Below are 144,179 nucleotides of genomic sequence, written 5' to 3' on the forward strand. Positions count from 1 at the left end.
AAAAATGCTTTTAACTTATATGGACTCCCAACGTCCATCGTGGGTGATTGGGACCCAAGTTTTACTAGCAAATTTTGGCATGAGCTCTTTCAACTACAAGACATTAAGTTCAATTTTAGCTCCTCTTATCATTTGTAAAAGGACGGGCAAATCGAAGTGGTTAAACCACATGCTTGAAATGTACTTGCACTGCTTCACAAGTTGCACACCAACGGCACGAGTTAAATGGCTTCCTTGGGTCAAATATGTTTATAATACCAACATACATTCTAGCACAGGTCAATCCCCTTATGAAGTAGTCTATGGCCGAAAGTCTCCATCTCTTCTCTCATATGTGCAAGGAACATCCAAAGTTGAAGCAGTAGCTCAAACACTTACTGTCAAGAATCAACTCATCAAATAGGTGCTCCTCAAGCTTCAACAAGCTCAAAAGCAAAAAGCAAATGAAGCTTTAGCATGATCGGGGCATTAGGAGAGGAGTTTTCAACTAGGAGACTTAGTTTATGTGTGGCTATAGCCTTATAGGTAGAATACGGTGGTGAGAAGGGCAAGTATAAAGTTGGCCGCCCTGGTACTACGGGCCATTCAAAGTTCTAGAATGTTAGGCAGGTAGACTATTGACTTAATTTTCTTTTAGGCTTGCGCATCCATCTAGTATTCCATGTGTCACTTCTCAAAATAAAATTGGGCAACAAGAAAACAACAATAATGGAACTTCCAGAGGTTGAACTCAGCTCACCACCAGTCACACCACAAACAGTACTAGCATATCGAGGCAAGGGAAGTAAGATGAAAGTCCTAATCCATTGGGTCAGCAGCAATCCAACAAAGGCTACTTGGGAAAACTGGGCCTCTATCAAGTCGCATTTCCTAGAATTCTTCCTTGAGAATAAGAAGATTTCAGAGGAGGGAGAAGTGTTAAGAAAGCTTAATAAGGAAGGAGTATGCTTGTCAACTATGGCTAGAGAATAATTATTTTGAATAGGCAACCTTGCCTTATTTCAGAAACATATAGCATTTGTTTCATATATTTTGCTATCCTTCATATATTTTGTTAGTTGAATAAGGAGCTGACTATAAGAATGTAATAATGCTATCAATAAAGCTATTGGAAAATTATTCTCAAACTTCGGTTTGATAGAGACGAGTTCCTCCTAAACCCATGTTTTGGTCAAATATTTGTTCATCATAGGTAAAGCACATAAGAATGATTTGGCGTCCTTTCCCATTGAACCACCTATAACATGTTTCGTCACTAAAGCTAGTAACCTCGTTTTGTTCCACAAATAAGATGAGATGAGATAAAAGTTGAATAAAATATTATTAGAAAATAATTTTTAATATTATTTTTCTTTTGAGATTTGAAAAAACTGAAATGTTTATTATATTTTATGTAGAAGTTTGAAAAAATTATAATGATTAGATAAGATGAGATGGAATGAAATTGTTTGTGTAACCAAACGAGGGCTAAATGAATTCCAAATTACTGGAGGAAAGTGGTTGTATGTTAATGCCATATATATTTTTTTAATAACCAACATTCATTTATAAAAAATCCAATCAATACAAACTATTTTTCTCTATCCAAATAGCTTGCGCAACAAACATAGGGATATCAGCCCACCACATATCTATATTAACAAGATTCCAAGCATAACGTGCTAATCACCTCATTTCTCATGCAATGCACATGCTGTATTTCAACTTCACTAAAATAATGTAGCAAGCTTCTAGTCTCTTTAATGAGATTACCAATTGCTAGGAAAGATTCTTTCTCCTTTTGAATCTCTTTAATCATCAGTAAACAATCACTCTCAATAATAATGTTGGAGAATTCCAAATGGACATAAAGTTGTAAGCCCTTTAACACAAACAGAAGTTTAATAGTTTCAGGTTCATATACATCATTCTCCACCTTAGTATCAGTCATCACCAAGTTTCCTTTGTCATCTCTAAGAAGAACACCTACATCAGCTTTATGCATATAAAAAAACATAGCACCATTAAAAAAACATAGCACCATCTATATTTAGCTTTAAATAACTCACTAATGGTGGTTTCCAGCAGCAAATCGGTTTAACTTTTGTTGTTGATGCTGTCAACAGCTCTTTATGAGTTTTCTACAAAGACAAAGGATGATCAATGACCTTAAGAGGCGAAGGAGTTTATTAACCTATATTTAATTTCTCCTAAACCAAAATCCCCAAGTAATGATGAAAAACAATAGTCAAATCTACTTGCTTGCCCTTCTCCATCACATATGTAGCAACAATGAAGAAATTCATTCTTGTATCCACATTCTACATAAAAGGCATGTAATTCTTCCACAGACCCCTAATTGCTGGATGGGATATTAAAACATGTGTAACATCCTCTTGGCTTGACTTACAGAAGCAACATTGATCTTCCACATCTAGACTCCTCTTCTTGAGATTGGTGAGAGTAGGCTGACCATCCTTACAAGCTCTCCACGAAAAAGTCTTAACTTTGAGGAACCTATATCTTCCAAAGTCACTTCCACATTTAGAGTGATCAGTACCTCTGGAACTTTCCCCTTGACTCCTTCTATGTTGTTCCTAAATAAATCTATAAGCACTACGAACACCGAGACTTCCATTCTTCTCTTGTGTCCAAATCCATTTGTCCTTATATTGGTTCAAACACAACATGATCTTCAATATGTTTGCAGTAATAATTGGATTGAAAAGAGCACTAATAGACTCAACCTTTCACCACTTAGTCTGTTGATCAATAAGTGTATCCACTGTAGCTTCCATGTGATGTCCTACAAATCCATCCATTTCCTACACAAGAGGCTTATGTCTAGGAACTCATGCATCAGACCATATCTTAATGGCTTTCCCATCCCCTACTCTCACCATCCAAAAGCCATTTTTTTTTTTTGTTTTCCAAGTACCTCTCCACGCATATGAAGGATTTGCACCTAACTTAGAATCAAGGAAACCAACATTGGGAAAATATTTTGCCTTAATGATTTTGTGTAGAAGGGTGTCTTCATTTTGCAAACTCCTCCACCCTTGCCACTAAAGCCATATTAAAATTTTGTAAGTCTTTAAAACCCATTCCTCCTCTAAATTTTGATTGGCACATCCCGTCCCAACTAATCCAATGCACTCTTCTCTCATTATTTTTTTGCCCCCATTAGAATCTTGCCATCATCCTCTCCAATTCCCTACAAAAGCTAAGAGGAATTTTAAAATAGCTCATTGCATAAGTATGGATAAACAATGCTACTGCTTTAATAAGTATTTCTCTTCCCCCTTGTGATAATAAATTCTCTTTCCAACTTTGCAATTTTTTCCAAACTCTGGATTTAATCTAAGCAAAAGTTCTTGATTTAGGTTGAATCCTAGATACTTATCAAATTGCTGAAAAGAATTAACACCCCAAAGCATCATAAGCTCTTTTTGGCTATTTTTTGAAACATTTTTACTGAAGACCATTGCAATTTTTTCTCTATTACTCTTTTGTCCAGAAGTAAGCTCATACTTGCCCAATAGTGATTGATATTTTTGTTTGTGTTGGCATTAGCTTTATAGAAGATGACACTATCATCGGTAAACAGAAGATGATTAATATGAGGGGCTTCTCTACAAACTCTCAGGCCTTGGACTGAACCTTCTCTCCTAGCAGTCTTTAGTAAACTAATTAAACCCTTTCTGCATAACAAAAACAAGTAAGGGGATAGTAGATCCCCCTGCCTTATCCCTATGCTTGGGAAAATAGGCCCATTTGGTACCCCGATTATCAACACAGAAAAGGACATAGTCTGAAAACAACTCATAATTAAGGAACAAAACTTTAAGCAAAGCCTAACTTCAGCATAACTCTCTCTAAAAAGTCATACTCTATCCTGTCATAAGCCTTGCTCATGTCAAGTTCCCATTTCTCTTCTGCCTTAAATAATTAACTACTTCATATGCAATAATCAATCTCCCAGGGATGAAAGCACATTGAGATTACGATATAGTACATGCAAGCACCTTTTTGAGTCTGTTTGCAATCACCTTAGGCACTAGCTTATAAATCACTTTATAGAGACTAATAGGGCGATAATCAGCCACCATCTCAAAGCATTTCTTCTTAGTAATTAAACTAATCAAAGTATGATTAAGATAAGTCAGTAGGTAACCCACCTGAATTTTGAGTTTGAAGCACAACTGAACAGGCAGACTTTACAATGACATGCCAAAATTTCTGATAGAAAATAGGGGACATCCTATCTGGTCTAGGGACTTTTGTGGGGTGCATTTGTTGTAAGGCAGCAGTGACTTCATCAGCAGAGAAATTCTTTGTGAGTTTAGCATTCATTTTTGTAGATATTTTGTGCTCAAGATCCTCTAAAATGTCTAGCTGACCGCTTTGCTCAGATGCTCTAAACAGAGCTTTGAAATAGTCTACAACCAATTTATCGTGCTGATCTCCCTCGTGCCATTCACCTTTATCATCTTTTTGCTTGTTGATAAAATTCTTCTTCAATCTTCGTGATGCTTTTATATAAAAATATCTAGTATTCTAATCACCTTCCATTAACCAATGAGCTTTTGATCTCTGTCTCCATGACTTCCTCCATTTCTAGCCAGACTTGAACATCTTCTCTTGTAGAATTAAAGCTAGCAACGTCAACATCTGATGCGTCTAAATCATGCAATTGTTTTAATCCATTTCTAGATTTGGTCAATTGATACTTAACATTTCCAAATGTAGCATGATTCCAAACCTCAAGCTTCTTACTACAATAAAAAAGGTTAACTATTATTCCAAACCTATGACCTCCATCATATTATTCCTACCCAAACCAATTTGCCATGAATCCTTAAGGATCTATGCACATTTTCTCTTACCCACCCCAATAGCTTCAAATCTAAAAGGTTTCTTCTGTCTCTCAGCAATATATATTTATACATAATGCCATATTAGTGTAGCAAAATGGAGGTGAAATATAAGTTTAATACATAATATAACTCAAAAAACTATTTATGATAATAAAAAATAAAAAAAGGAAAAAAAAATCCATTTTTGAATGGTAATTCCCTTGAGTGCCAAAAGCTTGGGTGCACGGATCTCCCTCCTTATCCAAAAAATGCCCGAGATTCCGAATAACTAAGGCCTCGTTTAGTTACGCACGGATGAAATGAGATGAGATGAGATATTTTGTTGAAAGTTGAATAACAAATTGCTATAATATAACTTTTAATATTAGTTTAGTTTTGAAATTTGAATAATTAAATTGTTCATTATATTTTGTATAAAAATTTTAAAAAATTATAATAATTGTATGAGATGAGATGAGATAATGTTAACCAAATCAGCCCTAAAGTTCAACGTGTATACTAGTTGTTAATACTCATTTTTTGTTTATCGTAATTACCAAAATCAGATTAATAGTACTATGTCTTAAAAAATAGTATATCAATTATAATTTTTTGAAAAATTCTAAATTAAGCCTATACACCACATACCACATATTTTTTTATTTTTTTTTTAATTTTTTTTTTTGTGCAAATGTTTGGTATATGGATAATGAGTAGAAAAATTTAATTAGTTTAAAAATAATAAATTTAAAAAAATTTTAAAAAATAAAAAAGATAAGATGTATGGTTTGTGGAGCTTATGAGTAGTATAACTCTAATTTTTATTAACAAATTATTTACTTATTATAATTTTATTTAATTGAAGGTTTTTTTTGTAAGTTCGCCACTTTCCTTGGTTCGTTAAGAAAGGACCTTGGAATATAGAATAGGAATCGAGAAGATACCGACGACGACCACGACAGGAACGAATCGTAAGGGGAAGGTGCCCGACGACTCAATTTTGCCAGCGGAAATGCTGCGTGGTGCCGGATTCTCCCATGTGTCCGTGGCATTGGCCCTCGTTTTCACCTTTCTCACCTTCTTCGCCGAGTGCTCTATCAATAACTCCGAGGTAAATCTCTCTCTCTCTGTTTGTTTACAGCGAAAACGTAACTACTCCATTGAGAATTTTCGGATCTTAAAAACCCATTCCTGAAAACTTTAATTTCCGACTCTCTTGAGCAACAGGTAACGTGCAGCAGAACCTGTGTTGCCAAGAATTGCGATAGTAAGCCCGATCCAGATCCTTCTACTACCTTTATTAATTTATCTAAAATCTCTCGTTACCTGTTTATTTGTTCATTCGATTACGAAAGTTCGTTTTCTCTTTTCGTTTTTTTTTTTTTTTAAATTTTTTTTTTTTTTAAATTTTTTATAATTGTTGGAATGCTAGATGCTGGGATAAGATACGGGAAGTACTGCGGGGTAGGGTGGACCGGTTGTCCCGGAGAAAAACCGTGCGATGATGTCGATGCTTGTTGCAAAATTCACGACGAATGCGTCGGAAAACATGGTACATTTCTACATATCTATTGGATTTGTATTCATAAACATCGGCTTTGCAAATGTTTGAGACATTCTTTTTTATAGATATTTTTGTATTGAATTTCCTACAGATAAATTTGAGTAGTTCTGCTGAAAGAGGAAATTAACACATGTCCATTGCATGTTATATGGTCATAAGCATGGTAAAAGTATGATCTTTAGAGTAGAATTTAAGCTCTAGATTGCTTTATATTAACTGTTCAATGTGTTATTCGTATAGCTATAATAATTGTAAATCTTCGGTGTCAAATGAAATGGAGAAACCAAAAAAAAAAAAAAAACAAATGATTCACATGTTTCTGGTCTATGTTATATTTTTGAGAGAATGGTCTATGTTATATAAAGGCTAAAATGTTTAGCATGAAGAAGACGTTGCAGAATGATGGTTCAGAAGATTAATATTCATATGCCTGACTTTGATTTAATTGATTCAAGGGGATGTTGGCTTCTGGAAAGCAATTAGGTCCTTTTCATGCCATTTTCTTTGCAGGTTGTTTCAGCTGAAAAACGAATAAACTCTGTGGTTATAGTTGGGGGACTTCATGGTGGATTGGTGTCATTGTTGTTTTTCTTTTAATCTCGGTGGATTTTGAAAGATGGAAGTTATTATGATTATATGTTTTTTTTTTTTTTTCAAGACAGATTCACGTTATTTCGAGAACACATTTACTTTTTTGGTTTATTATCCAGTGAGGAAAGGACAAAGGGTAGCACCTTGTGACCAGCATAAACTGATATCTGCACTATTGTACCAGCTTAAAAATGGTTGATTGCATGTAACACAAAAATCGTAGAAATGTGAATATGATGACATTATATTAAGGATCATATTTTTACGGCTGAAAATTGTATTTCTGAATCCTGCTTGCACAATAATTATGTTGAGGCCACCTCCAAGATCCAGCATGCTCCAGTATAATCGCCCTGTATGGAAGGGCAGACCTACATTAGCCTTTTGGGGGGCCCCAAAGGTTTCTAAAAAATGTAAAAACTAGTGCTATTAGTTTGTATAAATTTTCCGCAAAGTTAATTATTTTGATCTCAGGCAAGTTCCATTGAATCCGACAAAAAATATATATTGAAGTCCAAATTAATTTAGTTTGCTGCTAATAAGAGTGTTCATTTGAGATGTATGTGGAATTATGGGCTTCTTGATACGAATCCCCAAAGCTCTTAAAGTATCGAATATCAAAGCTTAAGCGTGTACGACTGTATGAAACAAACACTACAACCTAAGATAAACCTTTTCTCCATCCAAACACTATGCTTTCTGTTTTTGAATAGGTTTTGTTAGTGTTAGATTTAGTCCAGCAGTTCTGATACTTATAATGTTACAAGAAACAAGACTTACGACTTGCTTTGACAAACATGCATACACACACAAAACAAGACTACAGTTATGTAGGTGCTTATCTGCATATAGCTTATACGTGTGGAGGCGAGGAAGACTGCAATGCCTAGGGAATTTCGTAGGGTGAGAAAGCATTGGATAACTTGTCAAGGAAAAGAAAAATGATATCTTTGAAGAAACCAAGATGGTTTTTTTTTTTTTTTCCAGTTATGATCAGTAATTATTATAGAAATTGTTATAGAAATTATTGGTCTGTTTGTCACTGGTGATTATAGATCTTCCCCAAGTGATTGTGTTGTTTCTTTTACATCTGATCAATAAAAATGGGTTTTGCAGGTTTGAACAATGTGAAATGTCATGAGAAGTTTAAGAGCTGCATAAAGAAAGTACAGAAATCTGGGAAGGTCGGATTCTCTCGGGAGTGTCCTTATGAGACAGCTGTGGCTACCATGGTCCAGGGTATGGATTTGGCCATCTTAATGAGCCAGTTAACTAATTCGAAGTTTGAACTCTGACTTGCCAAATTGAGGGCTACTTAAATTCGAAATCATTTAGCAAAATATTAGGGAAAAAAAATGGTTGAATCTGATTTTACAGATATGGAACTTTGTTAATTATCAATATGTGGATCCGATAGTCCAATCTGGTTTGGGTTGTGTTCCCCAGTTTTGAGATAAAAAATCATGTCAATTTCTCTTCCCCTTCTTTTCTTCCTTTCCGCGTGATGTATAGATAGAATTTGTGGCAAAAGAAATCAGGCTTTTTCTTCAAGATGTATCATGTATGTTTGGGAGCTGGTGTGGGTTGTTGAGATGCGCATATAACGTCGTAACGATAGATTGGATTAGTATGTTTTTATGACACAAGGTGATTTTTTTTTTTTGGTTGGGCCCATGTGTGAGAAATTCATTAGAGGGGAGGATGCGGAGGAAGATTGGAAGAAGGCGACAAGAAAGAAGACCGGTAATAATTGCTTTGCATTCGCCCTTTTCGCTTAGTCAGAGTCGCCTCTTTCGATTTGACCGCTGTTGTTCTACAGTTTATACACATGATTCAAGAAGCCGCGTGTACCTCTGGGAAGAAAAGAGGATCCAAAAAAAACACGCTAATTGTTTGTTCGGGCCGGGCCGGGCCTTCGGGGTGCTAGAGTAGCCATAAAAGGTGGCTATTGAAGTATAATTTTTTTTAAAGTATTTTATATATATATTTTTAAAAATATATAAAAAACCAAAAATAAATAATAAATAATAAATAAATAAATACAATCTTTGGAAAAAATAAAAAAATAAAAAAACTTTGTCGATGTACCTATCCTTTTCATTATCTGTTTCCATAAAGAAAAATGTTAAATGGCTTTAGTTTTATCTTTTCATCTTCACCGTTTGTATATTTAATTTTTTTAATGGTTAAGTAAATAATTATTAATAAATTAATATATTTTTAAAAATATTTAAAGATGTTTAAAAATATTTTTTTTTAAAAAAAGTATGATTGTTTTAGTAGTAATTTTAAGAGAACAAAATGACAAGTAATATTACTCTTTTCAAAATGACATGCATACAAATTAAATCAAGCTTACTCAAGCTTTCTAGAAATTTTTAATGGTTAATTATCTTATTATAGTATAATTCAGATTTGGGGAAATTGCACTCGGACAGTCGGACCCTCTCAAAACTTCTACTCAATATTTTAAATTGGAAACATAAGTTGTAAGTTTGTAGAGATAATAATAAAAAATTAAATGTGTGAGGTGACATGATGTTAAAGTTGATTTTAGCAAAAAGTGTACCCCGTAATTTATGTTTTAAATTTTTAGGTGTTACTGATAATTTTAATAACTTGAAGATTATAATACCAAAAAAATTGATAAATTAGAGATAACGTGTACCGTAATAATGCCCATCGTTTCCGAGTGCATCTTTTGTCTTTTCCTGATTGATAGGAAAGAATCGAAAGAAAAGAAAGTGGGTAACAAGTTGTTTTCAATTCCAGGTAAATCAAAAAAGAATTTGTAATTATTGATGTGATAAAAAGCCACAGTATAAATTAATGGCTTCGCTTTCACCAATCTAGCAAGGAAAATGTAATGTAAACTCACGTGCAAAGAAATCTCTTGAGCCCCCACGCGTTTAAGTCTGAAATATTTTATTTTATTTCTTTTAGATTTTTATATAAAATATAATAAATAATTTAATTTTTAAAATAATAATAATATTAAAAAATAATATTTTATTTTATTTTATTTTTAATTTTTATTTAAAATCATCTTATCTTATTTTACAATTCAAAACGTACTTAAGAAATTTTTAAATTTTATCAAAAAAAAAAATTTATACAGTCGTAAAGTATATTTTTTTTAAAATAGGAATATATATAAAATTTACGAAATAAATTTATTTATTTATCAAATAGAATTGGCGAAACGGTGTGCCTTGTTTCTTCCTTACCAAAACTTACGGAATAAAAAAAACTATAAAATGTAATTTCATTGGCACTTTAATAATCGGTACCGCTAAGTCCCATTCAATTCCGTTTTCAACTTCCGTCGCCTCGACGATTCCTCTTCTCTCTCTCTCTCTCTCTCTGTGGTTTGAATCCCGCTATCAAACATCAATTACGAATAATCTAAACCGCGTATCGGTTCCTTCCGTGTCCGATTCCTAATTTTGCGACGTTTGTTCTGCAACTCGAAGGATCTGAATTTTTTGGTATCTACTTTGTGTAGCTATGTCTATGCTACATAGGAGTTTCAAGCCCGCCAAATGGTAATTTCTCCTATGTTTTCTCTCTTTGTTTTCTTTTTGGCTATTAATTTTCAGTCTCTGTTTGGGTTCTGAGAAATCCTTGGAAATGAAACAAATTTTGGGGTTAATGAATCGGGTTCCGGTTGACTTGGCTGTTGTCAGATCCCCAAGCTTTCTCTGAAACCAAACAGATTCTCTGTTGCGTGCTTCTTTCTTTTGAATCATAGCAATGTTTGTCCTTTCCAACCCCTTCCGGCGGCGTATTCTACTATTTGATTGACGGAATGAATTTTAATTTGTTGGATTTGAATCGCTGGTTTCTGTTGCAGCAAAACAGCGTTGAAGCTTGCGGTGTCGCGCATAAAGCTGTTGAAGAATAAGAGGGAAGCACAGCTAAAGCAGCTGAAGAGGGAAGTAGCCCAGTTGCTCGAATCTGGGCAAGACCGGACTGCCAGAATTCGGGTTTGTTATGACAGTTTGATTATAGTATGCTTATTATAGTTTGATAATCATTCGAACGTTTTCGAGTCATCTGTGGAGGTATTAGTTTTGGTTGACTATCATTCGTACGGATATTATCTTAATCTAAAGCTGCTTTTTGGAAAGAAATATGTGATGGACATGAAGCGAACAGTTTCCTGGTTTTGGCAGCTCCAGTGGTATTAAATCTACCAGGACCAAGATCTTTCCACTTTTCTATAGTGGTTTATTTGAGGCCATCATTTTGGCTTTTATTGGGCTTTAGTAGCAATTTTTTTTTTTATAGGTATGGGCTTAAGTAGCAAATTAACAAAGATTAACAACATATGAGGTCTTACGTTAATGGTGAATTATATCTTTGTTTTGGTGGTTCTTCTTTTGTTAAGGTTTCATTTAAAGGAACTGTATGCCTTTTGTCCCTTTCTTCTTCTTGTTCTCCTTTTATGGTGATTTAGGTTCTGCTTGGTAAGTCGGATGAAAATTTTGAGTTTAAGATGAAATATTAAAACATTATATTTTAATATTATTATTGTTTTGGGATTTGAAAAAGTTGAATTATTTATTATATTTTGTATGAGGATTTGGGAAAGTTGTAATGATGAGATGAGAATTTTGAGTTTGAGATGAAATTTTTGTTTTACCAAACCGAATCTTAACTTTTTGTGCTGTGTCTCAGGTTGAACATGTTGTCAGGGAGGAGAAGACAACAGCAGCATATGAACTTATTGAGATATACTGCGAACTTATTGTGGCACGTCTATCAATCATTGAGTCACAAAAGTATGTAAATGTATAGAAAAACATAATTATTATCTCAAATAATATTACATTTTGTTGGAGTTTTCATGTCGGAGATTTATGCTCTTGTTTAAAATCCTGTCTAATTTTGTGGCTTTAAAGTATTTCTGTGCCAATACAATTTGAGTTCTTTCCTGCTGTGTGAGACATGAATTACAGTCCTTAAGTGCTCTCGTGTTAGATTCAGTATAACATCTTGGACTTAGGTTGACATTTGACTTATAAAGCCATTAGAAGTAAATGTCAACATTATGATGTTATCCGTGAAGGGTAGGGTGTATGGAATTTTCTCTTACCCGTGCTTAGGAAGATAATTCTGTCAAAATAACGTAGTCTTTTTTGGTCATACTTTTTTTTTCTTGGGTTTTGAGAGCTCGCATTGTAGTGACCTATTTTGTATATTTCCAGAAACTGTCCCATTGATCTGAAGGAAGCAATTTCAAGCGTAATATTTGCAGCTCCAAGATGTGCAGACATTCCCGAGCTAATGGATATTCGCAAACAGTTTACTGCTAAATATGGAAAAGATTTTGTCTCTTCTGCAATTGAATTACGTCCAGATTGTGGTGTAGGCCGTATGGTAAGTTTTCAGACAGTGTGTGTGATTATTATTGGATGGTTGAAATTACTGATGGTGGTGTATAATCTGTCAAAGATCAATGGTAGTTGGTGTTACTGCTTTTTTCTTTCTTCGATGTTACTGCTTATTTACAATGTTGTCTTATTCAGTTGGTTGAGAAATTATCAGCCAAAGCACCTGATGGCCAGACCAAGATGAAAATCTTGAGTACCATTGCTGAGGAACATAATGTCAAATGGGATCCTAACTCCTTAGAGGAGCAAGATACCAGGCCCCCTGAGGATATTCTGGTAAGATTTGATCATTTCAATTATTCCATACTTTAATTTACTTGCTTTGTCTATTAATACAATTTTGAAATGTTTGATCAGAATGGACCAAACACTTTTGAGAAGGCCAGTAAAATATATGTGGAGCCTCATGTCCAAGTTCCATCTATTCATGATGGCAAGGGACCTCCTAGTGTTCCAATTCTGCCTAAACATGATGTACCTGGAAATTTCTTTGAGCACAATGCAAGATCATCATCTCGCTTGCGAAATTCTGATTCAGATATTGGGGCTGAAGGAGGTGCAACATTTGGCACTTTTCAAGCAGATATGGGATCTTCAGGTATGTGATTATTCATTTAAAGATGGTAAACGCTTATTCCTTTAAGGTCTCACATAGAGCCAGTTTTGTATATCTATTATCTCTCAAAGTGGATTTATGGTGTTCTCTGTCATTTAGGAAATGAAACTGAAGAGACAGAGTCTAGGCATTCATATTCTGGCAGTGGCGATGCTCCTTCAATGGGTAGGCAGAATTGGAATATGGAATTTAAGGATGCTACTGCTGCTGCACAGGCTGCTGCTGAATCGGCAGAGCGAGCAAGTATGGCTGCCAGAGCAGCTGCAGAGCTTTCTAGCCGTGCGAAGGTCATTAAGCAATATTCTATGAAATCACACAAGTCTTCTACTGATGTGCTAAGCGGTGAAGGGTCTCAAAAATATTCTGCTTCCGAATCTCAAGGTGAACACCTTGCCAAACGTCCAGTTAGTAATGCCTTTCCTGGAAGAATTTCTTCAATACATGATGAGCAAATTGATCACGCTGAACGAGATATCCTGGCTGGAGCAACTGAAAGCTTTTACAGGGATGAGCATAAGGACAATGCTACATATACCTGGTCAGCTTCCTCGAAGTCAACTACAGCTTCCATTTATAAGAATCCATTGGCAAATATTTCCCAAGAGACAGATAGATATCCTCAAAAGACTTTGTCTGAGCTGAAGAACAGAGAATCTTTAGGTGGAGTAAGCTTGAAGAAACAATCTAGCAACAATGAGATAAAAATTTTAGGTGAACTGAATGATGATACAGAATCTGAGAACAGCAACAATGAGATAGAATTTTTTGGTGAGCTGAATGATGGTACAGAATCTGAGAAGGTTAATTATATTGGAGATTTAGGGACCAGAAGGCAATCCAGCAGAGCTTCTTCTGATTCTTATTCTCACACTTTTATTAATGACCACAATGATAATTTGAATTTGAACCACACGAAGTTAGGGAGTGATGTTGGTCAGAGACCTTTTGTTATTGATGAAGGAAACAGCCATAGTGACAATGAGAAGACAACTTCTTATGACAAGGGTTCTGTAGTTTTTGATGAATATGGCTCAGATGATGGTGATGACTATAAATTCGATGTACAAAATGAATTCAAGGGACAAGAATCGAGTTTGTATTTTTCATCTCCAGGTAGAAAATCAGCTGTAAATCTCTTACAAAATACAGATACTTGGAGACACGGGAAAAACATGGAAGAACCATTTGAAAAGTCCATTTCTCAATCACATTCTTTCAGTGGGCAGCATTCTACACATGTATTTCCTGAAAGTTATACAGTTCCTACAGAACCACGTGACTCGTTGGATGCAACGTATGACAATTCAGATGACCAAAGTTCAGATGATAATGAGAATCTAGAGAAATCAAAGTTTGTTGCGAATACGGAGCCTGGTATATATCCTAGCAAACAGGATGATTACGAAAGAAATTCTGAGTTGAACAAGAGTGCAAGTCATGGTTTAATAGGATCCTCATCTGCAGAGATGGAACATGTGGCATATAAGAGAGAGCCATTGTTGCCACCCTCGTCAGTTGATTCGGATCCCATGGAAGTACGCCTCGAAAAAAACCAAGGAAAAGAGTTTCACGCTGTATCTGATAGAAAGTTTGGTAATAGTGACCTGCCATCTTCAAAACATGAGATAACTGGATTGCATTCCAGGATTGAGGACAAGGAGCACATGCCACAGTTACCGGATACTTGGAAAGATAATGAACTTCTGAAAGAGTCTAGTTTAGAAAGTGGTAACGAGTTGAGGTTTGGAAAGTTAACAGGAGGCCTTCGGAATAAGGGTCTCAGGCGTCCACCTTATTCTCGGGATCAATCAGGCCATGCCTCATTATTCAAACAAGCATCAGGCGATTCTTCTTCCAAGATTGAGCAATTTTCTTCTTCAGTAATGGTCAGGACTACAATTAATCCTGATGCTCACAATCAAGAGCCACACAATCAGAAAGTAACTTCAAAACAAAGTAAAGAACCGAGCTCAAAAGATCTGGTCTTCTCTTCTGATTCTGATAATGATGATTCAGAGCAACTCTCACCACAGAATATTAGTATCAATCAAGAGCCATACAATCGGAAACTAGGAACTGAACTCAATAAGAATTCAAGCTCAAATATCCCAATTCCATATTTTGATGTAGATACTAGTGATTCTGAGGAAGATCTTCCTAAACAGGCTTCCACCAGGAATGTACGCCCAATTACTGTGTTTTCGCGAAGGACAAAAGCTCCTTCTTCAAGTACAAGGAGTTCTTATTTGAAGGCTACAGATGGTTCTGAGGCGTCATTGACTCCTGACTATGGAGCGAGAAGGAAATCCTCTTCGAGGAGCTCCCATGCTACCGAAGTTCCAGCAAAGCCCATGTCCCAGACCAAGAGCTTGGATCATTTGGGAAGTTCTGAGCGGCATGTGACAGCAGAGCAGTCAACTTCTAAGCCAATGCCAGCATCCAAGAGGTCCTTGAATGAGGAAAGTTTAAAGTCATCCACAAGGAAATACTCCTCCAGTTCTCTTCCAAAGACACAAACATCAGGTAGCTCCAAAATTTCAGAATCTGCAAGTCCGAGTATGGAGACTCCACCTACAGAAAAGGCTAGTCATGTTCACCCAAAGCTTCCTGACTACGATACCCTAGCTGCAAAATTCCAGTCTCTACGACGGAGTAGCGAATGAATTTAGTTACTTGCACATAAAATAATAAAATATAGTCTATTTTTACGTGATTATTATGGCTATAATTATCATTATAGAATTGGTGGTGTTGTAATTAACTTCTTTATCTGAGATTTAAATGAACTTGGTTATAGGATGTGTAAGATGAAAGTCTCCTGTCCAAAACGAGCCGATTGTTAAATTATTATGATCATTTTTCTTTTTTCTATAATTCCCTTCTTTTTTAAGCAAATAGTGAAATAGAAGGGCACATTTGTTTGCACATTGGTGTAATGTAATAGAATGTGCTCATTTGATTGGGTTTAAAATTGTAAGAATGAACATTCGTAAGAATCCATACTAATGTCTTATCTATTTGTGGGTTGCTCTTGGATTTCAGAAGGCTGGCTTGCTTGATGATGAAAAGATACTTGAGAATGCTCTAATACAAGATGCAATTATTGTGTCAACTCTTATGTTCTAAGATATGATAGATAATGTCAGGAGATAAGGATATAGAATATAGCAATTTTTTTTTTTTTGAAACCTACCTTGAATCTGTTGAGTTGTGTAAAAAGTTTTCTGATCCTTCTCCAGCGTTTAGATATGAATGTCATCAATCTATGATTCTATACGCCTAGACTGATATTGGGAGATTACTATCTTCATAAAACGAACGGGAGATCTGTCCACTTCATATGCTACTTAAATATAGCTAGTGGTTGGCATCAGTCCGGCATTTCTGAAAACGAAATTTGATAATTATTGAGTGGATTTCAGAGTATAAAATGGAGTTTATTGGGGACGTCACGTTGGCCACTAGAGCCTAGAATAACCTTATTCATGAACATATAGAGCTTTATTCTCAGAAAAATAAAAGAGAGGAAATTTCTACGTTTTGGGTAGAAAAGTTTTATTCATAATTTCTATACTGTACATCACATATAATTTTTTTTATTTGTATTTATATTTTTTTTCTCTCATTAAATATTTAGTAGATGGATAATAAGTAGAAGTATTACTTTAGTTTAAAAAATAAAATAAAAAATAAAGTAGCTTGGTGTATGAATGAAATGTAAACAAATGGTTGCTGTAATGAAATAATGAGATGACCGAAAGGTGGTTGTGGAAATGTTTCAAAGATTTCATACGTTCAGACTCTCCAAGAATTAGTTCGAGGCAATTCCAAAACCTCTAATGGAAATTTCCAGATACAAGACGACAATTCAGAATGCCTTCTCCCCCTTTATTTTTCCCACTAAATACCCGTTTCTTACCCTCGTAAACCGACTGCAATTTAAAAGACTAAAATCACCCTTTTAACTACATGGCACTCTATGCCACAACGTAGAGTTTAACAAGGGCAACCTACATCATTTAATAAATTGCCAGCCTGTCAGGTTCATAATAGAACGATGAGTAGAAGGGTTCTTTGGCGTATATTCCGATGTATCACGCTGGCAGACTATCAACCTAAGCTACACAAATGGACCTCTTAATAATAATGACTCAGTTGATGACTATGAAAATACCACCTCAGCAACATAAGCTTCTTTAAACCTTTCCATAGAACTCGAATTTTGTTATTGACAGCCATTGTAAATATTTCTTTACCTGTACCTCTCATGTGTATATCCACCTTATCCTTGTTCTATAAAAGGATCCCTTCATAATGCAAAATATGTGTGGAAGAAATATACAATGAATTACAGAAGTTTTTTCTTTGCATCTTTTTTGATATGGTATCAGAGCTGCTGACTAGCAGTCTCTTGATCCAATCCTCACAATGGCCACAGAACCTCCCAAACTTTCTCCCATATCTCATGTAGTGTCTATAAAACTCAGTCACGATAACTATCTCTCATGACAAGTTCAAATCTCCGCCTATCTTCGAGGCCAAGACCTCTTCTCTTACATTGATGGTACAACAATTGCCCCATCTGTTACCCTTCCCACTTCCTCTACGGACTCTCCACCAAAATCCAACTCAGAATATCTCTCATGGAGTCGAATTGACCAAGCTATTCTTAGTATCCTATTCTCATCCCTCATTGACTCAGTTATTGGTCATGTTATTCGTTCCAAAACCTCTCGTGAACTATGGCTCACTTTTGAGTCCATGTTCAGCTCTATTTCACAGGCAAAAGAATTTCAAATTTGCTTCCAACTTACCAATTTATCCCAAGGTGAACAATCCATTTCTGAGTTCTTCAATAAAGTTCGCATGCTCTCCAACACCATGACTGCTAAAGAATTCATCACTTATTTACTAAATGGCCTTGGTCCTTCATACGAATCTTTCATTACCTCCATAACCACCAGATCGGATCCCATCACCTCTCAAGAGTTCTACCATCTCCTCCTTATCCATAGAAATTGCATGTCTCATCTCTTCCGTAACAATTCCAGCTCCCTCAATCCTTTCGAGCCCTCTGCCAACCTCACTTCTAATAGTTTCGATCCTCAAATCGTGGAGGCCGTTTCAATAGAGGCCAAAATCGATTCTCATCAAACAGAGGGCGTTCTGCTCCTACACACCAACCTCCCTCCACCTACAACTCAAATCGTCCAACGTGCCAAGTTTGCAATAAACCTGGCCATGTTGCACTCCAGTGTTACTCCTGTTTTGATCACTCCTACCAATACGAACCTCCACGCTCCTTTTCAACAAATTACACTGCTCCTTTCACCACCCCTGACTCCACATGGTACCCCGAATCTGCTGCAACCCACCACATAACACATGACCTATCTAATCTCAACCTCTCCTCAGAAGCTTACAGTGGAACTGAGCAAATACGGGTAGGCAATGGCTTTGGCTTACCCATCAACAATATTGGTGAATCCTCTCTTCAAACTCGTTTTTCTTCCTTTCATCTTTGTAATTTACTGCATGTCCCTTCAATCATAAAGAATCTGGTCTCTGTTGCTCAATTTTGTACTGACAATTCTTGCTTTTTTGAATTCCACTCTACCCATTTTGTGGTGAAGGACAAACGGACCAATTCACCCCTCATCAGCGGTCCTCTTCGTGACGGCTTGTACCACTTTCCACCGGCGTCGCCATCATCTGCTCCCTCCACCCATCTCGGTGAAAAAGCTTCCCTCTGTCAGTGGCACAAACGCATGGGCCATCCGTCTCTTGATATTGTCTCACGCGTAGTGCGCACCAACCATTTGCCTTTTGTCTCCAATGACTCTGTCTTCTTCTGCTCCGACTGTCCTTTAGCCAAAGCTCACCAACTACCATTCTCCTCAAGCAACACTCGGACAAACAAACCCCTTCAACTTATCTGGGCTGATGTATGGGGCCCAGCCCCTTTACTTTCCAGAAATGGTTTTTTCATATTACTTATCCATTGTAGACCATTTCACCAGATTCACCTGGTGCTTTCCAATTAAATTAAAGTCCGATGTGTTGCAAACTTTCACTGCTTTTATTAAATTTGTTGAGCAATTTTTTAACTCTAAAATCATTTCCATTCAAATGGATGCTGGAGGTGAATTTCACCCCCTCACATCCTTGTGCAAATCTCTTGGAATTACTCATCGCTTCTCTTGTCCTCACACTCATCAACAGAATGGACTGGTTGAATGTAAACACAGACACATTGTTGAAACTGGCCTCACCTTACTTTCTCACTTTCATTATCCTTTTGGAGTGATGCATTTGAAACTGCAACATACTTAATTAACTTACTACCCACTCCTGTCCTTCAAAATAAATCCCCATACCTTATGGTTTATCATAAACCACCTGATTATAAATTTCTAAAAATTTTTGGATGTCTCTGTTGGCCAAATCTTCAACCCTACAATCATCATAAACTACACTTTCGCTCCACCCCATGTCTTTTTTTTTTTGGCTATAGCCCTTCTCACAAAGGATACAAATGTCTCGATCTCAAAAATCATCGTTTGTACATCTCTCGTGATGTCACATTTGTTGAACACTTGTTTCCTTACTCTTCATCGTCTGTCAAACACACACAGCCCACCAAGCCGACTGTTAACCTTCCAATGCTTCCATCATCCATCCTTGGCCCAGGCCCATCTCTTAATTCCCCTTCTTTCAATCAACCCATCAACCCACCGTCTACACTTGAACAAAGCCCACATCAACCCATCAACCCACCTTCTACGCTTGAACAAAGCCCACATCGACCCATCAACCCATCAATCCATCAACCCAGTAACCCACAACCACCCATCAACCTGCAACCTGTCACACACGAATCCCCATCTCATATCCACTTTCCCACTCCTTTAGAACTAGAACTTCCATTGTCTTCTCAAACCCATGCTCCAACCGATACTACTCAAACTTCTCTCCTTCCTCCTCATTCTCAAATAATCACCAAGTCTCAAACAAATTCCTCTAAACCTCGCCAATTTTCTGATGGAACCATTCCCTATCCCACCAAGCAATGTCTCATATCCACCACCACCATACCCGATGAACCCTCCTCTTTCTCTGTGGCCTCCAAATTTCCCGATTGGCATCAAGCCATGTCCCGTGAGTATGATGCCTTAGTTCAGACCCATACGTGGACCTTGGTTCCACCATCTTGTGCTACTAACCTTGTTGGTTGCAGGTGGGTCTTCAAGACTAAGTTACATGCCGACGACTCTTTGGAACGGAGGAAGGCGCGGCTCGTTGCTAAGGGGTTTCATCAACAATTCAGAATCGACTACACGGAGACGTTCAGTCCTGTTGTAAAACCCTCAACAATTAGGCTAGTTCTCTCCATTGTAGTCTCCAATCAGTGGCCTCTTCGACAAATCGATATCCAAAACGCCTTCCTCCACGACGATCTGGCTGAGACCGTATTTATGCAACAACCTCCTGGTTTTGTTGACTCACAAAGACCGGACTACGTTTGCAGACTCAACAAAGCAATATATGGGTTAAAGCAATCGCCCCGTGCGTGGTTCTCTCGATTGAGCTCATGGCTACTTCAGTACGGCTTCTCAGCCTCACATGGTGATCCTTCACTATTTATTCTTCATCAAGGAAATTTCTTCATCTTTGTTCTCGTCTATGTAGACGACATGGTAATCACTTCTTCCTCCCCTTTTGCTATTGATAGTCTCATTACTTCTCTGAAAAATGCCTTTCCAGTTCTAACTTGGGTCGTTTGTCCTACTTTCTAGGGTTGGAACTTACATACTTGTCTGATGGCATTTGTTTCTCTAAAAAAAAATACATCACGGATATTTTGAAGAAAACAAATATGCTTGAAGCTAACTCAATCTCTTCACCCATGTCGGCATCTACAAAATTATCCAAGTTTGATTCTCCTTCGTTTGATGATGTAAGTCTGTTTCAAAGTATGGTTGGCAGCTTACAATACCTTTCGCTGACTAGACCAGACATATCTTACTCTATAAATAGGGTCTGTCAATTTATGTATGAACCAAAGATTAGTCACTGGACAACAGTAAAGCGTATCCTTTGCTATCTGAAACACTCTCTAAACCATGGCCTGTTCTTTTCATACAAGTCAAATTTCTCTCTTCATGCTTATTCGGATGCAGACTGGGCTGGATGCCCAGATGATAGGCGCTCTACGGGAGGGTTCTGCATCCTTTTAGGTCGTCACCTTATTTCATGGACCTCCTGGAAGCAACAAACAGTAGCTCGGTCAAGTACTGAGGCCGAGTATAAAGCACTAGCTAATACTACTGCTGAATTAATTTTGCTATAGACACTTATCAAAGAGCTTGGTCTCTCACTATCAACAACTCCCATTTTGTGGTGTGACAATTTGGAAGCCACGTACTTAACTCCCAATCTGGTTTATCATTTTCGGACCAAACACATCGACATAGACTTCCATTTTGTGAGGGATAGGATTGCTGCCAAAACCCCTCAAGTGTCATTTTGTAGCAGTAAGGACCAACTGGCTAACATATTCACCAAGCCATTAGAAGCAGACATGTTTACTACTTTAAGAACGAGTCTCACTGTGTTTTCTCCCCCAGTGGACTCGCGGGGGCATATGAACCTAAGCTACACAAATGGACCTTCCAAGATTAATGACTCAGTTGATGACCATGAAAATACCACCTCAGCATGCAACATAAGCTTCTTGAAACCTTTCCATAGAATTCGAATTCTGTTATTGACAGCTACTGTAAATATTTGTTTACTTGTGCCTCTAATGTGTATATCCACCTTATCCTTATTCCATAAAGGATCCCTTCAGCCTCTATTGTGTATATCCACCTTATCCTTATTCCATAAAAGGATCCTATATCCACCTTATCCTTATTCCATAAAAGGATCCCTTCATAATGCAAATATGTGTGGAAGAAATATACAATGAATTACAGAAGTTCTTTCTTTGCGTCTTTGTTGATACAGACAAACGACTCCGACGTTGATATCTCCCAAGGTGTAGACTCCCAGGAAAAACTACTTGCTTGGTGTTGGTTGTGGAACCAATATTCAATTTCGGTCTCCTAATTCTATCATTTCCTCACACCAAACTATATTTGGTACTCTCTCTCTCTCTCTCTCTCTCTCTCTCTCTCTCTCTCTCTCTCGGACCTTTATAATTTATATAGATAAATCTGCAGTTGGGTTCAAACTTTGTTAGCCTCTATGTAATTTGGGCAGGCATTCCCTTCATCTGGGAACTATAATTTGCCCCACCCACCCCACTTTTATAGTTTTTTCTTGCTAGACGCTATGATTTTCTAGAATGTTTGCATATTAAACGTTTGATATGTCTAATCCAGCCCCTTTCCATGTTAAAGGCTTGCCTTCTAAAATGGCCAGCTATTGCTTTTTCTTTGTTATTTGGGCATAAGATTGTTCCGACTGATACACTTGTCTTTTTCTTTGATTTTGTTGGAGCCCTTTGGTTCAAGTTGGCTGCTCTGATTGTTTTCCTTAGTGAAAAAGTGATACATTCATGAGAAATCGAAAATCGCAAGCACTTGAGGTTTTGCTTTTTTTATAATATTGTAAGAAAGATTCGCAAGACTGACCATATGCAAATCATTAGATTGGAAGGGACTAACTGCATAAGATAGTTGTAGTCTAAATGATAACTTTGAAATTAGGTTAATGGGTACCGAAGATTTGGACATTGGCAAAGAAAGGGAATCGTTCCCCTCAAAGTAGGGGTGGCTGTTCGGATTTATGGATCGGGTTGTATGCTCATATATGGTTCTACCCTAATCTGATCTATTTAATTTAGTTTTACGAGTTCGGTCATGTCACTGATATAACTTGTTCAATAGACTGGTTATGCTGGGTTCACTAAAGAATAGTCCGTTTTAACTTATTTTGATCTGTTTAAATGGGTTAATTCAGTCCAAATTATTGATTTGATTTAGTTAGTGCATTTATATCAAGATTCTTGACCCAAAAAAAAATAAAAAAATTAATATTTTTAAACTAGCTTTTCATCTCACTTTGGTTTATATAATATTGAAATCAGATACAATTTGACTCAACAAACAAACACATAGCAATACAAGGGTTTTAACGTTAAATTGGTGAACACATAAGTTTAAGGTATTATTGAACTTTCTATCCGAGAAAATAAAGAGGAGAAAGGAAAAGAGCTGAGATTTATAAGTATTATTTTATGTTGTTTTGATATATAGGATAATGGAAGGAAAATAAAGGTTTTTAATTTTTTCAGTTACTTTATTGAAGCAATGGAGCAAAATACTAAAAAATTACTTACCAAGGGTTTATTGCAGAGTGAAGATTTGTGCCAGGTGCTCTACCATTCTCCTTCTATAATCTTCCTCTGCTTTTGCTTTCTAGATTTTCAATCTCATTTCTCAATGATATCACAGTATATCTTGGAGACGAGTGTGTACCCACGGGAACCAGAACCTCTCAAGGAGCTAAGGCATGTTACTGCTGCCCACCCTCGGTAATCGTTCTCCTTTCTAAAAAAAAGATTAAAATAAAAGTATTCTTTATTAATGAGACCCACTTTTTTACAAAGGATTTGTATGTGACTTGTCTATTTGTGACTTGTATCTATCATTACTCATATAAATGACCTCACCAGTGCAGTAGTACTTGTTTATAGCAACAATTAACCTCTAGGCTTTTAAAATGGATCAGTGTGAGACTTACAAGTATTTTACTTCATCTCTCATCATTCATAAAGATAATTGGCATGTCATTTTCTAGTGCTACGATGGCTACTGCACCAGATGCAGGTCAGCTGATGGCCATGCTGTTAAAGCTGGTGAATGCAAAAAAGACTATTGAAGTTGGCGTTTTCACAGGATACTCTCTTCTCCTGACTGCTCTTACAATTCCAGAGGATGGCAAGGTTTGAATTGATAATCTTCAGTGGGTATATTATGCTCAATCTATCAAGCTACTTACAATTTGCAGTACTAGTGCAGATCATGGCCATAGATGTAAATCGGGAGACATTTGAAATTGGATTGCCAATAATTAAGAAAGCTGGTGTAGCAGAAAAAATTGATTTCATCGAGTCTGAGGCTTTACCAGTTCTTGATCAACTCTTGCAAAATGTGAGAATGAGCTTCGTTCTATCTTCTTCTTCCATGACGTGTAAACAAACTAAGACATGGTCCATCATATCCATCCATGGGGATGAGTTTCATTTTCATCTTATTTTTCTGGCATGCTTGACACGAGGATCTCATTTTCTCAAGATCCTCTCATTTAGCATTTTATTCTGCTTGTCTTGATTTTACTTTCCGCAATAAGGTCTTCACTCTTATATTTTATTTACTTATTTATTTATTTTGGGGGGGGGGGGGGGGCGGGGGGTTGTGTGTTTGGCATTGCAGCCTGACAACGAAGGGAGTTTCGACTTTGCATTTGTTGATGCAGACAAGATTAATTATTGGAACTACCATGAGAGGCTGATGAAACTGATAAAGGTCGGTGGGGTGGTTGTCTATGATAACACACTCTGGGCTGGAACAGTTGTAATGCCTGATCGGTTGGTTCCGGAGTTCATGAAACCAGGCAAGAAGTCGACAATCGAGCTTAACAAATTACTTGCAGCTGATCCTCGTGTCCAATTGTCACATGCTTCCATAGGTGACGGGATCACGATATGCATGCGTCTCTACTGAACATCTTCTTGAAACCTCTCTGCATTTTGTAAGCATAAACTTTTATGAAGAAGCAGAGGCTGCTGCTATAAATCCCTGATGAGCCGAGGGGTCATTCTCAGGATTTCTCCACTTTTTATCTTTAGGATTACATGTTCTCGTACGAATTCAAAGTCAAGGAGGCTATATTTATTTTTCAGGACCTGAAATTATCTGCACCAATCGCTGCAGCTGTCTTTTTTCTTTTTCTTTTCTATTTGTGTTTTGGGACTATGTATTCTGATTCACAAAGTATGTAATGCAGTCCTGCCACTGTGTTGAACAGTTTAAATGTAAATTGTATCAATAAAATAGAATTATGCAGGTAGAATTGAACAGTTGTGTTGATAAGAATTGCTTAGAGAACTGGCATTTGGCTAAGTTATGTTGATAAGAAATGCTTAGAGAACTGCCAGTGAAATCTAATATTTGCCTCATTTTAAAAGTTTGGATAATGAGTTGAGATGATATGAAATGAAATATTGTTATAATATTATTTTTTGAGAAGGCTATTTGGCCTTTTTATTTTTGGTTTTTTTATACATTTTTTAATACTTTTAAATATTTTAAAAAAATTCACATCATTATTAAAAAATACTTTTTTAATTATTAACTAAAAATAAAACACCTATCGAGACAAACCCTCGGTGGATTTTAGTATTTTTTATAAAAATTCATTGTTTCGTTGTTGCTAGGGGCGCAGATTTCTTTTGGTGATACAATTTGAGGCAAGAAATCTTTTTGCATGGACCCACCCGCAGTAGCCGACCCATGCTACCGATCGAGTCATCGACGTTGTTACGTAGTTGCCATGCCATTTTTTAATTATTAACTAAAAATAAAACACCTATCGGGACAAACCCTCGGTGGATTTTAGTATTTTTTTTTTTTATAAAAATTCATTGTTCTGTTGTTGCTAGGGGCGCAGATATCTTTTGGTGATACGATTTGAGGCAAGAAATCTTTTTGCATGGACCCACCCGCAGTTGCCGACCCATGCTACCGATCGAGTCATCGATGTTGTTACGTAGTTCCCGTTGGCATGGCTTCCACAAGATTTGTACCGGGTACCTGCCATTCTCCTAGCTAGCAATTAAAATAGCTATATATGGCTAACCTACATCCTTGATCAGTACTCTCAAGAAAATGAAAGGAGAAAGGCTACGGGCCGGTCCATTGTGAAATGTATTTTTACAACAGGCTAATAATCACATGTCACGTAGGTACTTTATGCATTTCACTAATAGACCCGCATATACCCAATCGGGTTTGTTGATTCCGAATCGACCACGAAGCTACCCCCACCTCCTTTGTTATTCACTACATCCCAAGCCTCCTCCTTTCTCTCCCAACGATCCCACACCACGAAGCTAAATTTTTTGAGTCGACGACCAACACATTTTCTGCTCCCACGACGATGACGACCTTCGGAAGAAAACTTGGTGAGTTGGTGTGAATATTTGAAAAAAGATGGAGTAAATTAAGACCAGAAACAATCAACAATATAGATTACCCTTCCTCGCCTTCTAGTTCACACCAGATTACCCTTTGGTTGACTATGCCTTTTTCAGTTGAATGAGTCATAAAAATGTGAATCTTTTCAGAGGTTGAGAAACCTTCCTTCCATAAGAAATGGCAATGATGATCATCTCCTACTGCTTATTGTTTGTGGTAATTTTCAACTTACCCGCCCACGTACAAGGCCGAAATGAGTGTGTTGATTCATTACGGTGTGGAAGCCACGACCTAGCCGTCTGATTTCCTTTCCTACTTAAAGACCGACACCCAAACCACCGTGGCTTTCGGTGTGGGTTTTTTCTGTCCTGCACTGATAAAAAGCAAACGGTGCTTGACCTATTGGATTCATTAAAACTGTTCGTCCAAAACATTGACTACAAATCTCGGGGAATCCAATTGTATCATCTAGACCGTTGCTTTCCAAGAGATATTCGGCATCTCAATTTATCTTCCTCCATCAATGCTAGAACCAGTAGAGGAGATGTGTTGGTCGTCGGCTCAAAAAAATTTAGCTTCGTGGTGTGGGATTGTTGGGAGAGAAAGGGGGAGGCTTGGGATGTAGTGAATGACAGAGGAGATGGGTAACTTTGTGGTCGATTCGAAGTCAGCAGACCAAATTGGGTGTATGCGAGTCTATTAGTGAAATGCATAAAGTGTCTACGCAGCACGTGATTATTGGCCTGCTGTAAAAATGTATTTCACAGCCAACCGGCCCGTAGCTTTTCCCAAATGAAAGATATGTCCAATAACTATGGAGTTACAAAAATTATAAAAGACACTACCATTAAACAACTATTTAACAAAAAAATTTTAATTTATTTGGATTTTGTTTGACTATAATGCATTTGAATTAAAATAAATAAACAATATTTGATAAAGTGTAGTGTAATAGTGTGAAATAATTGTGCTCTGAATCATTTCACTTCCTAGATCATCAGCTAATGCGATATGTATCCTCTGCCCTATTTATTTTTAGTACATCCTACTCTTTTAAAAACATAAGAGAGTTTAAAAGAAGGTTTGGTGAGTGATAGAGGTGAGAAGAAGGGTGGTTTTTAGGGATGGAATCCATACGATTTCCAGCCAAAACATTAAAATTACTAGGAAACGGCATGCTGTCTTGCTTTCTTAATAGTGGATCAAAGCCAAACTCTTCCCGTTTAGAATAATAGGATAAGATAAACGCGTATCACACCCTGACAAACAATTCCCAAGATTTGTATTATATATATATATACATTGTATATATCACTCCTAAAAACAAAAAAATTCCAATGTTGATCACCAGTCCCCATCGCACCCAGATGGATCTGTCTTGTTCATTCCGAAGGTGTATACTATACCCCAAGAAAAAATGGGTGCTTGGTGGTCGAACCCCTACTCAATTTCAGTGTCCTAACTTTACACCATTTCCTCCCGCCACAATATATTGGTACTCTCTCTCTAACCTTTTCACAAATAGATCCACAGGTGGGTTCGAACTTTGTTAACGTCTACACAGTGTAAAGGACATGTCCCACCATCGGTCGTAATCATCAAGTCAAAAGTGAATGGCACTGGATGCCTGCGACCACTCTGATGCCTAAGTTAATAGAGTATAACATTAATGATTCAAGTATATGATTAGATATAGTTTTAGAGGTACCTGTTATCCATATATATAGGCATAGTGCATTGGATCAATATTGTGATTAGATTACTTTTACACGGTATTTACCCGTGATGTTTATCAGTTTATCCCTAGATAATTGGAGTGATCCGATCACCATATCATGGTTTATTAACCCTAGTAACCAGGAGAGTATTGGGTCATTGTGGGCCTTTAGCCTGTGGTTTAGGTTGGGCCAATATTAGACCCTCCAGTTACCCCGCTAATTCCCTTTCGCTTGTAGGCATGGGCAATTCATCATTAGCTTTAAACTTCCTTACTTCCTTACAATTGTGCTGATTTATCTCAAAGTGCAAATTAATTTTTCGGGCTGTGAGTGACTCAGACGGGACCATGGGCCTTTTTGTTACCCCGCTAGCCCCATTACTGAATCTGATGGGCCACCCCAGTAGCCCACTAGTTATTCTATCTTGTCGTTTCCAATTCCCATTAGTTATGCTGTTTCCCATTTCCAAGAATTAAGAAGAGGGATTCCCATGGCCAAGGATGTGGTGACATTTAGTGGGTAACATACACCCATTCCCTTTTCGTGGCATCACGTTGTCATGTCATAATAATGTCTACTGTTGACTCCTTATATCCCCAATTCAAATTGCACACCACTTTTTTCCCATTTCCTCTTTCAACTTTGCTTCTTATTTGGCTTCCTTACTTTTCCTCCCTTGTGACTTCTTGCTCCCTTAGTAATTTCCCCACTCTATTTTCTTCTTGTCTTTTAATGGCAAAACATGACATTTCTTCTCGTCTCATTGCTGTGGAATCTTCTCACATTCTGGACATCCCAACCTTCGAAGCGTATGGGTGGCACTCAGGGCTCGTGATTTGAAGGACCTCAGAGAAGAATTTGGTATCCAAGACACAATGTACTTAGAGATTCCTGATCGTGGCTATGTTGATGATGAAGGCTTTGCCAGCAAAGTTGCTGTGACACCCCCAACTCCCACGTACGAAAACATGAGAATCGAGGCGTCGGGATGATGACAACACATGTCACGCACCCCAAGGATGAGTGCCAAGTGTGTGTACATACAAAAAGTGCACAACAAAAAGAATGCAGCGGATAATTAAAGTCAATTAACTAAGTACCATGAGCCACCATGGCCCATCCATGGGCTGTGGCGTGGCATGCCACGGGCCACCATGGCCCATCCTATTACTTTTAGTTTATTTATTTATTTAATTTATTTTACTAGGGTCCTTTTGGTGGTTTCCAACTTGTAAGCTTTATAAATAGGGCCCTTATTCATTTCATTTACATCTTTTGGCATTTACCCTAAAGGGAGATTATTTGTCTAGGAGATCATCTTTTGGTGCCTGAGCACTTGGGCTACTTGGGTACAATTCGTGAATCCCAATGAGAGGATCTTCACCTTACAATTCATGAATGTGTGTAGATTCAATTTATCAATCTTATGAGGTTTATTCATTCAATTTACCATTGTTGATCTTTATTTTCCATTCTTGTTCATATATTTTCTCTTGATTACGTAAATTTATCCATCTTCCCATCTCCCGATCATACATCACGCCTAATACATTTCCACCTCCATAGATCTATAATTCTCACATGCTATAGCCTAAATCTATAATTTCATATCCATTCCATATACTTTCCATACACTTTCCTACCTACCAAACACTTCATAAGCCTCCATATATCCATATTCCATCATAGATCTATTCCATAAAACCATAAAACCCTAGATCTATCATAGATCTATTGCCTCCAACAAACCTAGCCGTAAACCCTAATTTCCATAAGGATTTCCTTCATTTTAGGAAACCCTAACCCTAGCCTCCAATTCCTACATTTTTGGATCTGATCCTACACATCACCAACCCTAAGATCCATTTCATCTTTGACCTAACCAAAACCCTGGACTACCCAAAACAGCTCTTCCAAAATTCGCAGCCCTATCCATTCACCATTCAAACCCTAACCTCACTTCACCATACCAACCCTAAACATCACCCGAGTGTTGCCAACACCAAGGGTCATCATCATGCTGTCCTACGTCGCATTAAACACACAAATTCATCACTTAGATTGCCTGAACTCATTATCATCATCAAATCTATCACTAAACACCATACATTCATTAACCTAGGCGCCCTTCATTGCCATATCCTAGCTGAGACCAAGCAAGACGATGAGGAACATTCGGTCCATAACTTGAGGTGAGACCAAAGGATCATAATGTTTAGGTACTAGACCGAGGTCTCTATCAGTTATTCTTTGGGCTTAATCAGGGCTCGTCATTAGTGTTTAAGGGTGGCGTGGTCTATTGACCTCTGCGCCCATTTTTTCTTGGCACCGCGAGTCTTTTGGGCTCATCATTGGTGTTTAAGGATGTCATGGCCTATTGACATCTGTGCCCCTTTTTACTTGGCACCTCGAGTCTTTTGGACTCATCATTGGTGTTTAAGAGTGGCGTGGTCTGTTGACCTTCACACCCGTTTTTACTTGGCACCGCAAGTATTTAAAGTTCGGCATTTGTGTTTAAGGTTGGTGCTATCTATTGACCTCCGCTCCCCCTTTTACTTGGCTCCACGAGTCTTTAAAACTTGTCATTGGTGTTTAAGGGTGGTGTGATCTATTGATCTCCACACCCTTTTTTACTTAGCACCACGAGTCTTTAAAACTCGTCATTGGTGTTTAAGGACGGGGTGGTCTATTGCTCTCCACGCCCTTTTTTACTTGGCACTGCGAGTCTTTTGGGCTCTTCATTGGTGTTTAAGGGTAGCATGGTCTTTTTAACTCCATGCCCCTTTTTACTTGGCACAACAAGTCTTTTGGGCTCATCATTAGTGTTTAAGATTGGCGTGGTCTGTTGACCTCCACACCCCTTTTATACTCGGCACCACGAGTCTTTTGGGCTCATTATTGGTGTTTAAGGTTGGCGTGGTCTATTGACCTCCGTGCCCCTTTGCACTTGGCACCGTGAGTTTTTTGGGCTCGTCATTGGTATTTGAAGGTGGCATGGTCTATTGACCTCCGCACCCCTTTTTACTTGGCACTGCGAGTTTTTTAGACTCCTCATTGGTGCTTAAGGATGGCATGGTTTATTGAGTACTGTGCTCTTTCTTAGAACAACATGCGGCTGGAATTTGCACTTTATTCATCATAGGAGAAAATAATAACGGAGTTCCAACAAATGATCCATAAATATAAAAAATTGTAGGAATAGAAAATACAATGATCCAAGAGTAGAGAGTAAAACGTTATCATGGGAAAAATTTCTTCAAGTGTTCTGCATTCCAGGGGTGTTGTAGTTCTTTGCCTTGGTCGTCCTTTAAGCGGTAGAACCCTGGTTTGTGGTTAGCAAAGTAAGGGGGTAGGACGTGTCCTACCACCGTCGTGATCATCAACCTGCAAGTCCAAGGTGAATGGCACTGGATGCCTGCGACCACTCTGATGATTAAGTTAGTAAAGTATAACGTATAATGACTCAAGTATATGATCGGAAGTGGTTTTAGAGTTACATGTTGCCAATATATATAGGTGTAGGGATGCATTGGATCAATATTGTGCTTACATTACCTTTATGCGGTATTTACCTGTGAAGTTTATCAGTTTATCCCTAGATAATTGGAGTGATCCAATCACCATATCATGGCTTATCAACCCTAGTAACCAAGAGTGTATTGGGTCATTGTGGGCCTTTTGCCTGTGGTTTGGGCTGGGTCAATATTAGACCCTCTAGTTATCCCACTAATTCCCTTCGCTCGTAGGCATGGGGAATTCATCATTATCTTTAAACTTCCTTACTTCCTTACGATTGCGCTGATTTATCTCAAAGTGCAAATTGTTGGGCCAATATTAGATCCTCCAGTTATCCCGCTAAGTCCTTTCGCTTGTAGACGTGAGGAATTCATCATTAACTTTAAACTTCCTTACTTCCTTATGACTGCACTGATTTATCTCAAAGTGCAACTTAATTTTCCGAACTGTGAGTGACCCAGCTTGGACCCCGAGCATTTTTACTACCCTGCAAGCCCCTTTACTAAACCCGATGGGCCCCCCCATTACCCCATTAGTTATTCTGTCTTGCCATTTCCAATTCCCATCCGATTGGCCACATTGCATGTGAAGAAACTCGCCACCCAATATGGTATAATCATTGTCCTTTATCCTCCTCCTTATATAATCAACAACAATATTATTAGAAAAGACGTTTTCAATAATGATTGTTAAAATCTTATTAATCTTTCAATCATGTATAGGAATCAGGAGTAGAAACCCTTAGATATTTTGGGCACCATGCATGGCCGCCAATTGTTTTCTTTTTAAAACTCATCATGTACCTAGGTTTTTTTTAAGGTGCTCACAAATAAGATTATTTGTCCCCACAAGGCATATTTTTAACATATTAATCTCATTTTGAAATATTTTTATTTGTTAACGAGTATTTTTGTGCCCTTTCTATGTTTTTAGTATAATTTATTTTTCGAGCTTTTTTAAGTTTTTAATGTTTTTTCAACAATTTTCCCATACTTGTACCTATTTTTTTGTAATTAATAAAATTTCAAATTCTAATGATTTTTTTTTTTTTTCACATCTGAATGAAAAGATTTCTTGGTTTCTTTTTAGAACATATTTATTCTTTTTCTTTGGTGCTTATCCAAGTATATACATTTCGTTTTACACTTTTCCTTTCAAGTCTTTCACTAGCTTATTTTGACCATACTTTATAGTTACATCTAGGCAGCCATTCAGTTAACAATTAGAGTGAAGGCAACAAATCACTAGTGGCTAATATGGCTATTCTTTGTCTATATATAGGCTTTAAAACATTCAATCTCAAAATTAATAAAGAAATTTATTTTTTGTTCTCTTAATTTTTGTCTTCGCTTTTGCGTTGTGATGGATTTGGGAAACATTATTAGGTTTCTTTATTAATTTAATCAACTTTAAATGAGTTCATTAATTATTATTTTTACTTAATTAAGGCTTTTAAATAACTCTTTAGTCATGCACACATATTCGCACATAGAGATAAGCAAAAATGTAAAAATCCGGCTCTAAAACCAACTCTACCCACCCGCAGTAGCCGACATCCATGCTACTGATCGAGTCAGGGACGTGGTTACCTAGTTCACGCTGGCATGGCTTCCACCGGATTAACTTTGATTGCATCCCAGCCTCAGCTAGCTTGTCGTGATGTTTCTGTCATCATCATCAGGTTCCACCTGCCATATCTCCCTCTTTTCGATGGCAAGCAAGGAATCTGCAAACACTAAACGAAATAAGGATAAAGAAAATTGAAAAGAAGGTTTGGTTAGTGATAGAGGTGAGAAGAAGGGTAGTTGTAGGCCCCATATTAATTCCCAGCTTAAATAATCCCCAGCTTAAAACTGATTATTTTTCAAGCCTGTCACCCACACCATTCTCCTCAACTAATTTTCTTCTAGCTGCCTTTGCTGTTTAAAATTAAGGCATCTGCAAACGCTCCTTGCTAGCAATTCAAATAGCTATATATGGCTAACCTACATTCTTGATCAGTACTCTCACGGAAAATGAAAGATATGTCCAATAACTATGGCGTTACAAAAATTATAAAAGACACTACCATTAAACAACTATTTAACAAACAAATTTTATTTTATTTGGATTTTGTTTGGCTATAATGCATTTGAATTAATTGTGCTTTGAATCATTTCACTTCCTAGATCATCTAGCTAATGCGATATGTATCCTCTGTCCTATTTATTTTTAGTACATCCTACTCTTTTAAAAACATAAGAAAGTTTAAAAGAAGGTTTGGTGAGTGAAAGAGGTGAGAAGAAGGGTGGTTTTTAGGTATGGTTCAATATACCCATACCGTGGGCTGATTCTCATTATATATAGAATTTACATTATAGAGTCGGTTCGATTTAGTAACAAAAAATTTTTATATCAAACTCAAAATTCTTATTTTATCATGATAATTTTTTTAAATTCTTATAAAAAATATAATAAATAATTTATTTTTTTTTAATTTTTTTAAATTTTAAAAAAATAATAATATTAAAATATAATATTTTAATATTTTATCTTAAATTTAAAATTTTAATCCCACTTACTAAACATAAGCAGCCGTACAAGAAAATAAAATCGTACAGCAAGGAAAGGTGGCGGGCGGAATATGCTGGAGACAATCCAAAACAAAAAAAAGTTGGATATTCCAACTTAGCGGAATAAGTTGGAATAACCAGAGAGGAGAGACCAAGGCAATCCCGAGGTTTGTATTATATAGAGATATACATTGAATATATCACTCCTTAAAGCAAAAAAATTATTCCCCACCACAGACGGATCCGTCTTGTCCGTTCCGAAGCCGAAGGTGTCTACTGTACCCCAGGAAGAACCCCTACTCGATTTCAGCGTCCTAACTTTAAACCATTTCCTTCCGCCACAATATATCGGTACTCTCTCTCTCCGGCCTTTTCACGGATAGATCTGCTGTCATCAGGCGGCCGGGTTCGAACTTTGTTAATCTCTATGTATAATCTCGGCAAGCATGCATTCACTTCATCTGGGAACTTTTATTTTTATCAATCTCCCCCAATTTGTTTATTTATTTTATATTTTCTACTTGTTGGATGGCTGTTATGATTTTCTTGAGCATTTGTATATTACATGTTTGATATGGCTAATCCAGTCTCTCCCCATGTCAATGGTTTGCTCTCTAAAATGGCCAGCTATGCTTTTTCTTTTTCTTTTTTCGTGGGTATAATTAGGTTTTGCCGAGTGAAAAGTGATACATTCGTCAGAAATGCAAAACGATAATGACTTAGATCGAGAAAATCATCAGTAAGAGTCCTTGAGGTTTTGCACTTTGAATATATTGAAAGAAGAATTCACAAGGGTTGCCATATGCATAGCTAGCCTTAGGTTGGAATATGAACATTGGACTAAATAATGCATGAGATAGTTGTGGACTAGATGATAACTTTGAAAGTGAATGAGTTATACCAAAGATTTGGACATGTGCAAGGTTAGGGGTTATGGTTCAACCTTAATTAATCTGATCCCTGTAGTTTTATTGATTGTTTCATGTCACTAATAAAACTTGTTTGATAAATTGGTGATGTTGGATTGATTAGAAACGATCCATTTTAAATTGAATTGTTTTAACTTGTGTAATGTAAATGGGTTAAATCAATGAATAATGCTACATGCAGTCGTGGAGTGCGCAAGCGTCATGCAGTCGCTTTGAAAAAAAAGTGAAAACGACTAATAAAAATTAATTTTTTCATGTGGGTCTTTTATTTACTCACTTTTTTCAAAATGATTGTGCAATGCTTGCGCACTTACGACTACAACTATCATTTCTTTAAATTAACCCAAATTGTTGTTTTGATTCTATTGAGCATATCTTGTCTTATAAGCATAAACTGTTGCCAATCATGTGCAGTTATATCAAGATTATTGGAAAAATAAAAAATAATTAATAAATATAATCTTACTTTTCATTTTACCATGCATCTTGATTAAATAATATTAAAATCTGATTCTATTTGTCTAAACAAACGAACACATAACAGTACAAGGGTTTTCAAGTTTTAAGCTTAGATTGGTAAAAACATAATTTTAGTGTATATAAGTTATCAGGTTAATTGTGAGTTTCGCATATCAACCTACAATTGACCAATTTATTAATTGTAGCCAATCAAATTAGCATAATCTGACTCGAATCCAATAATCTAAAATCCAAACTGTTTTGCTTCATTTTGGTTTCATGTCGGAGTAATGTCTAATTTGTGAATTGTATTAAACATTATCAGCCCTACCTTTAATAATTGAACTAAGTACTTCGGATTGCTGTCATGATGTTCTCAAACAATAGTGCTGATTAACGTGGGTGAAGGAGTTGATTTATCCCTTTTTTCAGGAGAATCAACTCCTATCCCTCATGTCATTTGTAGTCTGGGATTTTCTCAGGGAGAAAATATAGAGGAGAAGGGGAAAGAGTAGAAATTTATTATAAGTTAGCATTATCTTATATATTGTTTGGATATGGAGAATAATGGAAGGAAAATAAGTCTTTTTTTTTTTTGGGTGTTGTGTTGGGGGGGGGGGGGGGGGTGGGCAATTAGTTCTTATTCCCAACTTTGCCACCAATTTTTTTTTTTTTTTTTTTTTTTTTTTTTTTTTTTTTTTTTTTTTTTTTTTTTTAAATTTTAGAGTCCTCTAATATTGAAGGAATGGAGCAATATACGAAAACATTACTTTCAAAGGGCTTATTGCAGAGTGAAGATTTGTACCGGGTACCTACCATTCTCCTCATATAATCTTCTTCTAGCTGCCTTTGCTGTTTAAATTTATCATCTCATTCCTTAATGATATCACAGTATATCTTGGAGACGAGTGTGTACCCACGTGAACCAGAACCTCTCAAGGAGCTAAGGCATGTCACTGCTGGCCACCCTCGGTAATCATTCTTCTTAATTTCTATCTAATTTGGTGCTAATCAAGTCTTGACTTGTCAGATGGATCAAGGGATACAAATTGATAAATTGTGGTAGTTTGGGGTGCAAACTATTGAGTTTTTTGTAGTTTTGAGTAAAATTTGAAAAGGCAAAATAAATGTGCTCGCCAGTTCAGTGATACTTGTGCTTGAATTCTTCACTGATCAGGTGTGATCAGTCTCATTGATCGGTGTAAGAATAGGAATTCATTGTCCAACTTGTCCCAAAATGAGTATATTATGGCAAAAAACAAGAAGAAAATGAGGGGAAATTTGTCCAATACTCACATATTCATCCGATCCAACAGTCATACTTGTTTAAAGCATCAAATCATCATCAGTGAAGACTTTCAAGTATTTTTCTTCATCTCTCATAATCCTTAAAGATTATTGGATTGCCATTTCTAGTGCCAAGTTGGCTACTTCACCAGATTCAGGTCAGTTGATGGCCATGCTGTTAAAGCTGGTAAATGCCAAGAAGACTATTGAAGTTGGCGTTTACACAGGATACTCTCTTCTCCTGACTGCTCTTACAATTCCAGAGGATGGCAAGGTTTGATTTGATCATTTCCAGTATCTTGTACTAAACTATCAAGGTACTTACAATTTGCAGTGCTACTACAGATCATAGCCATAGATGTAAATCGGGAGACATTTGAAATTGGATTGCCAATTATAAAGAAAGCTGGTGTTGCAGATAAAATTGATTTCATCGAGTCCGAGGCTTTACCAGCTCTTGATCAACTATTACAAAATGTGAGCATGAGCTTCTTTCTTCATCTTCTTCTTTCTTGCATTTTTGAACATGGAACCTCGCCAAGACATGGTTCTTCAGATCCATACTTGGGGATGAGATCTTTTTTCATTTTGAATCTTCTTTCGTGCTTGTTGGTTTACTTCCCACAGTAAGTTCTTCACTAACATATTTTCCCCTTTTTTGGGGGGATTTGGTATTCCAGACCGAGAATGAAGGGAGTTTCGACTTTGCTTTTGTTGATGCAGACAAGGGTAATTATTGGAACTACCATGAGAGAATGATGAAACTACTGAAAGTGGGTGGGGTGGTTGTATACGATAACACACTTTGGTCAGGAACAGTTATACTGTCTGATGAGTTGGTTCCAGAGAACTTGAAACAGTGGAAGGAGCCGACAATTGAGTTTAACAAATTAGTGGCAGCTGATCCTCGTGTCCAATTGTCACATGCTTCCGTAGGTGATGGCATGGCAATCTGCACTCGTCTCTACTGAACTTTTTCTCCACCTCTCTGCATTTTTACTTGTAAGCATTAGCTTATCATGAAGAAGTGTTGTGTGGTTAAGAAACCAGAATAAGCAGAGGTTTTAATGAAACAGATGGGTTCACCCATTTGTGTTTGGCTTTTATAATGTCAATGCCAGTTTTATTTGGGGTCTAAATTAGTAAATTACGTGAATTTTCGACAGCAGACCCCAGGCCCACTAAGATCAAGGAATTACAGGATATCGTCGGTAATTGTTGGACTTAAAATTATTTTCTTTCCTTTTTTTTTTTCCAACCAATTTTCGAAAGGAATCTATTGTACCAGACGCTACAACTCTCAAAGGAATAAAGATACTGTTCCATAATATAGGAATAGATCTTTGCGTGGATCCAATTTGAACATGCTTTATCACAGTTCAGTAACTGAATCACCGGTAAATTATGAAGAGAAAGGAACATGTTTGTGTTCATCACCTCCTTAATCGGTACACACAAAATTGCAATGAAGAAAGAAGCCGGCATGACGCATTCTGGCTGGTGTAGGCAAGCTGCGATCATATTGGAGAACCTCTTTCCATCTTTCTATCCAAGCATAATGAATCCAAGTGATGAGGTTGGAATTCTAGTTTCACTACATAGTTTAGATAAAATGAGATGAGATGTTTTGTTGAAAGTTTAATAAAATATTGTTATAATATAATTTTTTAATTTTAATTTTATTTTGAAATTTGAAAAAGTTGAATTATTTATTATATTTTGTATGGAAATTTTGAAAAGTTGTAATGATTAAATGAGATGAGTTAAGATGGGATAGTTTTGGTATTTGGTAACCAAATGTTTTCTGAGACTCGGGTTGGAAGAAGAAAAATGATTCTAATTTCCTCCAAAAAGTATAGTAACTTTACACTGCTTTGTTTATATACATTATAACAGAAGCTATTGAAAAATAGAAGGAAAAAACAAAAAGATATTACACGTGCATACTTAAATAAGAAAGAACTAAATAACTAAGTGCTTAATAATAAGCATGTGATTGATCTACATCTAATACTCCCCCTCAAGATGGAGAATAAATGTTTAAGATTCCGATCTTATGTAACAAAGCAAAAAAGTAATGAAGACCAAGTGGCTTGGTGAGAATGTCAGCCAATTGAGAAGTAGAAGCAACATGTAATGTTTGAATTAATCCAGCTCGAAGTTTCTCATGAATAAGATGACAGTCAATTTTTATGTGCTTCGTGCGCTCGTGGAAAATAATGTTTGCTGCATTATGAAGTGCAACTTGATTATCACAAAAAAAGTAAAGTAGGTTGTGGGTGAGAAATGGAAAAGTCACCAAGCAATGAACGAAGCCAAGTAAGTTCACAAACTGTAGAGGATATAGCCTGATCCTTAGCCTCTGCTGAAGATCTTGAGACAATGGATTGCTTCTTAGATTAACAAGACAACAAAGACGTACCAAGAAATACACAAAAATCAGTGATGGATTTCTTCGCTTTAGAACAAGTTACCTAGTCTGAATCAGCAAAGGCTTTGAGATGAAATGGAGAATCTGATAGAAAAATAAGCCTTGGCTATGTGTAGATTTAATATATCGTAGAATACGATGGGCGGCATGCAGATGAGGAACATGAGGATGTGCCATGAACTGACTTAAGGTATGAACTGAAAAATTGAGATATGGTCAAGTTAAACACAAGTATAATAGACGACGAATCAAACATCGATAAGCAACATGATTAGATAATAATTCATCCTTAGAATTATTTAGTTTCAAGTGTTGTTCCATTAAAACCAGAGTCTCTGAACTTTACATTGTATCAACTTAGGGTTAATTTTGTAATTAATCCCAAAGCCCTTTAATCTGTGTAAAGTAAGAACTAACAGACAAATTATCTTAAGATAAAGAACAAATATCCTTCTCTAATTGAAAGATACAAGGGCCATTACCTTGATCAAAGCATTCTTCTTTCATTGCTCTCCTTGTCTATGTTGATGATATTGTCATTACCAGTAATGATACTCATGCAGTTTCTATTTTGAAAAAATGTCTCAACCGTCAATTTAAACTCAAGGATTTGGAGCCTCTAAATTTTTTTTAGGCTTTGAAGTTGCTTGCTTAGCTAAAGGAATTTCTGTTTGCCAAAGAAAATATGCCCTTGACATTCTTAAATATACATGTTTTCTTGGAGCTAAACCTGTCCATTTTCTTAAAAAAATGATTCTAATTTCTTCCAAAAAGTAAAGTAACTACTTTACACTACTTTGTTTATATACATTATAACAAAAGCTATTAAAAAACATAAGCAAAAAATAAAAAGATATTACACGTGCATACTTAAATAAGAAAGAACTAAATAAATAAGTGCTTAATAATAAGCACGTGATTGATATACATCTAATAGGAGTCTAATGAAAATAACCTAGGACCTGTTTGCCCACATTCCTTTTAGTGGCTTCTTCGTGATCCAATACACCATCTGGGGTTGTGATACCAACATAACACCCCCCCACAGAGAGAGAGAGAGAGAGAGAGAGAGAGAGAGAGAGAGAGAGAGAGAGAGAGAGAGAGAGAGAGAGAGAGAGAGAGAGAGAGAGAGAGAGAGAGAGAGAGAGAGAGAGAGAGAGAGAGAGAGAGAGAGAGAGAGAGAGAGATGAATTTGAAGAACGTGATCATTTGATTGCAAGTTGGCCTATAAACCAATAGACCAAAAAAAAATAAAAAAAAATGGAGGAATAGGAATAATTTGCAGTCCCCTCTTCAACAAACTTGAAGGAGAAAAATGCAAATCTATAGCAGTTGCTCCAAACCATGCATGGGAAAGCTTTGCTTATCTAGTGTAAGATGGTTCAAAAACTTCTGAAGTGTCCCGACCTACAATAAGCAGCTAGAGATGCATCTATTTGACATATATGCTCAACATAAATTTATGCATGTGAGAGAAGATTATATGTAGAAATCGTAGTTTGAGACCCTTGGAACAACCAGATATCTACCATATTTAAAGATAAAAGCTTGGGAAGAAGATCACCCACCTTTATCGAAAATAGACAATTAAAAGTTTTGACCTTCAAAAAACAATTAAAAGCTTGCACTATACCCGGATCGTGTGGAGGTTTGTCAGTCCCCCACATAGAGTCTATACTAATGTTGAGCCAAACTGAAACAAGGAAAGTATCTTTCTCTATAGTAAATGACACATCCCACTAGGATTTTTTTCATAGGTGCCCTTGTTTCTCGTTGGAGTTGTGTCGCTTGGACATCAATATGATTTACACTATCTATAAGATTTGCACTACCTATAGGGGACTGTTAATACCACCCTTACCACTTTGCAACAGTATGCTCAAAAAGAAAATCTCATCAATTAAAGTGTTCATCCTTTAGCAAAATATTGTTGGACAAAATGTTACTAAACAATTCAGAAATATATGTCGCCTCATTATCAAGATGAAGCATATGAAATCATGAAATCACATGCTTACTCATAGTCCCATTGTTTGTACCACTGTAATGGGGATGATTTTATAAAGTTGTGGAAGAAATTCTACAGTAATTTATAGAAGGAATGATTGGAAGAAATAGTAGTAATTATGAGAAATATTTGGAGGAACAAGTTTATATTTGAAGAACAGTTTACTGGTCCTAAAAGGGTGATGCAAACAGCAAAGGATTGGTTGGAGGAATTTCAGCAAGCTCAGTAAGTAAAAGAAGGGAATAATAGAGAAATAATGACAAGAAGAGAGCTTCAAAATTGGAAAAGCCCAGAAAAGGATTATTTAAATGCAAATTTTGATGCAACAATAGATGCTAAAATTAGTTGATGGGCATTGGGGTAATTCTAAAAGATTGGAGAGGAGAAGTATTGGCTGCACTGCATGAACAGAGGAGTGCTTTATATAAACTTGAAATAGCAGAATGTAATGCAATGTGGAGAGCAGTGGAACTGTGTACGGAGATGGGATTTCAACAAGTGCAGTTTGAAGGAGATGTTTATCTGGTCATAAAGGCAATACAGAAAACAGAAGAAAATTATACTTGGCATGGACAAATTATAGAAGATCTAAAACAAGTCTTTAAACATAGAATGGATTGGTCTTTTTAGTTTACATATAGTGAAGGGAATGGTGTAGCTCATAAGCTTGCTAGAATGGCTTTAAATTTTACTGGGATGCGTTGTTGGGCTGAAGAATATCTGGAATCAATTCATGATTTGATTCAAAGGGATAAACTATGTATCTCAATTTTAGTTCTTGAGTAATAAAATATTTTACTCTGGTTTTTTTTTTTTAAAAAAAAAAACCAATTCATTAAAAATAGATTTTTTTTCCCAAGTTGTCTAGATAATAACATAAAATTGATTAAAAATAGAATCTCGAAAACCATTAAAAACATACTAAAATCATCCCTAAAAACAAAAATCGAAACACTAAATTCATTCCTAAATCAAAACCCTAATCTAGATTAAACAAAGCTTCCAAACAACAATCGCAACAAACTGAAATCTATGTAATAAAAATCTTTAGGAAAAATAGAGAAAAAAAAGTTTTTTTTACCTTGGTTGTCGATAGAGAACATCAACCAAGCAAGTGTTTTGGATGGGGTGATGAGCAATGACGTCGATGGAGGAAGTGCAGCGTCCCCGTGGGAGACCAAATGTGACATCCCTCATTTCCTTGTATTTTAAATTAGTCATTTTACTAATTATTTTATTGGTTCTTTTATTTTAAATTGATTATTACTATTATTATTATTATAGCATTTTATCATTTTTACTGTTTAAGTTGTGTAATTTATTTTAATGTGCTTTTTCTTGTTATTAATTATTGTCTATTATTTATTGGCTCTTAATTTCAAATTATTTTTATTGTTGGGTTTTACTATTTTTATTTTACTTAGTTGCTGTATTTTTAAGTCAAACAATTGTTTTAATCCTCTCCATTGGATTAGTTTTAAGACCCCAAGATGAAGGGCCTAGATCTAATTTCCTTTCCTTTTTCTTCCATTTTTCCTCTCTCTCTCTCTCTCTCTCTCTCTCTCTCTCTCTCTCTCTCTCTCTCTCTTTCTCCTTCGTGCGTCCAGCTCCGCCCAACCTAGCCTCCGTGTGCCACCCACCTCATCATTGCCCACCTCATCGCCACCTCTCTCTCTCTCTCTCTCTCTCTCTCACACACACACACACACACAGCCTGTGGGACCCATCTCTCTTTCTCCTCCGTGCATTCAACTCTGCCCAACCCAGCCTCCGTGTGCCACCCACCTCATCGCCACCCCATCATGCCAACAACTCACCTCCCCCGAGCCCAGCCCCTATGGAAGCTTCTTTCTCTCTCTTCGAGCACTCAATGACCCACAGGTTCTTTAATTTTTGGCTGCCGTCTATTGTCACCTGGCCACCGCACCACCACCAACAGCTTCCCCTTCCATCGGTGACCTCCCCTAGCCAACCTCATGCCCTACTGTATCCCCTAGCCACTGAATGCCCTCCCACTCTCCCACGGTTTCTCTCAACTTCTTTGGCCTTGATTCACTGCCCATGCCACCACCCACGACCACCAGCCACCACCATCAACTCCACCTACCTCCATAAGCCCTCCATGCCCAGCCACGACCACCCCTTAGCTCCCCCTCCATTTTCCATGCCTTGAGACCCATGACCAGCCACTTGAAAAATACTACTCCACTGTTGCTCTACCACTTTTGGCGTCACCCGTAGTCTTGCGCACGTTTGATCTCCTAGAGTTTTTCTTTCCGTCATTGTAAATAATTTTTCAAAGAATTTATTGAGATTTAAATATATTTTTACACTAACTTGTTTTATGCAGTCTGATTGGTTGTGACGGGCCTTGGGTTCGAGAAGTGTGGATTTATGGATTGTGGTTGTTGTCAGATGTGAGCCTTGGGCATGATTGGAGGATGCATTTATTTGTGGAGTTGGACTGTGATTAGTGTAGTTTATCTGATGTGTGATATGCCATGACATCAAATATACTATTTGAATGCATTTTCATATGTCATGATTGAAAACTGGATTTTCATGTTAAGAAAGGATTTTTGGATTTATTCGTAAAGAAATGATTGAAAAGAATGAAAGAAATGAAAAGTAACTGTAGGGACGATGGTAAGCAGGGACGGTGGTAGAGTCCCGCCTATGATTCCCACCTACAGGGAATGAATGAATGGATATTTAAATGGGTCTATAATTAAATGGATATGAGGACCATTTCTAGAAAAATAGTGGATTTAAGTTTGGGCAATTTTATGGGAAAATGATGGCTTATGATTAAATGGATGTGAGGACCATTTTGTGGAAAAATGGTGGATTTATATTTGGGCCAAATGTGATTTTTGGCGTGCGTTGGAAAAATGGTTATTTTTGGGAAAAATGATGGTTTTGGTCTCATGTATGTTTCATAATGTGTGTGCATACATGTTGGTTGTTTTAATATGTTTTTATCTCATGGATTGTTTGGTTGGTTACTTACTGAGACTCATAATCTCACGTGGTATTCCTACCCTACGGTTTTGTTTTATAGAATTGTAGATTTTGATGAAGAGGATGACGTTGTTGTGTGGAGGTTCTGTTGTTCGCCATCGAGAGAGAGAGAGAGAGAGCTACGAGGGTTTTTTGTTTGAGAGAAGGGTCTATCAAATGAGGAGAAAAGGAAAAGTTTAGAGATCGAGGAATAAAAAATAAAGTCATTGGGTGAGAGAGAGAGCGAGTGGGAGGAGAGAGAAAAAAGTAATAAAATAGGATGAAGGGTGAACAACAGATTTATAAATATGTGGAAATATTGTTCATAATAAGCAAAAAATTTGAATATGACTAATCCAATGTAGTAGAAAAAGTGGGATTGTTGACTCAATATGTGTTTGCATTTGGCTACAACAATGTCAATGCTCTTATGGGAGAAAGTGAAAAGCTTAATACAGTACGTTAAGAAGGAAAGCGAAATGGGTTTGGCTTCAGAGTAGAATGTGGCCCAGGTAAGCTCCTTAATCTGTTAGATTTGTCAAGGTTCATTATGGCAGTGGGCCACTACGTATGAGACCCAGGGCTAAAGTCTCTAATAAGGTGGGTCGCTCCAATGGGCTTCAAGTCATGGGTTAAGATAAGGGGAGGGATAAAGTTGGGTTGGGTCTTTTAATGTATAAGATGACCCGTGTGCCAGGTCAAAGAAGGCCACGAGAGTATAGCATGGCCTTCTACCGGCGTGAGCCAGCCAACCCCACTGAAATTTGTCTTGATTGACTCATGACAGGCCAACAAATCGTCGATAGTGATCCAGATGGAGAAGATAGTAGTGATGGAGTTAGCACTAGTGATAGTAATAGATATAGAAGCGGGTCAACATGGTGACTCACCATTACATGATGGACCTCAAGCCCACAATGGAAAGGAAACTGCGATGAACTATATGGAAGATCTTTCACTGGAATCATAGGGGGCATCATCTCTGGTGAAGGATTTTGAGAAGGATGAAGAATATCGAGAGCTATGTACCAAGGTCAGGGCAGATCTTTTGGCCTCATACCTTGCAAGTAATGAGGTAGGTGCCTTACGGATGCTGGTAACTGTGAATGGGGATCATGATTGGGAGTGCAGGCCTCACTTTGCTGAGGGAGATACAGGGGAGCTAATGGAGTCACAATGGGCAACAAGGGAAGGTATTGAGATGGCCGGTGAACCTATTCCTCTAAATTCTCTACCACTACATAAGCCTAGTTTCTCTAACTGGGGTGTTACACAAGGTGAAGGAAATCCAAAACTCTGTGGGGATTGAGTGTGATGGCTTGAGGAACAATTCCTGGCATTGGTCACTACCATTGAACATGACATGCCAGCTCAAGAAATCAGGTTCAAAAAAATAGAGGGAGTTAAAGAAATTGACTTTATCTATTAACTATGAATGTAGCTTAAGCATAGAAAAATCGAAAGGGAGGGTGCCGGCAATTTCTTCATGAGGTCCAAAATTATATCTTGGAATGTCTGAGGGCTTAATGAGACAAATAAGCATCTTTAGATAAAAGATTTGCTCTGTGAGTGGAAGGTGGACATTGTTTCTTTGCAGGAAAATGGAAATTATCTCAAGAAGTATCATTCAAAGCTTGTGGAGCTTTCCATAGGTTGACCATATGTTCTTTGCGTGAATCACTAGTAAATTTTGAAGATGAAGTGATGCAATTGCACAAACAAAGCCCTACATGTCATTTCATCGAAGTTGATGTGTTGACCTGACCTGGCAACTGAGGTGGCATATGGCATATGTGCTAGACAGGACCCAGAATGTTATTTATTTTAAATTTCAAATTTAAACATTTATATGTCTTTAATGGTGTGTTAGGTATAGGAAGTAGTTGAATAACTAATGTTTATAGTTGTTGGAGGTTGTAGAAGTGGTTGAAAGTTGTTTGCAACAATTAATAGGGTGTTGGCAGTTGCTTTTCATTTATTAGGTTGTTGGAATTTGGTTGAAGCATTAACATGGGTGTTGGGAGATGTTTTGCATTTATTGTAGACAATAATAAGCCAAAATCATGTACTCCTATATAAGGACAATGAAATGGACGAAATGAGAAGATCATTTTGAGTTCCCTCTTGTAAGTTTTCCATTTGAAGTTGAGTTCATCTCCTTCTTCTATCAAGTGTTTAGCTTGCTTGTGTGAGTGACATCCAAAATTAGATAGTGTTGAGTGACATCCACTATCCCTTGGTTGAATGACATCCCAAGATTATCTATTTTTACTTCCCATTGTTCTTATGTTTCTTTTTCGTATTCAATAGCTTTTTTCCACATTTTATTTTGCCTTTGATGCTCACAAAATCATGAAAGTCACGTGCATTACTTCAACAAACCCATATTCATTTGTTGTCGCTGCCCACGGCCTGCATCAAATTGGTATAAGAGCTTTTAGTTTGAAATGATCAAAAGCAAAATTATCTTATGTATTTCACTTTCGATGCTCATGAAAGTGCATATGATGTTCTGGTTATTTGGTCAAAACTTCCAATTTACAATGAGTATCTAGAAGAGGAAGAATTAATCTATAATGAATATTTACCAATCTTTGATGAAGAAGTAGAAAGAGACCAAGAACATAGATCTTGTGAAATGTTTTTGGAAGACTTGGTTTCTCGAAGAGCCAAGACTAGTCTCATATCTTTCCAGAAGTATGAGCAAAGTTGTAAATGAGAAGATGTCTCATTCATTGCGGTTGCAACGAAGAGTAAGTCTGATAGGCAAACCATTTTGGGATGATGTAAGTTTCAACTTGAGGTCAAGTTGATTCTTGAAGAAAAGGAGAATAATGCAGCTGCACAATCAAAATCCTACATGTCATTTCATCGAAATTAGCCTAGCAGCTAGGATGTTATTTATTTTGAATTTATAATTTAACCATTTATGTGTCTTTAATAGTGTATTAGGTATAGAAAGTAGTTGAGCAATTAATGTTTATAGTTTTTGGAGGCTATAGAAGTAGTTGGAAGTTATCTGCAGCAATTAATAAGGTGTTAGGAACTATTTTTGATTTATTACATTGATGGAATTTGACTGAAGCATTAATATGGGTATTGGAAACTGTTTTTCATTTATTGTATGCTATAATAAGCCAAAGAAAATTTATATTTGTAGTCATGGGTGCACAAGCGCTGCACAATCCCTTTGAAAAAAATGAGTAAAAAGGGAACCCACATGAAAAAGAATTAATTTTTTTTAATAGTAGACTTCACTCTTTTTCAAAATGATTGAGCGAGACTTGCTCACTTCACGACTGTAAGTAGCATTACTCTAAGCCAAAACCATGTACTCCTATATAAGTACCATGAAATGCATGAAATGGGAAGACTATTTTGAGTTTAAAAGCCTCTTGCAAGTTTTGCATTTGAAGTTGAGTTTATTTTCTTCTTCCATCAAGTGTTTGACTTGGTTGTGTGAGTAATATCCAAAATCAGATAGTGTTAAGTGGCATCTCAAGAGTATCTATTTTTACTTTCCATTATTATTATTTTTTATTTCTTTTCCTTACTCAATAGTTTTTGGTCATTTTATTGTCTTTGATCCTCACATAATTTCGCAAGTCACGTGCATCGCTTCAACGAACCCATATTTGTTTGTTGTCACTGTCCATGGCTTGCATCAAGAAGTAACACGAGATATATTTTGTACTATCTTATCATAACTTAGACCTTCAAAACATTGTAGTATAGAATATATATCAATGTGAGAAATATGCAAGATAGGTGCAAGTGGTTCTGACCAAAGTTTTTGCTAAATTATCCTTTTTTATTTCTATTTTAGGCAATGTATATATGCTTTAATATGATGTTGTGGCTCCATGTCTATTTAATTGCATCTCCTTTTAGTTTGAAGAAATCACCTTCATGGAAAAAAGAAAAGAAAAAGAGATTGATATTGTTGGGGATAAAAATGATTTGTAGGCGAGGAAAGAGATTTAGGCTACTAAAGGCCACGATCACTTGAGACTCATGTGATGAGGGGCAATTAAAGGATTAAGTTACATCAAATGTGTCATAACCGAAGTCTTTTAAGCCTAAGCTCAGCCCATTTCAAGCCCACGTACCTTGAATAAGGCCCAAAGCCCAGCCCGCATACCCCTTAAACCATAAAAATGTTCTTTTTCCTCATCTCCTCTCCAACGCCCCCTTGCCTAGACGCCTCTCTCTCCCTCTCTGTTTCTCTCTCTACATCTCACCCTCCTCTTCCTCATCGCCCTTTGCCTCCTTGTGCCCTTACATCGTCGGTAAGTTCCTTGCCTCTCTCTCTCTCTCTCTCTCTCTCTCTCTCTCTCATTCACCCTCACCCTCTATGTGTTTTTAACTCATAGCTATGGTTGTGTCGTTGCTGCCATCCTCTAGTTGTTCGACCCTAAGACCAGTCTCTCCCTCACACCAAGTGCTCTCTCTCTCTTGGCTACAGCACTCGGTAGCCATCACAGTGGCTTGGCTCTATAGTGTCATAACAAATATCTCTGCCACATGTCGCCGCCACCCAGGCCTTGCACCACAGAACTTCGTTGCATCAAACCCGCATCCCCTACCCTCTATTATGTACCCTGCACTCTTTCTCAGCCACATCTCCACACCATGCCATTGTTGCTCATGAAGTTGCATGAGATTGTCGGTGAATCTCTTAATCCCCATCTCTCATTCTCCAACCCTCTATCATGCTCCACCATAAAAGCATATCCAATCATATTAAACTCATTCCAAGCATTTCACTTCTGCCCATGTCGAAAATAACCTTACTGAAAATTATGGTGTAAATTCCACATTTGGCTTTCTTAGAAGTTCATCAGCCATCTACATGAATTTCTACCACACAACCTGCATAAATGTGAAACCAATGCCTATGTGCAAACTTGTGGACCTGCTAACATTAACACATCCTCTATCATATCAACTTTTGAGAATTAATGGCATGCCATGAGGATGTACATGTCCATTTTCAAAAGAAATCATCTTTAAGGGAGAGAGGCATAACGTTAGCTTCATTGCCAGTATCTCTATCTATTGACTTGGAGGGACTTGCTGAACCTGCTCCAACTCTTGGAAAATTTTTCTTGACGTGCCCAGATTTTCCACACCCCTAGTAGACTGCTTTCTTCTTCATGGAGTTCTTCATCTTTCTATTACCAGCTACTACCATTACTAAGTTCTCAGGTGGACCATTTCTTCCACCACCTAATCTTCTCTCTTCAGAAAAGAGTTTACTGGTAACCTCTAAAAAACTTCTTTTCTCCTTCCCATGTATCAAAATAGGCTTCATATGCTCAAAGTAAGGTGGAAGAGACCAGATAAGCCTCAAGGCTTGATCCTCATCATCAATTTTAACTCCAATAGATTCTAGCTCAGAGACAATGCTATTAAGAACACTTAAATGATTTGAAATAGTCATACCTTCACTCATCCGCAGTATATGAAGCTGCTCCTTTAGGTACACCTGATTCGAGATGCCCTTCATCTGATACAACTCTTCGAGCTATTTTTAGAGTTCCTTTGCTGTAGATATTTCATGCACAATTGCAAGAATATTCTTGGCCAAGCACAAACATATCGCACTTGCTGCTCTTAAATTCAGATCATTCCAATCTTCATCGCTCATTCCAAATCTGTAATTTGTTTCACCAGTCATGCTAGTACCACTGTTGACTTCAGGGGTTAGTCTGCTCTTCAACACCTTGTGTAATTCTAATTGAATCAAAATATCCTTGACTTGTACTTGCCTTAAGCCAAAATTGATTCTCCCATGAAATTTCTCCACCTCAAATCTTATAGGATCTGAAACCCTACTTCCTGATATTACATTAATGAATTTTTACTATAGAAATGAACAGTACTCACTAAGTAAGTTCTCAAGAAAGATTCTCCTTTCCTAGATAGTACTTCAAGGTTTTCAGGAAAGATTGGGGGGGTCATAATGGTCCTGTTTAAAACCCAATCTTCTAGACAAAACCTCATTAGACAGTATGTATCCACATTACCACACCAAAACTACATCCCACCAAAAAGACCTAGTCTCTGATACCACTTGTTAGAAATTTGGACCTCCCAAATTCATTCCCTAGGATCTACCATTTGCAAGAATATCAAGAAAAATAGAGAAATACTAACAACACAGGATTTTACGTGGAAAACTTCCAAAACAGGAGAAAAACCACCAGACCCAAAGAAAACAATATGCTATGTAAAAAATTGTTACAATCACATAATTTTTATTCTCACACCAAATACACCCACAAAGCTTCCCCATTAGCAAAACTTTAACTCTCACATCTTTCCTTTTTACAAAAAAGGCCAACAGAAGAATTTTACTAGAGTCAAAACTTACTAACTAAGCTTTTGACTGGTGCACTTAGCCAAGAAGGCTAATCCTCCTTTTATAAGTCTTAAACCTTGCTCCTCCTTTACTCAGCACCAATGTGGGACTAATGCCAAAAGTGAAAAATCCAACATGAAGGCCTCCACACCATGCCCAGTCGTGCCACCTTACTCTATCGAATATCCTTTGCATAATGCCATTCGCCTCACAAAGCTGACGAAATACTACTCTGAGTCGATTAAGATATTCATTCACTCTGTACGTGAAATATACATCTATTTATGTGACTCAATTAGTTGATGTCTACTTGAAATTGGGATTGTGTATGATTGTAGGTCTAATTTGGGTTTTGGTGATAAATGCTAGGCTTGGAAATCTATGTGGTTGGTATATTTGGAATGTTTGCTAATGAGAAACTGCTGAGATGGAGTTCTCATGAAGCAAAGTGTATTGGAATAGCTTTATAGTCAGTTTGAGATTATGAAGGGGTGAGTGATGCTTGATATGTATTTACCCCTAAAATACTACTGTTGGAACTAATAATTTGTATATTTATTTTAATTCCCTTTTTACATGTCTTTGAGTTGTGAAACTATTGTTGTGTGATCTTTGGTTGGTTGTGTACCCCTGTGGTAAATTTTGGATTGGGTTTCTAATTGTGGCCATGCGCCCCTGTAGTGGGGTTGTGGACTGTTGTGTTGGGTTTTTGATTTGGATCTTGCACCCCTACCCCTAAGGTGAAGTTGTGGACAATAGTGTTAGGTTTCCGATTTGGGCATTGCACCCCTGTGGTGAGGATTGTAAACTGTTGTGTTGGTTTTACGCCTGGGTGATGTGCTTACAATTGTTTGTTTTGGGTTCTTGGGTGCTCTATGGAACCCATACTTGCTGTCCATTTTTGAGTTATATTGTTAGGTTTTTTCCCTCATTCACACTATTTTTTAGTCATAAAGAGTTGTTGGAATTTTCCACCTTTGTACTGGTTTACAACTTCTGAATGTGTGCTGGAGATTCCCACCCTTATTCCTTGATAATTTATAGTTTGTGAATGCTTGCTGACAATTTATCCATGTGCACTATTTTTCATCATGTAATTGTTGCTGGATTTCTTATTATTGGGCTGATTATAACATGTAAAGTAATTGCTAAAATCTTATCATTAGCCTACCTTATAACTTGTATGTGCTTGTTGAAAACTTTGCCATTAGACCGTGATTTATGTGTGTAAATTGGATTCTATAATATTGCTAGAGTTTTAAGTTAAAAGGTTTTACGTGAGTGTATGCATATCACAACTCCAAGATGAGATGAGGCATTATCTCAATAGAGCTCATCTGGTCACTTGGAATGGCATAATATTGAGTGATGCTCATTGGGTTGTCGCCCAGAGTTAGGCGAGATGATAATGCTCTCGAGTTGAAGTCGTGGCTTCTCTAATGGTGGAGGTCAGTGGATGTTGTGGTCAAAGATGAAATGAGAAGACAAGCGTTGCTCAGAATGAAGTCACACACGGTCGTTACTTGTGGTGTGGCAAAAATAGCCAAGGTGTGTGGATGATCCACTTAGGGAAGACTGTGGTGCACACGTCAATAAAATGGATGTTTTCAAAAACATGATTTTCTTTTTTGGTATATTGCAACTTACATGGAAAATTGTGTTGTGTACTTGGGTTTTGTTACTCAATTATGCTAAATTCAATTAAATATGCAATGTCAATTATCACCTTTCCTTGCATCAATTACTTACACAATTTTCATTTCCATTGGCATGCATTTTTAGAATTGGTCTTCGCTTCACTTTGTAAGATTTTACGAACTCTCACCCTGATAGTCTCACTATAGCCCCGCTCTATAGAACCGTAGATTTTGACGTAGATGGAGAGTTTGATCATAGTTATGGGCATGGAGATGAGGCACAGTTGGAGGATTAGGGATGAGGGCTTTTCTCTACTTTGTTAAATTGCATACTATGTTTGATTTTTGTTGAAAAGTTGGATGAATGTAATTAGTCCTTTGCATATGGTTTAGAGACACGTGGGCCTGTGGCTTATGGATACTAGGGATTTTTTATATTTAATTTTCTTTGGTACTATTATTTAGACTCAATGACTAACATTTTTTTTTCCGCCACGAATTAAATGTGCACTTTTTATTAAGCATGTTAGCATACATTTTGTTATCACAACATGCAAGAAGTGTATGACTCAAGTTATCAACATCTCAGTATCACGGATCTTGCTGAGGCATCCCCACTAGATCCCAAAGATTTCCTTTCTAATTGCATGTTGTTAGAGTTCACCATAAGCACACTGAAAATTGTATCAACATATAAGATTGAGGAAAGAAATCTTTTTGCATGGAATCCGCATTACCCGTGATTCATGCAACCGATATTGCTAGATGCGTGCTTGACTTCCACAAGATTTAACTTTGAATAATATTGAAGACCATCCACTCATCCCAAGACCCAGGCCCATGCTGTGATGTTCTGTCATCATCAATAGGCTCCACCTTTAACATCTCATCCTTTTTGCAAGCAAACAAGCCATATGCAAACACTCCTAGCTAGCAATTCAAATAGCTATGGCTAACCTACATCCTTCAGTACTCTCAAGGAAAATGAAAGATATGTCCAATAACTATATATGGCATTACAAAAATAATAAAAGGATGGTTCAAATAAATCCTAGCTAACCTACATCCTGCACTCAAACATCCTGGTTGGTCCAATAACCTACATCCAGCAAACCAACTAGGATGTTTGAGTGCAGTTTTGGTGGACTTTGGTTCAGAAGGAATAGGAGCCAAAGTATGCAAGTTGGCATAGCGAGGATTAGGTTTGTGAATTCCACACGTAGACCTAGTTTGCATAGGATGTTGTGGAGGTGTTGGCTACTCAGTAGCTTGAATAGAAATGAGTGGTGATGAGATTGATAAACCATCTGTTTTTGGAGTAGAGGTAGAAACCATAGGAGATGAGGGGGAAGCGGTCTCAGTTTGAATGGCTGAAGGAGAAGCAAAGGCATAAGTAGAAGGCAATGGTTCCTTTGCAAGTTCTTTAGAGTAATCCTGGTGCCATTCAGTGAAGGTTGAAAGTTCCCCCTCAATTGTGGGAGAGTCATAGAGTAGTGTTGGTTTAGAATAAGGAAGGACTAACTCATCAAACACAACATGCCTTGAGGTGAAAATACGACCAGTTGGTGGATAAAGGCATTTGTAGCCTTTGTGTTTGTTGCTGTAGCCAATAAAAACACATAGCAAAGACTTTTGTTCAAGCTTATTGGACTTGTATTCTCCAAAATATGGAAAACATCTAGACCCAAGAGTTTGAAGGATGCTATAATCAGGGTGTTTAGCATAAAGTTTGAAAAATTGAGTCCATGTTAAGCATAGGGGTTGGCAATCTGTTTAATAAGAAACAGCAGTAGAAAAACAGTCTAGCCAAAACCTAGGTGGGAGTTTAGCATGAAACATCACAGTCAAACCTAGGTTGGTGATACTTCTATGTTTTCTTTCTACTTTGCCATTTTGTTTAGGTGTTTTTGGATAGGCAGCTTGGTGAATAATGCCATGATTTTGAAGTTATGCAAGGAGTTTGGTGTCATTGAACTCATATCCTTCATCAGTTTGAAAGACATGAATTTTGGCAGCAAATTGACATTGTACAAGCATATGAAACTGAACAAAAGTAGAGTGTAGGTTAGATTTATGCTTAAGAGAAATCAGCCAAGAAACATTTGTAGCTTCATCAACAAAAATAGCATAGAATTTATACTTTTCCCTAGAAGGAGTAGGAGCTGGTCCCCATAGACCACAATGGATTTTTGCAAAAGGAACATTAATAGTACTAGTTCTAGAAAGAAAAGGCAACTTGCAGGCTTTCCTCATTTGACAACTAGTATAAATTGTGTAGAAATTTGTTTTGACTCAAGATTAATAAAATTTTTGTTACAAAGAAAGTCTAAAATTCTTGAGTTTGGATGTCCAAGCCTTTAGTACCAGTGGGCTTTATTTGTGGATCGAAATTTGGAAGAATAGGAGCTCTCCTTATTCTGAAAACTTGAGGCAGCATCAAAAGTGAATAGACCCTTCTAGTTCCTGCTTGTTGGCACTATCTTCATTGTTACCCTATCTTTTATCGCAAAACCATGTCCATCAAACTTAAATTGCAGAGGGTAATTAGTAGTTAACTTTCTAACAGACAATAGGTCCTTTTTTTGTGTCAGGTACTACAAGCACATCATTTAAGATAATATGAGATTTAGTGGGGGCCAACCATGGCCTGACCAACATGTGTGATAGGTAATACCTTCCCATTACCTACCATTATACCATCATAACATTTGTAAGGAGTCAATGAGTGAAGAATACCTTCATTTGCAGTCATATGGTCAGTGGCACTAGTGTCAGGATGCCATGTAAAGTTTTCAGAGTTGTCTTCCATTTTGAGGGCTGCAAAACTTTGAGGGAGGTTATCATTTGTGAAAGAATGATTAAACTTATTAAAGCACCTTAAGGCAATATGGTTTCTTTTGTTACAAATCTGACAGATGACTTCCTCTTTGTTTGCAAATTTGAAGTTGGAAGGGGAGCCATGAGAGTGACTGTTAAAACTTTGTTCTAACTTTGTTTTGGAGCCAGTGGACTGTCCTTGTACAAAACCAGGACCCTTTGATGTGAAGGATCCAGGATTTGCATTTGACTTCTTTTGCTTGTAGGACTTTTGTCCATAAAAGGCTACAAGTAAAGGGTTAGCATCAATTTTATACCTGTCTGTGTAGCTCTCCAACAGGGTAACAACTTTTGAGTAAGCTGGAACAGGTGGCTTGAGCATAGTTGTTGTGAAAACTTCAAACTCCTTGCCAAGGCTATTGAGAAGCCACCATGACTTCTTGTGCTTTGCCACTGATTTTCCAATAGTAGCAAGTTCCCCCCAGATAGTCTTGAACCTCCTTAGGTAATCACTTAAGGAATCAAATCCTTTTGTGATGGAAGTGAGTTTGTGCTTAAGAGCAAGACTTCGATCAAAGGAAACTCTTGCAAATGCATGAACAAGAGTAGTCCACACTTCTGAGGTAATGTTTAGACCAACAATAATGCCTAACACTTCTTCAGAGATTGTAGTTGTAAGCCAGGCTTTAACTAATCTATCATACCTGCGCCACTTTTGATATAGTGGATTAGGCTGAGATGAGTCACCTAGAAGAAATTGTGATGGTGCTGAAACATCACTTGTTATGAATCCTTGAAGATCATAACTTTCTAGGATGTTTAGCATTTGTGTTTTCCAAAAAAGAAAATTGCTTGAATTCAGTTTGAGAGAGACATAATTGGAGACATTTTGTGAGACTGGATAAGATAAGGGTCTGAGGAGTTAGAGGAACTAGAGGTTGTAGAGGAATTCATAGATAGAAAAAAAAAAAAAAACACAATTCTCTATCAACGAGTATAGGCTCCTGATACCATAAAGATATTTTGAGAAACTACTATCGCATGAGTTGAGATAGAGAGTGTGCTTTCATTCCATATTTATAGTAACATATACTAGCTGGTCCATCTATGGAAAGTGAACAAAATATAGAAAGAATGCTATACAGAAAATAGAGAGATAACAGATTAAATACATAGCCAATCAGACTACTATATACAGCTGGCAGATTGATTTACTTCCTAAGTCTAGACATTAGTTGACTTGAGTAGATTGCTGAGATAACTTGGGAAGGTTGCTAAGAATGTGTGTTGTGCAGCTGATTGAAGCATAACTACTTGATTTCTGTCATCATTCCTTATAATGTATCCTCTACTCTATTTATTTTTACTACATCCTACCTTTAAAAAGATAAGAGAGTTTAAAAGAAGGTTTGGTGACGAATGGAGTTGAGAAGAAGAGCAGTTTTTAGGAGTGGAATCCATGCACTTTCCAACCAAAACATTAAAAATACTAGGAAACCTACTGTTTTGCTTTCTTATTAATGGATCAAAGCCAAACTCTTCCCGTTTAGAGGTATAGAATATGATAAAGCACGTATCACACCCTGACAAACAATTCCCAAGGTTTGTATTATATATAGATATACATTGTATATATCACTCCTTAAAAAAATATTCCAACGATGATCACCACTCCCCACCACACCCAGATGGATTTGTTTTGTTCATTCCGAAGGTGTACACTGTACCCCAGGAAAAACTGGGTGCTTGGAGGTCGAACCCCTACTCAATTTTAGCGTCCCAACTTTACACTATTTCCTCTCGACGCAATATATTGGTACTCTCTCTCTCTCTCTCTCTCTCTCTCTCTCTCTCTCTCTCTCTCTGACCTTTTCACATATAGATTTGCAGGCAGGTTCAAACTTTATTAATGTCTATGAATTGTAAAGGACGTGTCCCACCACTGGTCGTAATTGTCAACCAACCATAGTAACCAGGAGAGTATTGGGTTGTTGTGGGCCTTTTGCCTGTGGTTTGGGCTATGCCAATATTAAACCCTCCAGTTACCCCACTAATTCCTTTCGCTCGTAAGCGTGGAGAATTCATCATTATCATCAAACTTCCTTACTTCCTTATGACTGTGCTAATTTATCTCAAAGTGCAAATTGCGGGGCCAATATTAGACCCTCCAGTTACCCCGCTAATTCCGTTCGCTCGTAGGCGTGGAGAATTCATCATTAGCTTTAAACTTCCTTGCGATGGCACTGATTTATCTCAAAGTGAAAATTCATTTTTTGGGCTATGAGTGACCCAGAAGGGACCCCGGGCCTTTTTGCTACCTTGCTAGCCCTTTATTGAACCCGATGGGCCACCCTGCTAGCCCATTAGTTATTCTATCTTCACGTTTCACATTCCCATTAGTTATGTTGTTTCCCATTTCCAAGAATCAAGAAGTGGGATTCCCTTTGCCAAGGATGTGTTGATGGTTACTGGGTAACGTACACCAGTTCCCTTTTCGTCGCATCATGTTGTCAGGTCATAATAATTCCTACCGTGGACTCCTCATATCCTCAATTCAAATTGCACGCCACTTTCTTCCCATTTTCTCTTTCAACTTTGCTTCTCATTGGCCTTCCTTTCTTTTCCTGCCTTGCGACTTCTTACTCTCTCTGTAATTTCCCCACTTTACTTTCTTCTCGTTTTCCAATGGCTGGACATGGCATTTCTTCTCGTCTCACTACTGTGGACTTTTCTCACATTCTGGATTTCCCAGCCTTTGAAGGGTACGAGTGGCACTCCTCCCACAGGGCTCGTGATTTAAAGGACCTCAGAGAAGAATTTGGTATCCCATACACAGCGTACCTAGAGAATTCTAATCGCAGCTATGTTGACAACGACGGCTTCCCCGGCAAAGTTGCCCTAACTTTCTATGCCCTGACCCAAGGCTTGAGATTTCCATTTTGTTGCCCCATTCGCGACCTACTTGACCTCCTCCGTCTCGCTCCGGCCCAACTTCATTCCTACAATTGGGGGGTTCTTCTCTACGCGTGTGTTGCCTTTTTAAGCTCATCATTGGTGTTTAAGGGTGGCGTGGTCTGTTAACTTCCACACCCCTTCTTACATGCACCGTGAGTCTTTTAGGCTCGTCATTGGTGTTTAAGGGTGGCGTGGTCTATTGACCGTGCCCCTTTTTAATTAGCATCGCGAGTGTTTTGTGCTAGTCATTAGTGTTTAAGGGTGGCGTGGTCTATTGACCTCCGCACCCCTTTTTACTTGCACCGCAAGTCTTTTAAACTCATCAATGGTGTTGAAGAGCGGCGTCTACTGACCATTGTGCCCTTTTTAACTTGGCACTGCGAGTCTTTTAGGTTCATCATTAGTGCTTAAATGTAGCATGGTTTGTTGTCCTTTGTGTCCATTTTTACTTGACACCGCGAGTCTTTTGGTCTCGTGTTTAAGGGTGGGTTGGCCAATTAATTTCTATGCCCCATTTTACTTGGCACCGTGAGGCTTTTGGTCTCATATTGATGTTTAAGAGTGGTGTGGTCTATTGACCTCCACTTCCTGTTTTACTTGGCACCGCGAGTCTTTTAGGCTCGTCATTGGTGTTTAAGGGTGGTATGGTCTATTGACCTTTGCACCCATTTTTACTTGGCACCGTGAGTTTTTTGGGCTTGTCATTGGTGTTTAAGAGTAGTGTGGTCTATTGACCTCCTCACCCCTTTTTACTTGGCACCGCGAGTCTATTGGGCTCGTCATTGGTGCTTAAGCGTGGCGTGGTCTGTTGACCTTTGTGCCCCTTTTTATATTTGGCACTGCGAATCTTTTGGGCTCGTCATTGGTATTTAAGAGTGGCATGGTCTATTAAGCTCTACGCCCTTTTTTACTCAAGACTGCCAGTCTTTTGGGCTCTTCATTGGTGTTTAAGTGTGGCGTGGTCAATTGACCTCCGTTTTTCTTACTTGGTACCGTGAGTCTTTTAGACTCGTCATTGGTGCTTAAGGGTGGCATGGTCTATTGACCACCACGCCCCTTTTTCGTTGGCATTGCAAGTCTCTTGGACTTGTCAATGGTGTTTAAGGGTGGCGTGGTCAATTGATCTCTGCTCTCGTTTTCACTTGGCACCCTGAGTCTTTTAGGTCGTCACTGGTGTTTAAGAGTGGCATGGTTTGTTGACCTATACGCCCTTTTTTATTTGGCACTGTCAGTGTTTTAGGCTCGTCATTGGTGTTTAAGGGTGGCATGGTTTGTTGACCTCTGCGTCACTTTTTACTTGGCACTACGAGTTTTTTAGACTTGTCATTGGTGTTTAAGAGTGGTGTGGTCTGTTGACCTCTGCACCCCTTTTTATTTGGTACCGTGAGTCTTTAAAGCTTGTCATTGGTGTTTAAGGGTGGCGTGGTTTGTTAACCTCCACGCCCCATTTTACTTGGCACCACGAGTCTTTTGAGCTCATCATTAGTGTTTAGGGGTAGCGTGGTCTGTTGGTCTCCGTGCCCCTTTTTATATTTGGCACCACTAGTCTTTTGGGCTCATCATTGGTGTTTAAGGATGGCGTAGTCTATTGACCTCCATGCATTTTTTTACTTGGGACTGCAAGTCTTTTGGGCTCGTAATTGGTATTTAAGGGTGGCATGGTCTATTGACCTCCAATCCTCTTTTTACTTGGCACCACGAGTCTTTTAGGCTCGTCATTGGTGTTTAAGGGTGGCATGGTCTATTGACCTCCGCATTCCTTCTTAGAACAGCATGGGATTGAAATGAGCATTTGATTCATCATAGGAGAAAATAATATCGGAGTTTGAACAAATGATCCACAAATATTGAAAATTGCAGGAATAGAAAATAAAACGGTGCAAGAGTAGAGAATAAAACGTTATCACGGGTAAAATTTCTTCAAGTGTTCTCCATTTCCTCTTTCAACTTTGCTTCTCATTTGCCTTCCTTGCTTTTCCTCCCTCACGACTTCTTGCTTCCTCTATAATTTCCCCACTCTGCTTTCTTCTCGTCCTTCAATGGCTGAATACGGCATTTAGTCTCATCTCACTGCTGCAGAATCTTCTCACATTCTTCTTGTCTCACTACTAAGGAATCTTCTCATATATCTGACGATATATCTAATCCTTGTTACAAACTCAATAAAGAGCTCTCAAACCATCCATAAAGATCTAATTCAATATATGGGCAGCACACCGCATGTGAAGAAACTTGCCACCCAATATGGTACAATCATTGTCCTTTATACTCTTCCTTATATAATAATCAACATCATTATAGGAGGCGTTTTCAACAGTGTTTGTTAAAATCTTATTAATTTTCCAATCATGTAACCCCAAGTCTAATATCGGCCCAATAGTTTCACCATTGCCCGGGTTCCGGACCAGGTTGGGTTCTTTTCTTACCTAGATGAATTGTCCTAAGTAGCATAGGAATCAGGGGCAGAACCCTTAGATGTTTTGGGAGAGCCATGGCCCCCAACTGTTTTTTTTTTTCAATCTTATCATGTACCTAGTTTTTTTTAAGGTGCTTAGAAATAAGATTAATTGTCCACCAAGGCATAATTTTAGCACATTAAACTCATTTTGAAATATTTTTATTTGTTAACGAGTATTTGTGTGCCCTTTCTTTGTTTTTAGTATAACTTATTTTTCCAGCTTTTTGAATTTTTTATTGGGGTTTCAACAATTTTCCCATACTTGCACCTATTTTTTTGTTATTAATAAAATTTGAAATTCTATTGATTTTTTATTTTTCACATCTCAATGAGAAGATTTCTTGGTTTCTTTTTATAGAACATATTTATTCTTCTTCTTTGGTGCTTATCCAAGTAGATACATTTTGTTTTACACTTTTCCTTTCAAGTCTTTCATAGCTTATTTTGACTAGTCTTTATAGTTATATCTAGGCTGCCATTTAGTTAAGAATTAGAGTGAAGGCAACAATTTTATAGTGGTTAATATGGCTATTCTTGGTCTATATATATGCTTTATAACATTCAATCTCAAAATTAATAAAGAAATTTATTTTTGTTCTCTTGGTCTAGACTAATAGTTTAGTATATGTAAACATCATATTATTACTACCATACTAATGTATGATAACATGTGATTAGATACTATAATATAAGTATAGTATAGAAATAAGTTAGATACTAATATAGAAATAAGTCTGGTATAATAAGTTTTTATTTTTTATTTTTATTTTTGCGAGAAGGAGGGCGACGGCACCTCCAGCACTTTATTAAAAAATGGCCTCACTTATGGCAGAAGAATACCTTTTACACTAGAAAAACAAAGCAACAACACAACCAAACAAAACACCAAAAAAAAAAAAAAACACTAAACAGCGTTACAATCTAACATGTGGCAATCTCGCCTTATCCAATCGAAGCATGCCTTTCAACTTATATGGCCAAGAAATAAAATCAGAAAAAGTGCTATTATCAGAAGGCGACAACTTACCAGCTAGTAACGCCCTAAATTCAGCCTCATTATTCATACCATGACCAAAAGAAGAAGAGAAGGCACCTTTGAAATTACCTCTCTCATCGCAAATGACACCTCCTCCACCACAACTACCCAGGTTGCCACGGCAACACCCATCTACATTCAGTTTAATCCACCCTTCAACCGGTTTCCTCCAATAAACCAGTTTTGGAATAGGCCTTGCACAATCAACATATGGAACTTCAAGAGCTTGAGGAATAACCTCATCACTGGTAGAAATAGGCCATTGTTTCACCATAATAGATGAAATCTTCTGTATCCATACTTTAACTGCCAACCAAACACCCGACACCGATTCAAAGGAGTTTTCCATTCGAGCCTTGCATCAATGCATCTAGAGACGCCAAGTAATAATAGACAGGATGATGCCGAGAAGAATCCCCCTGTGACTCGACAGTTTTGATGCACTAAACCACTACATCACAGTCGGCCACCATGACATACCAGAAACATGGTTAATTCCCAATGCAATGGTTGCCATTACATGGCACATGATTTAAACTTTCTGAGTGGCCTTGAGAGCAGCAGTTACACAGAGAGGCCAACAAGATTCTAAGAGATTGCACCCAAGAGTCCAATGCCAGCCCATTAAATCGAGCTTTCCACATACACACAAAAATCTTCTTGGGAGAAGGTGATGCCAAATCCAGTCCATGCCCAAATGTTCAGTTCCTTTTACATGAATTAGTTCCCACACTGAGGCCGACGTAAACTCCCCCTTAGCTGCAGATTTCCAAATGGTAATATCATTGCCCACCTTGCTAGCCACAATGCCGTGCATGATCTCCTCTGTTTTATCTAACCCGACTAGTTCCATAAGATAGTTCTCATCCCAGGATCCATCAACCCATACATCTTTTATTTTGATCTCTGAATGCCCAATGTCCCTACTGGCACACAAAGGCCCACTTGCCAACCACCAATCAAACCAAAACGAAGAGCTGAAAGTCTAGAATCGAGAAGAGCCTTCATAATTGACTTCTAGAATCGAGATGAATTGCTTCTAGTCTCAGCAATTGAGAAAGTCTAGATTTTTCACATTGTTCCCATGTACCCAGTTCAAGTTTAGTAACCAAGAAATCACATTGATGGGCCCCAAGGTGGACCAAGTTGTAAAGATCCTTTGCAAGTTTCAGATGAGTTAATTACAAGATCAAGAGCTAGGAAGATCAAGGAAGCTTTGCATGGATGGGGGTGCAATCCACTTAAGACATGTTTAGCAAGAGCCCAACATTTAAGATGGGCTTGAGAGGAGGAGATCTAGTTTTCATCCACGTGATATACTACGAAAGACACGACTTGGGCTTATTGTTATTGAAGGCCTTGGACTTATTTATTTCAATAAAATAGCTTATTTTATTGGTTTAGAATAAGTGGGCTTGAGGATGTCAGCCCACACATATTTCTTATTTCTACTGAGTTAGGGTTTTTGGGAAGGCCTTGTATTTTGACCAAGGGCATGTTTGGAAAGTTATTATTTAAAGTGAACTAGGGTTTTAGAAGTACTGTAGCCCGGGCACTGTTCACGCTATAGTACCCGCGGCTCACTTAGGGATTTGGGGATTGTTATTTAAACCACTTGTAGCCTCATTTGAGATGAGAAGACATTTTTTATTGAATTTTCATTGTAAGTGAGTTTTCTCCTCTTGTTCTTAATTGAACTCTTGAACTTATCAAAAGTAAATCACAACCTTTGTAGTGTTCCTCCTCGTAATTGGGTTCTTGAGACGGGATTTCAACGGGTCTAGATTTTGATATAATCTAGGTTCTTGAAACGAGTTCTCAACGGGTCTAAATTCTCCATCCATAGACTTGAGTTTGGCGTTCTTGGGTGAGTTTTCAAATTGATCGTGGGTTCAAGGGATTCTCTTCCCGCGGGTTCACATCATTTGGTATTCAGAGCAAGGCTTTCAATCAGGTCTGATTCTATCTTTTATTTATTGTATTGTTAATTCTAGGGCTTCATTGTTCTAGAGTTACCAAAAAAAAAAAAAAAAGAGCAGAAATTCATTTTTTCTAGGGCTGCCAAATTATTCTATCATTTGGGTTTGATGTTCGTCATCATAGGGTGGCTAAATTCCTTGTTTGAGGGCTGCCTAAATTTGCACCATCTAGGGTTTGAAATTTCTAGGGTTTCATTGATTCTCTTCTATTTTTCCTTGTCAACTTTTTATATGATTGAATTCAATTGTTTGATTATCATAATTGAATATTTCTGTTTGTGGTTGAATTGTTGAGAGAAGAAAAGAAAAAAAAAAGGAAAGGAAAGGAAAGGAAAAGAAAAGAAAAGAAAAGAAAGGAAAGGAAAGGAAAAGAAAAGAAAAGAAAAGAAAAGAAAGGAAAAGAAAAGAAAACAAAAAGGAAAAAAAATTCTAAAAAAAAAAAGAAGAAGAAGAGAAAGAAAAGGGTTTTGGGTATAGGTTGTTTGAAATACTTTGCACTACAACAGATGGCACTTTTCCCGGTGATTTAATCGCCAGGAAAAGTGGAAAAATCCCCGCCAAATACATATATCAGCGATTACAAAATCGCTGCATATTCGCCGGTACTATTCAGCCATTTCCGATATAATGCAGCGGAAACTAAAAAATCGCCGCTACAACTAAAGGATTTCCAAGCGATTTTTGAATCGTTGGCAAAGGAATTTAAAAACAGAAAGTCATTTGCCAGCGATTAGAAAATCGCTGCCAAATCCTTTCCCAACGATTTTTGAATCGCTGGCAAAGGACTTTCGGTTATTAAATTCCTTTGCCAGCGATTTTCTAATCGCTAGGAAATGGTTTGCCAGTGATTTTTTATTCGCTGGCAAATGACTTTCGGTTATTAAATTCTTTTGGCAGCGATTCAAAAATCGCTGGCAAAGGATTTCCTAGCGATTAAATGAGCGCTGCCATTGAATACCCTTTGCAGTTTTATCAGCCTATTCCCCGCGAAAAAATAACCTTTTGTGGTGACTTTTAATCGCCGCAAATAGTATTTTAAAAAATAAAAATAAAAATTTATAATACAGGTGAACCTATATGGCTGTCATAGCCTAAAACACACAACATCCTTATCATACAATTAAATCAACCTATTATATCTTATAAATTCATCAAAATCTATATTCATTCCCCTAGATCTAGACAACCTCACCTGATATCCATCCTAAAGGAAAGGAAAACACTGACCTTTTCCCACTTTAACCATCTGTGATACCAGTTTGCACCAACTTGCCTCCCACATCAATTGTTATCTACAACTTTTTTTACCAATATAACAAGAAATTTGCCCAATCTTTGAAGCTTGTATAACAACATTGTAAAAGTTAGATGGCATGCCTCTGGTCACAAAAATTCCATTTAAGTGCAGGAAAATTTAGGGAATATGTCTCGTATTTACCTCGTTACCATTATAACATAGCATGTTACCCCCACCCATATTTTCCAAAAACCAACATTCATATTACTAGTTTCATATATGTCTCCTTTCAAAAAAGCTATCATGATTAATATCAATTGACACCAGTCACACTTTCCAAGTACTAGCTACCACAAAATACAGTCTGTAAATTTGCACAGATGTAAACAAGCTTTCATTAATACAAAATGGATTGGATAGTAAGGAACTTACTCATCAAATATATGCTTCAAACAGGGTTCTATGGGAAACTGTCCAGCTTTAATCTGAAGCTGGTGCAATCACTACCCTATTGTAGGTTTTTATTGGACCAGCTTCATATACTGATATGTCCTTCTCTGATGTGACCATATCAAAGAATGTCAATGTCCCAACTTGAATGCCAATTTTGGTCACACAGAACATGATGCTTATGCTATATAAAAAGCTGCAGCTAGAGTAAGCCAATTGAGACAACTACTTTACGGTTAGTAATCTACCTGGAATGTTGTTGATGGTCTAACACACCCACTGCTCTCTTGGTCCTCCAGTTAATGGGCAGTTTATTGTCAACCTGCAAAAAATGGTAGGTTAGTGGGGACTCGGACCACATGCATGCACCAAAATGGTAACATATAATCACCTTGAAGAAGGATACATTATTTCGAAAGACAACTCCCCAACTATGCATGTATTTTATATTATTCAAACTGATAAGTAGTAATTATACAATGTGTGGAAGGATGTTGACTATATTGTGAAACTATATTTTACTAACTTGGCAAGTGGGTGCAATACCAGTTTGCAAACTTCATATACATTCAGCCACACAAACAGAACTATAGTTATTCAAACCTGCCATTTATGTTTTTGCATCAAGCTGAGTTATTTATTGGCTGTAACTATAGTTAGAATATGAAAGAATGCATGCATACAACCATATCCATGAATTGTTTGTAACCTATAGACATCACACTGCTTCAATTGTTTGTAAAAACAAAGGGTTGGCCCCCTACTATGAAAAACCGTGATGGAAACTAGCTACTGATTGCTTCTACCAAAAAAGTGGCCAACTATGGAAATGCCAAAAACCCAAGAACAAAACACCTGCCTAGTTAGCTCTCACAAAACCACCAAACATTTAATCTGTTATGCATATATACTACCCAGCCAGTTTTGATACCAAAAAATTAAACAGAAATTCGTAGCCTAGGAATAAGCTAAGAGTTGCTTATGGTGGGAAACAAGAAGACCAAGGATGTGCAATTTTATGTTGAGGTCATGGATGTGGTCCAGACACTAGGTGGTGGAAAGAGATCTGCCTATGACCTGGATGAGATCGAGGAAGAGCAACGTGAGAGGGATCGAAAAAATAAAATCAATATGGACTTTCATAACTTTGTGAACAGAGTACATGATCTTTGGGGCCAACCCCAATTCAAAGCACTTGACCTTGAGTTTGACCAGCCCTTGAGAGAGCTTGGCTTTCATGGGGTACCCCATAAGGCCTCGGCTTTCATTGTCCCTACTTCAAGCTGCCTTGTTGAGCTGATAGAGACACCTTTTGTGGTAATAACTCTAAATGAAATCGAGATTGTTAACCTTGAGAGAGTTGGTCTTGGGCAGAAGAATTTTGATATGACTATCATGTTCAAGGATTTCAAGCAGGATGTTTTTCTGATTGATTCGATCCCTTCGACATCTCTAGATGGCATCAAGGAGTGGCTAGATACGACTGACCTAAAGTATTATGAGAGCAGCTTGAATCTCAACTGGCGTCCTATATTGAAAACCATCACTGATGATCCGGAAAAGTTTATAGAGGATGGTGGTTGGGAATTTTTAAATATGGATATCAGCGATTCGCTTTCTGAGAACTTGGAGTCAGACCAAGGATATGAACCTTCTTATGTACAGTCTGACTCAGTATCAGATGATGAGGATGATAACAGTGACTCATTGGTTGAATCTGAAGATGAAGAAGAAGACTCTGAAGAAGAGTTAGAGGAGGAGAAAGGTAAGACTGGAAAAAAATTTATAAACAGAGATACATTATAACAGTGACTTATTTATTAAAAATAAATAAAAACATCATAACAATCACATCTCATGAGACAGAATAAGAACAGACCATCATTACCAAACCTGTAAGAACCTTATGCTGTGAATCAAGCTTGACTGTAACATTCAGAATGGCATCAGAATGGCCGATGCAATTTAATTTCAATTAGTGCATGTTTCTCACATATACTAGTGTTAATATAGCAAGGTTATACTTCTAAGATCCTTCCATGGGGGAGTGTTGCACTTGTTTATCATTTGTTTAATAAGCTCTATTCATGCCATTTATAATCTCCTTCAGGGAAGAGTTAGTGTTGCTGATATCATTGGATTCAATGGTTTGGAAATGATTTCCGCAAAACCTGATGGTGGGTACCTGACACCGGTATTCATTTTCATGTGAAGCTTTCCAATTTAGATCTGCTGTTGATTAGCCTTAATATTATTATTTTTTTAGTAATCTCATTCTATATGCCAATATTGACCATATATTTTTCTGCAGTGTCATTTTTCTCTATGCAAAGATGTATATAAATGATTGTTCCGAATTTTTGAAGCTAAAAGCTCTTATGGTTTTGTAGGATAACTGACATCTTGCGACAGCACTATTGATCTTAAAGGTTAATGTCCTTAAGCATGAGATTTGTGATGGACAAAATTGTTTTAGAGGCAAAAGGGTACTTGAGGTAATTCATTTAAAGAGGGAATTCCATTACTTGCTATTTCATGCTTCAATGTTATTGCATTCCTTGACCTGTCAAAAAGTAAAAAAATAAAATCATTCATTTCTTACATGTTTTTAATGTTCTGAAGCTTGAAGATTTTTTATCCCAAAAGTAACTGTTGTTTTAGCAGCAGGTTTTATTTTTATTTTTTTCCTGGGTAACATTCAGTCCTAATCCGGAAAATAATTTAAAGTATTTCTTCCATGGTGTTTTCATACGGGAAAACATATGTATCAGCTGGGATTGTCTTATTCATGACCACATGCAAAGAAGCATGGTTACATTAATTCAATGTTCATGTATATATAGACAAGTAATCCAAATATGATTCTAAATGATGCTTAGTTTTTTAATTGGACTTCTTTTTCAATATTATTATTGTATGAAAGCTTATTACTTGCACTTTAACAGTTGCATGATTTTATAACTTCCTTCACTTATGCGTTGTTGTTAATCCTATTTGCTGTTAATCTTGCAAAACTCTCTGATTCTTGTAGCTCAGCTGCAGTTATGGACTTCCTGGGATTTCCTGTATATGCTTGAAGGTAAATCCTATTTGTTGATCAGGACTGTGATCTTTACTTTTGCTGAAGCTTGTTTATACATCTACCTAGAAGTGTGATAAAAAGGAGTCATTTTCGTTGTTTTGTCTCTCTCTCTTCTTCCAGCCACCACTTCTAAAATATTCAAATCATATTGCTGCTTCTATATGGGAACCTCTACTTAAGGTTTGGATAACAAGCATGAGCATGTTGCTAAGAGGTGCCATCTGATGGTGGACATTTAGAATGTTGCGACACCTACCATCAAGTCTCCAATGATTATAAACCATCAGGTCTCCAATCAAGTATCTCAGATGGCCAGTATTTAGATTGCTATGTCATCTACATATACAGATATTTAGCAGCTATAAAGGATATGCACTTTCTATTACTCCTTGTAATTTTGGCAAAAACATGAGGCCTTCGAATTGAGTAGGTTTCAAATTTGTGGGTTCAGAATCATTGCAGAATGGGATTGTCTTTATTATCATTGTCAAGGCTCAAATTTTCTGTTTGCCTGCATAATTTGGAAGATTTTTCATTCTGATTTCTAATTTATGCACATATCCAGTTAATGTTGAACTCAGAAACTTCTCCTTGTCTATTACTAAGCAATAACTGCCATGATCCTACTACTGGTAATAAGCAATTCTGAGCTAATAAGAATGCTGGAAGAATATTGTTATTTTCAATAACCAATCCATGCATCCAACATGATGCAGATTCAGTGCATGTGAAAGCATATACCATATCATAACAGAGTCACTAACTGAGTTAGGCTAGCTGCAGGACTCATCCAAATCTTTTTAAAAGAAAACATAGTAGGTATAGTTATAAGCAAACCTCATTGTCCACTTAAAGTTCACGAGCCTTTGACATTTGGGGTACTGTTTCGAAATTATAGCTTGGGATGCCTACCAACCTGAAAACAAAAGCAACAGAAAAAATAGGAAAAAAAAGGAAAGAAACGATTAGAGACAACCAAATAAAAAGGGTCTTGGATTTTAACATCACTAATATATATTTAGAATCATAGATAGGAAGCAAATATATCAAAAGAGAATCCCATGTAACAATTTAACTGATTTCATGTTCAATGAAGATGGAAATGGCGGGGAATAAATACACGTGCTGGCAGCATGTGTTGCCTATACCGTAGTCAAATATTGTTCAATGCACGCTCATACAAATTGTAAATTTGTAAGCACAAGCTCTAAAACATTAACCTAATTATTTGGGAACATGAGGGGTGTAAATCTCTTAAGTACCAAAACAGAGTGCATAGCAAAATATTCAGCAAAATCATAAGGACAGCTAGGTGCTTTAGTACTAAGCAATTCTCTTAAACATCCCTCATTTCACCTCAGTCTTCTCAACTAAATAAACCAAGCATACTAAAGTTGAAGAAAACATAAGAAGAAACGTCATTTGTTTGTGAAACTATAGCATAACCAACAAGAGTAGCTCAAGGTTTCCCAAAAATTGCAATTGAACACCCTAGTATGTTAAAAATCCTTGGTTGATGACCCAAGGCTAGAATAATTGAAGAAAATAGTTAAAAAAAATACAATCTCATCTCCAACCAGGTTTAACACATATAGATAAAGGGTTAAACATAGTCAAAAAATGATTCAAACCCAAGAAAAGGCAATCTTATATCCAATCAATTATTTATCATCTGAATGTAATCCAAAACTCAATGGCAGCTGGCCATAAACATATATATAAACAAACTCTAGCTGAAAGTGATCACTTAATTTCTTAACACTTCATCAAAAAATTAAGTCTTCCAGATTGGTGAGACAATTTGTGACATCAAAGTAAAGCATATGGATCTAAGTTGCTCCTCGATCGATCAAGTAAATCAAATATATATGAGTAATGCGATGTGGTAAGAAAGGTGTGGCACAAATCCCTAAAATAAATGAAGTTAATTTTATCGGGACATGAAGAAATGGGAGTTGTTGATTCTTAAAGAGGCAAGAACCACTTGCAACAGGACCACTGGTTTTAAGTTACCAAATTGATAGTCATACATGATAGATTATCTGATCATATCAGACTATACTGCAAAGTTGGCTCCTGCAACAGTCCAGAATAATTTGATCTCCACGACTGGAAGCATGATGCATGCATGGGATCATCAATTAATAGTTACGTACATATATTTATGACCAAAACCTATACACATATCAAGTGAAATTTGGTATGGCACAAAAATGAGGTATTTAACGTGGCTAGAGGTTTAAGCATCAATTAAAGTGGCCAGTTAGTCTTGTTGGTCTGTTGTATATGTTGGAATATAAAATTTGCAGTTAGATGTATTATTGTGAACATGCTTGAGTTATTGTACATCTCTAAGTCTGATGAAGTTCGTGTTTAGCTAGAGATATATCTTTGACAATATTGACATTCAATCATGTCAAGTGAACTACACAAAGTTAGAGTTCAGAATTCTAGTGGCCCAAGTATTAGAATCCTAGCTGTTAGCATAAATCTTTCCATTTATTGTAGATTGCATTCTTGCAAAATTAACAGCAAGACCGTACATTCGTATTCGTTACCTTCAATAGGTTCTCTCTATTGAATATGTCTTATTCAATAGATTAGAAAAGCAATAACAGTTTTGAGCCTATGATATAAGAGAGGAGAAAAGTTTAAAATCCTTTCCCCTCTCATTGCGTTTGATGATAAGAGCATTCTAAAAATATACAAATTCAACCAACATCACAGTAAAACAAATTTCAAACATACTTACCTAGTTTTACCCGGATGAATCACGACAGGATGTGCTCATAGATGCAAAGGGCCCCGAATACTGACATTCAACTGCTGCGATGAAAACCAAATGCAAAGTAAAATGATCAAATTTTATTTCTTAGTTCAAAAAGATAATAATTTATGAATTATTAATAAACCTGATGAAAAATGAATTTTCTGATCCATACAATCAATCTGATTATCAATCAAAATTAATCATAAACCAATTACATAACCACCAAATCAAGATGAAGCAAAATAAACTTAAAAACCCACAAAGGGGGTCACGAAAAATGAATGGAAAATACATGGAGTGTAACTTATAATGAGTTTCCACATTTAGACATGTTTGGCATTTCATGTTCACAAGGATGTTGCTTAAAATTAATTCCTCCACTTCTTGCATCCAATCTTTAGCGTGGAATTAGCGAAAGGACATACTGCACTGGTTTATAAATTTTGTTAATTTGCATCGCCCTGGATTTAATTAAAAAAAATTTAAATTAATGATAGATAGGAAGAAAATATATTAAAGATTTGTAATCAGATTAAATCATATGGATGAAGCTCACTACAAGAAATAGTTTCTGATGCTCCCACAAATATGAATTCTTTTTGCCACTCATATTTGTGGGAAAAATTCTATACCCACCAATTTTATTCCTTCGTAATCGCTTGTAAGATATAAGTTGATAAATAAGAAATATATTTATCCCACGAAAGGCCAAAGTCGTGGGAAAATGGGAAACACCAAAAATAATAATAAAAACTTGTCTAATATAAGACTAAAAATATATATACAAACCTTGGAGATTCAAATTGACACTAATAACAATTTCACAAAAAAATAACTAAAATTGTACTAACACGTTTACAAGAAAAACTCCTAATGAGAACCCATGAGCAAGAAAGAGTTTAGTGCAGCATGCTTTGGCACTAAGAGAGCAATATTCAAGTGGAAATGAAATATGTTGTAACTTACCTAATTAAGAATAGTAGACAAGTCATGTAGTGCCAGATTTAGATAAAAAGAATTGATATTCATTACTTAAGTTGAGAATAGTTAAAAGTAAATGAGCAATTTCCTTATCTATTACTAAGCAATCTCTGATTGATCCTACTACTAGTAATAAGCAATTCTGAGCTAATAAGAATCATGGAATGGTTATTGAAATTTTCAATAACCATTCCATGCATCCAACAAGTTGCACTTCAGTGCATGTGAACGTGACTCAGGTTTCATACCAGAGTCACTAACTGAGTTAGACTAGCTCTAGGACTCATCCAAATCTATGGAAGAGAAAAACATAGTAGGTATAGTTATAAGCAAACCTCATTGTCCAAATGTTCACGAGCCTTTGACACTTGGGGTACCGTCCAGTTTTCACACTGGGATGGCTACCAATCTGAAAACAAAAGTAACAAAAAAAAAAAGAAAAAAAAGGAAAGAAATGATTAGAGAATGATAAATTGCATCGTCTTGGATTTTAGAAGAAAAAATATATATTTACAATCATAGATAGGAAGAAAATATATCAAAAGATACTCCCATGAAATAAAATATATGATTTAACGTTCAATGAACATGGAAATCGCTGGAATAATTTAACATTTACTGCCCCATGTGTTGCCTATCCCTTGATCAAATATTGTTCAACACGTGCTCATACAAATTGTAAATTTGTAAGTTAGAACGTATTCCATCTATGAAGAGTACTAATGAAGATGGATAATTTATACTAAACTCACTTCAAAACATAAATCTATAATATATAAATGTGTATATATATTGTTTCAGAGCTCGAAATAGAGAAAACATATATATATGTATATAGTTGCTAGAAATTATTTTTCTTGTAGTGAGATGGGAAAATTTTTATATTTCTCTCTTTTTCTTTCATGCTTATAAGAAAAGTATAAGGATAAAAGTATTGAACAGGTAGAGTGCAGTAAATGATAAATAGGAAATTCTTATTTTGATTCTCTTGTCATCCTCTATACATCCAAACAAGTAACCTATATATTTCTTAAAACCAGTAGGTGACAAAATTAACCTCCTATAGCTGGCATCAAAGAATAAAACAAAAGATAATAAAGCCAAAAGTTCAGCTTTATGTACATTCTGCACAAACACAATAGAATGGCCTCATCCCTTAGCCTAGGCTAAGGGATGAGACGCTCTCTCCATCTTAGATTTTCAGTTTCCATTTAAGCTTTTCATCAAAACCTTCAAACTTGTGCTCCTTTGAGGATTGTATTTATGTGATTTTCTCACTTTGTTTTATTAATTTCCTACTCTCAGTTTGGTCTTTCGCAATTTGTTCTAATGCACGAGGTTCTCATTGACAGCAATTCTATGTTCTTTTTTGGGGTTGTGTAATATCAATTTTTTACTTTCCAACCTTGTCAAGAAAATAGATGGCTTCTAGGCTCCTGGAGATTATTGGACCTAATTGTTAACGCCAATTAGCGTTGCTGGACTGTTCTTTATGTAACAATTAATTAAATTTGCGAATAGATGGTTTATTGTGCACATGCTTGATTTATTGTATATCTCTAAGTCTGATCTGACTTCATTTAGTGTTCAGCTAGAGAAATTATTTTTAAAGGAAATCATACAATCATGTCAACTCAATTACACAAAGTCCAAGTTGGGAATTCTTTAATGCCAAGTTTAGAATCCTAGTTGTTACAATAAATTTTTCCAAACAATTGTGAATTGTATTATTGCCAAATTTTACAGCAAACCATACATATGTATTAGTTACCTAAAATAGGTTATGTGATTGTATATGTCCTATTCAATAGTCAATGAAAAGCTTTACAGTTATGAGCCTATGATTTGAGAGGGGAAAAGATTATGAGCCTATGAGCCTATAGTCAATAAAATCTTTTCCCCTCTCACTGCGTTTGATGACAGAATTGAGAAAAATATACAAATTCAACCAACATCACAATCCATCAAATTTGAAACAACCTTACCAATCTCGGTTCGAGAATTACTAATAGGATGTGCGTGTTGATGCAAATGGGTACGAATCCTTAGTCTTCAATTGCTGCGATGAAAACCAAATGCAAAGTGAAATGGGGCGATTTTATTAACAAGAAAGAAACAGAGAATAATTTATGAATTCCTAATAAACCAGATGAAATATGTGTTTTCTGATCCATACAATCAATCTGCCAAGCTTGAAAAATTAATCACAAACCAATTACATAACTACCAAGACCAGCAAAATTAAATTAAAAACCCACAAAGGGGGTAGACGAAAAATCCGATAGAGATGGGTAAGTAAAAAATCACTTCCCCGCCAAATGATTTGAGGAAGAAAGGTGGGAGCTTTGGGGTTGGGAGGTCAACAAGAGAGGACTGTAAATGTTAATTTTGGGGGTCTTAACAGTAAGTGAGGAGGAGGGACTTACCAGTTTGGCCTCGGCTGCATTAAGGCGCCTCCATCTCTGAGCAGCTTCAATGGCTTCTCTTTGCCTTGAGTGGTGCTGCGTCAACGAGAAACGATTGGACTTCCCCTTGTTAGAAGGTCGTGTGCAAACAAGGGTCTTCTAATCTTGTGGAATTTTTGAGACTGTGAAACAAGGATTGCAAAGAAAGAAAGGAGAAGGCGGTGTGGGGAAATGATGAGTGGAAAATGGGCCAAAATGAGGCGAGGTTTCAGTCACTTGAGCTTGTAGGCCGACGACGAGCTTGGTCACTATTGGTGCTCTGGTTCCAAGTGTCGAAGGTAGTCGTGTGTAGATGAGGGCGGGGGAAATAAGTTGGGGGGAAACTTAGAAGTGATTTTGGCGCCCTTTCGCTCCTATCCCAACACTAAATGGATATTGAAAATAATAAAAGTTGCGGCGCGGATTGTCGTTGTAAAAGTCTTTTATAATCGCTGCTAAAAAGCTTTTAATTAAAAGGCACCGGCTTATTTTTAGAACACTTCGGCGAGTTTGTAATCGACGCCAAATGTATATATATTGCAGCATTTTATTTTACAGCGATTATAAAATCGCCAAAAAAAATATGATTTCTTGTAGTGTTGCCATATGAAATTGAGTGACTTGGCATTGATTGGGCCATCTTTAAAGGGGCAAAATACATTTTTTCTAGTTGGTGTCTTGTTTTGTAATTACTCTTTCCCTCGTATAATTTTCTTGATTCTCGTGTCATTGTTGTTCCTTCTGTGTTTCTCTTGTTCTTGTTTCTTGGATCTAATTGCTAGTTGGGATTAAATAAGGTTGCTTTGTCTTGATTGAGTTCAATTAGTTCTAAAAGAACTTGAGTGAGAAAACTCTTGAGGTAAAAGGCAAGAGAGTGTGAGATCATTATCAGAAAAAAGCCAATTTAGAGTGAAACACGAGTGGAGTGCCATTATTTGAGTGTAAACACGTAAGGGAGAGCGTGTGAGGTCTTTTTCCACTAGCATTCTTTTTGTGCAGCACATACAATGTCTCATTAAACTAACTCATAACCAAAGGGGATGTCAAATAATTCATTTGTGTTGCAAGTCATACAACAACAACTTGACCAGTTAAACTTGAAGTTGGGGGAAGTGAGGGATAAGATGGATCAACAAGATGCGTTGATTAGAACTCTGCAAAGTGGGGGAGATAGAAGGAGACGTAAGCCTAGTATTGAACATGAGTATAAGAATGAGGAATATGGTGAGTCTCTTGTTGTCAGGCGTGCTGTCAATACATATAGTAAGATGGATGATATAGAGAAGCAGAGAGAGAAGAACATTTTTCATACTAGATGCCATGTCAACAACAAGGTATGTAGTATGATCATTGATGGGGGAAGTTGTACTAATGTTGCTAGCACTACCTTAGTTGAGAAATTGAATTTACCTACTTTAAAACACCCTAGACCATACAAGTTGCAGTGGTTGAATGATTGTGGGGAGGTTAGGGTAAATAAGCAAGTGTTAGTATCTTTTTCAATTGGGAGGTACAAGGATGAGGTACTTTGTGATGTAGTGCCTATGCATGCTGGCCATATTTTTTTGGGAAGGCCGTGGCAGTGTGATAGGAGAGTGATCTATGATGGGTTTTGGAACATGTACAGTTTTGAAAAGGATGGAAAAACAATCAAACTTTCTCCTTTAACTCCAACACAGGTCCATGAGGACCAACTGAAGTTGAAAGGTGAGGTTGATCAAAAAAGATAGAGAGAAAGTGAGATTGATTAAAAAAGAAATAGTGAGGCCAAAACCTCAAGAGAAGGAGAGAGTGAAAAGAACAAAGAGAGTGAAGAAAAAATAGCGAGTGAAAAGAAAGTAGAGAGTGAAAAGAATAAAGAGACTGAAGAAAAGAGAGAGAGTGAAAAGGAAAAAGAGAGTGAAAGAAAAAAAGAGAGTGAAAAGAAAAAGGAGAGTGAAAAGAAAAGCAGGAGTGAAGAAAGTGAGAGAAAAACAAAGAGAGAAGTGAGTTTTTATGCTAAGGCGAATTTTACTACTAACGGATTTAATGAATCTATACCTAGTATTGTTATTTCTTTGTTGCAGGGATATAAGGTTGTAATTCTTAGCGGAGTGTTTAGTGGATTGCCACCTATTAGAGAGATAGAGCATTACATTGATTTTATGCCAGGTGCGACAATCCCTACCCGACTTTTCTTTGAAGAACATAAGTCCTTGACGCACTTGAAGGGACAAGGTAAGTTGAATAGAATTCATGCCAAGTGGGTTCAATTCATTGAGACCTTTCCTCATGTAATTCAATACATACATAGTAAGAAAAATTTTGTGTTTGATGCTTTAGCAAGAAGGTATGTCCTTGTCATCATTTTAGATACAAAATTATTGAGATTTGAATATGATAAGAAATTGTATGTTATTGATGATAGCTTGGCTAGTGCGTATAGAGTATGTGAGAAAACATCGTTTGGTAAGTTCTATAGACTAGATTGGTACTTGTTTAGAGAGAAAGGACTTTGTGTGCCTATTAGTCTTATGCGTGAGTTGCTTGTGCATGGATGTGGTCTGTTGGGAAATTTTGATATAAAGAGGACTTTAGACGTGTTGCATGACCATTGGTGGAAGTACTTCTTGCCATTCATTAAGTTTGCATATAGTTGGAGTGGTCACTTTGGTATAAAGAATATTTTAGGCATATTGCATGAACATTGGTGGGAGTATTGTTTCCCATTCATTGAGTTTGCATATAGTTGGAGTGGTCACTTTGGTGTAAAGAAGAGTTTAGGCATACTGCATGAACACTTTTGGGAGTACGGTTTACTATTCATTGAGGTCGCATATAATTTGAGTGATCATTTTGGTGTAAGGAAGACTTTAGATGTGTTTCATGAACATTTGTGCGAGTATCATTTTCCATTCATTGAATTGCTGCATGAACGTTTGCGAGAGTATCATTTGTCATTATTAGAGTTTTCATATAATAAGACCATGCATACTACTATTTCTCATTCATCTTTTGAAGTTGTTTTTGGCTTTAATCCACTTATTCCTTTTGATTTAATGCCTTTACCTATTGATGACAGAAGTAGCTTGGATGGAAATTTCCAAATTCTTGATAAAATTAATGATACTTCATATCTAGTGGATCTTCCAGGTAAGTATCACGTGTTAGCTACTTTCAATGTTACTGATCTTTTTCCCTTTGATCCAGGTGGGGATTCGAGGACGAATCCTTTTGAGGAGAGGGGGAATGATGGCCCCCAAGGTGGACCAAGTTGTAAAGATCTTTTGCTAGTTTCAGATGGGTTAATTACAAGATCAAGAGTTAGGAAGATCAAGGAAGCTATGCATGGATGGGGGTGCAATCCACTTGAGATGTGTTTAGCAAGAGCCCAACATTCAAGATGGGCTTGAGAGGAGGAGATCCAGTTTTCATCCACGTGATATACTATGAAAGACACGACTTGGGCTTATTGTTATTGAAGGCCTTGGACTTATTTATTTCAATAAAAGAGCTTATTTTATTGGTTTAGAATAAGTGGGCTTGAGGATGTCAGCCCACACATATTTCTTATTTCTACTGAGTTAGGGTTTTTGGGAAGGCCTTGTATTTTGGCCAATGGCATACTTGGAAAGTTATTATTTAAAGTGAACTAGAGTTTTAGAAGTACTGTAGCCCGGGCACTGTTCACGCTACAGTACCCGCGGCTCACTTAGGGATTTGAGAATTGTTATTTAAATCACTTGTAGCCTCATTTGAGAAGAGAAGACATTTTTTTATTGAATTTTCATTGTGAGTGAGTTTTCTCCTCTTGTTTTTAATTGAAATCTTGAACTTATCAAAGATAAATCACAACCTTTGTAGCGTTCCTCCTCGTAATTTGGGTTCTTGAGACAGGATTTCAACTGGTCTAGATTTTGATATAATCTAGGTTATTGAAACGAGTTCTCAATGGGTCTAAATTCTCCATCCATAGACTTGAATTTGGTGTTCTTGTGTGAGTTTTCAAATTGATTGTGGGTTCAAGGGATTCTCTTCCCGCGGGTTCACATCACACATTCTACCTCATGATCATAGCCACCTTGTAACCGACTCTCTAATACCTCAAATCTCTCTTCTAATTCTTTACTAGTCTGCCCCACAGGCCCAAATACTTGTTTATTCCACGCTCGTAGCACAAGCTTAGTTTTCTTCCATTTTTTTGCCAACTGTACAAGACCCACAGATGTAGTAGGTTCCTTCCATACTTCTTCCACACATTGCATAATATTGACATGAGAAACCCACATATTTTGAAAGTGAAAAGGATGAGGGCCATAGCTTACCATTGGTTTTTGGAAGTGAATGAGCATAGGACAATGATTCGATGTCTTCCGTTGAAGATTTTCAAAGAAATATTAAGGAAACCTATTTGCAAAATGAGTATTAATCAGTGCTCTATCAAGCCATTCCCAACTTTGAGTCTGCCCCTCATGGCAATTACTCCACAGAAAGTCAATGTTCCACAACCTGAAGGTCCAATAAAAAACAATGATCAATACAATTATTAAAATCTGTCATCGAAGCTATCGGCCTTGGATGACCACCAACTCTTTCACTATCTTCTCGGATAATATTGAAGTCCCCTACCACAAGGCATGGGGACTCATTGACATCAACCACCTCTAAACTTTGCCATAACGCTCTACGTTCCATGCTATCACACTTCACGTAGATAAAAGAAATGAGGATCTTCTCTTGACCAAACCGAAACCTCCCAGAAATTAATTGATTAGTCATAGACAACACCTCCACTCACAAAACTTAATTGATTAGTCACTCCAGAAAATCCATATTTTACTGTCAACTTCCACATTACTACAATTCGGTAACCCCATCATACAAGCCAAGCGAGTCATTTTATCAACCTCAGCAAAAGGTTCCAAAATCCCAACAATAGACAGTCCATACTTCTTAACTAAACTTCTTAAATGATTATAGGAACTGCCTAACCCTCACAAACTCCAAACCAAAATTTTATCAATCATAAATTGAGTTTAGAGGGTCAGGATAAAACCCGTTGGGATTGTCTCACTGTTTATTTCTTTGCTTTAGTCGTATGGCTGGGCTGGCTACTCTCAGGATCCTAATTGTAATGCTTTTGTCAAGCCAGTGTGCCAGGAGCACCTACATCCTCTGGATCTGAAAGTGAAGCTATTTATTCCTCCCCTTCAACAACAACATTATCAGGTGCTATTTGAGTTTTGCATTCCAACTCTAGTATTTCAGAGACCAGATCTATGTGGCCTCCCTCGAAGAAACCTCTGCTCGAACCCTCTTCCATAACCAACAACTCAATAGTAGGACTCCCAACTTCAACCTGCATTGCATTACTCCCTCCTTCTTTTCCATGCGTAAGAATCAAGTTTTGTATTGTCACGAGTTCATCAGAGTCCTCGTCAACAGAGTATTCCTTCGTGGCTGAATCTATTTACCTAAGAACAATTTCCATGCACATTAGTTCTGACTACTGTATCATCGGCTTTTCATTGCCCTACATCTCTGCAGCCCCATCCGCAACCAAGGCCATAGTTTGTTCAGCCACTTGCTCTTTCTCCCCCTCCTTCTCAACCCCATCTACAACCAAGGCCATAGTTTGGTCAGTCACTTGGTCTTTCTCCCCCTTCTTCTCAACCCCATCCCTAACCAAGGCCACTTGCTCTTTCGGTCCCTCCTTCTCACATGTTTTTCCTTTCTCACTAGTTTTTCCTTTCCATACTTTTTGGTTCTTGATCAGTGCATGGTTACTTGTCCCCCCTCCTATCTTGTGTAGCATCTCCCAGATACAACAAACCACTTTTGTGTGCCCTTGTCTACAACACTTAGTGCAGTAAAAACCAAGTTTTTCATACCGTGCTTCTTGCCATATTGTTCTATTTAGATCTACTTCTACATATGTGCACCTGTAGCCCTTTTTTTGTTTAGTGTTGCATTGTCTGTGCCCAAGTAGAGGCCAAATCTAGTGGCTAAGATTTGTAAACAACCGGTTTCGTACATATGCAGTGGCAAACCTGATAGGAATATCCAATGGGGCGCCAAAGATGATTCAACATGGAGATCAAAATCCTTTGTCCATCTGAATAACATGAAAACACACCCATCAATCACTGGACCCTCTCTCACCCAGGCATGCATGAAATCATGCTCGGATTGCATTTGGATGAGCACATGATATTCATCCATAAAGCTGATAATCAGCACCTCCAATAAGCCCCAGGACTTAACCACATTCAGCCGAATCTTATCAATGGATGGCCAATAATGTGAGAACTTTAACACCAGGGCAAAATGGAAATCATCTGCCGCTTTTGTCATCTCAGAATTCGTAAAAGTGAACCCTGGTTCACCATTCGCGTCTACCAGATATCGCATAGGAAGCTTGAAAGAAAATGTTGCCTGCATCATGGCTGCTTGCGCAAACAACTTCTTACCATCATCTCCACCATTTGAACCCCCTGACGACGTAGAGGACACCGGCGGGCGTGGGGCCACCGCCATTGGCAAACTCTAGCGTTGAAAATGATAAAGATCCTCAAAAGGTAACTCCTAGTATAATAAGTTCATAATACATAATATTAATTTACTAAAGTATACTAACATGTAATTAGACACTATAAATAAGTCTAGTATATAAATGAGTTATAAATAACTTATACACTAGTATAATATAATAACATGTAATTAGATACTATAATATAAGTCTAGCATAGAAATAAGTTATATTTTTTGTTTTTCATATAAGAAAGTTGTTTATTTGTTTATTTTTTTTATATGTTTTTAGTAAACTTGAATTTTGAAAGCCCACATAAAAAAAATCTATTATATATAAAGTTTTGTTTAAATTGGACTAAATATGAAGTTAAAAGAAAAGTCTAAATCCAGCGCCATTCTGATAAGTTAGAGCCAAAGTTGGATCGGAGCTTATGAAAGTAGGAATTGAAATCAGTATCCGTATTCAAATTTCAATAAAGTAGTAATTGAATTTAGGGGATACCGGCTCTAAGACCGTCGATGCTGATCCCAACTCCATATGAAGGAAAACTAAAAAATAAAAAAAAATAAAAAATCAGATCATGTTGTATTTACGTTGATTAGCCCCCAATAAAAATTGAGTCTTGTTACACCTACCGAGGGTGTAGCCCAACAAATGTTTCGAGAGGAATTTGGCCTTTCTTTTTCTTTTCTTTTTTTTTTAGATTTTTTATTCATTTTTCTATACCCTTAAATATTTTAAAAACAAATTCACATCATTATTAAAAAATACTTTCTTAGTTATTAATTAAAAATAAAACACCTATTGGGACAAACCCTCGATGGATTTTATTGTAAAACTAAAGAAATATAAGAAGAATATTCAAGATAAAATTGTCTCTTCAGGAGCCCAATAATATTCACTGCTAATATTTAATTTTTTTTGTGTAGTACATATATACATATTTGTGAAGCGTCCTTATAGGAACCTTTAGCTCTCTCTCTCTTCTTTCTTCCTTTATTTCTCTCCATTTCCCTTCTCTCTCCATGCTTTCTTCTTTTCTTCATTTCTTTCATCTATTGAAGCTCTCAGTGAGAGCCTCATTTTATAGGCAATCAAAGAGGAGAAGAAAGGGGAGAGTTATGAGAGACAGAGTGAGTGGGGGGCAACAGGGAGCCCCCATTTCACCTACTCCCATGACCGAGAATTGTGAGGGAAAGAGGGAGGGGAGGGGGGCAGTTGGGACCCCCCCTTCACCTACTCTCCCTTGTCACATTCAGTGGAGGAAAGGTCTCCCTGATCTGCTTCTCTTCTTTCATTTCTATCAGTGGCAAAGATTTAACATTCTGCTTATAAATCAGGCTTCACATTTAACCCAACACAATATGATAGTCTTCATTGTCATCCATCAAATCCATATATTTATAAAACTCCCCCTTGGATGACCATACACAAAGAACATGCCTCGTTAAAACCTTGTCAAAGAAAACCTAGTAGGAAAAACATGTGGTGAGGGAAAAAGAGTACAACATTCTAATGTGTCTTTGAATGCTTTAGTATTGCCTCATTAATATCTTGCCAAGGGAAATCCAATGAGATAAAACAATAAAAAAGGAAAAAGAGTACAATCCGTCTAATGATTTTAACCCCCTCAAATGTATGTAGAGCTTCAATGTCTTTATAATCAAAGGTCCTTGCATTGATGCATCTCAATATTGTGTACCAACTATTTAAATAATGTAGTTGGTAATGTTTTAGTGAACAGATTTGTCATATTAATTTAAGATCATTTTAATATTAAATTTACTACTCTTATGGAGTTGTGCTCTTTTGGAGTTTTGGTGTATAACATAGTTTTGGCGAAATATTCACTATTCTTGTAGGGTTGTTTAGGCCAGACAAGCATTACAGGATATTTACTGCTCTTCTGGAGCTGTTCAAGCCAGACAAACAAGCAGGGCTATAAGGCTACCTCTCTTATCTCTTGTAGAAAGATTCAAATGTGTTGCAGAGCTATGACGCTAGCTCTCTTGTCTCTTGTAGAGAGATTCAAATTTGCCGCAAGGTTATAAAGCTAGCTTTCTTGTCTCTTGTAAAGAGATTCAAATTCGTCTATTGGAGACGTTGTGTCAATAGAGACGCTGTGAAAATTTTAAAAACTTTGGATTTCTATTTAAAAGATCATCATTTCTCATCAAAAACTCACGAGAGAAGGATTTTTATGAGAGAATAAATCCCCACATTGTTTCTTGATATTGCCTTTGTTCATCCATAACAATATTATGGTTGGACAGTTTCCTTTCGTCAATGTTCCAGATTTGAATCAAGAATCATTCATGCCTCAGCCTTCCCTTTACTCTCCTGATGATGTTAATCTTATGATAGGAGCATAAATGCAGTTTTTTGGAAGGATTGATTCTGATGTTTTTGCTTAATCGAGATTTTTTAGTGCTCAATATGATGCCTTTATTACGACCATGTCTCAGAGGTTATTAGCGAGGGTGAATGAGGCCAACCAACTAAATAATCAAATACCTGAGTTGCGTTAAAAGCTCTCTGTGAAGAGTTGTAAGAACAAGAAGCTAAAGTAGGAGAATACGGAGCTAAAATAGTTTGCAAAATGTTATGCCTGCAATCTTCAGCCACTTATAGAGGATCTAAAAAGAGAGGGGGCTCAAATACAGGATCAGGAGCAATAGATATTTGAAGAAGTCCAAGGTCTTAGAGAGTAGGTACAAGCCACATTTAATTTCACCAACCTAGTAAATAATTGCAAGCTATTTGTGTTTAGTGTATCCTGTATCAAGATATGTAATTTTGTCTGGCTTTCATGATTTTCTCTATAAAAGGAGTATTCAACTCATCTTCATTTGCATCTCATCTTCTTCACTTTTCTGTAATCACTCTACATTCTTAGTCTGTAGTTTCTTTTGCGATGTCTCAGCAATCTTCTCATGATCAATATATGAGGTATTCTTTACCTTGTCCACCAGTTGTTTCTGCATCAGCCATAGGTGCTATAATGTAACACAAAAATGATCTAACTGATAAGTCAGATGATGATGTTATCTATGAGCTTGTGAGTCTCGGTACTCAAAACTCATAAGCCATTGTCGCATTTTCTTGGCGACTACAATCCAGAGCTCGTGAGGTTGACAAACTCAACCAGAAAAATTCTATCCTTTAGTGACTTCTTCAGGAGTCCAACGTGAAGGTAGGAGCAATAAAACAAGAGAATAAAAATTTAAAATCCTTTCTTGACTCTTCTTTTCGATTGCCTACTCCTTCAGACAGGGATGACATGCAAATCTATGAAGAACAATATCATTTAACGAATGAGGCAAAAAGATTCAAATTTCTATAATTTTGTTTTGAAATAATAAAATAATATTTCACAAATATTTATGTTGTGTTTCTATCTTCTGGTAAATGTTCAGTGTGCTCCCTTCTATTTCTCTTTTAATCATGTACATTTCTTACAAAAATGTAAGATAAATCTGAAATACTAATTACATTTAAGAAATTGTATTCCAGGACCAATAATTTCATTCATCTCCCCCTCAAAGCTAAAAGGGTTTCTCATTTAGATTTCAAATATGTGCAGTTTTCATGAGCTTTTATTGAGTTTCAATGACATTTAAATCATATAAATATACTGCAATAAAAGCCAATCCATATACTGAAAATATATGAACAAACTGGATTATTCTCAAAGAGTTTGTTCCACATGCTTTTGGATTGCTTTAGATCATATAATGATTTTTTAAACTTGATAGAATAAATACTTCAAGACTATATGCTTCATGCATTTCATATCTAGTAATCCATTTAAATATGCAGTTAATCATGCATACCCAAACTCCCTATAACTATCAAGTTAATAAAAAATGTAATTTCATCCACTTCAAGGGCATATCAATATATAGTTTCTGTGAGAAACCGAGTCGTGATTTATATATTACATTTTCATTTTCTTTGTATAAGTACTCACTAATATTCAACAAGTATCGTCCCTTAGGTGTTTGGACTACAGGTCCATATATATCACATTTAGTTAGTGGTATCAATTTGCAAGAATTGTTTCTTTCTATTTTGGCCAATATTTCTATGTTGGTATTTCTCAACAATTTGTTTTGTTAATTTTTCATTATCACTTCTGGTGACATCAAATGAAAATATGTTGTTGACAACAATTCTTATTTTTATGAAATAATTCTCCCATATTTATATAATGTATCGAGATCTCGTTATTTTAGGTACATTTTCCTCTTCAGGAGATAACGTTTCATGAGATACTTTTTAGGAGGTTTCTCTTCAGGAGGATTACTCTTCAGTAGATTTTATTCTGGGAGAATTTTGTATAGAAAGTTTGGATAGATCTTATAGTTCTTATTGCCTGTTTTGTGAGTACAGCCTCTTTAGGAGTACCGATTTCTTTTCTCTATGCTTTTCTCTTTCAGGATGTTTTATCATTTATATCAATAGGTCTCTCACGCTTTTAGGCATGTCTTATATTCATTTTACTACTAAATTTCTTAATTTTCCTATACGGACTTTAATCCTTTCTGGGATATTATCTGCTAGAATATGAGATATTTTTATCTTCTTGTATTCATCAATTAATTTACAATGAATGATCATTTGAACTTCTAGTTCGCATAAATTTATATGATAATCAAAATAATGTCGAATTATTTCATGTTATTTGTTTTGTTATTTCAAGTAATTTCTCTCCTCATGTTTGGAAGAATTTATAGTAAAAGAATATTAATCTTCTGGTTTTTTATGGACATCCATATGAAGAGGTAGGGGGATAATGGGTCACCTTGACAAAGGCCCCTCTTTGATTTAAAGAAACCTTTATACGTACCATTCATCATGACAGAAAACCAAGGAACACAATTTCAAACAAGCTTGCAAAAGTGTTCAGGAATCCCAAAAGAGCGAAGGACAAGCATTAGAACTTGCCAATCCACTCTGTCGTATGCCTTGCTCATATATATTTTCATAAAAAAATTACCTCCCATTGCCTTCTTATGCAGTAGTTTAAGAACCTCTTGAGTTAACAAAATATTTTGGAAAATACTGCACCCCATTACAAAGGCACCCTGCTCAGGAGAAATAATCTTGCCAAGGACTGGAGATAAACGATTAACCAGTAATTTAGCAAAAACTTTGTAGATCACATTACAAAGGCTTATCGATCGAAACTTATGTCAGCTCATGGGATTTGGCACCTTCGAAATCAGCACAATAAAAGAGGAAGAGTAGAAGCAAGGCATACTTGTACCTAGAAAAAACTCCTTCACCTTGGCCATGATGTCATGCTTGATGAAGTCCCAACAAGCAATGTAAAAAGCAGATCCTAACCAGTCAGGGCCAAGGCTAGAGTCTGAAGCAATTGAAGCAAACACCTCTTTGACCTCAACTTCCGACAGCTCAGATAGAAAAGCATCCCAATCACTATCCACAAAGCACGGTTGAATAAGAGATGACAAATCAGGAGTATCGTCATTCCCAAACTGACCCAGAAATTCCTCAAATTATTTTCACTACCCCCTCGTGAACATGTTCCGGAGAAGAAAGATTTACATCTTCTGAAATTCGCATGGATTGGATGCTCGAATGCCTACGTCTTTGAGCAATAACAGTATGAAAAAATTTAGAGTTACGATCCCCCTCTTGAATCCATTTTTTTTAGCCTGTTGAGTGAGACGCGCATTTTCCTTCTGCATTCAAGATTCCAACTCAATCTTGGACTTCAACAATTCGGTGTCTAACTGGTTAGAAAAGCCATTTTGAAGACTTTCCTCAAGAATTTCAATTCGTTCTTCAAGTTTGCGAATGCAGATATCCACCCTGCCAAAGGTATTTTTATTTGAAGGACGGAGTATGACTTTCATCTTCTTTAACTTTCCAGCTAGCTCAATCAGACTGGTAGCTCCCGGGGCATCCACACACCAAGCCTCCTGAGCCACCCAGAGAAAATCTTTATGATATAACCACATATTCTGGAAACGAAAGGGAGTTGGACCATACCTGTGAAAGGAAGGTATCAACTAGAGAAAAAGGGGCGATTGATCTGAAGTACTGCAAGTGAGAAGCCTGGCCTCAGCACCACCACACTTGACCGCAAAAACATTATTAACCAAGATTCCATCAAGCTTGATCTAGCTACGAGCTAGGCCCTATTGTCCATTACACCAAGAAAGTTGTTTACCAGAGAGATTCCACTCTAACAACTCACAGTTATCAATATAATTATTAAATTCACTCATAGCCAGACAGGATCTCGGGTTCTCGCCCCTACTTTCAGAGTCAGCACGAATAATTTTAAAATCTCCCATAATAGACCAAGGAATACCCGTGCAATTTATACTACTCAAATGAGCCCATAACTCATGACACTCGATCAATGAACATTTTGCATAAATGAAAAAACTATAATTATCTCCCCGTTAAGAGAGAACAAACCTGTGAAGGATTGACTAGACACAGCTACCAAGTCCATTTCTATATCCTCTATCCAGCAAAGCCAAATTTTTCCTCCCTCTTCCACATTTGAAGCAGACTTGTGAAACCCAATCCGACGTGCCCACTTTTGAATTTTCTCAACCGCCTGAAACAGCTCAGAAATCACCAAAATCGAAATTCTCATCTTATGGATCAAACCAAATAACCTTATCTTGGAAGTGCCCAACTCACAGACATTCCACACTAAAATATTTTCAAGCATTAAAAAGTTTGAGGGAGACAGCCTTAGCTCTCTTATATCTCCTTGGCTCAATATTTCTTTCTTCATTGGATACTTCATCCCCTATCCGCGAGTCACCAGGGTCCGAGGTGTAATCCTTGTTAGCACCAATCTCCAAAACTGTTTCCTCCTCCGATAAAGCATTGAATTTGTTTTGACACATCAATGCTTCCACCCTGCCCGACATCTCTTTCACTTCTTCTTCATGCGTAATATCTTGAACAATCACCTCTACTACAACACAATTATGACTACGAGAAGGTTCTATGGCAACATGTGGGATGAGACCAGCTTCAATGACATGACTATTTCCAACTGGAGATCCTGGTACACAACCCCCCTCCCCTTCACACTTTCTCACCTCTTCTGCAACACGGTTAGGAACATAGCAAGGTTCTAGGACTACAAGCAGGATGAGACTAGCTTCGATGGCTTGACTGTTTCCAGTTTGAGATCCATATATAGATTTGGTAATAAATGGAGGTACAGAGCCCCCCTCCCCTTTGCAAGTTCTCCCCCCATCCATGCCTTCCATCTGGGCCATTTGATCCACTATCACAATTCCTTTACTTTTCTCCGCTGTGCTGACCCCCTCCTCGCTAGATTCAACGTCATCCTAAGACTCAACTACCTTATGTCCTTCCTTATTTGTTATTTCAACAATCAGAGGCTTCCGTCCCACTTCCTTCCAAGTCATGTTTTCCTCTTTCTTGCCACCCAGTTTCCCCTGCTTATTCATGGCATTACTGCGTATAGGATGGTGACCACTCTTACAAACTACTTTAGTATGCCCTTGTCTGAAGCACTTGTTGCAGTAAAAGCCTAGATTCTCATATCTAATCGGTTTCCAAATCTTTTTTTTTCCCAACCATCATAGGAAAACCTTCAATCGGCTCATCTCGGAGGTCCACTTCAACGCACAACCTCGCCCCTATGGCCCGAGTTTTGTAAATAGTTGCGTTATCTGTGCCCAAGAATTTTCCAAACTTGGTAGTAAAACTTTGGAGGCAATCCAACCGATACAGATGCAAAGGAAGGCTTGGCAAGAAAATCCATTAGGGAGCAATGGATGGTTTTTTTTAACATCAAACCCCACGGACCAACTAAAGAGCCTGAACTGCACTCCTGCCACCACCCGACCTTCACGTGCCCATGCATGGAGATAGTCTCGCTAGGTGCAAGAGGACGTGAAAATCATCCATAAAGTTTATCATAGGCACCTCACCAAACCCCCAAGATTTGATAATATGATTCCTCATAACATCAATGGATGGTCTAGTGTTCAAAAACTTTAGAACCAAAGTAAACTTTAAATCCTCGGCAGCCCTCTCCATCTTAGTGTCCGAAAAAACAAAGCCAAGTTCACCTTTAATTACCTCAGGACGCTGTATAGGGATTTTGAATTTTGGAGGGATAGGTCGCTGCAGTGCCTTCACAAAAGTTCTATGATCACTAACGTCATTGGAGTTTCAGGCAAAACGCTCCAACCCCACCAGAGGGGGCCCTGCCAGATTATTCTGCACCAACCCACCAGTACCAGAGGCCTGCTCATCACTACCCAAGAAAGGACTGTGCCGCACAAAGAATAAACCCTAGCAGAGCATGCACGGCTACGTAAAAGGAAACTTTTTGTTCTACACAATTGAAGGGCATCACCTTATGTCAGAGAAAATATGCTCTAGATATTCTACAAGATAGTGGTTTTCTGGTTGCAAAGCATCAGCTTTTCCTATGGAATCTACTCTCAAGTTCATTGCACATGATTCTTCTCCTCCTTTATCTGATCGTGCCTCTTACAGAAGCCTTGTTGGTCGACTGTTATATCTTACAATCACCAGACTTGATATGGCTTATTTAGTACAAGCACTAAGTCAATTCATGGCTAGTCCTAGCACATTACATCTCCAAGCTGCTGAAAGAGTCCTTCGATACATAAAGGCTACTCCAAGTCAAGGAATTTTCTTAGCTATAGACACATCCTTACATTTTAAAGCCTACTTAGACAATGATTGGGGGGGTTGTCTTGACACCAAAATGAGTGTTATTGGTTTCACAGTCTTCATAGGAGATGCCCTCATCTCCTGGAAATCAAATAAGCAACCTACTGTTAGTAGATCATATGCAAAATCTGAGTATAGAGCACTAGCTTCTACAACTTGTGAACTTCAATGGCTAGTTTATCTTTTGGCTAATTTAAACATTTCTCATACTCAAGATGCATTGCTTTATACTGATAGCAAGCCTGCTTCAGACATTGCCTCAAATCCTGTTCATCATGAAAGGACAAAACACATTCAACTGGATTGCCATCTAGTTCGAGAAAAATTGCAGGAGAGACTTATCAAATTCATTCACATTCCTTCCAAATATCAGCTAACATATATATTAACTAAACCTCTTGGATCACTTAATTTTCATCATCTTCTTCACAAGATGGGAATGGATATTAATCATTCCCATCTTGAAGGGGGTGTTGGAATATACAAAACCATATAGAGGAATTGGAATTAAAATCCCGAGAAGCCAAACAAAAGTCTGCTTCATCTACTGAAAGTTGACAATTAAGTTAGTTGATCATATATGAAGCTTTGTACAGTCATGATAGTAGATCTCAAGTGTATAAATAGAACCATTGTATAGCTTTTATATTCAAGTTAATGATAATGAGAAGTACATCAAAATTCTTTCTTCAGGTCCTCTTTTTTTCAAGTTTACAGTTTTAGCAATTTTACACCCCTACCCTCACCTCACTTATTTTTATTCCCTTTATTTCTCCATCACCCCAAATTTCACGCACTCTCCCGTCTTTTTTAATTTTTTTTTGTATTGCAATTGTTTTGCTTGCCATATTTAAGCATTAGTCTCTCCTGTCATGTATATAATTAATGCTTATAATAAGCACCCATACTTGCAGAGAGCTCCCCTATTTTTGTGGGTGGTTCCTCTTTTGCTTCTCTAGTTCCCCTGCTCTCTTTTTTCTCTCTATTTCTCTGCTGCTGTTTTGTTCCTTCTTGGTGTTTTGGGCTTCACCCCGTCCTGTTCTTGTCTCTTTGGTCACTATAGTTCTCAATACTACTACTAAATGACCAGCATGTGTGGCTTATTATTACTATTATTATATTATATTATATTATATCATATCATCATCATCATCATCATCTTTCACATGTAGATTTTAATTTAAAATATCAATGATTAGAAAAACAATTGAACATTTATTGAAATACTTTTTAAAGTCAAAGTTGTGTACTTCCTCATGGACTTTACACAATTTATTTTTGCATTAAACTAAGCCCTTAAGATTCAAACAAGCTGCTGGACACTGATCTCTATTTTATTTGAATTAGATAATATTTATTTAGTATAAATTATAAAGTATTTTGATCATTTTGCTTGTCAAAATAATAATCAATTTCAAGTGAAATAAAAGTATCTTATTGTTTTGAATTCGTGGAAGCACGCTACATCATGTCGTACCATTGTCGTTTCAGTCATGCATGTGTCTCACTTGCCTATAAAACGCCATAACCATCTCCACGTTCCCTCAAATATTAGCCTCTAATTCTCATCGCCAGAGAAAGCGTAACACTCAGCAAACACATAACATGGAGCATTTCTATCTCTCCCTCTTTTTCCTCTTCTCACGTTTCTATTTTTTTATTGTTCTTAACAACTAACTTAACCTATGAACATACAGAAAGGTTATTCCCGAGTCATCTAGACAAGTAGCTGATGCCCGAATAGCAGAATTAATTGAATGTGTAGAAATATTTGAAAAAGCTGCTTCAGATTATAAGGGTCTACTTGAAGACTTACAAGAGAATGTCATGCTATTAATGGAGAGACAAGCCAAATACGTTAAGTTTATGGAAAGATATAAGTCAGAGAGGCAGACCTAAGAAGAGTCTCATAGAGAGACTCATGGACCTGTATAGATAGTTACTCATTTTGGAGGAGAAACATTTTTTGTGGATTTTGGTAAAGAGATGAAGGTTAAAATAATATATTAAAACAAAATGTCTCATACTTAGATAAGATTTTGTTCATTAGTTTACTGATGTGGGATAGTTAGTGTATTGTTAGGTTTTGAGGATATTTTGTAGATTATGTCAATGAACATTTCTCTTACCACCAACTGGTCACTTGGAAGTTGTTGGTCATTTAATATCTAGTCAAACTGCTGCAATAAGGTAAGTTATTAGTACATACATAGCCTTTTTTTGATCTGATTATTAGCACATGGTTGAACTGTACTTTTTCATTTCTTCTTCTTCTTATTTTTTGCTTTTTATATATCTTTAATTATTATTCTCTTTTTTTTTCAGGATTGGAATTTTACTTACAGGTGTCCATATTTTTGATGCACTCATTATTGTTCTTCTCATATGATTGTACGAAGAAACATAATCATCAACTTAATTAAATCAGAACTTGACATGAGTACGTATCTAACTTTTTCATTTCTTATATGTATGTTATATTGTTGCGTGTCCTTGGATTCAGTATTATTCAATGAAAATGCTAATTCAAGGGACAATTATTACCTACCATGTTTTCCTAGATTTGTAGACCCAGTACTAGCATTGGTGCTAATTACTGTACCGACCGCTGAATATAACCCAGCATTGAATGAGCTTGATGTTGGGACACTGGCAACTTAAGTTCCTCTTATCATTTCTTTCGATCAATAATACAATTAGATTCCTTCTATTTATTATAAAAACAAAAAAAAAAAAAAAAGAAAAAAGAAAAAAAAGAAAAAAAAAAAGAGAAGGAAGTTAGAAGATGTAAGTTTGTGTTTCGTATTGAGTTTAGTGAAAGTAGGTATATCAAAATTAGTTAATGTGTTATATGTTTCGTTTTTTTCGTTTAGAAAAAAGGTAGGTGCGTAGATCAATGATATAAGAAGTTGTTTGGATAAAATTGTTATAAAGTGTTTTTTTTTTTTTTCTTGAACTTGTAAAAGCTATTTTTGATCTTTTATTTCTTTTCCCACATAAAACTGGGCATGCGGTGCTTTTATGAATTTGTTTTTAGAAGTAGAGTTTTTTTTGGTGTCCAAAGGATGTTTAGATTAAATTAAAGAAAATTTAAAAAAAGAATCTAGGAATTTGTGGAAACATATATAAGTTACCATATCTCTTTCAGTATCGCGGGATCGAACTGCGTGTCTCCCGATTAATGATGAAATGAATTTATTAATTATAAGAGCACTAGCAGTGGGTTAGCTAAAGTTAAATTTTAGCGTAAGAATAACTAAAGTGTTAAATAAAGTGCAGTAGTGGGCTCAATAAATAAACAGTATTTTAACTTCAGATCATATGGCTGGTCAAATTTGTTGAGCTGAAGGGGCTGGATAGATATTATTTTTAGACTAAAAAATGATCGTCCCAAATGCCAACACCTGGATTCGGTTTGATTCTTCTCTATTTGATTCTTCTATGCTTGGATGATGCGATCTTATTTTCTTTTCGTGGGCTGCAATTTTTTTTTCTTGATTCGGTGCGATTTTGTTTGCAATTTGTTTATTAGTATTTTCTCTATCAGACATCATTTGATTTTGCCTCTTTCTAATTTGAAAGTTAAAAAATTAATATTTTAATAAAATAGTGAAAGATTTGTTAAGTCTATTATTTGGTGTAGTAAAAAGTAGCTAGTTAAAATTTAAAAAAGTGAATTTTCTAGTCAAATTGTAGCTAAAGTTTATTGAGGCAACTACTAGTACTCTAATGGGGCCACGGAAGCTATTGACCAACCTCATTGTGTGGCTTTTGCAGTTTTGATCAAATCTATATGAACTTTTTCCTTTTATGATGGATTTATACACAAAATTATATATAAAAGACACCTAGCATTTATAACTCGAGTGATATTTCTTGTATGTTACGTATTTGACTATTGATGTTGGGTAAATATTGTTAGTCATTTACTCCATAGTATAAAGCTTAATATTTAAGTTTTATATATCATGTTGATGTTGTGTAATCTTAGATTTGTATGAATTTCTGCAGTGCATGCATGGTGTTCATGAAATTCTTCTTGGATTGTTTGGATCATTTATATCTGTAAGGACCTCCAGGCGAGCAATTTGATCTTGTGATCTTATTGAAAGGATTTTGCATACGTGAAGTTGCCAAGTTGCCTTTTATCTAAAATTCCGGTATAGTCTAGTTTAATGACATATAAGGTTTTCTAATATGTACCTCATGTAATGGTCTTTCCTAATCTCATTTTACTTATATTTTGTTATGTTGTTTGGTAGTTAATATAAATCCAAAACCTCGTGATCTGTTTTGTGCTCTTGTTTTTCATAGGATTGAACTAAGGTATCAAGAAATACAGAAGAAAAACGTTTCAGAAGTTGTCAAAGATAGAATCAAAGTTGCTCACTAAGAAAGAATTCCACTTGTAAATTTACATTCCATTGTAATATGTTGGATGATATTTTGTAAAACTTAAGACTAAAAATCAGTGAATTCAAATATGTACGTTGAAGTTATTTGAATGATGTTGACAAGCAAATATAAATTTCTCCAAATTTAGCATTTTTTTAATTTATTAGAAGGCAATTACCTGTCATAAAAGAAATAAATATCAAGAAAAAAAACAACCACTGCATGTACGACTAGGAATAGATTTTGTCAGTTCCAAAATGCCAGGAAGCTATTATGGTGAATACAAGACTATTTGTGATGAAAATCCATTGCCAGAAATAAAATTGGCGACTCATAATAAATCTTAACAAACTTTTTATTCAAATTATTGAAAAGAAATGATTGATATTTCTAGCAATTTTTAAAATCGTTGAAAAAAAATTTACTTGGCTGTCTAGAATTGGCTACTTGTGGGTGATTAAAAGAAGTCGAAATTGATTATTACTAGCGAGTTTTGCTAGTACTTCTGGCGACTTATATCACTGAAAATGATCTTATTTCTTGTAGTGGATCCATATAAAGGAAAAGTAGGGAAAAAAAAAAAAAGTTTTCACATCCTGTTGTATTTACATTGATTAGCCCTCAATAAAAATTGAGTCTTGGTATAGCACAACAAATTTTTTCGAGAAGGTCATTTGGCCTTTTTATTTTATTTTTTAGATTTTTTATACAATTTTTTTCACCTTCAAATATTTAAAAAAAATTACATCATTATTAAAAAAAATACTTTTTTAATTATTAAGTAAAAATAAAACACCTATCGAGGCAAACCCTCGGTGGATTTAGTATTTTCCATAAAGGGGACTACTAGAGCCACCGTTGAGAGCTCCCGTTAGGTATAAATTTTTTTTTTCATATTATTTTTTAATACTTTTAAATATTTAAAAAAAAATTCACAATAATATTAAATAATTTTTTCTTAATCAGTAAAAAAAAAAAAAAAAAAAAAGCGGAGGCTACCAGCGATATGCCTAACATTATTCTTTCCATAAAAATTCATGTTTCCGTGCTTGCTAGGAGCAGGTGATCTTTTGGTGATATGATTTGAGGCAAGAAATCTTTCTGCATGGACCCACCCGCAGTAGCCGACATCCATGCTACGTACCGATCGAGTCATCGAGCTTGTTACGTAGCTCCCGCTGGCATGGCGTCCACAAGATTAACTTTGAATTGCATCCCAGTCTCAGAGCTAGTCGTGATGTTTCTGTCATTATCATCAGGTTCCACCTGCCATATCTCCCTCTTTTCGTTGGCAAGCAAGGAATCTGCAAACACTACACGAAAGAAGGATAAAGAAAATTGAAAAGAAGGTTTTGTTAGTGATAGAGGTGAGAAGAAGGGTAGTTGTAGGGCCCCATATTAATTCCCAGCTTAAAACTGATTATTTTTTAGGCCTGTCGCCCACACCATTCTCCTCAACTAATCTTCTTCTAGCTGCCTTTGCTGTTTAAAATTAAGGCATCTGCAAACGTTCCTTGCTAGCAATTCAAATAGCTATATATGGCTAACCTACATTCTTGATTAGTACTCTCAGGGAAAATGAAAGATATGTCCAATAACTATGGCGTTACAAAAAGTATAAAAGACACTACCATTAAACAACTATTTAACAAAAAAATTTTAATTTATTTGGATTTTGTTTGACTATAATGCATTTGAATTAATTGTGCTTTGAATCATTTCACTTCCTAGATCATCTAGCTAATGCGATATGTATCCTCTGCCCTATTTATTTTTAGTACATCCTCCTCTTTTAAAAACATAAAAGAGTTTAAAAGAAGGTTTGGTGAGTGAAAGAGGTGAGAAGAAGGGTGGTTTTTAGGTATGGTTCAATATACCAATACCGTGGGCGGATTCTCATTATATACAGAATTTACATTATAGAGTTGGTTCGGTTTGGTAATAAAAAATTTTCATCTCAAATTCAAAATTCTCATTTTATCATGACAATTTTTTCAAATTCCTATACAAAATATAATAAATAATTCAACTTTTTCTTTAACTTTTTTAAATTTTAGAAAAATAATAAAATTAAAATATAATATTTTAATATTTTCTCTTAAACTCAAAATTTTCATCTAACTTACCGAACAGAAGCAGCCGTACAAGAAAATAAAATCAGACAGCAAGGAAAGGTGGCGGGCGGAATATACAGGAGACAATCCAAAACAAAAGAAAGTTGGATCTTCCAACTTAGCGGAATAAGTTGGTATAACTAGAGAGGAGACTAAGACAATCCCGAGGTTTGTATTATATATGATATACACTGAATATATCCCTCCTTAAAACAAAAAAATTATTCCCCACCACAGACGGATCCGTCTTGTCCGTTCCGAAGGTGTCTACTGTACCCCAGGAAGAACCCCTACTCAATTTCAGCGTCCTAACTTTAAACCATTTCCTTCCGCCACAATATATCGATACTCTCTCTCTCTGGCCTTTTCACAGATAGATCTGCTGTCATCAGGCGGCCGGGTTCGAACTTTGTTAATCTCTATGTATAATCTCGGCAAGCATGCATTCACTTCATCTGGGAACTTTTATTTTTATCAATCTCCCCCAATTTGTTTATTTATTTTATATTTTCTACTTGTTGGATGGCTGTTATGATTTTCTTGAGCATTTGTATATTACATGTTTGATATGGCTAATCCAGTCTCTCCCCATGTCAGTGGTTTGCTCTCTAAAATGGCCAGCTATGCTTTTTCTTTTTCTTTTTTCGTGGGTATAATTAGGTTTTGTCGAGTGAAAAGTGATACATTCGTCAGAAATCGAAAACCATAATGACTTAGATCGAGAAAATCATCAGTACGAGTCCTTGAGGTTTTGCACTTTGAATATATTGAAAGAAGAATTCACAAGGGTTGCCATATGCATAGCTAGCCTTAGGTTGGAATATGAATATTGGACTAAATAATGCATGAGATAGTTGTGGACTAGATGATAACTTTGAAAGTGAATGAGTTATACCAAAGATTTGGACATGTGCAAGGTTAGGGGTTATGGTTCAACCTTAATTAATCTGATCCCTGTAGTTTTATTGATTGTTTCATGTCACTAATAAAACTTGTTTGATACATCGGTGCTGTTGGATTGATTCGAAACGATCCATTTTAACTTGTGTAATGTAAATGGGTTAAATCAATGAATAATGCTACATGCAGTCGTGGAGTGCGCAAGCGTCATGCAGTCGCTTTGAAAAAAAAGTGAAAACGACTAATAAAAATTAATTTTTTCATGTGGGTCTTTTATTTACTCACTTTTTTCAAAGTGATTGTGCAATACTTGTGCACTTACAACTACAACTATCATTTCTTTAAATTAACCCAAATTATTGTTTTGATTTATAGAGAATATTGAACACAAGTATTGTGTATGAACCACGTATATTTTATTGAGTATTCGAATACAATTTATAGTTATAGAAACAGAGCTATTAAAGGAAGCTTTTACAAGAAAAGAAACATATATACTGCAAGCTGTACAAATAAAAGCACGATCAATGTGCCTGCAATCATGCTAAATATAATATACTGAGATCACGTAATGGTGGGTGTAATCCCATAGATGAAGGCTGATTATGTGATGTCGTTTATACGCCCCCACAAGAATGGTGTACCATCTGTTATGCCAATCTTGGAGCAAAGGAGTTGGAACCGCGAACGAGAAAGTGGCTTAGTGAGTAGATCAGCCAGTTGATCTTGAGTTGGTACGTGAGCAACCTGTAATGCTCCACCAGTAACGTAGTCACGAACAAAGTGGAGATCAATAGCAATATGTTTCATCCGAGTGTGCATGACTGGATTAAGACTCAGGTGAGTTGCACCCACATTGTCGCAAAGTAAAAGGGGAGATTCTGAGAGAGGAAAACCAAGTTCAAGGAGAAGAGACTTGACCCATGCAATCTCAGAAGTAGCAGCGGCTAAGGCTCGATATTCGGCCTCTGTGGAGGATCAAGCGACTGCTTTTTGCTTCCTTGTTCGCCATGAAATTAAGTTAGAACCGAGGAAGAGAAGATAGGCAGTAGTAGAGGTGCGGTCATCTTGATTTCCTGCCCAGTCGGCATCCGAGAAGGCACGTAGTTGAAGTGGGGACGATCGATGGAGCAGGATACCATGCTGGACAGTATGCTTTAAGTATCGTAAGAGTCTCTTGGTGGCTTGCCAGTGAATAGAGCTGGGAGTGTGCATGAATTGCGCCAGCTTGTTAACAGCAAAACTAATATTAGGCCGTGTAAAGGATAGGTACTGTAAAGCACCAATTATGCGATGAAATTCCGTGCAATCTACTGGAGGGGAACCATCTTCAAGATGAAGTTTGACGCTTGTGGACAGAGGAGTGGTTACCGATTTAGCACCATCCATGCGGGTACGATCAAGTAAGTCACGAACGTATTTTTGTTGAGTGAGGAAGAGACCCTTAGTGGTAGGAATGACCTCAATGCCCAGAAAGTAGTGAAGAGGTTGCAATTCCTTTAAGGAGTATTCAGCACCAAGTTGATGAACAAGTTGATGAAGACGGGTGGAGTTGTTACAAGTAAGAATTAAATCATCAACGTAGACGAGGACATGTAGAGTGGTGCCACCAGAATTATAGATGAAGAGAGAGCAGTCAAAGCTGGAATTTTTGAAACCCATTTGAAGTAAGCTTTGACGCAGGGTCGTATACCATGCTCTCGGTGCCTGTTTAAGTCCATAGAGGGACTTGTGAAGTTTACACACAAACGAAGGATGAGATGGGTTGATAAAGCCTGCTGGTTGCTTCATAAAAATGTCCTCAGTGAGTGACCCATGCAGGAACGCATTGTTCACATCAAGCTGAAAGAGAGGCCAGTTTTGCTGCAGTGCGAGGGAGAGAACAAGCCGAATAGTTGTAGGCTTAACTACCGGACTGAATGTTTCGCCATAGTCGAGGCCAGAGCGTTGATGAAAGCCCTTTGCAACGAGTCGAGCCTTGTACCGTGCAATGCTACCGTCTTGGTTTCGCTTGAGGCGAAAAATCCATTTGTTGCCAACGAGATTTTGAGACGAGTGGGGAGGAACAAGAGTCCAGGTACCATGCCGAACCAAAGCAGTAAATTCCTCGGACATAGCTTGGCGCCAGTTTGGATTTTCAATAGCTTGAGAAACACATGTTGGCTCAACTGATGAAGGAATGGGATGTTTAGTGACCAAATAGAGTTGTTTCGGTCGGTAGATGTTGTTCATGGAGCGAGTGACCATAGGGTGAGTATGCAAGGAAGATGAGACCTCTGAAGGAGTGTGATCCTCCGGTGGAGGTGGTTCCTCAAGTGGAGCAAGAATCTCTGGGGGAGAAGAAGTCTCTGGTGGAGGTAGGGATGATGAAAAAGAAGGGATAGTGATACTAACCTCATGTGAAGGAGACTGACCAGGGGGCACTGGCTGTTGACGCAGGACTGCATGAAGAGGTGGTGTATCCGATCTTGTGACTGGAGGAACAGGGGGCATGAAGAGATCCATGAGACAGGGACGCGATGGAGAGGTTGGTACGGGAGGTGAATCTGGTGCATGCAGGGGAAAGATATCTTCAGCAAATGTCACATGCCAAGAGATATATGTGCGATTAGTGTCCACGTGAAGACATAAATAAGCACTCTGAGAGTCGGAATATCCAAGGAAGACGCAAGGGAGAGACTTGGGTTCCAGTTTGTTTGTGTTATATGGTTTTAACCATGGAAAACAGAGGCACCCAAAGGTACGAAGTTTGAGATAGTTAGGGGGTCGGTTAAAAAGTTTTTCTAGAGGACTTAGCATGTTAAGGACAGGGGTGGGTAAGCGATTGATGAGGTAGACAGCTGTTTTGAACGCAAAGGGCCAGTACGTTAATGGCATGTTTGCGCGATGAAGGAGAGTGAGAGCAGTCTCGACAATGTGTCGGTGACGTTATTCAGCAGTGCCGTTTTGTTGCGGCGTGTGAGGGGCTGTAGTAAGATGACTGATGCCGTGAGAGGTGAGGAAGGGTTTGAGCTTGATAAATTCTCCACCATTGTCAGTGTACAAGTTTTTAATTTTGTGACTGAATTGTCGTTCAAGGAGAGGAACAAGTTGAGAGAAAATGGATGCAACATTAGATTTATTTGTTATAGGAAAGATCTAGCAATACTTAGTGAAGTGATCAACAAATAATACATAGTATTTGAAACCACTTGAGTCTACAACCGGGGTAGGACCCCATACATCAGCATACAAGTATTCAAGAGGAAAATGACTTGTGAGAGATGTGGTTGAAAACGGAAGCTTGTGGGATTTATTTGTGTGACAGGAAGTGCAGGTGCTGCTGGACTTTTTCGAAGACAACGGAAGAGAGGTGAGAAGATGTTGCATAATTTTATGGGAGGGATGGCCGAGACGATTATGCCACGCTTCAAGAGAAACCCGTGTCCCAGCAACAAGAGCCGAAAAAACTTGTTTATTTGGAATGTCTAGAGCAGGAAGTGGATACACGCCTTCAACACAGTTACCGCGTAGCAGGTGCGCCCCCGTGGTCAGATCCTTCACAAGAAAATGAGAGTGAAAAAATTCAACAGAGACACGGTTAGATTTGGTGAAGCTGTGAATAGAAATCAAATTTTTTTGGATAGAAGGAACACATAAGGTGTTATCAAGAATGAAAGAACGGGTGGGTGCAGTGAAATTCATAGAACCAACGTGAGTAACGGGTAAACCTGTACCATCGCTGATGATAACCTCGTCTTGTCCATCATATTCGAAGTGAATGTTAAGGTTGGAGAGATCAGTGGTGATGTTGTGAGAGGCAGCAGAATCCATGAGCCACTTTTTTTCTTGACCAGCAGTGGTGCAGTTGACAACTGCATCAGGAGATCGTAGCTTATAACATTTCTTAGCAGTGTGACCAGGTTGATCACAAAACTGGCACGTAGGAGCTGGACGATTGTTATGTTGCTGAGGGTTTTTTGTATTTCGGCGATACTGATTTTTGGGAGATGAATTGTCTCTGCGGTAAGATGTGTTGGCAGTGGCCACCAGTGGTGAGGAGGTGAGATCCAGACGTTTAAGATAGGCTTCATGTCCAAGGAGAAGATCATGAAGTTCTTCAAACGTGAGAGAGTTTTCCCGAGCTCGAATGGGAGCCACAATGTCCCGAAACTCAGCACCAAGTCCATTGAGAACATGAAGGGTAAGATCATCATTGGTCAGAGGGGTGTCAATGAGAGCAAGTTCATCAGCCGTGGCTTTGATGGACTGCAAAAAATCAGAGACTGAGCGAGATCCACGTTGATTCAATGTGATTGTTTCCTTTAGCTGCATGACCCTGGTTCGTGAGCGATTTGCGAACAAATGAGCAAGGGTGTCCCATGCTTCTCGAGAGGTATCAGCCATGGCGATAAGAGGCATGACGTTCTCGGAGACTGACAAAAAAATTGCACTGAGGAGAAGTTTGTCCTGTCGGTACCAATGAAGGTATGCAGGGGACTGGGACAAGGTTACGGTGCTAGAGGAACTGGTGATAGCTCACGGTGGACAGGGGGAAGATCCATCCACGAAGCCACAAAGATCATAACCAATGAGAAGAGAAGTAAACTGAGCATGCCAGGAAGGAAAATTCGTGGCTGTGAGTTTGATAGGCAGCTGAGATGCAGTGTTGATAGCAACGAGGGAAAGAGTGGATTCAGTGTTAGAGATGGGTGGGGGACCAGAGTTGCTCACGGGTGAAGACATGGTATAGACCAGGAAAAAAATTCTTGTTTGAGATTAAGGAGCTCTTGATACCATATAGAGAATATTGAACACAAGTATTGTGTATGAACCACGTATATTTTATTGAGTATTCGAATACAATTTATAGTTATAGAAACGGAGTTATTAAAGGAAGCTTTTACAAGAAAAGAAACATATATACTGCAAGCTGTACAAATAAAAGCACGATCAATGTGCCTGCAATCATGCTAAATATAATATACTGAGATCACGTAATGGTGGGTGTAATCCCATAGATGAAGGCTGATTATGTGATGTCGTTTATATGATTCTATTAAGCATATCTTGTCTTATAAGCATAAACTGTTGCCAATCATGTGCAGTTATATCAAGATTATTGGAAAAATAAAAAATAATTAATAAATATAATCTTACTTTTCATTCTACCATGCATCTTGATTAAATAATATTAAAATCTGATTCTATTTGTCTAAACAAACGAACACATAACAGTACAAGGGTTTTCAAGTTTTAAGCTTAGATTGGTAAAAACATAATTTTAGTGTATATAAGTTATCAGGTTAATTGTGAGTTTCGCATATGAACCTGCAATTGACCAATTTATTAATTGGAGCCAATCAAATTAGCATAATCTGACTCGAATCCAATAATCTAAAATCCAAACTGTTTTGCTTCATTTTGGTTTCGTGTCGGAGTAATGTCTAATTTGTGAATTGTGTTAAACATTATCAGCCCTACCTTTAATAATTGAACTAAGTACTTCGGATTGCTGTCATGATGTTCTCAAACAATAGTGCTGATTAACGTGGGTGAAGGAGTTGATTTATCCCTTTTTTCAGGAGAATCAACTCCCATCCCTAATGTCATTTGTAGTCTGGGATTTTCTCTGGGAGAAAATATAGAGGAGAAAGGGAAAGAGTAGAAATTTATTATAAGCTAGCATTATCTTATATATTGTTTGGATATGGAGAATAATGGAAGGAAAATAAGTCTTTTTTATTGGGTGTGGGGGTGGGGCAATTTGTCCTCATTCCCAACTTTGCCGCCAATTTTTATTTTATTTTATTTTTAAATTTTAGAGTCCTCTAATATTGAAGGAATGGAGCAATATACGAAAACATTACTTTCAAAGGGTTTATTGCAGAGTGAAGATTTGTACCGGGTACCTACCATTCTCCTCATATAATCTTCTTCTAGCTGCCTTTGCTGTTTAAATTTATCATCTCATTCCTCAATGATATCACAGTATATCTTGGAGACGAGTGTGTACCCACGTGAACCAGAACCTCTCAAGGAGCTAAGGCATGCCACTGCTGGCCACCCTCGGTAATCATTCTTCTTAATTGCTATCTAATTTGGTGCTAATCAAGTCTTGACTTGTCAGATGGATCAAGGGATACAAATTGATAAATTGTGGTAGTTTGGGGTGCAAACTATTGATTTTTTAGTAGTTTGGAGTAAAATTTGACAAGGCAAAATAAATGTGCTCGCCAGTTCAGTCATACTTGTGCTTGAATTCTTCACTGATCAGGTGTGATCAGTCTCATTGATCGGTGTAAGAATTAGGAATTCATTGTCCAACTTGTCCCAAAATGAGTATATTATGGCAAAAAACAAGAAGAAAACGAGGGGAAATTTGTCCAATACTCACATATTCATCCGATCCAACAGTCATACTTGTTTAAAGCATCAAATCATCATCAGTGAAGACTTTCAAGTATTTTTCTTCATCTCTCATAATCCATAAAGATTATTGGATTGCCATTTTCTAGTGCTAGGTTGGCTACTTCACCAGATGCAGGTCAGTTGATGGCCATGCTGTTAAAGCTAGTAAATGCCAAGAAGGCTATTGAAGTTGGCGTTTACACAGGATACTCTCTTCTCCTGACTGCTCTTACAATTCCAGAGGATTGCAAGGTTTGATTTGATCATTTCCAGTATCTTGTACTAAACTATCAAGGTACTTACAATTTGCAGTGCTACTACGGATCATAGCCATAGATGTAAATCGGGAGACATTTGAAATTGGATTGCCGATTATAAAGAAAGCTGGTGTTGCAGATAAAATTCATTTCATCGAGTCCGAGGCTTTACCAGCTCTTGATCAACTATTACAAAATGTGAGCATGAGCTTCTTTCTTCATCTTCTTCTTTCTTGCATTTTTGAACATGGAACCTCGCCAAGACATGGTTCTTCAGATCCACACTTGGGGATGAGATCTTTTTTCATTTTAATCTTCTTTCGTGCTTGTTGGTTTACTTCCCACAATAAGTTCTTCACTAACATATTTTTCCCTTTTTTGGGGGGATTTGGTATTGCAGACCGAGAATGAAGGGAGTTTCGACTTTGCTTTTGTTGATGCGGACAAGGGTAATTATTGGAACTACCATGAGAGAATGATGAAACTACTGAAAGTGGGTGGGGTGGTTGTATACGATAACACACTTTGGTCAGGAACAGTTATACTGCCTGATGAGTTGGTTCCAGAGAACTTGAAACAGTGGAAGGAGCCGACAATTGAGTTTAACAAATTAGTGGCAGTTGATCCTCGTGTCCAATTGTCACATGCTTCCGTAGGTGATGGCATGGCAATCTGCACTCGTCTCTACTGAACTTTTTCTCCACCTCTCTGCATTTTTACTTGTAAGCATTAGCTTATCATGAAGAAGTGTCGTGTGGTTAAGAAACCAGAATAAGCAGAGGTTTTAATGAAACAGATGGGTTCACCCATTTGTGTTTGGCTTTTATAATGTCAAGGCCAGTTTTATTTGGGGTCTAAATTAGTAAATTACGTGAATTTTCGACAGCAGACCCCAGGCCCACTAAGATCAAGGAATTACAGGATATCGTCGGTAATTGTTGGACTTAAATTTATTTTCTTTCCTTTTTTTTTTTCAACCAATTTTCGAAAGGAATCTATTGTACCAGACGCTACAACTCTCAAAGGAAAAATGATACTGTTCCATAATATAGGAACAGATGTTTGCGTGGATCCAATTTGAACATGCTTTATCACAGTTCAGTAACTGAATCACCGGTAAATTAAGAAGAGAAAGGAACATGTTTGTGTTCATCGTCTCCTTAATCGGTACACACAAAATTGCAATGAAGAAAGAAGCCGGCATGACGCATTCTGGCTGGTGTAGGCAAGCTGCGATCATATTGGAGAACCTCTTTCTATCCAAGCATAATGAATCCAAGTGATGAGGTTGGAATTCTAGTTTGGCTACATAGTTTAGATGAAATGAGATGGGATGTTTTGTTAAAAGTTTAATAAAATATTGTTATAATATAATTTTTTTAATATTAATTTTGTTTTGGAATTTGAAAAAGTTGAATTATTTATTATATTTTGCATGGAAATTTTGAAAAATTGTAATGATTAAATGAGATGAGTTAAGATGAGATAGTTTTGGTATTTGGTAACCAAACGTTTTCTGAGACTCGGGTTGGAAGAAGAAAAATGATTCTAATTTCTTCCAAAAAGTACAGTAACTTTACAATGCTTTGTTTATATACATTATAACAGAAGCTATTGAAAAATTGAAGCAAAAAACAAAAAGATATTACACGTGCATACTTAAATAAGAAAGAACTAAATAACTAAGTGCTTAATAATAAGCATGTGATTGATCTACATCTAATACTCCCCCTCAAGATGGAGAATAAATGTTTAAGATTCCCATCTTATGTAACAAAGCAAAAAAGTATTGAAGACCAAGTGGCTTGGTGAGAATGTTAGCCAATTGAGAAGTAGAAGCAACATGTAATGTTTGAATTAATCCAGCCCGAAGTTTCTCATGAATAAGATGACAGTCAATTTCTATGTGCTTCATTGGCTCGTGGAAAATAATGTTTGCTGCATTATGAAGTGCAACCTGATTATCACAAAAAAGTAAAGTAGGTTGTGGGTGAGAAATGGAAAAGTCACCAAGCAATGAACGAAGCCAAGTAAGTTCACAAACTGTAGAGGATATAGCCTAATAGTCAGCCTCTGCGGAAGATCTTGAGACAATGGACTGCTTCTTAGATTAACAAGACAACAAAGACGTACCAAGAAATACACAAAAATCAGTGATGGATTTCTTCGCTTCAGAACAAGTTACCCAGTCTGAATCAGCAAAGGCTTTGAGATGAAATGGAGAATCTGATAGAAAAATAAGCCTTGACTAGCTGCAGATTTAATATATCGTAGAATATGATGGGCGGCATGCAGATGAGGAACATGAGGATGTGCCATGATCTGACTTAAGGTATGAACTGAAAATTGAGATATGGTCAAGTTAAACACAAGTATAATAGACGACGAATCAAACATCGATAAGCACCAGGATCAAATAATAATTCACCCTCAGAGTTATTTAGTTTCAAGTGTTGTTCCATAAGAAAATGGACAAGTTTAGCTCCAAGAAAACATGTATCTTTAAGAATGTCAAGGGCATATTTTCTTTGGCAAACAAAAATTCCTTTAGCTAAGCAAGCAACTTCAAAGCCTAAAAAAAAAATCAGAGGCTCCAAATCCTTGAGTTTAAATTGACGGTTGAGACATTTTTTTAAAATAGAAACTGCATGAGTATCATTACTGGCAATGACAATATCATCAACATGGACAAGGAGAGCAATGAAAGAAGAATGCTTTGATCAAGGTAATGGCCCTTATATCTTTCAATTAGAGAAGGATATTTTTTCTTTATCTCAAGATAATTTGTCTGTTAGTTCTTACTTTACACAGATTAAAGGGCTTTGGGATGAATTACAAAATTAACCCTAAGTTGATACAATGTAAAGTTCAGAGACTCTGGTTTTAAGAGGAAAAATGATTCTAATTTCTTCCAAAAAGTAAAGTAACTACTCTACACTACTTTGTTTATATACATTATAACAAAAGCTATTAAAAAACATAAGCAAAAAATAAAAAGATATTACACGTGCATACTTAAATAAGAAAGAACTAAATAAATAAGTGCTTAATAATAAGCACGTGATTGATATACATCTAATAGGAGTCTAATGAAAATAACCTAGGACTTGTTCGCCCACATTCCTTTTAGTGGCCTCTTCGTGATCCAATACACCATCTGGGGTTGTGACACCAACATAACGCCCCCCCCCCCCCCCCCCCCCCCAACACACACACACAGAGAAAGAGAGAGATCAGAGAGAGACATAGAGAGAGATGAATTTGAAGAACGTGATCATTTGATTGCAAGGAACTGTAAAACTTAATGAATCTAGGTTGGCCTATAAACCAATACACCAAAAAAAAAAAAAAAAAATTGGAGGAATAGGAATAATTTGCAGTCCCTTCTTCAGCAAACTTGAAGAAGAAAAATGCAAATCTATAGCAGCTGCTCTGAACCATGCATGGGAAAACTTTGCTTATCTAGTGTAAGATGGTTCAAAAACTTCTGAAGTGTCCCGACCTACAATAAGCAGCTAGAGATGCATCTGTTTGACATATATGCCCAACATAGATTTATGCATGTGAGAGAAGATTATATGTAGAAATCATAGGTTGAGACCCTTGGAACAACCAGATATCTACCATATTTAAAGATAAAAGCTTGGGAAGAAGATCACCCACCTTTATCGAAAATAGACAATTAAAAGTTTTGACCTTCAAAAAACAATTAAAAGCTTGCACTATACTCGAGCGAAATTCAGGTAGAGAATTTGCTCAACACTGGCTCAAACTCACTCAAGAGAACTACCCGATAATTGATGTTTTAAGGTTTCACCGCACATACATATAAATACCTGTATTTTATGAGTGTGGGCTAGAGGCAGTAGTTTGAGATAGACACGAGATTGAAACAGAGGCAGACTGTGAGTTACTGAATCACCAAAACTTTTCAATCTCGGTACAAAATTTTCACCTTATCTATCTACAAAATAGTTGCACAATTAGTGCGCTCTATCATTGCAAATACTTAATAATTACAACAATAATAATTGAAAAAACCATTATACCTTGTCTATCTTGATCACACCACTTGGATACATTCCTTCAACTTGGGCTATGGAACCACAAAATTTATTGACGCATTTTTGAATACTTGACCATTGATTGGTCAAAGAGGGTACAAACCGTTTTGGACTGTTAGGTGTTTTATAGGTGTTGTAGTAATCATAAATTCTACTCCACGATCGTGTGGAGGTTTGTCAGTCCCCCACATAGAGTCTATACTAATGTTGAGCCAAACTGAAACAAGGAGAGTATATTTCTCTATAGTAAATGACACATCCCACTGGGATTTTTTCATAGGTGCCCTTGTTTCTCATTGGAGACTTGGAGTTGTGTCGCTTGGATATCAATATGATTTGCACTATCTATAGGGGACTGTTAATACCACCCTTACCACTTTGCAACAGTATGCTCAAAAAGAAAATCTCATCAATTAAAGTGTTCATCCTTCATCAAAATATTGTAGGACAAAATGTTACTAAACAATTCATAAATATATGCCGCCTCATTATCAAGATGAAGCATATGAAATCATAAAATCACATGCTTACTCATAGTCCCATTGTTTGTACCACTGTAATGGGGATGATTTTATAAAGTTGTGGAAGAAATTCTACAGCAATTTATAGAAGGAATGATTGGAAGAAATAGTAGTAATTATGAGAAATATTTGGAGGAACAAGTTTATATTTGAAGAACAGTTTACTGGTCCTAAAAGGGTGATGCAAACAGCAAAGGATTGGTTGGAGGAATTTCAACAATCTCAATTAGTAAAAGAAGGGAATAATAGAGAAATAATGACAAGAAGAGAGCTTCAAAATTGGAAAAGCCCAGAAAAGGATTATTTAAATGCAAATTTTGATGCAACAATAGATGCTAAAATTAGTTGATGGGCATTGGGGTAATTGTAAAAGATTGGAGAGGAGAAGTATTGGCTGCAATGCATGAACAGAGGAGTGGTTTATATAAACTTGAAATAGCAGAATGTATGGCAATGTGGAGAGCAGTGGAACTATGTACGGAGATGGGATTTCAACAAGTGCAGTTTGAAGGAGATGTTTATCTGGTCATAAAGGCAATACAGAAAACACAAGAAAATTATACTTGGCATGGACAAATTATAGAAGATCTAAAACAACTCTTTAAACATAGAATGGGTTGGTCTTTTTAGTTTACATATAGTGAAGGGAATGGTGTAGCTCATAAGCTTGCTAGAATGGCTTTAAATTTTACTGGGATGCATTGTTGGGTTGAAGAATATCTGGAATCAATTCATGATTTGATTCGAAGGGATAAACTATGTATCTCAATTTTAGTTCTTGAGTAATAAAATATCTTACTCTGGTTTTCAAAAAAAACCAATTCATTAAAAATAGATTTTTTTTCCCAAGTTGTCTAGATAATAACATAAAATTGATTAAAAATATAATCTCGAAAACCATTAAAAACATACTAAAATCATCCCTAAAAACAAAAAATCGAAACACTACATTCATCCCTAATCTAGATTAAGCAAAGCTTCCAAACAACAATCGCAACAAACTGAAATCTATGTAATAAAAATCTTTAGGAAAAATAGAGAAAAAAAAGTTTTTTTTTTTACCCTAGTTGTCGATAGAGAACATCAACCAAGCAAGTGTTTTGGAAGGGGTGATGAGCAATGTCGTCGATGGAGGAAGTGCAGCGTCCTCGTGGGAGACCAAATGTGACATCCCTCATTTCTTTGTATTTTTAATTAGTTATTTTACTAATTATTTTATTGGTTCCTTCATTTTAAATTGATTATTATTATTATAGCATTTTATCGTTTTTACTGTTTAAGTTGTGTAATTTATTTTAATGTGCTTTTTCTTGTTATTAATTATTGTCTTTTATTTATTGGCTCTTAATTTCAAATTATTTTTATTGTTGGGTTTTACCATTTTTATTTTACTTAGTTGCTGTGTTTTTAAGTTAAACAATTGTTTTAATCCTCACCGTTGGATTAGTTTTAAGACCCCAAGATGAAGGGCCTAGATCTAATTTCCTTTCCTTTTTCTTCCATTTTTCCTCTCTCTCTCTCTCTCTCTCTCTCTCTACCCGTGTGACCCCTCTCAATCTTTCTCCTTCGTGCATCCAGCTCTGCCCAACCTAGCCTCCATGTGCCACCCATCATTGCCCACCTCATCACCACCTCTCTCTCTCTCTCTCTCTCTCTCTCTCTCTCTCTCTCTCTCTCACACACACACACACACACACACACATGCACACACAGCCTGTGTGACCCATCTCTCTTTCTCCTCTGTGCATCCAACTCGCCCAACCCAGCCTTCGTGTGCCACCCACCTCATCACTGCCCACCTCATCGCCACCCCATCATGCCAGCAACTCACCTCCCCTGAGCCCGGCCCCCACAGAAGCTTCTTTCTCTCTCTTTGAGCACTCAAAGACCCACAGGTTCTTGAATTTTTGGCCGCCGTCTGTTGTCACCTGGCCACCGCACCACCACCAACAGCTTCCCCTTCCATCGGTGACCTCCCCTAGCCAACCTCATGTCCCACCGTATCCCCTAGCCACTAAACGCCCTCCCACTCTCCCACGGTTTCTCTTAACTTCTTTGGCCTCGATTCACTGCCCACGCTGCCACCCACGACCAACAGCCACCACCATCAACTCCACCGACCTCCATGCCGAGCCACGACCACCCCTTAGCTCCCCCTCCATTTTCCATGGCTTAAGACCCACGACTAGCTACTTGAAAAATACTGCTCCACCGTTGCTCTACCACTTTTGGCGTCACCCGTAGTCTTGCGCACCTTTGATCTCCTAGAGTTTTTCTTTTTGTCATTGTAAGTAATTTTTCAAAGAATTTATTGAGATTTAAATATATTTTTACACTAACTTGTTTTATGCAGTCTGACTGGTTGTGACGGGCATTGGGTTCGAGAAGTGTGGATTTATGGATTGTGGTTGTTGTCGGATGTGTGCCTTGGACATGATTGGAGGATGGGTTTATTTGTGGAGTTGGACTGTGATTAGTGTATTTTATCTGATGTGTGATATGCCATGACATCAAATATACTATTTGAATGCATTTTCATATGTCATGTTTGAAAACTGGATTTTTATGTTAAGAAAGGATTTTTGGATTCATTCGTAATGAAATGATTGAAAAGAATGAAAGAAATGAAAAGTAACTGTAGGGACGATAGTAAGCTGGGACGGTGGTAGAGACCCGCCTGTGATTCCCCCTATAGGGAATGAATGAATGGATATTTATATGGGTCTATAATTAAATGATATGAGGACCATTTCTGAAAAAATAGTGGATTTAAGTTTGGAAAATTTTCTGGGAAAATGATGGTTTATGATTAAATGGATGTGAGGACCATTTTCTGGAAAAATGGTGGATTTATATTTGGGCCAAATGTGATTTTTGGCGTGCGTTGGAAAAATAGTTATTTTTGGGGAAAATGATGGTTTTGGTCTCATGCATGTTTCATAATGTGTGTGCATACATGTTGGCTATTTTAATATGTTTTTATCTCATGGATTGTTTAGTTGGTTACTTACTGAGACTTATAATCTCACGTGGTATTCCTACCCTACGGTTTTGTTTTATAGAATTGTAGATTTTGATGAAGAGGATGACGTTGTTGTGTGGAGGTTATGTTGTTCACCATCGAGAGAGAGAGAGAGAGCTACGAGGGTTTTTTGTTTGAGAGAAGGGTCTATCAAATGTGAGGAGAAAAGGAAAAGTTTAGAGATCGAGGAGTAAAAAATAAAGCCGTTGGGTGAGAGAGAGAGCAAAAATTTGAATATGGCTAATCCAATGTAGTAGAAAAAGTGGGATTGTTAACTCAATATGTGTTTGCATTTGGCTACAACAATGTCAATGCTCTTATGGGAGAAAGTGAAAAGCTTAATCCAATACGTTAAGAAGGAAAGTGAAATGGGCTTCGGCTTCAGAGTAGAATGTGGCCCTGGTAAGCTCCTTAATCTATTAGATTTGTCACGGTTCATTATGGCAGTGGGCCACTATGTATGAGACCCAAGGCTAAAGTCTCTAATAAGGTGGGCCACTCCAATGGGCATCAAGTGTGACGCCCCCAAATCCCCACGCCCGAACAAGGGGAAATCGAGACGTCCGGATGGTGACAACCCGGGTCACCATCCTATCGACGGGTGCCAAGTGTGTGCAAAGGCAACAAATGTGCACGAAAGAACACGCAGCGGATAACGAAAGTCAGAACTAAGTACCAGAATTTTTCTTAACGTAATACAAGCTGTTCAAAACGTACATAGATAAAATATTAAAAAAATACAAATATAGTTTTAAACAAATATAAAACATAGCATCAGCAACCCGGCGGAGCCGCATCCTCGGGCTCAGCCTCCTCCTCTTCGTCCTCTAACTCTGCACCAAAAGCTACGGAACCAAGAATGGTACCGCAGGTAAGTAAACCCAAACACTACCAGATAAAAACACATAAAACTCAAACAAGATGTATGAAACATGCCCAATGCACAAAGCCCATAAAACGCAAGTTTTCCACACACGCCAAAAACCCATTTGGCCCAAAAACACACAACCTTTCTGACTAACACGCCAAAAGTCACATTTGGCCCAATATCTCGCCAAAAATCCATTTGGCCCAGTATCACGCCAAAAGTTCCATTTGGCCTCTCAAACCATTATCCAATTTTAACCGCGTGCACCATGACCTCCCCTAGGGGTCATCCGCACACCCTGGCTCCAGTGCCACACCGCAGAGTACCACCGCGCGTGTGACACCTAACAAGCGATGCCCAGTTCCGCGCCCCGCTCGTGCGTAGCCAAGCATCCTCTAGCCCTCACCAGCGAAGGGCCACGGAGTCGGTGCGTAGGGCGATGCCCGGTTCCGCGCCGAGCGCGTTCGTAGCCAAGCAACCCCTAGCCCCCGCTCCCGTCATCTAGCGACAACTCAGGGGACATCACTCAGTTTATTCCGCTCCCGAGTGACCAGAGGAGCTCCACCGAGATAATAACCCATCCCGGCTTGGGCTCGTGATACACACGCACCCGTAAAACCACTCACGCCAATACACAGGCTTTTCACACAATTCCACAAACACACGTGCATGCACCATGAAATGCCATAACAATGCATAATAAAATGATCAAACAACATAAATCAAATAAACAGACAACTCCGTCCTCCATCCATCCGACCCCCGAAACTCCTCGGACTCAGTCCGGAATCAACAACCAACAACAATAAATAAATTGAATGAGCGATATATATTTAAATCTGAAAATAGGGTTTGGAAAATACTTACAGCGCTATATGGCAAATTTAGAAAACAAGCGGCGTTGCAAACGGCGGAAAAACAGCAACGTCACAGTGAAAATTCACTGTGGCCGTGGGTTTGGAAAACCCACTTTTGAACGGGGACAATCTAGGACACGAAATTGATAGGGAATGGCCTAGGGATGGTTGTGAAGCTATTGGAAGTGATGAACGACCGTGGGTGGCGGAGGAATCGCCGGAAAATGGCCAAAAAACCCAAATCGGAAACTAAGCTCGTATGAGCTGTTCCGGTGGTCGTTGGAGGCCGAAAATGGGTGGGTTACAACGGCAAGGAGTCGGTGATGAAGTGGTGAAGAAGTGATGGCCGGAGGTGGAGCGACGGCGGCGGATCGGAGCAAAATCCGTGCGCCCTTCTTGGAGCTTTTCTGGCCAAACGGCCGGCCGGTTGGGGGTGGGCTTTGGAGGGGTGATGCGCCGGAGGGAGGGAAAGAGAATGGGACCGGTGGTGGGCCAAACGGTGGCCGGACGGAGAGGAAAGAGAGAGAGAGCTCGGGGGGGGGTTCGGACGCGGGGGAGAGGAAAGAAAAAAAGAAAAAGAAGAAAAAAGAAAAAGAAAGGAAAAAAGAAAAGAAGGGAAAAAGAAAAAGGAAAAAGAGAAAAAAAAAAAAAAAGAAGGAAAAGATGCAAAAAAAGAAATGAGGTCCAATCCTCACTCCGGAAAACAAAACAAACCGCCGAAAAGGGATTAAAAACCACAAAACATCTAAAAGAAATAAAACACAACCTCAAATAAATTAAAAACCAATTTTAAAACGCAAATAAATTAAAATAAATAACTGATATATTAATTAAAATAAAAACAATTATTTAAGCGAAAATACACTTAAAAGCGGGTCATCACATCCTCCCCTCCTTAAAAACAATTTCGTCCTCGAAATTGCAAATCAACCACCAACTTAAAGCAAGCCACATAAACGCTCATAAACCAACTGAGATCAAGATTAAAACACATACCTTCCTTATTCGAACAAATACGGGTACTGCTCCCTTATGTCCGCTGCTCGCTCCCAAGAGAAGTCTTGTGCTAACGGATCTCCCCAAGCCACTTTAACCAAAGGTATCGTCTTGGACCTCAACTGTTGCTCCTTCCAATCCAAAATCTGCGACGGAACAACTTCGTAAGTGAGATCCGGTTGCAACTAAATACCTGCTGGGTCGACGAAACGTGGCTCTTGCTGTCCAAAGCTCTTCTTCAGGGATGATACGTGGAAGACATCATGAACATCCCCAAAATAATCTGGCAAAGCAACTCTGTAGGCGACGGACCCTACTCTCTCCAGAATCTGAAAAGGACCGACGTACCTCGGATCTAGTTTCCTCTTCTTACCAAAACGCTTAACACCTCTCATGGGAGAGACTTTAAGATAAACCCAATCACCAACTTCAAATGACAATTCTCTCCTCCTGGTATCAGCGTAGCTTTTCTGGCGACTCTGAGCTGCCGCCATTTTATCTCTAATGATCCAGACTTGGCTTTGCATTTCTTGAATTATTTCGGGTCCAATTACCCTACTCTCCCCAACTTCATCCCAACACAAGGGCGACCTACACTTTCTCCCATAAAGAGCTTCATAGGGAGCCATCTGAATGGTCGCATGGTAGCTGTTATTGTAGGCAAACTCAATGAGCGGCAAATGATTTTCCCAACTCCCTTGGAATTCCAGGACACATGCTCGCATCATGTCTTCCAGGGTCTGAATGGTACGCTCTGACTGGCCGTCTGTCTGCGGGTGATAAGCAGTACTGAACTTCAACTTAGTACCCAAAGCTGCCTGCAAACTCTTCCAGAACTGCGACGTAAACCTCGGGTCTCGATCCGACACTATACTCTTTGGTACGCCGTGTAGTCGCACTATCTCTTTGACATACAAACGGGTCAACTTACCCAAAGAGTCGGTGTTATTAACAGGCAGAAAATGAGCACTCTTCGTTAACCGGTCCACAATCACTCAAACAGAATTCTTCCCACTAGGCGTTCTCGGCAAACCCACCACGAAATCCATCGTGATATCATCCCATTTCCACTCAGGAATAGGGAGGGGTTGGAGCATACCTGCAGGTCTCTGATGCTCGGCCTTTACCTGACGGCACGTGTGGCATTTCTCCACATATAAGGCAACGTCCTTCTTCATTCCATCCCACCAGTAATTTTTCTTCAAGTCTCGATACATCTTTGTACTGCCGGGATGAACTGAATACGGGACCGCATGAGCTTCCGCCATGATCCGTTCTTTGAAATCTGAGTCCTTTGGGACCACTCTGCGATCTCGGAACCGAAGTATCCCATCACTATCCATGCTATAGTGCAACGGCCCTCGAGACTTTCGGACTCTTTTCCTGATGTTCAGCAGCTTCGGATCCTTTCTTTGGAGAGCTTTCAATTCTTCAAAATCAGTTACCCGAATATCAAGAACTGAAGACAAAATCTCTACTTGCTGCGAACTTTCTATAAGGAGCCTTCTCATCCCACAAAGCAACGATTCCAATTCTGACGGCTCGGCTTCATCTTCCAAATGAGACTTCCGGCTCAAAGCATCAGCAACTATATTAGCTTTCCCCGGGTGGTACTTGATCTCACACTGATAGTCACTGATTAGCTCCAGCCAACGCCTTTGCCTCATATTCAGATTTTTCTGGGAAAACAAATGCTTCAAGCTCTTATGATCAGTAAATACCTCGCAAGCTTCTCCATACAAGAAGTGCCGCCAGATCTTAAGGGCAAAAACAATCGCACCCAATTCTAGATCATGCGTCGGATAATTCTTTTCATGGTCCTTTAGCTGACGAGATGCATAGGCTACAACCCGTCCTTCCTGCATAAGGACACAACCCAAACCAAACTTAGACGCATCACTGAAGACTACGAATGGCTTATGCGGTTCTGGGAGTGCTAACACTGGTGCCGTTGTCAACCTGTTCTTCAATTCCTGGAAGCTTCTCTCACATTTCTCTGACCAAACAAATTCTGTATTCTTCCGAGTCAAAGCTGTGAGAGGTCCGGATAGGCGAGCAAAACCCTCTACAAATCTTTGGTAGTAACCGGCGAGCCCCAAGAAACTCCTGACCTCGCGCACTGTTGTCGGGCGCTGCCATGACAATATGGCTTCTACCTTACTAGGATCAACTGCCACTCCACCCCGGGAAATTACATGCCCAAGAAATTTAACTTCTTCCAACCAAAATTCACACTTGCTGAGCTTGGCGTATAGCTAGTGTTCTCTCAATCTCTCAAGTACCAGACTAAGATGATACACATGCTCTTCAACATCTCGGGAATAAATCAGTATATCATCAATAAATACTACCACAAAGGAATCCAGATAAGGTCGAAACACTCGATTCATCAAATCCATGAACGCTGCAGGGGCATTAGCTAACCCAAACGGCATCACCTTAAATTCATAATGCCCATACCTCGACCTGAAAGCAGTTTTAGGCACATCCTGGTCCCTGATTCTCAGCTGGTAGTATCCCGACCTCAAATCAATCTTAGAGAACACGGCTGCTCCTTGAAGCTGGTCAAACAAATCATCAATCCGCGGGAGAGGGTATTTATTTTTGATGGTCACCTTATTCAATTCCCGATAGTCAATGCACATACGGAGGGTTCCATCTTTCTTCTTAACAAATAAAACTGGTGCACCCCACGGTGATGTACTAGGCTGAATAAATCCCTTCTCTACCAGTTCTTGCAACTGAGTCTTCAACTCTTTCAATTCAGCCGGTGCCATGCGATAAGGAGCTTTATGCACAGGAGCCGCTCCAGGTTCCAAGTCTATAACAAACTCCATCTCCCGAACAGGAGGTAGTCCGGGCAAGTCATCCACAAACACATCGGGGAATTCTTCCACAACTGGAATGTTTGCCAAAGACTTCTTCTCAGACGACGTGGACACCATCTGCACCAAGAATGCATCCGCTCCCCATGCAATCTCTCGTCTTGCCTGAATCGCCGATATAATTATCGGTTTCTCTTTTAATCTACTCCCCACAAATTCCAGACAATCACCATCTGGAAGCTGAAAGCTAATTATCCGACTTCTGCAATTAATACTCGCAGAATATCGGTATAGCCAATCCATCCCGAGGATGATATCAAAACCCAACAGCTTGAACACCACCAAATCAGCATCCAAGAATCTTCCCTCAAAATTTAACGGGCATCCCAAAGCAACCTTGGAACACCACAACATCTCACCATCGGGTAGAGCCACTACCATAGCCTTCGGCAACGGTTCCGTGACCAAGTTACACACCCGAGCAAACGTGGAAGACACAAACGATTGTGAAGCACCGGAATCAAACAAAGTACAAGCATAAAACTCATACAAACGGACTCTTCCTGAACCAAACACATCAACCCATGAAATCCAAAAAGCAAAGAATAAACCACAAACACCAAAAATTAAATCCAACTTAAAAATTAAATTAATCCATACCTGTGATTACTCCAGCATCATGGGTCGCTGGTGCCTCATCATCCACCTCTCCGGGTGTGACAGCATAAACCCGGGCTTGCACTGCTTGTCTCGGGTTGGTTCTTCCACCGTGTCTACCTCCACGGCTTCCTTGAACTCTGACGGGGCAATCCCGAGCAATATGTCCCACTTGGCCGCACCGATAACACTGGGGTCCGCTACTCGTCCGACACTCGCCCTCATGAGCTCTATTACAAGCTCCACAAACAGGCACACGTCCTCCCATGCGAACACTTGAGGATGCTTGAGGTCGAGTTCCGGTCCACTGAACAAACTTCTGAGGCGAACCCGAGCTGCTTCCTTCACCAGAAAAACTCCGCCTCTTTTGCCCTGGAGGGGAGCCCATACTCAGATTATTTTCCCGCTCTATAAGGGTGGCCACATCCACTGTCGCGCCCCCTTGGACCAAATTGGAGAACTCTCTTGCCTTTTGCTTCCTTACCGATGCAGGAAAGAAGCGGTAATTGAACTCCTTCTTGAAACGCTGCCAGGTCACCGCAGCGAAAGATCCCAGTTCAGATTCCAACAGCACCCTCTTGGTATCCCACCAATCAGAAGCGGTACCTTGCAAGAGATAGCTGGCGTAAAGTACTTGCTGTGCCTCAGTGCACCCACACACCTCAAAAGTCTTCTCCAGATCTTTGATCCATTTTACAGCCTGAAGTGGATCCTCATTTCCAGTGAAGTGTGGAGTCCTATGCGCCAGGAAGCGCTCATAGGTGCATCCGGCTTGCACCATGCTACTGGACCCTCCTGGATACATCCAAGGCCCTCCCTGATATGGCCAGAGACCTCCTGGTTGTGGCCAATACCCTCCTTGTTGCGGACAAGGCTCTCCTGACGGTGGATAAGGCCCTCCTGATGGTGGACAAGGCCCTCCTGATGGTGGCCAAGGACCCCCTTGTGGTGGCCAAGGTCCTTGTGGTGGCCAAGGCCCTGCCTGTTGAGACCTCGCACTCTGTTGCATAAACTCCGTCATCTGCCGAATTGCTTCGGCTTTGGAGTCATCCCTGGAGGTATTGTCCCGTGGCTCCTGAGTATTTTTCCTTGGTCTCCCCATATTCCTGTCACAACACCACTCTTGACCCTCCTTTAAGAAAACAAATAAAACCATCATAAAACCAACAAAAACAAAAACAGCACTACACAGCAAGAAACAAAAGAAACCAGCATGCCAAAACATAACTAAATAAAATAAAAACAAGCAAACAAGTCCAAACAAATAAAACAAATAAAACAACTATACTTAACATAATTTTCAAAACACAACTTTAAAAAACATTCTGGTACTACCTACGGGACATGTGGTTTTACCCAGAGCCAAACCGCTCTGATACCACCTGTGATGCCCCCAAATCCCCACGCCCGAACACGGGAAAATCGAGACGTCCGGATGGTGACAACCCGGGTCACCATCCTATCGACGGGTGCCAAGTGTGTGCAAAGGCAACAAATGTGCACGAAAGAACACGCAGCGGATAACAAAAGTCAGAACTAAGTACCAGAATTTTTCTTAACGTAATACAAGCTGTTCAAAACGTACATAGATAAAATATTACAAAAACACAAATACAGTTTTAAACAAATATAAAACATAGCATCAGCAACCCGGCGGAGCCGCATCCTCGGGCTCAGCCTCCTCCTCTTCGTCCTCTAACTCTGCACCAAAAGCTACGGAACCAAGAATGGTACCGCAGGTAAGTAAACCCAAACACTACCAGATAAAAACACATAAAACTCAAACAAGATGCATGAAACATGCCCAATGCACAAAGCCCATAAAACGCAAGTTTTCCACACACGCCAAAAACCCATTTGGCCCAAAAACACACAACCTTTCTGACTAACACGCCAAAAGTCACATTTGGCCCAATATCTCGCCAAAAGTCCATTTGGCCCAATACCACGCCAAAAGTCCCATTTGGCCTCTCAAACCATTATCCAATTTTAACCGCGTGCACCATGACCTCCCCTAGGGGTCATCCGCACACCCTGGCTCCAGTGCCACACCGCAGAGTACCACCGCGCGTGTGACACCTAACAAGCGATGCCCAGTTCCGCGCCCCGCGCGTGCGTAGCCAAGCATCCTCTAGCCCTCACCAGCGAAGGGCCACGGAGTCGGTGCGTAGGGCGATGCCCGGTTCCGCGCCCGGCGCGTTCGTAGCCAAGCAACCCTTAGCCCCCGCTCCCGTCGTCTAGCGACAACTCAGGGGACATCACTCAGTTTATTCCGCTCCCGAGTGACCAGAGGAGCTCCACCGAGATAATAACCCATCCCGGCTTGGGCTCGTGATACACACGCACCCGTAAAACCACTCACGCCAATACACAGGCTTTTCACACAATTCCACAAACACACGTGCATGCACCATGCAATGCCATAACAATGCATAATAAAATGATCAAACAACATAAATCAAATAAACAGACAACTCCGTCCTCCATCCATCCGACCCCCGAAACTCCTCGGACTCAGTCCGGAATCAACAACCAACAACAATAAATAAATTGAATGAGCGATATATATTTAAATCTGAAAATAGGGTTTGGAAAATACTTACAGCGCTATATGGCAATTTTAGAAAACAAGCGGTGTTGCAAACGGCGGAAAAACAGCAATGTCACAGTGAAAATTCACTGTGGCCGTGGGTTTGAAAAACCCACTTTTGAACGGGGACAATCTAGGACACGAAATTGATAGGGAATGGCCTAGGGATGGTTGTGAAGCTATTGGAAGTGATGAACGGCCGAGGGTTGCGGTAGAATCGCCGGAAAATGGCCAAAAAACCCAAATCGGAAACTAAGCTCGTATGAGCTGTTCCGGTGGTCGTTGGAGGCCGGAAATGGGTGGGTTAGGATGGCAAGGAGTCGGTGATGAAGTGGTGAAGAAGTGGTGGCCGGAGATGGAGCGACGGCGGCGGATCGGAGCAAAATCCGTGCGCCCTTCTTGGAGCTTTTCCGGCCAAACGGCCGGCCGGTTGGGGGTGGGCTTTGGAGGGGTGGTGCGCCAGAGGGAGGGGAAGAGAATGGGACCGGTGGTGGGCCAAACGGTGGCCGGACGGCGGCGGTCTGGGCTGTTGAAGGGACGTCCCGCGTGAGGGAGAGGGAAGAGAGAGAGAGCTCGGGGGGGGGTTCGGACGCGGGGGAGAGGAAAGAAAAAAAAGAAAAAGAAGAAAAAAGAAAAAGAAGAAAAAAGAAAAAGAAAGGAAAAAGAAAAGAAGGGAAAAAGAAAAAGGAAAAAGAGAAAAAAAAAAGGAAAAGATGCAAAAAAAGAAACGAGGTCCAATCCTCACTCCGGAAAACAAAACAAACCGCCGAAAAGGGATTAAAAACCACAAAACATCTAAAAGAAATAAAACACAACCTCAAATAAATTAAAAACCAATTTTAAAACGCAAATAAATTAAAATAAATAACTGATATATTAATTAAAATAAAAATAATTATTTAAGCGAAAATACACTTAAAAGCGGGTCATCACATCAAGTTATGGGTTAAGATAAGGGGAGGGATAAAGTTGGGTTGGGTCTTTTAATGTATAAGATGACTCGTGTGCCGAGTCAAAGAAGGCTGCGAGAGTATAGCATGGCCTTCTACCGACGTGAGCCAACCAACCCCACTGAAATTTGTCTTGATTGACTCACGACAGGCCAACAAATCGTCGATAGTGATCCAGATGGAGAAGATAGTAGTGATGGAGTTAGCACTAGTGATAGTAATAGATACAGAAGCGGGTCAACATGGTGACTCACCATCGCACGATGGACCTCAAGCCCACAATGGAAAGGAAACTGCGATGAACTATATGGAAGATCTTTCACTGGAATCATTGGGGGCATCATCTCTGGTGAAGGATTTTTAGAAGGATGAAGAATATCGAGAGCTATGTACCAAGGTCAGGGTAGATCTTTTGGCCTCATACCTTGCAAGTAATGAGGTAGGTGCCTTACGGATGCTGGTAACTATGAATGAGGATCATGATTGGGAGTGCATGCCTCTCTTTGCTGAGGGAGATACAGGGGAGCTAATGGAGTCACAATGGGCAACAAGGGAAGGTATTGAGATGGCTGGTGAACCTATTCCTCTAAATTCTCTACCGCTACATAAGCCTAGTTTCTCTAACTAAGGTGTTACACAAGGTGAAGGAAATCCAACACTATATGGGGATTGAGTGTGATGGCTTGAGGAACAATTCTTGGCATTGGTCACTACCTTTGAAGCATGACATGCCAGCTCAAGAAATCAGGTTCAAAAAAATAGAGGGAGTTAAAGAAATTGACTTTATCTATTAACTATGAAGGCTGCTTAAGCATAGAAAAATACAAAGGGAGGGTGCTGGCAATTTCTTCATGAGGTCCAAAATTATATCTTGGAATGTCTAAGAGCATTGGCATTGGTTTGGCCAAATTCATCTTCAAATTTGGCCAATATCAACACTTTTTAACATTTGCCTATTCCATCAAAATTCAATCCCCACATTGGATTAGCCATTCATTCTCTATATAATAATAAAATATTATTAAATGAATAAATTTTTTATTTAATTTATTTTCTCACATTTTGCAATTCTACCAATTAAATGTTAATAATAATTATATTCTAATTAAATTAATATTAGAAAAATTATTATTAAATGTTAATAAAAATTTATTTTATTAAATTAATATTACAAAAAAGTATTATTAAATGTTAATAGTAATTATATTCTAATTAAATTAATATTTAAAAAAGTATTATTAAATGTTAATAATAATTATATTCTAATTAAATTAATATTAAAAAAATTATTATTAAATGTTAATAATAATAATAATTATATTATATTATATTAATATTACAAAAAAGTATTTTTAAGTGCTAATAGTAATTATATTCTAATTAAATTAGTATTAAAAAAGTATTGTTAAATGTTAATAATAATTATATTATATTCAATTAATATTAAAAAATATTATTAAATGTTAATAATAATTATATTCTAAATGTTAAATGTTAATTATATTCTAATTAATTTAATTTATTTGTTTGGAATGAGAAATTAATATTTTAATGTTTGATGAATGAATAGTGGTCTTCCATCTTTAGCCAACCACTGTAGCAAAAGTCCAAATTATTTTAGATTTGCCCAATCCAATGTGAATGATTTTTAAGCCAAATTATGTAAAATTTGGCCAAGCATCTCATTTGACCAAGCCAATGTGGATGCTCTTAATGAGACAAATAAGCATCTTTAGATAAAAGATTTGCTCCGTGAGTGGAAGGCGGACATTGTTTCTTTGCAGGAAAATGGAAATTATCTCAAGAAGTATCATTCAAAGCTTGTGGAGCTTTCCATAGGTTGACCATATGTTCTTTGCGTGAATCACTAGTAAATTTTGAGGATGAAGTGATGCAATTGCACAAACAAAGCCCTACATGTCATTTTATTGAAGTTGATGTGTTGACCTGACCTAGCAACTGAGGTGGCATATGGCATATGTGCTAGACAGGACCCAGAATGTTATTTATTTTAAATTTCAAATTTAAACATTTATATGTCTTTAATGATGTGTTAGGTATAGGAAGTAGTTGAATAATTAATGTTTATAGTTGTTGGAGGTTGTAGAAGTGGTTGAAAGTTGTTTGCAACAATTAATAAGGTGTTGGCAGTTGTTTTTCATTTATTAGGTTGTTGGAATTTGGTTGAAGCATTAACATGGGTGTTGGGAGATGTTTTGCATTTATTGTAGACAATAATAAGCCAAAATCATGTACTCCTATATAAGGACAATGAAATGGACGAAATGAGAAGATCATTTTGAGTTTAAACCCTCTTGCAAGTTTTCCATTTGAAGTTGAGTTCATCTCCTTCTTCTATCAAGTGTTTGGCTTGCTTGTGTGAGTGACATCCAAAATTAGATAGTGTTGAGTGACATCCACTATCCCTTGGTTGAATGACATCCCAAGATTATCTATTTTTACTTCCCATTGTTCTTATGTTTCTTTTTCGTACTCAATAGCTTTTTTCCACATTTTATTTTGCCTGATCCTCACGAAATCATGAAAGTTACGTGCATTACTTCAACAAACCCATATTCTTTTGTTGTCGTTGCCCGCAGCCTGCATCAAATTGGTATAAGAGCTTTTAGTTTGAAATGATCAAAAGCAAAATTATCTTATGTATTTCACTTTCAATGCTCATGAAAGTGCATATGATGTTCTGGTTATTTGGTCAAAACTTCCAATTTACAATGAGTATCTAGAAGAGGAAGAATTAATCTATAATGAATATTTACCAATCTTTGATGAAGAAGTAGAAAGAGACCAAGAACATAGATCTTGTGAAATTTTTTTGGAAGACTTGGTTTCTCGAAGAGCCAAGACTAGTCTCATATCTTTCCAGAAGTATGAGCAAAGTTGTAAATGAGAAGATGTCTCATTCATTGCGGTTGCAACGAAGAGTAAGTCTGATAGGCAAACCATTTTGGGATGATGTAAGTTTCAACTTGAGGTCAAGTTGATTCTTGAAGAAAAGAAGAATAATGCAGCTGCACAATCAAAATCCTACATGTCATTTCATCGAAATTAACCTGGCAACTAGGGTGTTTTATGTACTGGACAGGACCTAGAATGTTATTTATTTTGAATTTATAATTTAACCATTTATGTGTCTTTAGTAGTGTATTAGGTATAGAAAGTAGTTGAGCAATTAATGTTTATAGTTTTTGGAGGCTGTAGAAGTAGTTGGAAGTTATCTGCAACAATTAATAGGGTGTTAGGAACTATTTTTGATTTATTACATTGTTGGAATTTGACTGAAGCATTAATATGGGTGTTGGAAACTGTTTTTCATTTATTGTATGCTATAATAAGCCAAAGAAAAATTATATTTGTAGTCGTGGGTGCACAAGCACCGCACAATCCATTTGAAAAAAATGAGTAAAAAGGGAACCTACATGAAAAAGAATTAATTTTTTTAATAGTAGACTCCATTATTTTTCAAAATGATTGAACGGGACTTGCTCACTTCACAACTGTACATAGCATTACTCTAAGCCAAAACCATGTACTCCTATATAAGTACCATGAAATGCATGAAATGGGAAGACTATTTTGAGTTTAAAAGCCTCTTACAAGTTTTGCATTTGAAGTTGAGTTTATTTTCTTTTTTCGTCAAGTGTTTGACTTGGTTGTGTGAGTAATATCCAAAATCAGATAGTGTTAAGTAGCATCTCAAGAGTATCTATTTTTACTTTCCATTATTATTATTTTTTATTTCTTTTCCTTACTCAATAGTTTTTGGTCGTTTTATTTTGTCTTTGATCCTCACATAATTTCGCAAGTCACGTGCATCGCTTCAACGAACTCATATTTGTTTGTTGTCACTGTCCATGGCTTGCATCAAGAAGTAACACGAGATATATTTTGTACTATCTTATCATAACTTAGACCTTCAAAACATTCTAGTATAGAATATATAGCAATGCAAGAAATATGCAAGATAGGTGCAAGTGGTTCTGACCAAAGTTTTTGCTAAATTATCCGTTTTTATTTCTATTTTAGGCAATGTATATATGTTTTACTATGATGTTGCGGCTCCACGTCTATTTAGTTGCATCTCCTTTTAGTTTGAAGAAATCACCTTCATGGAAAAAAGAAAAGAAAAAGAGATTGATATTGTTGGGGATAAAAATGATTTGTTGGCGAGGAAAGAGATTTAGGCTACTAAAGGCCACGATCACGTGAGACTCATGTGACGAGGGGCAATTAAAGGATTAAGTTACATCAAATGTGTCATAACCCAGGTCTTTTAAGCCTAAGCTCAGCCCATTTCAAGCCCACGTACCTTGAATAAGGCCCAAAGCCTAGCCCACATACCCCTTAAACCATAAAAATGTTCTTTCTCCTCATCTCCTCTCTAACACCCCCTTCATCTTATACAACTTTTCGAACTTTTCTCAGAGTTTCTTTGCCGTAGATATTTTATGCACATTTGCAAGAACATTCTTGGCCAAGCACAAACGTATCGCACTTGCTGCTCTTAAATTCAGATCATTCCAAACTTCATCACTCATTCCAAATCTGCAATTTGTTTCACTAGTCACGCTAGTATCACTGTTGACTTCAGGGGTTAGTCTGCCCTTCAACACCTTGTGTAATTCTAATTGAATCAAAATATCCTTGACTTGTACTTGCCACAAGCCAAAATTGATTCTTCCATGAAATTTCTCCAACTCAAATCTTATAGGATCTGAAACCCTACTTCCTGATATTACATTAATGAATTTTTACTATAGAAATGAATAGTACTCACTAAGTAAGTTCCCAAGAAAGATTCTCCTTTCCTAGATAGTACTTCAAGGTTCCCAGGAAAGATTGGGGGGTTCACAATGGTCCTGTTTAAAACCCAATCTTCTAGACAAAACCTCCTTAGACAGTACGTATCCACATTACCACACCAAAGCTACATCCCACCAAAAAGACCTAGTCTCTGATACCACTTGTTAGAAATTTGGACCTCCCAAATTCACCCCCTAGGATCTACCCTTTGCAGGAATATCAAGAAAAATAGAGAAATACTAACAACACAGGATTTTACGTGGAAAACTCCCAAAACAGGAGAAAAACCACCAGACCCAAAGAAAAAAATTCGCTATGTAAAAAATTGTTACAATCACATAACTTTTCTTCTCACACCAAATAAACCCACAAAGCTTCCCCACTAGCAAAACTTTAACTCTCACCTCTTCCATTTTTACAAAAAAGACCAACAGAGGAATTTTACTAGAGTCAAAACTTACTAGCTAAGCTTTTGACTGGTGCACTTAGCCAAGAAGGCTAATCCTCCTTTTATAGGTCTTAAACCTTGCTCCTCCTTTATTCACCACCAATGTGGGACTAATGCCAAAAGTGAAAAATCCAACATGAAGGCCTCCACACCATGTCCAGTCGTGCCACCTTACTCTATCAAATATCCTTTGCACAATGCCATTCGCCTCACAAAGTTGACGAAATACTACTCTGAGTCGGTTAAGATATTCATTCACTCTGCACGTGAAATATACATCTATTTATGTGACTCAATTAGTTGATGTCTACTTCAAATTGGGATTGTGTATGATTGTAGGTCTAATTTGGGTTTTGGTGATAAATGCTAGGCTTGGAAATCTATGTGGTTGGTATATTTGGAATGTTTGCTAATGAGAAACTGCTGAGATGGAGTTCTCATGAAGCAAAGTGTATTGGAATAGCTTTATTGTCAGTTTGAGATTATGAAGGGGTGAGTGATGCTTGATATGTATTTACCCCTGAAATACTACTGTTGGAACTGATAATTTGTATATTTATTTTAATTCCCTTTTTACATGTCTTTGAGTTGTGAAACTGTTGTTGTGTGATCTTTCGTTGGTTGTGTACCCTTGTGGGAAATTTTGGATTGGGTTTCTGATTGTGGCCATGCGCCCCTGTAGTGGGGTTTGTGGACTGTTGTGTTGGGTTTCTGATTTGGATTTGCACCCCTACCCCTAAGGTGAAGTCGTGGACTATTGTGTTAGGTTTCCGATTTGGGCATTGCGCCCCTGTGGTGAGGATTGTAAACTGTTGTGTTGGTTTTACGCCTGAGTGATGTGCTTACAATTGTTTCTTTTGGGTTGGTTCTTGGGTGCTCTATGGAACCCATACTTGCTGTCCATTTTTTAGTTATATTGTTAGGTCTTTTCCCTCATTCACACTATTTTTTAGTCATAAAGGGTTGTTGGAATTTTCCACCTTTGTACTGGTTTACAACTTCTAAATGTGTGCTGGAGATTCCCACCCTTTTTCCTTGATAATTTATAGTTTGTGAATGCTTGCTGACAATTTATCCATGTGCACTATTTTTCATCATGTAATTGTTGCTGGATTTCTTATTATTGGGCTGCTTATAACATGTAAAGTAATTGCTAAAATCTTATCATTAGACTACCTTATAACTTGTATGTGCTTGTTGAAAACTTTGCCATTAGACCGTGATTTATGTGTGTAAATTGGATTCTATAATATTGCTAGAGTTTTAAGTTAAAAGGTTTTACGTGAGTATGTGCATATCACAACTCCAAGATGAGATGAGACATTATCTCAGTAGAGCTCCTCTGGTCACTTGGGATGGCATAATATTGAGTGATGCTCATTGGGTTGTCGCCCAGAGTTAGGCGAGATGATAACGCTCTCGAGTTGAAGTCGTGGCTTCTCTAATGGTGGATGTCAGTGGATGTTGTGGTCAAAGATGAAATGAGAAGACAAGTGTTGCTCATAATGAAGTCACACACACGGTTGTTACTCGTGGTGTGGCAAAAATAGCCAGGGTGTGTGGATGATCCACTTAGGGGAGACTGTGGTGCACACATCAATAAAATGGATGTTTTCAAAAACATGATTTTCTTTTTTGGTATATTGCAACTTACATGGAAAATTGTGTTGTGTACTTGGGTTTTGTTACTCAGTTATGCTAAATTCTGTTAAATATGCAATGTCAATTATCACCTTTCCTTGCATCAATTACTTACACAATTTTCATTTCCATTGCATGCATTTTTAGAATTGGTCTTCGCTTCACTTTGTAAGATTTTACGAACTCTCACCCTGATAGTCTCACTATAGCCCCGCTCTATAGAACCGTAGATTTTGACGTAGATGGAGAGTTTGATCATAGTTATGGGCATGGAGATGAGGCACGTTAGAGGATTAGGGATTAGGGCTTTTCTCTACTTTGTTAAATTGCATACTATGTTTGATTTTTGTTGAAAAGTTGGATGAATGTAATTAGTCCTTTGCATATGGTTTAGAGACATGTGGGCTTGTGGCTTATGGATACTAGGGATTTTTTATATTTAATTTTCTTTGGTACTATTATTTAGACTCAATGACTAACATTTTTTTTTTTTTGCCACGAATTAAATTTACACTTTTTATTAAGCATGTTAGCATACATTTTGTTATCACAACATGCAAGAAGTGTATGACTCGAGTTATCAACGTCTCAGTATCACGAATCTTGCTGAGGCATCCCCACTAGATCCCAAAGCTTTCCTTTCTAATTGCATGTTGTTAGAGTTCACCATAAGCACACTGAAAATTGTATCAACATATAAGATTGAGGAAAGAAATCTTTTTGCATGGAATCCGCATTACCTGTGATTCATGCAACCGATATTGCTAGATGCGCGCTCGACTTTCACAAGATTTAACTTTGAATAATATTGAAGATCATCCACTCATCCCAAGACCCAGGCCCATGCTGTGATGTTCTGTCATCATCAATAGGCTCCACCTTTAACATCTCATCCTTTTTGCAAGCAAACAAGGCATCTGCAAACACTCCTAGCTAGCAATTCAAATAGCTATGGCTAACCTACATCCTTCAGTACTCTCAAGGAAAATGAAAGATATGTCCAATAACTATATATGGCATTACAAAAATAATAAAAGGATGGTTCAAATAAATCCTAGCTAACCTACATCCTGCACTCAAACATCCTGGTTGGTCCAATAACCTACATCCAGCAAACCAACCAGGATGTTTGAGTGCAGTTTTGATGGACTTTGGTTCAGAAGGAATAGGAGTCAAAGTATGCAAGTTGGCATAGCGAGGATTAGGTTTGTGAATTCCACATGTAGACCTAGTTTGCATAGGATGTTGTGGAGGTGTTGGCTACTCAGTAGCTTGAATAGAAATGAGTGGTGATGAGAGTGATAAACCATCTGTTTTTGGAGTAGAGGTAGAAACCATAGGAGATGAGGGGGAAGTGGTCTTAGTTTGAATGGCTGAAGGAGAAGCAAAGGCATAAGTAGAAGGCAATGGTTGCTTTGCAAGTTCTTTAAAGTAATCTTGGTGCCATTCAGTGAAGGTTGAAAGTTCCCCTCAATTGTGGGAGAGTCATAGACTAGTGTTGGTTTAGAATAAGGGAGGACTGACTCATGAAACACAACATGCCTTGAGGTGAAAATACGACCAGTTGGTGGATAAAGGCATTTGTAGCCTTTGTGTTTGTTGCTGTAGCCAATAAAAACACATAGCAAAGACTTTGGTTCAAGCTTATTGGACTTGTATTCTCCAAAATATGGAAAACATCTAGACCCAAGAGTTCGAAGGATGCTATAATCAGGGTGTTTAGCATAAAGTTTGAAAAATTGAGTCCATTTTAAGCATAGGGGTTGGCAATCTGTTTAATAAGAAACAACAGTAGAAAAACAGTCTAGCCAAAACCTAAGTGGGAGTTTAGCATGAAACATCATAGTCAAACCTAGGTTGGTGATACTTCTATGTTTTCTTTCTACTTTGCCATTTTGTTTAGGTGTTTTTGGACAAGCAGCTTGGTGAATAATGCCATGATTTTGAAGTTATGCAAGGAGTTTGGTGTCATTGAACTCACCTCCTTCATCAGTTTGAAAGACACGAATTTTGACAGCAAATTGACATTGTACAAGCATATGAAACTGAACAAAAGTAGAATGTACGTCAAATTTATGCTTAAGAGGAATCAGCCAAGAAACATTTGTAGCTTCATCAACAAAAATAGCATAGAATTTATACTTTTCCCCAGAAGGAGTAGGAGCTGGTCCCCACAGACCACAATGGATTTTTGCAAAAGGAACATTAACAGTACTAGTTCTAGAAAGAAAAGGCAACTTGCAGGCTTTCCCCATTTGACAACTAGTATAAATTGTGTAGAAATTTGTTTTGACTCAAGATTAATAAAATTTTTGTTACGTAGAAAGTCTAAAATTCTTGAGTCTGGATGTCCAAGCCTTTAGTACCAGTGGGCTTTATTTGTGGATCGAAATTTGGAAGAATAGGAGCTCTCCTTATTCTGAAAACTTGAGGCAGCATCAAAAGTGTCTAGACCCTTCTAGTTCCTGACTGTTGGCACTATCTTCATTGTTACCCTATCTTTTATCGCAAAACCATGTCCATCAAACTTAAATTGCAGAGGGTAATTAGTAGTTAACTTGCTAACAGACAATAGGTCCTTTTTTTGTGTCAGGTACTACAAGCACATCATTTAAGATAATATGAGATTTAGTGGGGCCAACCATGGCCTGACCAACATGTCTGATAGGTAATACCTTCCCATTACCTACCATTATACCATCATAACATTTGTAAGGAGTCAATGAGTGAAGAATACCTTCATTTGCAGTCATATGGTCAGTGGCACTAGTGTCAGGATGCCATGTAAAATTTTCAGAGTTGTCTTCCATTTTGAGGGTTGCAAAACTTTGAGGGAGGATATCATTTGTGAAAGAATGATTAAACTTATTAAAGCACCTTAAGGCAATATGGTTTCTTTTGTTACAAATATGACAGATGACTTCCTCTTTGTTTGCAGATTTGAAGTTGGAAGGGGAGCCATGAGAGTGACTGTTAAAACTTTGTTCTAACTTTGTTTTGGAGCCAGTGGATTGTCCTTGTACAAAACCAGGACCCTTTGATGTGAAGGATCCAGGATTTGCATTTGACTCCTTTTGCTTGTAGGACTTTTGTCCATAAAAGGCCACAAGTAAAGGGTTAGCATCAATTTTATACCTGTCTGTGTAGCTCTCCAACAGGGTAACAACTTTTGAGTAAGCTAGAACAGGTGGCTTGAGCATAGTTGTTGTGAAAACTTCAAACTCCTTGCCAAGGCTATTGAGAAGCCACCATGACTTCTTGTGCTTTGCCACTGATTTTCCAATAGCAGCAAGTTCATCACAGATAGTCTTGAACCTCCTTAGGTAATCACTTAACGAATCAAATCCTTTTGTGATGGAGGTGAGTCTGTGCTTAAGAGCAAGACTTCGATCAAAGGAAACTCTTGCAAATGCATGAACAAGAGTAGTCCACACTTCTGAGGTAATGTTTAGACCAACAACAATGCCTAACACTTCTTCAGAGATTGTAGCTGTAAGCCAGGCTTTAACTAATCTATCATACCTGCACCACTTTTGATATAGTGGATTAGGCTGAGATGAGTCACCTAGAAGAAATTGTGATGGTGCTGAAACATCACTTGTTATGAATCCTTGAAGATCATAACTTTCTAGGATGTTTAGCATTTGTATTTTCCAAAGAAAAAAATTGCTTGAATTCAGTTTGAGAGAGACATAATTGGAGACATTTTGTGAGACTGGATAAGATAAGGGTTTGAGGAGTTAGAGGAACCAGAGGTTGTAGAGGAATTCATAGATATGAAAAAAAAAAAAAAAAACACAATTCTCTATCAACCCGTATAGGCTCTTGATACCATAAAGATATTTTGAGAAACTACTATCGCACGAGTTGAGATAGAGAGTGTGCTTTCATTCCATATTTATAGTAACATATACTAGCTGGTCCATCTATGGAAAGTGAACAAAATATAGAAAGAATGCTATACAGAAAATAGAGAGATAACAGATTAAATACACAGTCAATCAGACTACTATATACAGCTAACAGATTGATTTACTTCCTAAGTCTAGACATTAGTTGACTTGAGTAGATTGCTGAGATAACTTGGGAAGGTTGCTAAGAACGTGTGTTGTGCAACTGATTGAAGCACAACTGCTTGATTTCTGTCATCATTCCTTATAATGTATCCTCTACTCTATTTATTTTTAGTACATCCTACCTTTAAAAAGATAAGAGAGTTTAAAAGAAGGTTTGGTGACGGATAGAGGTGAGAAGAAGGGCAGTTTTTAGGAGTGGAATCCATGCACTTTCCAACCAAAACATTAAAAATACTAGGAAACCTGCTGTTTTGCTTTCTTATTAATGGATCAAAGCCAAACTCTTGTCGTTTAGAAGTATAGAATAAGATAAAACACATATCACACCCTGACAAACAATTCCCAAGGTTTGTATTATATATAGATATACATTGTATATATCACTCCTTAAAAAAATATTCCAACGATGATCACCACTCCCCACCACACCCAAACGGATTTGTTTTGTTCGTTCCCAAGGTGTACACTATACCCCAGGAAAAACTGGGTGCTTGGGGGTCGAACCCCTACTCAATTTTAGCGTCCCAACTTTACACTATTTCCTCTCGACGCAATATATTGGTACTCTCTCTCTCTCTCTCTCTCTCTCTCTCTCTCTCTCTGACCTTTTCACATATAGATTTGTAGGCAGGTTCAAACTTTATTAATGTCTATGTATTGTAAATGACGTGTCCCACCACTGGTCGTAATTGTCAACCAACCCTAGTAACCAGGAGAGTATTGGGTTGTTGTGGGCCTTTTGCTTGTGGTTTGGGCTATGCCAATATTAAACCCTCTAGTTACCCCACTAATTCCTTTTGCTCATAGGTGTGGAGAATTCATCATCATCATCAAACTTCCTTACTTCCTTACGACTGTGCTAATTTATCTCAAAGTGCAAATTACGGGGCCAATATTAGACCCTCCAGTTACCCTGCTAATTCCATTCGCTCGTAGTAGGGCTGCAAATGAACAGAGCCGCTCGTGAACAATTCGAGATCGACTCATATAAACTCGACTTGGATTCAGTTCATTTAATAAATGAGTTGTTCGTGAACATTAATATTGGTTCGAATATTAAACGAGCACAACTCGTATAATCTCGACTTGATTCGGTTTAGGCTCGTGAACAATATTCGTATAAACTCGATTCGACTCGTTTTGAATTCGTCACAATACTCGTAATATATATATATATATATATATTTACATATATACTTACATGTATTCTTTTATTATATATATTTTATATGCTATGTATATTATTTTTATACTTTGTATAAGTAATATATATAAAAAATAATATATGTTGTTATTTTAAGTTTATGTATAAGTAACATGTTTTATTATTTTACAATAATAATTTATCTAGTTCATAAAAGAATTATTGAGTCAAATATAAAAATTTTATAAAAATAAACAACTCTAATTGATTGAGACACTTTCTTAACTAATCATATTTTGATTATTTGGCCATATTTAATATTATATCAATGATAATCGAATATTTAATATTAAATTAATAGTTTAATTATGTAATTTTTTAAATGACTTTAATGTATTAGGCATTCTTGATGCCACATGTATTGGAAAGTGACAATGAATCAATGTTACATTGATATCTAGTTAAAATTGATTAAAAGAAATAATCTCATTTATTTATAAAAAAAAAAAAAAATCTCATTTGTGCTTCAGCCAACCAAAAATAAAATAAAATTGTGGATCAGATTTTAACCGAGCTCGAGTTGAGCTACTCGAGCTCGTATAAACTTGTATATTTTTTGTACTCGAGTTCGAGTCGAGTTCGATCATCATTTATTTTATACGAGCCGAGCTCGATCAGAAATTTTCAATATTTTTCGAGTTCGAGTCGAGTTCGAGCAGATATATATGCTAAACGAGCTCTTGACCCCCTACTCAAATTCGACTCGATTCGGTTCGTTTGTAGCCCTAGCTCGTAGGCATGGAGAATTCATCATTAGCTTTAAACTTCCTTACGATGGCGCTGATTTATCTCAAAGTGACCCTGACGGGACCCCGGGCCTTTTTGCTACCCTGCTAGCCCTTCATTGAACCCGATGGGCCACCCTGCTAGCCCATTAGTTATTCTATCTTCACGTTTCACATTCCCATTAGTTATGTTGTTTCCCATTTCCAAGAATCAAGAAGTGGGATTCCCTTTGCCAAGGATGTGTTGATGGTTACAGGGTAATGTACACCAGTTCCCTTTTTGTCGCATCATGTTGTCAGGTCATAATAATTCCTACTGTCGACTCCTCATATCCTCAATTCAAATTGCACGCCACTTTCTTCCCATTTTCTCTTTCAACTTTGCTTCTCATTGGCCTTCCTTTCTTTTCCTGCCTTGCGACTTCTTGCTCTCTCTATAATTTCCCCACTCTACTTTCTTCTCGTTTTCCAATGGCTGGACATGGCATTTCTTCTCGTCTCACTACTATGGACTCTTCTCACATTCTGGATTTCCTAACCTTCGAAGGGTACGAGTGGCACTCCTTCCACAGGGCTCGTGATTTAAAGGACCTCAGAGAAGAATTTGGTATCCTATACACAGCGTACCTAGAGAATTCTAATCATGGCTATGTTGACAATGACGGCTTCGCCAGCAAAGTTGCCCTAACTTGCTATGCCCTGACCCAAGGCTTGAGATTTCCATTTTGTTGCCCCATTTGCGACCTACTTGACCTCCTCCGTCTCACTTCGGCCCAACTTCATTCCCACAATTGGGGGGTTCTTCTCTACGCATGTGTTGCTTTTTTAAGCTCATCATTGGTGTTTAAGGGTGGCATGGTCTGTTAACTTTCACACCCCTTCTTACATGCACCGTGAGTCTTTTAGGCTCGTCATTGGTGTTTAAGGGTTGTGTGGTCTGTTTGCCACCGTGCCCCTTTTTACTTAGCACCATGAGTCTTTGAAGCTCGTCATTGGTGTTTAAAGGTGGCGTGGTCTATTGATCGTGCCCCTTTTTAATTAGCATCATGAGTGTTTTGTGCAAGTCATTGGTGTTTAAGGGTGGCGTGGTCTATTGACCTCCGCACCCCTTTTTACTTGCATCGCAAGTCTTTTAAACTCATCAATGTTGTTTAAGAGTGGCGGGGTCTATTGACCTTTGTGCCCTTTTTTACTTGGCATCGTGAGTCTTTTAGGTTCATCATTAGTCCTTAAATGTAGCGTGGTCTGTTGTCCTTTGTGTCCATTTTTACTTGACACCGTAAGTCTTTTGGTCTCGTGTTTAAGGGTGGCGTGGCCAGTTAACTTCTATACCCCATTTTACTTGGCACCGTGAGGCTTTTGGGCTCATATTGATGTTTAAGGGTGGTGTGGCCTATTGACCTCCACTTCCTGTTTTACTTGGCACCGCGAGTCTTTTAGGCTCGTCATTGGTGTTTAAGGGTGGTATGGTCTATTGACCTTTGCACCCATTTTTACTTGGCACCGTGAGTCTTTTAGGCTTGTCATTGGTGTTTAAGAGTAGTGTGGTCTATTGACCTCTCACCCCTTTTTACTTGGCACCGCGAGTCTATTGGGCTCGTCATTGGTGCTTAAGGGTGGCGTGGTCTGTTGACCTCTGTGCTCCTTTTTATATTTGGCACCACGAATCTTTTGGGCTCGTCATTGGTATTTAAGAGTGGCATGGTCTTTTGAGCTCTACACCCTTTTTTACTCAAGACTGCCAGTCTTTTGGGCTCTTCATTGGTGTTTAAGTGTGGCGTGGTCAATTGACCTCCGTTTTTTTTACTTGGTACCGCGAGTCTTTTAGACTCATCATTGGTGTTTAAGGGTGGCGTGGTCTATTGACCACCACGCCCCTTTTTCATTGGCATTGCAAGTCTCTTGGACTCATCAATGGTGTTTAAGGGTGGCGTGGTCAATTGCTCTCCGCTTTCGTTTTCACTTGGCACCATGAGTCTTTTAAGGTCGTCACTAGTGTTTAAGGGTGGCATGGTTTGTTGACCTATACGCCTTTTTTTATTTGGCACCGTGAGTGTTTTAAGCTCGTCATTGGTGTTTAAGGGTGGCATGGTTTGTTGACCTCTGTGTCCCTTTTTACTTGGCACTACGAGTTTTTTAGACTTGTCATTGGTGTTTAAGAGTGGTGTGGTCTGTTGACCTCTGCGCCCCTTTTTATTTGGTACCGTGAGTCTTTAAAGCTTGTCATTGGTGTTTAAGGGTGGCGTGGTTTGTTAACCTCCACGCCCCATTTTACTTGGCACCACGAGTCTTTTGAGCTCATCATTAGTGTTTAGGGGTAGCGTGGTCTGTTGGCCTCTGTGCCCCTTTTTATATTCGGCACCACGAGTCTTTTGGGCTAGTCATTGGTGTTTAAGGCTGGCGTAGTCTATTGACCTCCACACATTTTTTTACTTGGGACTACGAGTCTTTTGGGCTCGTAATTGGTATTTAGGGGTGGCATGGTCTATTGACCTCCACTCCTCTTTTTACTTGGCATCACAAGTCTTTTAGGCTCGTCATTAGTGTTTAAGGGTGGCATGGTCTATTGACCTCCGCCTTCCTTCTTAGAACAGCATGGGATTGGAATGAGCATTTGATTCATCATAGGAGAAAATAATATCAGAGTTTGAACAAATGATCCACAAATATCGAAAATTGCAGGAATAGAAAATAAAACGATGCAAGAGTAGAGAATAAAATGTTATCACAGGTAAAATTTCTTCAAGTGTTCTCCATTTCCTCTTATCACATTCTTCTTGTCTCACTACTGAGGAATCTTCTCATATATCTGACGATATATCTAATCCTTGTTACAAACTCAATAAAGATCTCTCAAACCATCCATAAAGATCTAATTCAATATATGGGCAACACACCACATGTGAAGAAACTTGCCACCCAATATGGTACAATCATTGTCCTTTATACTCTTCCTTATATAATAACCAACATCATTATAGGAGGCATTTTCAACAATGATTGTTAAAATCTTATTAATTTCCCAATCATGTAACCCCAAGTCTAACACCGGCCCAATAGTTTCACCATTGCCTGGGTTCCAGACCAGGTTGGGTTCTTTTCTTACCTAGATGAATAGTCTTAAGTAGCATAGGAATCAGGGGCAGAACCCTTAGATGTTTTGGGAGCGCCATGGCCCCTAATTGGTTTTTTTTTTTTTTTTCAATCTTATCATGTACCTAGTTTTTTTTTAAGGTGCTTAGAAATAAGATTAATTGTCCACCAAGGCATAATTTTAGCACGTTAAACTCATTTTGAAATATTTTTATTTGTTAACGAGTATTTGTGTGCCCTTTCTTTGTTTTTAGTATAACTTATTTTTCCAGCTTTTTGAAATTTTTATTGGGTTTTCAACAATTTTCCCATACTTGCACCTATTTTTTTGTTATTAATAAAATTTGAAATTCTGTTGATTTTTTATTTTTCACATCTCAATGAGAAGATTTCTTGGTTTCTTTTTATAGAACATATTTATTCTTCTTCTTTGGTGCTTATCCAAGTAGATACATTTTGTTTTACACTTTTCCTTTCAAGTCTTTCATAGCTTATTTTGACTAGTCTTTATAGTTATATCGAGGCTGCCATTCAGTTAAGAATTAGAGTGAAGGCAACAATTTTATAGTGGTGTTAATATGGCTATTCTTGGTCTATATATATGCTTTATAACATTCAATCTCAAAATTAATAAAGAAATTTATTTTTGCTCTCTTGGTCTAGACTAATAGTTTAGTATATGTAAACATCATATTATTACTACCATACAATGTATAATAACATGTGATTAGATACTATAATATAAGTATAGTATAGAAATAAGTTAGATACTAATATAGAAATAAGTCTGGTATAATAAGTTTTTATTTTTTATTTTTTATTTTTGCCAGAAGGAGGGCGACGGCACCTCCAGCACTTTATTAAAAAATGGTCTCACTTATGGCGGAAGAATACCTTTTACACTAGAAAAACAAAGCAACAACGCAACCAAACAAAACACAAAAAAAAAAAACACTAAACAGCGTTACAATCTAACATGTGGCAATCCCGCCTTATCCAATCGAAGCATGCCTTTCAACTTACATGGCCAAGAAATAAAATCAGAAAAAGTGCTATTATCAGAAGGCAACAACTTACCAGCTAGTAACGCCCTCAATTCAGCCTCATTATTCATACCATGACAAAAAGAAGAAGAGAAGGCACCTTTGAAATTACCTCTCTCTTCGCAAATGACACCTCCTCCACCACAACTACCCGGGTTGCCACGGCAACACCCATCTACATTCAATTTAATCCACCCTTCAACCGGCAATAAACCAGTTTTGGAATAGGCCTTGTACAATCAACATATGGAACTTCAAGAGCCCGAAGAATAACCTCATCGCTGGCAGAAATAGGCCATTGTTTCACCATAATAGATGAAATCTTCTGTATCCATATTTTAACTGCCAACCAAACACCCGACACTGATTCAAAGGAGTTTTCCATTCGAGCCTTGCATCAACGCATCTAGAGACGCCAAGTAATAATAGATAGGATGATGCCGAGAAGAATCCCCCTGTGACTCGATAGTTTTGATGCACTGAACCACTACATCACAGTCGGCCACCATGACATACCAGAAACATGGTTAATTCCCAATGCAATGGTTGCTGTTTTCCATAAGTCCGTAGGAATACTCCCATTACATGGCACATGATTTACACTTTCTGAGTGGCCTTGAGAGCAGCAGTTACACGGAGAGGCCAACAGGATTCCAAGAGATTGCACCCAAGAGTCCAATGCCAGCCCATTAAATCGAGCTTTCCACATACACACAAAAATCTTCGAGAGAGAAGGTGATGCCAAATCCAGTCCATGCCCAAATGTTCAGTTCCTCTTACATGAATTAGTTCCCACACTGAGGCCGATGTAAACTCCCCCTTAGCTGCAGATTTCCAAATGGTAATATCATTGCCCACCTTGCCAGCCACAATGCCGTGCATGATCTCCTCTGTTTTATCTAACCCGACTAGTTCCATAAGATAGTTCCCATCCCAGGATCCATCAACCCATACATCTTTTATTTTGATCTCTGAATGCCCAATGTCCCTACTGGCACACAAAGGCCCACTCGCCAACCACAGATCAAACCAAAACGAAGAGCTGCCCTCTCTCACCTTCACTATATAGTTCTCTGCCACATCAAGAAGAGCCTTCATAATTGACTTCTAGAATCGAGATGAATTGCTTCTAGTCTCAGCAAGGAAAATGTGGCCGTGTTTCATGTATTTCGCACGAAAAGCTTGGTCCATAGATTATCAACTGTTAACAATCCCCATACAAATTTCATGTGGAGGGACGTCTGAACTTCATGGAATTTTCTCATGCCAAGTCCCCCTTCTTTGTAAGGTTTGCATATTCTATCCCAAGCACACAATTTCATCCTCGGTTTCCCATTCAATTCTCCCCAAAAAAATGTTGAGATCAAAGAGTTGAGTTTGTTGAAAGCCTTCAGAGGCACATTTAAAACTGCCAAAAGGTGTGTTTCCATACATGATAAAACATGTTTCATGAGCGTAAGCCTACCTCCTTGAGATAGTAAATGCAATTTCTAGCCAGATACTTTTCTTCGAATCTTCTCAATAAGGTTCCAATTCTCTTGATGTAAGACGTCCTGCAACTAGAGGGACTCCCAAGTAGGTGATCGGGAACTTTCATTCCACAAAACCCATTGATCTCATGAGATTACGACGCCGCGCAGATGTAATGGAATTTGAGAAAAAGAAAGCCGATTTTTCCTTATTGATTAATTGCCCTGACCACTTTTCATATACCTCCAAGGTTTTTATAAGTCTATGAACTGAACGTTTGCCACCATTCACAAAAATGAAAAGATCATCCGCATAAAGTAAATGTGAGACAAGAGGCGCACCCACAGGATGAGAAAAACATCCAATTCAACCCTCTTCAAAATTCTTGCGAAGTAATCTTGACAACAGCTCCTCCATAATAATAAATAAATATGAAGATAGCAGATCACCTTGTCTTAGACCCTGAGCCGGTTGAAAGAAACCCTTGAAAGTCACGTTCATCATAATGGAGAACCAGGGAGATTGAACACATTCCCTTACAAGATTACAAACCTGAGAAGAAAAGCCAAAGGATGTTAACACATTCAACAAAAATTGCCAATCTACGAGATCATAGGCTTTGGTCATATCAATCTTCACCATAATGTTGCCACCCTTTGTTTTCTTATTCAGAGAATGTACCAATTCCTAAGCCAAAGTGATATTTTTAAAGATGCTACGGCCTAGAATAAACGATCCTTGCTCATGAGAAATCAACTGAGATAAATAAGGTGTGATCCTTTGCACGAGAACCTTTGAAAAAATCTTATACGCAACTGAACAAGGGCTGATAGGACGGAACTTGTCAAAACTCTTGGGATCGTCTACCTTCGAAATCAACACTAGTTAAGAGGCCATCTAAAATCTAGGTAAAGGAGAAATCGAAAAGAAATCCTTGTCTGCCTCGACAACATCCTCCTTGATCAAATCCCAACAGCTTAAATAGAAACTCGAGCCAAAACTATCTGGTCCAGGTGAACTCTCTTTCGGTATTGATTTCAAAGTATCCAAAATCTCAATCTCAGACAGTGCTATAGCAAGAGCCAAATTATTTTCCTCGGATATAGAGCACTGTATTAGAGGTGCAGGATCCACCTGTTCAACAATAGAATGATTTGAAAGATAGTTCTGAAAATAATTTGAAGCTTCTTGATGGACCTGTTCTGGTGAATTCAAAATGGATCCATTCTCTAGCTGCATGTTATGTATCAATTTATTTTTTCTCCATTGGTTAACAACTGCATAGAAGAATTTTGCATTCGGATCACCTTCTAAAAGCCACTTCTTTTTTGCCAATTGAGAAAGTCTAGATTCTTCACGTTGTTCCCATGTACCCAGTTCAAGTTTAGTAGCCAAGAAATCACATTCTACCTCATGATCATAGCCACCTTGTAATCAACTCTCTAATACCTCCAATCTCTCTTCTAATTCTTTACTGGTCTACCCCACATGCCCAAATACTTGTTTATTCCAAGCTCGTAGCACAAGCTTAGTTTTCTTCAATTTTTTTGCCAATTGTACAAGACCCACAGATGTAGTAGGTTCCTTCCATACTTCTTCCACACATTGCATAATATCTACATGAGAAACCCACATATTTTGAAAGCGAAAAGGATGAGGGCCATAGCTTCCCACTGGTTTTTGGAAGTGAATGAGCATAGGACAATGATCCGATGTCTTCCGTTGAAGATTTTCAAAGAAATCTGAAGGAAACCTATTTGCAAAATGGGTATTAATCAGTGCTCTATCAAGCCATTCCCAGCTTTGAGTCTGCCCCTCATGGCCATTACTCCACGAAAGTCGGTGTCCCACAACCTAAAGGTCCAATAAAAAATAGTGATCAATACAATTATTAAAATCCGTCATCGAAGCTATCGACCTTGGATGACCACCAACTCTTTCACTATCTTCTCGGATAATATTGAAGTCCCCTACCACAAGCCATGGGGACTCATTGACGTCAACCACCTCTAAACTTTGCCATAACTCTCTACGTTCCATGCTATCACACTTCACGTAGATAAAAGAAATGAGGATCTTCTTTTCACCAAACCGAAACCTCCTAGAAATTAATTGATTAGTCATAAACAACACCTCCCACTCACAATTGTCACTCCAGAAAATCCATATTTTACTGTCAACTTCCGCATTACTACAAAAATTCGGTAACCCCATCATACAAGCCAAGCAAGTCATTTTATCAACCTTAGCAAAAGGTTCCAAAATCCCGACAATAGACACTCCATACTTCTTAACTAAACTTCTTAAAAGATTTTAGGAACTGCCTAACCCTTACAAACTCCAAACCAAAATTTTATCAATCATAAATTGAGTTTAGAGGGTCAGGATAAAACCCGTTGGGATTGTCTCACTGTTTATTTCTTTGCTTTAGCCGTATGGCTGGGCTGGCTACTCTCAGGATCCGAATTGTAATGCTTTTGTCAAGCCAGTGTGCCAGGAACACCTACATCCTCTAGATCTGAAAGTGAAGCTATTTATTTGTCCCCTTCAACAACAACATTATCAGGTGCTATTTGAGTTCTGCATTCCAACTCTAGTATTTTGGAGACCAGATCTATGTGGCCTCCCTCGAAGAAACCTCTGCTCGAACCCTCTTCCATAACCAACAACTCAACAGTAGGACTCCCAACTTCAACCTGCATTGCATTACTCCCTCCTTCTTTTCCATGCGTAAGAATCAAGTTTTGTATTGTCACGGGTTCATCAGAGTCCTCGTCAACAGAGTATTCCTTCATGGCTGAATCTATTTACCTAAGAACAATTTCCATGCACATTAGTTCTGACTACTGTATCATCGGCTTTTCGTGGCCCTACATCTCCATAGCCCCATCCACAACCAAGGCCATAGTTTGTTCAGTCACTTGCTCTTTCTCCCCCTCCTTCTCAACCCCATCTACAACCAAGGCCATAGTTTGGTCAGTCACTTGGTTTTTCTCCCCCTTCTTCTCAACCCCATCCCTAACCAAGGCCACTGGCTCTTTCGCTCCCTCCTTCTCGCATGTTTTTCCTTTCTCACTAGTTTTTCCTTTCCATACTTTTTGGTTCTTGATCAGTGCATGGTTACTTGTCCCCCCTCCTATCTTGTGCAGCATCTCCCAGATACGGCAAACCACTTTTGTGTGCCCTTGTCTACAACACTTAGTGCAATAAAAACCAAGTTTTTCATACCGTGCTTCTTGCCATATTTTTCTATTTAGATCTACTTCTACACACATATGTGCACCTGTAGCCCTCGTTTTGTTTAGTGTTGCATTGTCTGTGCCCAAGTAGAGGCCAAATCTCGTGGCTAAGATTTGTAAACAACCGGTTTCGTACATATGTAGTGGCAAACCTGGTGGGAATATCCAATGGGGTGCCAAAGATGATTCAACATGGAGATCAAAATCCTTTGTCCATCTAAATAACATGAAAACACACCCATCAATCACTGGACCCTCTCTCACCCAGGCATGCATGAAATCACGCTCAAATTGCATTTGGATGAGCACATGATATTCATCCATAAAGCTGATAATCAGCACCTCCAATAAACCCAGGACTTAACCACATTAAGCCGAATCTTATCAATGGATGGCCAATAATGTGAGAACTTTAACACCCGGGCAAAATGGAAATCATCCGCCGCTTTTATTATCTTAGAATCCGTACAAATGAACCCTGGTTCACCATTCACGTCTACCAGATATCGCATAGGAAGCTTGAAAGAAAATGTTGCCTGCAACATGGCTGCTTGCGCAAACGACTTCTCACCATCATCTCCACCATCTGAACCCCCTGACGATGTAGAGGACAGCGACGGGCGTAGGGCCACCGCCATTGGCAAACTCTAGCGTTGAAAATGATAAAGATCCTCAAAAGGTAACTCCTAATATAATAAGTTCATAATACATAATATTAATTTACTTACGTATACTAACATGTAATTAGACACTATAAATAAGTCTAGTATATAAATGAGTTATAAATAACTTATACACTAGTATAATATAATAACATGTAATTAGATACTATAGTATAAGTCTAGCATAGAAATAAGTTATATTTTTTGTTTATCATATAAGAAAGTTTTTTATTTTTTTATTTTTTTTATATGTTTTTAGTAAACTTGAATTGTGAAAGCCCACCAAAAAAAAAAAATTAAAACAAAATAAAAAATCTATTATATATAAAGTTTTGTTTAAATTGGACTAAATATGAAGATAAAAGAAAAGTCTAAATCCAGCGCCATTATGATAAGTTAGAGCTAAAGTTGGATCGGAGCTTATGAAAGTAGGAATTGAAATCAGAATCCGTATTCAAATTCTGATAAAGTAGTAATTGAATTTAGGGGATACCGGCTCTAAGACCGTCGATGCTAATCCCAACTCCATATGAAGGAAAACTAAAAAAAAAAAAAAAAAAAAAAATCACATCATGTTGTATTTATATTGATTAGCCTCCAATAAAAATTGAGTCTTGTTACACCCACCAAGGGTGTAGCCCAACAAATTTTTCGAGAAGGCCATTTGGCCTTTCTTTTTTTTTTAAGATTTTTTATTCATTTTTCTATACCCTTAAATATTTTAAAAACAAATTCACATCATCATTAAAAAATACTTTCTTATTTATTAATTAAAAATAAAACACCTATT

General features: G+C 37.7%; 5 protein-coding genes across 15 annotated transcripts; all 5 read left to right on the forward strand.

Moving 5' to 3' along the window:
• The first annotated feature begins 5,722 nt into the window (after nucleotides 1-5,722).
• LOC122306798 (probable phospholipase A2 homolog 1) lies at nucleotides 5,723-8,541 on the forward strand. Its single transcript, XM_043119315.1, has 4 exons — nucleotides 5,723-5,946; nucleotides 6,063-6,102; nucleotides 6,268-6,387; nucleotides 8,107-8,541. The coding sequence occupies exons 1-4, from the start codon at nucleotides 5,848-5,850 to the stop codon at nucleotides 8,283-8,285; spliced, it is 438 nt and encodes a 145-aa protein (XP_042975249.1). The 5' UTR covers nucleotides 5,723-5,847; the 3' UTR covers nucleotides 8,286-8,541.
• A 1,718-nt stretch (nucleotides 8,542-10,259) lies between these two features.
• Nucleotides 10,260-16,043, forward strand: LOC122308082. The gene is made up of 7 exons (XM_043121242.1): nucleotides 10,260-10,535; nucleotides 10,844-10,976; nucleotides 11,671-11,774; nucleotides 12,201-12,372; nucleotides 12,522-12,662; nucleotides 12,744-12,984; nucleotides 13,102-16,043. Exons 1-7 carry the CDS (start codon nucleotides 10,498-10,500, stop codon nucleotides 15,663-15,665), a joined length of 3,393 nt encoding a protein of 1,130 aa, XP_042977176.1. The 5' UTR covers nucleotides 10,260-10,497; the 3' UTR covers nucleotides 15,666-16,043.
• Nucleotides 16,044-21,883: 5,840 nt separating this feature from the next.
• On the forward strand, nucleotides 21,884-25,088 carry LOC122306066 (probable caffeoyl-CoA O-methyltransferase At4g26220). Of its 4 annotated transcripts, none has more exons than XM_043118426.1 (6): nucleotides 21,884-22,145; nucleotides 23,317-23,381; nucleotides 23,463-23,518; nucleotides 23,809-23,953; nucleotides 24,030-24,161; nucleotides 24,444-25,088. In XM_043118426.1, the coding sequence occupies exons 2-6, from the start codon at nucleotides 23,319-23,321 to the stop codon at nucleotides 24,732-24,734; spliced, it is 687 nt and encodes a 228-aa protein (XP_042974360.1). In that variant the 5' UTR covers nucleotides 21,884-22,145; nucleotides 23,317-23,318; the 3' UTR covers nucleotides 24,735-25,088. The 4 variants fall into 4 exon arrangements, with proteins under 4 accessions (XP_042974360.1, XP_042974359.1, XP_042974358.1 ...); XM_043118425.1 differs by having other exon boundaries at nucleotides 21,885-22,145; nucleotides 23,303-23,381; XM_043118424.1 differs by having other exon boundaries at nucleotides 21,889-22,145; nucleotides 23,463-23,542.
• Nucleotides 25,089-34,210: 9,122 nt separating this feature from the next.
• Nucleotides 34,211-37,807, forward strand: LOC122308083 (probable caffeoyl-CoA O-methyltransferase At4g26220). 8 transcript variants are annotated; one of them, XM_043121246.1, is made up of 6 exons: nucleotides 34,211-34,344; nucleotides 36,125-36,189; nucleotides 36,274-36,353; nucleotides 36,798-36,942; nucleotides 37,014-37,145; nucleotides 37,349-37,807. In XM_043121246.1, the coding sequence occupies exons 2-6, from the start codon at nucleotides 36,127-36,129 to the stop codon at nucleotides 37,637-37,639; spliced, it is 711 nt and encodes a 236-aa protein (XP_042977180.1). In that variant the 5' UTR covers nucleotides 34,211-34,344; nucleotides 36,125-36,126; the 3' UTR covers nucleotides 37,640-37,807. The 8 variants fall into 8 exon arrangements, with proteins under 8 accessions (XP_042977180.1, XP_042977181.1, XP_042977182.1 ...); XM_043121247.1 differs by having other exon boundaries at nucleotides 34,215-34,344; nucleotides 36,107-36,189; XM_043121248.1 differs by having other exon boundaries at nucleotides 34,260-34,399.
• LOC122308084 (probable caffeoyl-CoA O-methyltransferase At4g26220) lies at nucleotides 34,326-104,552 on the forward strand. Its single transcript, XM_043121251.1, has 6 exons — nucleotides 34,326-34,422; nucleotides 102,775-102,857; nucleotides 102,942-103,021; nucleotides 103,468-103,611; nucleotides 103,683-103,815; nucleotides 104,018-104,552. The coding sequence occupies exons 2-6, from the start codon at nucleotides 102,795-102,797 to the stop codon at nucleotides 104,306-104,308; spliced, it is 711 nt and encodes a 236-aa protein (XP_042977185.1). The 5' UTR covers nucleotides 34,326-34,422; nucleotides 102,775-102,794; the 3' UTR covers nucleotides 104,309-104,552.
• Nucleotides 104,553-144,179: the final 39,627 nt, after the last annotated feature.

This window comes from Carya illinoinensis, chromosome 4 (assembly GCF_018687715.1).
Source record: "Carya illinoinensis cultivar Pawnee chromosome 4, C.illinoinensisPawnee_v1, whole genome shotgun sequence".
Taxonomy (NCBI): Eukaryota; Viridiplantae; Streptophyta; class Magnoliopsida; order Fagales; family Juglandaceae; genus Carya; species Carya illinoinensis.

Excerpts from the sequence above, each read along its gene's own strand:
- LOC122306066 (XM_043118424.1), top strand. The coding sequence starts at position 23,319 with ATGGAGCAAAATACTAAAAAATTACTTACCAAGGGTTTATTGCAGAGT. Across the intron at positions 23,954-24,029 it reads CAATTCCAGAGGATGGCAAG|ATCATGGCCATAGATGTAAA; the intron begins GTTTGAATTGAT and ends GTACTAGTGCAG. Across the intron at positions 24,162-24,443 it reads TTGATCAACTCTTGCAAAAT|CCTGACAACGAAGGGAGTTT; the intron begins GTGAGAATGAGC and ends TTGGCATTGCAG.
- LOC122308082 (XM_043121242.1), top strand. The coding sequence starts at position 10,498 with ATGTCTATGCTACATAGGAGTTTCAAGCCCGCCAAATG. Across the intron at positions 10,536-10,843 it reads AGTTTCAAGCCCGCCAAATG|CAAAACAGCGTTGAAGCTTG; the intron begins GTAATTTCTCCT and ends TTTCTGTTGCAG. Across the intron at positions 11,775-12,200 it reads TCAATCATTGAGTCACAAAA|AAACTGTCCCATTGATCTGA; the intron begins GTATGTAAATGT and ends GTATATTTCCAG.
- LOC122306798 (XM_043119315.1), top strand. The coding sequence starts at position 5,848 with ATGCTGCGTGGTGCCGGATTCTCCCATGTGTCCGTGGCATTGGCCCTC. Across the intron at positions 6,103-6,267 it reads TGTTGCCAAGAATTGCGATA|ATGCTGGGATAAGATACGGG; the intron begins GTAAGCCCGATC and ends TTGGAATGCTAG. Across the intron at positions 6,388-8,106 it reads CGAATGCGTCGGAAAACATG|GTTTGAACAATGTGAAATGT; the intron begins GTACATTTCTAC and ends TGGGTTTTGCAG.
- LOC122308083 (XM_043121243.1), top strand. Across the intron at positions 36,190-36,273 it reads AGAGTGAAGATTTGTACCGG|TATATCTTGGAGACGAGTGT; the intron begins GTACCTACCATT and ends ATGATATCACAG. Across the intron at positions 36,943-37,013 it reads CAATTCCAGAGGATGGCAAG|ATCATAGCCATAGATGTAAA; the intron begins GTTTGATTTGAT and ends GTGCTACTACAG.
- LOC122308084 (XM_043121251.1), top strand. The coding sequence starts at position 102,795 with ATGGAGCAATATACGAAAACATTACTTTCAAAGGGTTTATTGCAGAGT. Across the intron at positions 102,858-102,941 it reads AGAGTGAAGATTTGTACCGG|TATATCTTGGAGACGAGTGT; the intron begins GTACCTACCATT and ends ATGATATCACAG. Across the intron at positions 103,022-103,467 it reads GCCACTGCTGGCCACCCTCG|TGCTAGGTTGGCTACTTCAC; the intron begins GTAATCATTCTT and ends GCCATTTTCTAG.